We start from the raw sequence: 144,179 nt of genomic DNA, 5'->3' as shown, positions 1-144,179 counted from the left end.
AACGGGTACACTCTAGAAAATCTTTAATCTGAGCATCTGTATCAAATACTTGCCAATGATTCACACTACCAGGAACACTAGGCCTGTAAATCATTTCAATCCTATAAGAATCATTCTTAAAGTCTGGGTGTGGTAACAAGAGAGAAGTTGAAACAGCCAATGAATCCACCCTAGTGTCTTGCTCTCTTGGTATAGCTTCAATTGAGACAGCGTCAAAAAACTCTATCTCATCCCAAACTCTGTTTCTATAATGTTTCAGTCTATCATTTTTAACAGAGTAAACATTTCTTACCTGTTTAACAATCAGGTCAACATCACCTTTCACCTTAAGCAATTTTATACCCTTATATTTGGCTTCATTCAACCCTAAAAGTAATGCCTCATATTCTGCAGTATTATTTGTATTCTTGAAATCTAATTTAAAGGAAAAAGGAAAAACATTACCATTAGGCGAAAGAAGAACTACCCTTGCTCCTGAACCAGAGTTGGCACAACTTCCATCAAATTCCATTTGCCACAATTCATCTTGTTCATCAGTTGCTTCCTCTAATTCTTTGTTATCAGGTGCAAGAATGAGATAATTTCCAAATTCACATTCTTGGAATAGAATCTGGGCTTTGGGATTATCAGAAGGAAAGACTGTATATTTATTTTTTGGTTAAAGTTCAAGTTTGATCTTTTGTTTTCCTAGTGGAATGATAGCTTCTGACCAGTCCATCTTGATCTCCCCCACCCCCGCCCCAAATCTCTATAGAAAGTTCTACTCAAAAGCATCCCATAACTTGTAGGAATGTCAGCAACCAAAATGGTCAACCTTACCCTTTTATCGGGACACATTGTGAGTACTGCTTGAGCATCCTTTACTTGCCCAATGAGAGGGACCCGCTTTCCATCCATCAAGTAGCATCTCCCAAATGTCTCGGTAAGTGTTAAACCCAAATCTCTGGCAATAGATGATGGCATTATGTTATCTGATACCCCCAAATTTATAATACAATTACCAAGCTTCTGACCATTCAGGAGGAGAGAGATATTAAAAGGTTCGGGTTTCAGAACTTTAGTGTCCAACTTATCTTCAGAATTGTGAAAGGCACAAGGATTAATCGAATCAGTGGGAGGATAGGAAGCAGATGTAGGTTTTTCAGTAACAAAAAGATCATTATCAACCACACACTTATGCACTGAGGTCTCCAAGGTAGGATATTCTTTTACATATTTGACCAACTTGTCTAATTCCCTCGAGTTCATTTTCAAATATTCGGCAGTGGAGATTTGAATAGTTGAAGTTTTGCAAAATTCAATTATGTCAAAAGAGGGAGAAGGAGAAGAGCTATTTTTGCTTTCAGTATTTCTTTGCAAAATCTTAACTTCAGGAATTTTTGCATGAAAGGAAGAATTGTTACTTGCGAGACCCTTACCTTTGAAATTAGTTCCAGTAGAGTTTGCAACAGGAGCAAATTGGGGGGTTCATTGATTCCTTGTAAGGATTGCACATGCAAGATCTTCAAGAGTTACCAAAATATTATCACCTCTTTCTGAATCCAATTCGTATTCAAGGTAAAATGATCCAGAGTCGCCACGTACTTCTTGAATCTTCTCTATTTCAGTGAACTCCCTGAGTTCATCCTTTGTGCTTCTCATTTGGACATGCCTTATCATGTCAGGACAAGAATTTCCATCATGCTCTGAAGTAAGGTGAAAAGAGCACATAACACTTTTATTAGAAAGACCTTCTATTTACAATCTTTGCGGGGTAGCAGGGAGTTGCAAAGTTTACCCATAATTGTGTTGGTTCGGTTGTTCCCTACTTATATCTTGATAGGGTTGTGCGTAAGAACCTCCGGTTTTCAGAATTTGCCTCTTCAAGGCAATCATATCATTGACTAACCTTTGAACAATTGGATCAGTTGAAGAAGTGGAAGTTTGAGATTGACCTTGAGGAATTTGTACATCTTTTCTCCATTTCCCTACTGTTATTAAATCATCTTCAAGCTCTATAGCTTGATTCTATGCAGTATCTAGATCGACTAGCCTATTCCTTCTGAGATGGAAACCAACATCAGGGGGCATAGAGTTGATAAAGAAACATTGTTGGTTATCAACAGTTGGTCTTTTAGTCTGGGGAATTTTATGAATAATCTTATTATACCTAGCCACATAATCTCTCATCGGCTCAAGAATCTCTTTCTTCATTTGTGTGAGTTGAGCCAAAAGTGAGTGCTCATCATCAACACTCTTGAACCGTTTCTCAAAAGCAGTTTTCATTGTTTGCCAATCGGTTATAGATCTTGCCTATAGATGACTGAACCAATCTCCCACTCCCTCAGTAAGAGTCTGAGCGAAAAGCCTAACAGCCACATCTTCATGTTGCACTGCTAGTATCCCAGTCGCTACATTAAAGCAGTTCAAGTGTTCTTCAACTGAGATTTTCCCGTCTCCATTGAACTTATGTAAAACATCCCTAGCCCCTTTCAGGAGAGGATTATGAGCACTAAGAGCAAGAGGCCTGACTGCAGTGCCCCATGGTTGAGCCATGATGAAAATAGGGAAGATATTTACAAGAGGAGGAGCTTGAATTCCAGAAAGCGTTAATGCTTGCCAATTGCTAGAAGAGAGAGGTACTATGGGAGTAATTTTAGTAGGAGAAGAAGGTCTACTTTTAGCGTTCCTCTTGGGAGTAAAATTTGTAGAGAATGATAACCCTTGCGGTTCTTCAAAAAAATTATGAACAACTCCCTCTCTCCATTGTGATCTAGTATAAGGACGAGAATCCAGTGTTATTTCTTCTAGGGTCTCTAAACAACTCTTTCAACCACAACAACTTTCTTGGGTTATGGGAATTTTTCTCAACTGTTCACCTATTTCTTCTTCTCTTTCCAAAACCAGGTGATCTGGTTGATACTGTTGGTTATGAGTTTCAGTTTTAACACACATGTAACATACAGATCTATTGAATATTGACACTCCGTCGCCAAAAATTTGTTGGTGAATAGATTTTTTTTTCTTTTAATTGAATTAGTTCAAAACTCTGTTACCCTCTTTGAAAAACATAAGTTCAACTAAACAGTTGGGTAAGTGTGACATACATCACTTCCCTCTAAATTTTAGATAGGTACGGATCCCTCCATTAGTTATTCAGGGAATAATCTGACTTAATAAAATTGATATTCTTTTAACCTAAAAGCACGTAAGGCTGCCTACATCATTCTTAGATGAGAGGCCGGTAATATGCAAATATTTCAGATATTTCAAAAAAAAAAAATCTTCAAGATGTTCCACCGCAAAAATCAGAAGTAATCAAAGCAAAGTTCAATAACACTGATTTCAGCACTTCATAAAATAAACAAGAGAAACAAAGCCTCTTTTCAACCAAATAGGTTTCTAAACAACATGGAAGGAAGTTCCAGAAAAATAATAACATTCACCATCAGAAAGCTAACCACAGACAATTTGACAAGATTGATATTTGCAAAGAAACATTACTCCATGGATTCAAACTCAAAGGTTTAAAACCTCAAAATGCATATGATTTTTATATGTATATTACATGCGACAAAGACAAAAAGATACACACATAAGTTCCTTCCAATTTCAGATTCAGGAAAAACTGATCACTTCCTTCAGACAAAACCCAAAATTTTCTAATCTCTAAGTCTACTATTATAACCCTTTCTCCATCCTTCTTATCTAATTTATAGTAGTCTTCTGAAGAACAGAGGAGGTCTCCCTAAAAACCCGACCTCCTCTGAAACAGTTATAAAACTAATCAGAGTATTTGGGGGACAGATGTCTCGAAGTCATTGCAAGGTTTTGAAAATCATATAAAAATAAAAACAAAGCATAAGCATCATATTATGCTTCATCTCCAACGTCATCTCCTCCTCCACTTTTCTAGGCATCATGGGCAGTTGCAAGCTCCTGAATCATAGACTGACTCGGATTCTTCATGGCATTGATTTTTGCTTTGGCAGCTTCCCTTTCCCACTCGTGTTTTACCATTTTCTCGGCATGTTTAGGTAACTGATCATTATCAATGAACATCATGAATTCAATTCGTGCAATCTGTGTTATATCTTCAGAAGTAAAGTTGCCTTTGACCCTAACCTTCTCCATGTGCAGCTTAAAAGCCTTTACCGTGTCCTGTGTATTTAGCCCACAAAGTCCTAGTTGCCAATCATGGTCTAGGTTAACCACTTTATTGTCATTGACTAAGCTATACTGAAGTTCTTGAAGCTCATAAACGGAGGCCTTGGCATCAGAGATTACAGCCTTAAATGTATTCACTCGCCACGCTATAGTTTTCTTCAACACAAAGAGTTGGCACTCATCAGTTACCAATTTAATCTAATTTTCTGCTAAAAACTTTGTGGCTCCATATTTTTCTATCTTGGTGAACATGGGTAATACATTTTCCCATTTATGCTCTTCCTTTTCTCATGGCACAATCTGATTTTGGATCTCCACAGTGAGGTTTAGAATTTCATCGCATAGCTTCCTGGAATCTGTAATATATTTTTTGCCATCCCTAATCACTCCTTCAATCCATTTCTCTACGGCCCCTGCGATGCTCTTCGCTTGCTGAACTTGATTCATCAATTTCTTGTTCTCTAGTGAAGTGGGATCGAATTTTTACGAAGCTTGAAATATAGGAAGTGCTCCAAAGCATCCTAGGCTATCAATGAATTGGACTAGAACCTTGATATGTCGTTTCAGTTCCCTTTTCCCTTGTCCGTCTTTCTCTGACCTGGTGAGCATCTTCTTAGCCATCACATTGAATAGATGGTTATCAAAGTACCTACTCATGTTTCCAAGATCTACTTTGGTGAGTCGGTGACCTAAAAATCTTCTGCATTTAGCAACCCATTTAGTGACCTCAAAATCTTCTGCATTTAGTGACCTCAAAATCTTCTGCATTTAGCAAGCGATTTCAGCAACCCATCTCCCAGTCTTTTCATTAGCGTCTAACTTGGTGGTTGTCTTGAACTTCTTCTGTTTAGGCCTTTTCTCCATGTATTTCACAACCATGTCTTGAATTGGAATGGACCTTAAAAATATGAGTATCAAGGATCTTTTCTTTCATCTCTGTATCTCTGACTTGGTCCATTTTCTTCTATGCAACACTCTATGACCTTGTATATTGAGGAGCAGGAAAGTTCAAAGAAGGATTAGGCTCGTGCTTGGTCTGAGATGACTTCTTATTTTTACCTGCATGAATAGGCATAGAAGTGGGGTTAGAAAAGCGTTTTGGGGAACGTAGAGAAACCACATTATCTCCTGCGGGACCAATCTTGATGCCTGATTTCATTGCTCTTTTCTTATTAACCCAATCTGCAGTTCTCTTTAAGACTCTTTTTCTTTTGAGTTGTATATCATCTTCTTCTTCCACATCTCAATTAATGCAGGATGTTTCTAGTTCAGTTTGGTCTAGATACCCAGGTTCAAAAAGATCCAGATAATCTTATTCGATCCCACTTATATCAAGTTTCACCTGTAGTGAAACTACCTATTCCAGAACCATTCTCATATTTTCTCTTTTGAACACTTCAAGTTCATCACAACCATCTTCCCAAAAGTCCTCCAAGTGTGGGATAGGAAGGTGTGGCATCAAACCCAGACTCCGTGAGAAACATTTATTATCAAAGCCATTCCTTTCTTGATACAATTGAAAATTAAAATTATTCAAGTCAGCTCCTATGCTCAATGCATCTGACATTGAACTACAAGATAAAGTGCCCAATTGAACAGCGAAATGATCTTCCCATTTATCTTTGGGTTGACCTTTCTTAATCATGGCAGACAACTGCCTACAAATCTCAGTAAGGACAAAACAATCTGAACAAAAATGAGGAACTCTGAAATGTTCTTCTTCGAAACCACCTACCCTTATATAACTGAAACGAGGAAACTAAACAAAGAAGCTACCATATCTTTTCACCAAGGCCCGGATATCTTCACACATCCTTTTTGATTTCATGTTCTTCAATTCATAACATAAGTGCCCCTAGAAAGAATTATGCACTCTCCTAAAATCTTGCAATGCATTATCTTTTTGCAGCATGGGGTAAAAGTCGTATACAGAAACATCTCCTTCGGCAAGTTCCCTAGGAATTCCCATTATTTCTTTAACACATGCCAAACAATATATCAAATAATACGACATGAAGAAATTTTGTTTGAACTTATTTTCCATGCTCAGATGTTCTCTCATAGAGTCAGCAATAAGCTCTGCCCAGTCAAGGAATTGCTTTCCTTCCAACACCAGTTGCACATAATAGTAAATCCAGTCATCAAAGTTGTAGGCTTCAGTTGAACCTCTAACTCGGTGTAACAACAACATAACATCATGGATGTGGGGAAGCATGTGATTTTTATTGGTATTTTTAGGTAACCTGGAGCCACCTCTCTAAGGGACTCTCAACCAATGCTTCACTATATTATTTTGGTGCCCACTCTTGTCTACATTGAACTCAGTGATTGATTGGGCAGGGGAAAAATTTGAGAACTTATAATCTGGCAATTTGAAAATAGAAGAAATGACTTCCCTATTAATCGCAAGGAGGGTTTCACCATTGTCCCTCTTGATGGTTTCAGAAATGGGCTCATATCTCGCAATGCATTTCCTAACTAGTTCTGGGCAAGGAATAGCAGGAAGGAAGGTTGCCGCCTTTATCAGGCCACTACTTAGAATTTCTAAACCAAAAGAACCATCGATACCTTTAAACGCCCTTTCCTTCAAGACTTTCAAATTCTCTCCTTTCAGGTTCGTGTCACTGACAATGGGTTCTGTGCAAGCAAGACTAAAAATGTTTCCAAAAAGATGCAGAGTGGACTTCATAACTCATAACCAACAACCCTTATCTCTCCAAGCAATTTTATTACAAGAGAGAAAATAGCTAAAACTCACTGAAGAAGATAGGATTCAAAACTCACCTTCACAGTTGAAACCAATTGAACGACTACCAGCAGACAAACCTTCGACCAAACATTCTGCAGCAATGAAGAACAGGTTTCAAAAATAAATCACTTCGTACCTTATAACAAATGAAGCGCCAAAAGCTCATTAAGGGCATTAATTTTAGCCATCAACTCAAATGTGCCGAGCATTGGATTTGACATCACGTGTGTGTATTGAATGCTCGATGGCACTCTCAACGTAACTGCCAACTCATAAAAATGATTACTTGCCTTAAAAAATCGGCTAGTTGACGTGACCCGAGATATGGCCAAATCTTCATCTCACTTAGTAATAAATGCACCATCATGTCATTTAGTCTTTTCCATGGGACCCGCCTGGTTTGAACATTCATGAGCCATTTGAACTGACTTCATGAGGGTTCAGGTAGTTCAAAGTAGATGCTATACCAAGGAGATTTTCCTTTGGAAAAGATTAACTTTGCTGATTGTCGTTGGTCCTTTGAACTTCACCGAACAACTTGAACATCACTGAACTGTTTGAACTAGGTTCAAACGGTTCACACCCTGAAGAAAGAGTATATGAAATATCATCTGCGACCATAAAATAGAGCTACTGCAAAACACTTGAGTGAACATTAGCCTGAAGATGTCTTAGACAAAACTTAGAACCTGCGGTACCTAAATGAACACTATAAACTCTATTCAGGATGGTTCAAGGGGTTCATGAGGTTCAAACTTACCATTGAAACGTAATGCTAAGGATCTCAAAATGATTTACAAGAGGGTTAAGGATTGAACTAACAAACTTTTAACATGATAAGGACTCGACCAAAAATTTTGCAAGACGACTCACTCTTGTTATGAGGGATGAATTACAAGGTAACAATTACCTAAGAGCATAGTTTCAGACATAGATACTAAATTTGTTGTTTATTTTTGGAGAACACTTTGGAAAAAGATGAAGACAGATTTGAAGTTTAGTTCTACTTTTCACCCATAGACTGATGGACAGACAAAAGCAGTTAACTGGAGCTTGGGAAATTTGTTAAGATGCCTAGTTGGAGACAAAAGTAGAAGAATTTGCAGATCATATAAAGGACTTACATAGTCAAATTAAGCAACTTTTGGAGGACATGAACATCAAGTATAAGGAGAAAGAAGATGAGAAGAGGAGACATAAGGAATTTGAAGTTGGTGATGAAGTGATGGTGTATCTGAGAAAAGAAAGATTCCCAGTTGGAACTTATAACAAGTTGCAGATGAAGAAGTTTTGACCTTGCAATATTTTGAGAAAGTTCAATTCCAGAAATGCATATGAAGTGGAGTTGCCGGATAGTCTGAGTATTTCACCTGTATTTAACATTGTAGACCTACCATGATGCAGAATTCAGTAAGGATGGTATTGCAGACTTGGAGAAACAGTTGCCCCAGAACGGACTGGATCAGATTGAAGACATTTTGGACAGTAGGATTAAGCGTAGTACCCAGAGCAGTTAGTATAAGGAGTATCTAGTAAAGTGGAAAGGCAGACCAGTTGAAGATTCATCTTGGATTTCTTAGGCAGAGGTAGACAACCTTGGTTTTCCTTTGACCCCAACAAAGTGAGAGACTCACTTTTTTTTCAACAAACCCAGATGTCTGATGCGGGAGCATCCCCAGTTCTTGGCAATCTTGCATCAACCAAAAATATTTCCTTTTTGTTTTGCTTTCTGTTTTGTTGTTTCAGCATTTCATTATGCATGTTCTGGCATTGGCTCATTGGATCTTGAGGAGTTGGATTTTCGCTTGAGGACTTGATCATCTACCTTATTCCCAAACCATGAAGCATTTGGATTATTTTCCGGCAAGTTATCACTACCGGTTTCCGAGACAGTTTTGGCACCAGTTGCCTAGACCTATTTTTATTTGTAATCTACTGGATCCCTTTTGAAGCTTGCCAAGCCTTGAGCATTGATTCTGATGTTCCTTGGCATGTGGTCGACCTTCTCTTTGATCTTCACTTCATCCTTTGGATTTTCCAGAGGAATTTCTTTGGCAGAGGCCGACCTTGTTGTTTTTCCATGTTAGGTCTTGTTCTTCGGCATTTGATCCTTTTTGGGTCGACCAGATCTCCTTGGATCGTATAAATCATTGTAATTGAGCATTATAATGTAGGTAAGTTAAGATATATAACATAGAAGATAGATCTAAAGATTTGAGGTCCTGGTTGTGAGTTATTTTGCAATTAAGCATGTTTTAGTAGGCCAATGAGTCTATTTCTATTACTTGGCTATTACCGGTTGATTGTAATCAGTTCATGATATAATACATTCGGTTCTGCATTGCCTCTATCATATCCTTGTGTTTCCATTGTGTTTACTCTTGTTGATCGGTCTGGATTGATCTCTTTGAGATCCCTCCTAACCGGTGACTACACCAGGGGGAGTGACTTATATTTTCTAGCTGAGTGAAGAAGGTCAATGGGGGAGAAGATGCGTGGTTGACAGTTGGTTGTCCCACCCTTTGCCATTGTTGTCAAAAGGGGAGAATTTGAGCCTGGTTGACATGAATGCCAACGGGGAAGATTATTGGTATTAGATTGTCATTGATGTCAACATTCAGTGTATAGAGACCAGAGATGATATGTGCCACAGAGAGAAAGTGCAGCTTGATAGAGAATGGACAGAGTGATAGCTTCACTACTGGTGATAGATGAAAAGACATGCAAAGATCAGATTGGATAGAGATGCAAGATGATGAATTCCCCGGATGAAGATTAGATTGATAGACGTGGTGATGTCTAAGGTTGGAAAAGTACAGATATGTTGGATGATGAATGTCTCAAAGGAAGATCAGACTGGTTGATATGGTGTTGCATTTACAAATATGTTGGATGATGAGTGTCTCAGAGGAAGATCCGACTGGTTGATATGGTGTTGCATCAAGTTAGCAGAATTGTGCAAGTTGAATGAATATGCATGGAGGTTCCATGGAGTCAATGGTCTCAAATAAAACTGAGAGGACAATGAAGTCTGCTATTGGAATTGCAGGTGATTAGAGGACCAGGGCCATAAAGTTGTGATGCCATGGGGAAAGTAGGTCTAACCAAGAGAAAAAGTATTATTGCCACATATCATAACACACCATGTTAGTCTCACATGAAGATATAAAAGGAAAGCATGGGATGTGCTATTGGGACTTGAAAATTGGACAAGAAGACATAGGCCATTGAGTTGGTAAGGAATTGGGAAAATTGGTCTAACTCAAAAAAAAGAACAGTTGCAATGGTGCTAACACACCATGTTAGTCCCACACAGTTACAGGTCGAGTTAGTCGCACACAATTACAGAGAGCGCATAACACATTGTGTCATTTCTTTGACTATCATAGACAACTGTGAAATTGTGATAGGGCATGTAAAATATCATGTTATCACAGTCACTATGATAGACAACTGTGAAATTATGATACGGGATGTCAATAACATGTTAGTTTATGTTGCCCCGCCATCCCACACCAAGGAAAACCTTAGACGAAAGTCCTTGTGGGGTAACGATGAGACAGTGCAAATGGCATTCCCCGCCATCTCACAGCAATAAAGACATTGGTTGAAAACCCCTATGAGGTAACATAACGTTGGATTAGTTGGCAGCCCCTGCCATCCCGCAGCATGCAAAGTTTGAAGGGATGACCACACAAGATAACTTAATAGAAAAGTCAATGGGTCTCCCCGCTACCCCACGTCATGGAAAAGGGAAGAGTTTTGGTCGCACGAGGTAACATAAGCAAAGAGAAAGAGACTCCCTGCTATCTCGTGTCATGGAGGTTTGAAGTATTGTGACCACACAGGGCAAAACAAATAGGAGAAATACAATGTTCCCCGCTATCTCGAGGCACACAAAAATTGAGAGAGATGGTTCCATGGGGCAATAAGGAATAAATAAATGTATTGCACCCTATTGGAAATTTGGAGGAATTGATTATGTGTTGCATTGATGTTTTGTCATTGATGTCAACACTATCTGCTTTGGTTGTTTACCGATATCTAGTTGGTCCCAGTAGGATGATTGGTTTCTGGTTGGTATGAACCTGTTGATCTGGTATACTCTGGTATGCTTTGCCTTATTGAATTAGCTTAGATCTTATATTCATGCTACTCAGATATATGTTCATTTAGTCGGTATTGATTTGGTGATCAGATGCTATCTTATATGCTCGTAAGCCTGGTTTATTGATCCAGTGAGGGTTTCATCAGCAGAGCTTTGTTAAAGATCTTTTGATATTATGCATAAGTGGTGTTGGTGAGGCTTCTAGTTGGGATTCAGGATGCTGATGGTTATCATGTTCGTGTTCTAGTTGATCGGTGGTGTTGCATTTAGCACCGAACCTATTTTGTGTTATCTAGGTTATGGACCGACTTAATGTAGCGTGTTGTTGGGACTTCTTGATGTGTTTTCGAGTTGACTTATGGATTGGCTAATATTTTTTTGGCCTCAGGACGACATGTTTTATAATTATGCAATAGGTTTTATTGTCTGGTGGCCAACCTAATTGTTTAGGGTCAAGGGTTTGTATATATATGTGTATGATCTCATTGTAGATCATGGTATGCAAGCAAAGAATGTAATAATCATTCATGTAGAGGATTTGGTCAATCATAGGTGATCGAGTTGGGTTTATGAAAGACATTTAAGACCTCTGGTATTGAGCTTAACTGGAACTGTATTCAGGCATAGGAGATGCTATTATTGCAGTTCATTCTTTCTTCCGTATTGTAGTCCAGATTTCTATGTAGTCAATGAGACTCCTTTTGTAATGAGAAGTGTGCTCTAGTTTGTTGGCCTTCCTACAAGTTCAGGCCCCTCAATTTCTAATTACATACTTGCTGCAGAAGTATTATCTGATTGTGGGTAGGCTTCCCACTGTGGTTTTTCCCTTTACCGGGTTTTCCACATACAAATCTTGGTGTCATGTGGATGGTAACTATTCTCTAATTGTTGGTTGTGCTTAAATGGTATATCTACTATTCCGGTATTGATCTTATGTGTTCTGATAATATAGTTTTAGTTGCTCAAGGTTCCGGTAATCTAGTGACAATTGATTCACCCTCCCTCTAAGTTGTCCTCCGGTTATTGGAATTGTCTAACACTTGGTATCAAAGCTCTGGTCCTCTTTATAAAAGCTTAACCACTTGAGAAAGATCCTATGGCGTCTAACAGTTCAAGTTCATCTAGTTCATCTACAACTGTCTTCCGGAGAGAAATTCCTATGCTTGATGGAACAAATTACAGAGTATGGAAGATTCAGATGGAGACTCATCTGAGATGTCTTGGTAAGGAAATCTGGGAGATCATTAAGAATGGTTTAACCCCTTTTAATCTAGCATCTGGAAATCCTCCTCCAACAAACTTGGATAAGGAGCTTGAGAATGATTGTAGAGCTAGATAATCCCTCTTGTGTGCACTTTCTGATCAGAAAATAGTGGGATTGACTGATAAATCAACAACAAAAGATATATGGGACAAGTTGTAGACTCTAAATGAAGGTGACCCTATTGTTAAGATTGTTAAACTTGATGGTTACCGAGTGAGATATGAAAATTTGAAGATGGAATAAGATGAAAGGATTACTGCATTTATGGAAAGGGTAAATGAAATTGTCATGGGAATTCAATGTTGTGCTGGAATTTTGAGTGAAGATGAAATAGTTTCTAAAGTTTTGAGAGCTTTACCACTGGCTTATAATATGAAGGCTACTACAATTAATGAATTGAGAACAATGGAAAATACTTATGTCATTAGGGATACCTTGGTTGGGAAATTGTCTGCTTTTGAGCTTGAATAATTTGGACCTTCTGGAGCTGTGAAGTCTAAACCTTCTTTTCATGCATTTACATCATCAACCGGCAAGCAAGATTGGAAAGCTTTGTATGCAAAGGAATTGGATGATATGAAGAAGGAAGATGAATAATTTGAGCAACTTGAAGCCCTATTTTCTAGAAGAGTACCTAAAGGACCGATAGGAAGTAAGTATGAAGGAAAATCACCCTTTAAATGTTTTGCATGTAATAAGATAGATCATTTTGCATCTAGATGTCCTGAAAGGATTTCAAGATTTGTAGAAAGAGCTAGAAGGTATTTTAAGCCTAACCCTGGATATCAAAACAAGCATAAGTACAGGAGAAACATAGATAAATCATGTTACTTTTTGGATGAGGAAGGTGTGACTGATTCTGATGATGAACCGACACAAGGCTCTGCTAGTGGTTCCAATAATGGAAAGGAATGGGTGTTCCTAGCTATCAAGGAAGATGATCCAGTACTGGAAGAGAATCTTCCTGCAGTAAAGGCCCTTGCTGCTGAAATTGAAGATAAGGATGAATGGGTAATAGACAGTGGATGTTCACATCATATGACTGGAGATAAAAGGAAGTTGCTATCTTTGCAAGAATTTGATGGCGGTCTGGTTAGATTTGGAGATGACAAAGCATGCATGATCAAAGGAAGAGGAACCATATCATTAGATAGTAAGCACAATACTGATAATGTTTATTATGTTGAAGGTTTAAGGTATAATCTTTTGAGTGTAGGACAGTTGGTGGATATGGGATTTCAATTACAATTCAAGGATGGAAAATGCAAGATCATTAATAGATCTGGATTGGACATTGCTACCGGTACTCAGATAAAAGGTAATATATTTCATTTGAATTATGGTGAGAAGACATGTTTGATTGCACAAATTGATGAGAGTTGGCTTTGGCATAAAAGGCTATGTCATGTGAATTTTGATTGAATGGTAAAGATCAGTTCAACTAAGGCAGTTAGAGATATACCTAAAATTGTGAAGCCCCATAATTTGGTATGTAAAGAATGTAAAATGGGAAAATAGGTCAGAACCTCTTTTAAGAGTATACAAAACAAATCTAATGATGTTCTTGATCTTATTCATACTTATTTGTGTGGTCCTGCTAGAATTAAAAGTTTTCAAGGTGATAGATATTTTATGCTAATTAATAATGATTATTCTAGAATGATGTGGGTTACTTTTCTAAGGGAGAAATTTGAGGCTTTTGAAAAGTAAAAAATATTTAAATCTAAGGTTGAAACTGAGACAAGATTGAATATTAAGTGCTCAAGGTCAGATCATGGTGGAGAGTTCACATCTGGTGAGTTTAATAACTTTTGTGAGAAGCATGGCATAAGGAAACAATTTTCTGCTCCCCAGACACTTCAACAGATTGGAGTTGTGGAAAGAAAGAATAAAACTATCTTGGATGCTGATAGAACCATGATGATGGAAGCTAATCTACCTCATATCTACTAGAGAGAAGCAGTGAGCACAACAATTTATACATTCAACAGAGTTCATATCAAAGGAGAAACCAGTAAGACACCTTATGATTTATGGTTTGGCAATACACCTACAGTTAAGTACTTCAGAATCTTTGACCTAGTAAATGTTATATCAAGAGAGATGATTTCATTGGCAAGTTTGATCCTAGATGCGATGAAGGAATATTTCTTGTTTATTCTATTGAAAGCAAAGCATATAGATGTTATAACAAAAGATTGCAGAGAATTGTGGAGAGCGCTAATCTCAAGGTGGATGAGTAGAATAGAGTCAAATTAAAATTTATCAGAAAGAACCGGCAATAGAAATGATCATAACTGAACCGGTAACACCTTTACCAGAACAAAATGTTGAACCAACTACTCCGATGGTATCCGAAAATTCAATAGTACCTGAAGATCAGGGAAGAGGAATAGAGAGTCATAAGACTCCTAGGTATGTAAGGTTGAATCATTCAGAAGATCAGATCTTTGGGGATAAGAACAAAAGAGTGATGACAAGAAGAAGATTAACAGTTGATGAGGTATGTTTAATTTCTCAAGTTGAACCCGTATCAATAATTGAAGCATGTAAAGATGACTGTTGGATAAAAGCTATGGAAGAAGAATTAGATTAGATAGAAAAGAATAACACATGGATTTTAGTTCTCGGGCCTAAAAATAAGAATGTTATTGGAACTAAATGGGTTTTTAGGAATAAATTAAATGAAGATGGACAAGTTGTGAGGAATGAAGCTAGATTGTTTGTAAAGGATATTTTCATAAGGAATTGATTATGGTGAAACCTTTGCACTTGTAGCTAGGATTTAAGTTGTAAGATTATTTCTTGCCTATGCTGCACATAAAAACTACAAGGTTTATCAAAAAGATGTTAAGTGTGCTTTTTTGAATGGGGATCTTGATGAGGAAGTTTATATTGAGCAACCTGATGGATTTTCACTTTCAGATGATAAAAACATGGTTTGTGGGTTAAAGAAAGCCTTATATGGATTGAAATAGACACCTAGAGCTTGGTATGCAAGGTTGGACAAATATCTTTTAAAACTTGGTTTCACTAAAGGTAATGCTGATAATAATATATATTATAAAGTCACTAATGATGATATACTAATTATTGAGGTCTTTGTTGATGACATCATTTTTGGAGGTGAGGCTAAGTTGTGCATGGAATTTTCTAACAATATGGAGAAAGAATTTGAGATGTCTATGATTGGGGAAATGAAATTTTTCTTAGGTTTGCAGATTACTGAGACTGATAAAGGTATTTTCATCTGTCAAACTAAGTATGCTAGAGAGTTGTTGAAGAAATTTGGTATGGAAAATTCTAAACCGGTTAGTACTCCTATGGGTACAAGTGAGAAATTGACAAAGAAAGATGAATCAGCACTGGTAAATCCTACAAGATACAAGTCTATGATTGGAGGTCTATTATATTTGACTCAGATTAGACCAGATATAATAAATGCAGTTTGCATTACATCAAGATATCAAAGTGATCCTAGACAAATCATGAGAGTGCGTTGAAAAGAATTTTTAGATACTTACAAGGAACATCTAAATATGGTTTGTGGTATCCTAAAGATGATGACTTTACTTTATGTGCATATACAGATGCAGATTGGGCAGGTGATGATGATCGGAAAAGTACTTCCGATGGAGCTTTCTTTCTCGAAAAGAAACTTATTTCATGGATCGGCAAGAAACAGTCATGTACTTCCTTGTCTATTGTTGAAGCTGAGTATGTTGCTTCTGCTACTAACTGTACACAAGTTCTATGGATGGAGCAAATGTTAAAGGACATAAAAGTGCATTGCAATGAACCGCTAGTTATTCACAGTGATAACTCTATTGCTATCGACATATCAAAGAATCTGGTATTTCACTCTAAGACAAAGCACATATCTATCAAGTATAACTTTTTGAAGGAAAATGTGGAAGAAAATAAAGTTAGATTGGTTTATTTGAACACTAAAGAGAAGATTTAATACATCTTCACTAAGCCTTTGCCTAAAGAATCATTTGAGTTCCTCAAAGACAAATTAGGGGTTTCTGCCCCTCTGGTAGAAAACTGATTGATACTATTTGACATCAGTCGGGTATGCATTATCAGAGATATTATTCATTCCAGATTGATGTGGTGATGCTACTACTCAGGGGGAGTAGTTAGTCTTGTGATTCAGTGGTTTATGATTTTGCTTTGATATTTATGTCAAATCTTTGGCATTGATGTCAAAGGGGGAGAGATATTCATGTGAAAAACTTAAGGAGTTATATACATTAGGGAGAGAAATTTGTAGAACTTAACCGTGATATCATCTACAGGGAGAGTATGGATCAGAACTTCATTTCTATATTCTTGTGTGGGAGTTTTGTTTAGCATTTCTTCGCACTTGGATGTTTTTCACATCTAGTGTTTCCATCAATGCCAAAGGGGATATCGTTGTCAATTTGGAGGAATTGATTATGTGTTGCATTGATGTTTTGTCATTGATGTCAACACTAGTTGCTTTGGTTGTTTACCTGTATCTAGTTGGTCCCAGTAGGATGATTGGTTTCTGGTTGGTATGATCATGTTGATCTGGCATACTCCGCTATGCTTTGGCTTATGGAATTGGCTAAGATCTTCTACTCATGCTACTCGGATATATGTTCAGTCAGTTGGTATTGATTTCGTGATCGGATGCTATCTTATATGCTGGTAAGCCTGATTTATTGATCCGGTGAGGGTTTCACCAGCAGAGCTTTGTTAAAGATCTTTTGATATTATGCATAAGTGGTGTTGGTGCGGCTTCTAGTAGGGATTCAGGATGATGATGGGTTGATTGGTGGTGTTACATTTAGCACCAGACCTATTATGTGTTATCTAGGTTATGGACTGGCTTAATGTAACATGTTGTTGGGACTTCTTGATATGTTTTCGGGTTGACTTATGAATTAGATGATATTTGTTTCACCTCAGGCCAACATGTTTTATAATTATGTAATAGTTTTTATTGTCTGGTGGCCGACCTAATTGTTTAAGGTTGGGGGTTTGTATATATATGTGTATGATCTCATTGTAGATCATGGTATGCAAGCTAAGAATGTAATAATCATTCATGCAGAGGATTCAGTCAATCATGGGTGATCGAGTCAGGTTTATGCAAGAGGTTTAAGACCTCTAGTATTGAGCTTAACCGAAACTGTATTCAGGCATAGGAGATGCTATTAGTGCAATCCATTCTTTCTTCCAGATTGTAGTCTGGATTTCTATGTAGTCGGTGAGACTCCTTTTGTAATGAGAAGTATGCTCTAGGTTGTTGGCCTTCCTGCAAGTGCAGGCCCCTCAATTTGTAATCACATACTTGCTGCAAAAGTATTATTTGACTGTGGATAGACTTCCCAGCATGGACTTTCCATTTACCGGGTTTTCCATGAACAAATCTTGGTGTCATGTGGATGGTAACTATTCTCTAATTGTTGGTTGTGCTTAATTGGTATATCTGCTATTCCGGTATTGATCTTATGTTTTCCGATAATAAATTTTTAATTGCTTAAGGTTCTCATAATCTGGTGACAACTGATTCACCCCCCCCCCTCCTCTAAGTTCTCCTTCGATTATTTGAACTGTCTAACACATCTGCTATCCCACGACAAAGATGGTAGTAGACAGAGTGTTTTGGGAGCTTGGGAAAATCAGTTTGAATTGCTAGTTGTTTGATAGATATAGAAGGTGGTAGATTTCCTATGCCAAGTTGATAAGATCAAAGTGCAAACTAATCATATGGATGATTCTAAGGCTGCTTAGAAAATTGTGTTGACCATGTTGTTGATAATGGTGCAAACTAATTTTGTCTGATCTATGATGAGCTATGGTCTAGCCGACCTTATGGAGGTGAATGTAGAATACATTAAGAGAAGTTGAGTCGATAAAATGTAATGTGTAATTTATTGTTGAGTGTAAGTGTTGTGAGTGTGTTGAGTAGTTTGGATTCATGGGATACACAACAGTGGAGGAAAACAGGACCACAAAGAAGCAATTGTTGTAGGTGCATATAACACAATGTTGATGCAGACATAACATCGCAAAAATAATTGCATGCAGAACCATCAGAGAGCAGAGATTAGAGATAATAGAATAGAGATTGATAGCAGAGAAGAGTTAAGTCAATCTCAAAGAGTACAAGTTGTGAGTTATAGAATTTCAATTGTAACAAGGTGCATAACTGTAATTGAGTATTTTCAAATTGTATGTCATCTGAGTGGGTTCTCAGATAGGGGTTCGGTGCTCCTTTGGGTTGTTTCCCATAAAGCTATGAGTTGGTGCTCCTTTGGGTTGGTGCCCATAAATGTATAATCAGAATATTTTCATTATGAGAGCAATAGACTCTAGCAGTATTTCTCATTGAGGTTTTTCTTCACCGTGGGTTTTCCTCTTATATCTTACGTTATGGGTTTGTTGTCTATGTGTGTGCAGATAAGTTTAATGACTTTTTCTCATACTTGCTTGACCTCGGTTATTGGAGCTTTAATCTTTCAGAGAGTGCAAGTTTTTAATTACCACTGATTCACCCCCTCTCTCAGTGGTCTATTTGCGTGTTCAACAAAAAGTTCCTACTTGTAGTGTCTGACTCAAGACCCGAAATTGCACAAAAAGCTATGAAAATGAAAGCCAAAACTAACCAAAACTTGGACAACAATGAAAAACACACCCATTGATGATTTGACATTAAAAATATGAGTTTTGAACTTCGTAAAACAAGCCTTAGAGAAGAAAACTATGAATTTTGAGTAAAATTTGTAGGGTTGTCAAATTTTTTAAAATTTAAAAATTGAGACAACAAAGCCTACCACAAAAGCATAAATGTCATGAAATTAACCCTAACATAATCAATTAAAGCATGAAAATTAAATGTTCAAGAGAAATGCAAACCAACATGGACATTCCTTCCATTGTTCTTCCAATCTTTTTTTTTCTCCTTCAAATAGATGTATGTGACTCTCACCTACAATGCAAGTGTATTGAAAGAAATTGATGACAAGATGGTGGCAAAGTAAATTTGATAGTGTCAGGATACTCAAAATTTGGTTGTTAATCATTGAAAAAAAAGCTCAATTTATAGAGAAAAAGTTTCCAAAATGATGTGAGAAAATCAAGGCAAATGGAAGAGACAATTTGATTCCAAAAAGGCATGATTAAGGGACAAATTATGACAAACTTCCTTGTCAAATTCATGACAATTTGCTATGGCAAGATATGACAAATTGAGATAAAATAATGCTCATTGATTATGACAAATTGAGATAAAATAATGCTCATTGATTTGAGAAAAAGGTGGAGACAAATTAGTGGAGAAATTAGAGGAGAAAATTAGGAGAGGAAAAGGTGGAAAAATTAATAATTTTTCAATTATTACTTTCTCTCACAAAAGGACAATTAACCAGTTATATAAATAATTTAATTGTGATACAATACATAGGGTAAATGAATAAATTCATTTAACCTAAGAAAGGATGTTAGTGAGGATTTAAAGATTAAAGAATCACAAACCCTAAGAGAGAGAAAATAAATGAAGTAGGTCAAAGAAATGCCATGATGTGATTAAAGCAATAAATGAATGATAATGGCCATGATCAAGGAGATAATTGATGAAGAGCTGACATTGATTGAATTAATAAAAATAGAGACCAGTGAGAAAATGACAAAGAAGCTTGATTTGATAAATGATAATTGATAATGGATCGATGACGAATCGATCAAGATTGACAAGAATTGATGATTGATTAAGACTGATGACAAATCGATCAAAGATCGATAAGAGTTATTTTAATAAGGATTGACAAGGATTAATTTGATAAAGATTGATAATGATGCAAAGGGATCCAAATTGACTGACAACTGATTAAAAGAGAATTGATATAAAAAATGATAATGATTGAAGACAAACCCTAATTGACATTGATTAGGGTTAAAATGATATTTGATTGATACAAAAATTGATCACAACCATAGATTGAGCAGTAGGATCGACATTGATAAGACCTAAATCAAATTTGAGAAAATGGAATCGAATAGGAAAAGAATGCAGATGAACGACACAATGTCAACAAATGATAAAGATCAAATGAAAAATGGGAAAACCCTAAAAGAAGGTAACGTGGACATGTTAAAGTATGACACTGCAAGCGTTAGCCATTTTTAGATGCCTACAATATGTTGTCAAAATCCCCACAATAACCACTTAAATGTCTATGCTTTTGATGAAGTTTTCTTAGGACTTTGGGTCTTCTTCTCTTATCCCCCCTTTGGAACATGATTCTAAGAGGCTTCCTATTTGGTTCAATGTGGCTCTAGTGAATCTTACTACTACAAATCCTTTGGCTCTTTTTGGTGTGTCCCACCTTACTTTAGATTTTGTTGATTATCCTTTTGTTTCTATAACTCTTATTTATGAAGGTTCTTCTTCAGTGCAACACATGTTTGCTCCTAAGGTGGTTTAATAATGATTCACTTCTCTTGCTAAATGTTTCTTTATTGGACCCTCTAAGGGGGCGACCCCCCTGCCCCCCTTAATTGTCCCCTTTCTCTTAAATCTAAAGACTTAGAAGATAACATTTAGTAAATATTTGTTTAAAGGTAGAAGAAAGGTCTTCCCAAATTTATATCTCAATTGTACACCAAATTAAAGGGCGTGAAGTTGAAAACGAAAGGGTCCAACATTGTTTAAGCTAAATTATTGGGCTTTATTTCATGCTTAGCAAGTTGGTTGCATTTGTGTTTGTTCTAGATTGGCAACTTATATGTAGTTGTTTTGTTTTTGTCTCCTTTGAAATCTCGCTATGTTGGATTTGTAAAATTTTATCTTTTGTACTAGGTTTATGGTCCCATCAAACCAATTTATTTTAATCAAAATAAAATACTTTATCATCTTAAGATTTTATAGTATATCATTATTAATTTTCTACAATAATTATGAATATTTATATTCATAATGATTGCAATTGTAATCATTTCAAGAATGTTTGTCTTGTAAAACACTAAGGTGTTAATTATGAATGAACCATTTGTCCTTACTTAACATAAGCACTATACTCACGCTTTGTAAAGATTAACCTAATTATAGCTACTATCTAGAATCTAATCTATAGGAGCATAGAGGTAAGGTGCAAGTCTTCAATAATACAGTGTTGGATAAATCGTATAACCTAATGATTACATCAAATGAGCAATGATGAACCACATTTGTATCTAACCATACAAAACCAGCAATAGACAAACCTCCATGATTCTAGAGGGATGAATAGATAAATGATAGCCTTAATACTTAGTTGTATCATGCAATGAGGGATATATTAAATATGTTTTCATTATGTAAAAGACACAAAAAAAATATCTTGATTGAACATGGTCAAGTTCACAATGGTTAACTCGTATTTTCAACCAATAATGGCAATTGCAAATTCTAACTTGCTAACCATGCTTCCATAAACCAAAAGCATTTAATTACAAATACACATAACAAAAATGAATTCAACTTAGAGAGATATTTGGGTAAATGCACAAAGTTGAGTCCACTTAGAGTGGAAGTTTTAGAATTGAACAAAAATACAAAAAATGTGTCGAATGAAATGCAATCCCATTATGCTTTGAGGTCCTGAGCCAAAATTTGAAATGGGATCCCATTTCGCGGCGAGATTTTGAGCCTAAATCTATGAAATGGGATACCGTTTCAAAAACAAAATGTTTCTTTTTATATTGTTTATTTTTTTCCTGAGTCACATTTCAGTATGTCTTTTTCCTTACTTATAATTTAAGTTGTATTTCATGTATATGTTGACAGGATCTTTGAGAGTGGTTTGAGATCTCTAGGAGTTATAATGTACATTCTAGATTTTAGAAGATCTTATAAATTTTCAAACTTAGTTAAATTTTAGCAATCAATAGATTGCTATCAACATTTTATTGCTCTCTTTATCCCACTCTCTTTATATTCCTTGAGCTCTAGACCCATCTCTCTCCATATCACTCTTCCTCTATCCCCTCTCGACCTCTCTATCTCACTCTCTCCTCTCTCTCCCAAAATATAGACCTATCTCTCTATCTCTCTCTCACATCCTTTATTCTCTACTCTTTGTCTCCTCTCTCTCTACACACCTCTCCTCACTCCCTACCTACCTCTATTTATCTACATATACCTCTCTACCTCTCTCTACATATCTTTCTCACCCTCCCTACCAACTTATCTTTCTCTACATATATCTATTCCACCCAATCTCTCTCTCTCTCTCTCTCTCTCTCTCTCTCTCTCTCTCTCTCTCTCTACTTTTATCTCCCCTCTATCACCTCTCTATATCTCTATCTCACTCTCTCCTCTCTCTCACATCCTTAACTCTCTATTCTCTATCTCCTCTCTCTCTACACACATCCCCTCTCCCTACCTACCTCTATTTCTCTACATATACATGTCTATCCTATCTGCATACCTTTCTCTCCCTTCCTACCAACTTATCTTTCTCTACATCTCTCTCGCCACCCCTCCCTCCTTCCCTCTCTAGTTTTATCTCCCTTCTATCGCCTCTCTACCTCTCTATCTCACTCTCTCGTCTCTCTCCCAAAATATACAGCTATCTCTCTACCTCTCTCTCACATCCTTAACTCTCCACTCTCTATCTCCTCTTTCTCTACACGCCTTCCCTCACTCCCTACCTACCTATATTTTTCTACATATACATCTCTATCTCTCTCTACATACCTTCTCTCCCTCCCTACAAATTAATCTCTATATACATATCTCTTCCACTTTCTCTTTCTTTCTCCATCTCACCCTCTCTCTCTCTCACAACCCCTCCTTCTCTCTCTACTTTTATATCTCCTCTATCCCCTCTCTACCTCTCTATCTCACTACTTCCTCTCTCTCCCAAAATCTTGACCTATCTCTCTACCTCTATCTCTCACATCCTTAACTCTCTATTATGTCTCCTTTATCTCTCCACACTTCCCCTCACTCCTTACCTACCTCTATTTATCTACATATACCTCTTTACCTCTCTCTACATACCTTTCTCTCCCTCCCTACTAGCTTATCTTTCTCTACATACATCACTCCTCCACCCTCTCTCTCTCTTCCCATCTCTACCTCTTCACCCCTCCCTCCTTCCCTCTCTCCTTCTCTCTACCTATTCATCTCTCTCTACTTTCTATCTCCCCTATCCCTCTCTTTTGATCCATTTGTCTCCAAATTAATCGCTTTATATCCCCTCTCACTCTTTCTAGCTACCTCTCCCTCCCTCTATCTCTACTTTTATCTCACCTCTATCCCCTCTACCTCTCTATCTCACTGTCTCCTCTCTCACCCAAAATCTAGACCTATCTCTCTACATCTCACTCACATCCTTATCTTTCTACTCTATGTATCCTCTCTACACACGTTCTCTCACTTCCTACCTACCTCTATTTCTCTGCATATACCTCTCTATCTCTCTTACATACCTTTCTCTCCCTCCCTACCAACTTGTTTTTCTACATCCATCTCTCTTCGATTCTCTCTCTCTCTCTCTCTCTCTCTCTCTCTCTCTCTCTCTCTCCACCACTCCCTCCTTCCCCTTCCCCTCTCTACCTATCCATCTCTCTCTACTTCTTTCTATCTCCTCTCTCCTTCTCTTTATATCCAACTATCTCCCCAATCACTCTCTTTATCTCCCCCTTCACTCTCTCTACCTACCCCTCTATCCTTCTCTCTCCATCTTTACCTCTCCACCCCTTCCTCCTTCTCTCTTTACTTTTATCCCCTCCCTCTCTCTCTCTCTCCCTCAATATAGACCTATCTCTTTACCTCTCTCTCACATCCTTAACTCTCTACTATTTGTCTCCTCTCTCTCTACAGGCCTCCCTTTGCTCCTTAACCACTTCTATTTCTCTACATATACCTCCCTATCTCTCTATCCATACCTTTCTCTTTTTTCCTATCAACTTATATTTCTCTACATACATCTCTCTTCTACCCTCTCTCTTTCTCCCTCCCACCCTCTCTCTATCTCCACCTCTCTAGTCCTCTCACTCTCCCCATCTCTATGTATCCACCTCACTCTACTTATTTCTATCTCACCTCAATCCCTCTCTTTCTATCCATATATGTCCCCAATCACTTTCTTTATCTCCCCTCTCACTCACTCTACCTACCTCTTCCTCCCTCCCTCTCTACTTTTATATAGAGAGAGTGAGTAGGGAGATAGATGGATAGAGAGAGGGTGAGAGGAGATAGAAAGAAGTAGAGTGATATGGATAGGTGGAGAGTGGGAGAGAGGAGAGGAGGGAGGGATCGAGATGTATACATGGAGAGAGAGAGAGAGAGAGAGAGAGAGATGTAGATAAATATAGGTAGATAAGGAGAGAGGGATAGAGAGAGGTATATGAAGAGAAATATAGGTAGGGAGAGAGTGAGGGGATATGTATAAAGAGAGGGGAACAAAAAGTAGATAGTTAAGTATGTGAGAGAGAGAGGTAGAGAGATAGTCTAAATTTTGGGAGAGAGAGGAGAGAGTGAGATAGAGAGAAGTAGAGAGGGGATAGAGGAAAAGTGATATGGAGAGAGATAGGTCAAGAGCTCGAGAAAGATAAAGATAGTGATTTATAGAGAGCGATAAATTGTTGATAGGAGCCCACCGATTACTGAAATTTGACTGTATGAAATATAAGATCTTGTAAAATCTAGAATATGCATTATAACTCCTAGAGATCTGAAACTTCTCTCAAACATCCTGTTAAATATATACATGAAATATAACTTAAAGTATAAGGAAGGAAAAAGACATATTGAAATGTGACTTATACTTAAATGTTATATTTCATGTATATATAAGTCATTTTCAAGATAAAAAACAATACAAAAAGAAACAAGATCTTGTTTTATTTATGAAACGGGATTCATTTTATAGATTTGGGTTTGGGATCCCATAGTGAAATGGGATCTTGTTTTAAATTTTGGCTCAGGACCTCGAAACATAACAAGATCCCATTTCATTTGATATATTTTTGTATTTTTAGCTAAGTCCAATGTTTAAATTTGCGACAAAAGAACCTACAAGATCAAATGTCAAACAAGAACACCTTCCACAAATGAATGGTATATTACTCAAAAGAAAAGAATATAGAATTACATAATGAAATATAATTGTATAATGAGGTTTCTATAAAGAAAGCACATAGTTAAATTTAGGAGAACTAAAGTGCAAGAATGAGGAGCTAAATAAAGATCAAATCTAGCTAAACTAGATGCACAACTAAAATAAGCACTCCTAAGTGAACTTAAACAAAAAAGCATAAGTAATTGCAAAAAAATAACTAATAGCTAAATGTGTTGTAAAACCCCCCTTACATGAAACTTAGGGTGAGTAGGAAAACTCTAAATGCATGAATGTAGAAATGGATCTCAGCAACAAAAGGCCTAATTAGGTACCCATGTACAAACCAATGAAGTCTCTCTAAGTAGAGAAAAGGAGAAAAACCACTTGGTAAAAAATCCCTCTCCAAAAGCAAGAGATGCAATGAAATGAAAAAGGTACTACATGTGACTAAGATGGACTCCAAGTGGCCCCTCAAGTAGATAATCAATCACAAAAGTAAAATGAATATTCTCCCCATAGGAGAGAAAAGAAGAGACAATGTATCCCCCCCATAATGAAGAAGCTCCAATGTTGAAGATGAAGGCTCTGTTGGGTCTCAAATCAACAGATTGGATAGGTTCTAAGGAAATGCCAGTCCCTATGGTCAAACCCTCCAATTGACTTGGCCAACATGTAGAGTGAACCTGTTTGGTTGCTTACTCTCTTACTTTAGGCTCTGCAGGACCAAGGCGGGTATACCTATTCACTAAATGTCTCCAATAAACAGTGCTTTTTATAGCAGATATGTTATCCTAATCTGATATCTCCTGATCTTGAAATGGCATGAGTTCCTTGAATGGAGATATAGCAGACGAGTTCAAGATTGTTGTTATGATAATTGTTTGCTTTGTGTTTCTTAATTACTTCTATAGCTGTCAAAATGAAGAAATGATGAGGGTAATTTGTAATTTAGCCAGTGCCTTCTTCGTTAATTGGGTTGCAGAGTCATTACAATTTTCTTCAGGACTTATGGTGCGAATCTGTGAGACAGTTTTTAATTCATCCCTTATGAACCTGTCAGTTACTATTTCTGTTAAAACCAAATGAATTTTTATATTATATGCTGATTGAGTGAATTTAACCCTACCCTTAAGGGACCAGTCAATTAAGCTTTGCAAGGAACAATTATAATCCGCAAGCAAAACTTTTGTTGCAACATTATAACATAAAGCATAGATTTGATCTTAAGAACATGAATAACCTTATCTTTATCAGACAATATCACAGACGATTGCCAAAAGAAAATGAAATAATCCACAACACATATGCAGGGAAACAATTGATCAAGATTTGTATTCCATTGAAGTTCGTACACAAAAGACTTACAGGCTGTCGGTCTTTCGCTCTTAATCCTATCTAATATCTCTCGCCTACATTACAAAAATCATTCTCATATAGATATGAGGATGAAAGCTCTTCACGAAGAGACACGACCCTTTACAAAATTAATCATTAACTTGAACATTTCTAAACTTAAGTAAAAAGAGATTCAAAAGCCCCAAATGATGAATGTAATCATCGTCTTTAAATGTTTTGATTCGAGGCGTTTGCTTTTTCAATTCATCCCCCAGCGTCAGATACTTGAATATTATCTGGTTGACGGTAGGGGCCATATCCTTACTCCGATCAATTTCTGACAAGGCCCAATCCTTGACGCTGATAAGTTCTTTTCGCAAATCCTCCAAGGTTATTACCTCTCCTTCCTTGTAGACGGAGGGCATTCCAACGGGTTTTTCATCATCTAATTCTTTTAAATCTCTTCTCAGCATATCTTCGAGTTTGACATGATTGTCCATATACGCATTGCCCTCAGTCTTTTCTTCTGGTGTCATGGTATCGACATTGCTTAGCACTCCCTGCAATCGTGCTCTTAACCGTTCATGCTCTGTTAGCGCTTTTATCGTTCCATTGTAAACTGTCCAATACGGTTCGACCTGTAAGAGCATGGTGTTAAACCGATGTCCTACAATGTCGTTGACCAATTTGTCCATCTTTTGTTGGACATTGTCTGCGCGTTTATTGGCTTTTTCTACCTGATATTTCCAGTACAGAGCATCAGAGACGTCATCCAAGCTGCGTCCTGCGGGGTATGAGGTGTATTCGCTGATAGGAGTCCCCGTCTCTAATTGCAATACCTTTGCTTGCAGCTTCTGATTTTCCTCCTTGGATTCTTCATATAATCCCTTGTATGTAACGTTCTCTCTGACCAAAAAGTCTGTCTGGTCCAAGTTCAATCTTGCAACATCCAGGTTGAGCTTTGTAGTGACCCTAGGATCAGTCTTTCCAACCTGATGAACCATGAGATGTCCAAAGGTTTCTTCTATATCCACAATGATTGGCCTCTTCCCCTTTGGATATAGTGCCCACTGTAGGAGAGATTTTTTGTCTGGATCATATCCAGAGCCTAGGAACAGTTTATCTACCTCCTGGGGCAACACCTGTTGATTCAAATCTTGTTTTTTCAAAAAGCCATCAAATAAGAGTGTTGAGTTGATATCCCAACCAGAGAAGATGATCACACCGGCCTCTTTTAATAATTTCCTCCCCTTTTCAGGAGTCATGTCTTTCATGAGGACATCAATTTCATCCTGTAATCTCTTCATCTGTTCCTCCTCTGGTTTTCCAGCCATGCTTCGTTTGACATGAGCCCCTTTGTATTGATATAAAAATGAAAGGAATTCCCTAGAGGAGGCGAATCCATCATCAGCAACGAAGTCCTCATGCTCAGTCATTCTTATGTCAACAACATCCTTGATGTTTATTTCTCCTGTGTCCATGTTCATTTCTGTTTCGAAACTAGGAGGATAATCCTCTCTAGGAGAATCAGGTGGGATACTACTGGCGGTTGATTTCGGTGACATGTGAGCTAGGGGCTGACTGTCCTTCTCAGTATTAATGAAGTGAAGGAATTGTGAAGGAACTCTGTGCATAATTTCAGCTTCATGTTGAAGCAACCTTTTAGCTACTTCCAGAGGATCTTGGAGATTTCTAATTAGGTCTCCATCTATCATTCCCCTTGCCCTTTTCCATTTGTAGGCCTCCCAGACTAACTCACTCTTTCCTTTTAAAGCTTTGGCCTCCTCTCGCCCAAGGTTCTTAATTAGGTCGTCTGGCATTTTGGCCATATGTATCCCAGCTTTGAGTTTCTGTGAGGCTCTGGCAGCTCTTATATATCCTTCGGGATCAAAATTTTCCCTAGGCTCACCCAGAGTCATGCCATAGTAATTTAATTTATTCTGTAATAAATGATAACTCTTTGAACTTTTGACAATGAAATCAGAGAAAACTAATAAACCTGGAACAATAGATTGTTTACCAAAATCAGTTAAATGCTTAGCACTGGCAATAGACAATTGCCTTATAATCTCCAAGCTAGCCACTCTGTTTGGCACCGTAATTGGAAGCATGTGGGGTTGCCCTTCATATCCAAATACCCTTATCTCTGTGTGATTATCATGGCAATACCAATCACCCCAATTATGTTCAATCTGTGACTCTGGAGAGAAATCCTTTGGCCTGAGGAACCTCTTGATTTCAGGGGACAAAGTATAATCCCTGTGTTGTCCAAAAGCTGCACTGAGAAGTTTCACAAAGTATTCTTGAAAATGCCAATATTGGTTGTTTATAAACCTCTGGTCCCATGCTGATACCCACAACTGAACCGGCTTCTTCAGACCATTCTTATCATAAGACCTAATGCTGAACTCATCTGGCCAGAAGTTAATTTCTTGTCCACAATAGAGAAGAATATGCATTAGCATGGAGTATAATGAAAAGTGAACATTCACAAGGTCTCCTTTCAATTTTTCCAGCCCATGATTCAAGGCATCCGCAACATAAGTAGCAAAATCAAATGACCTAGGGTCTTTTGATTGAATATCAGCACACAGAACCATAACCCCAATATCCATGAGTGGATGAGCCTCTAGGCCTAGTACTTGGGCTGCAGCATAATACGTATATTTGAAATATGGATGGAAGTGGTTGACATCAAATGGCACCTTGTCATCTTTGCCAAACTGAACAAATGACCCACCCACTTTTGGCCTGTGGACAGGTAGCCTCCAAGTCTTGTAGATATTTTCCAAACTAAAGAATTCCTGTGAAAGTTTCTTCATATCGATGCTCTCCTCGACTTCCCAGTCTAGATCAAAAACCATATCAATAGTCTGCTTGTTGATTACTACTAATGTATTCCCTCTGTAATCACATATGGTTTTAGTTCTCGGGTTGTAGCAATCTACCAAAGCTTTCATTAATTCTACGTCTACAAACACATTTGGAACTACTAATTTGCCTAAGTTCCTCTTCCATAGATTACTAATGGGTTCAGGTGCATCCCTTCTTTTGTAACCAAACAAAAATAACTCATGCCCTCTTATCTCAGTCCAAATGTCTCCTAGATTTTCAAATCTGTCCTCTAATCCTTCTTCTTCACTTTTAATCTTTTTGGACCTTACACTAGACGATGGACACTGGTCTAATAAGTCCTGAGTCAAAGCTCTCCCTTCTTTCTTCTGTCTCTTGGGCTTCTCTTCAGGGTTTGACTCTTTTCCTTTCCTACTCTTCTTAGAAGAAGAAGACGAAGGTTCCATAGTTACAGTAAATAAGAGAGACAACACTTACTTGGTAGACTGCTCAACCCTTCTGGTTATCGTTTGCAAGTCTCTGCAAGTTCTTCACAGCTTCCAATCTCTCAGCATCAATCTGATTCTTGCGAGAATTCACTCAGTTCAACTGTGATTGTATGGGCAACTTGTGCACAGTTAATGTTCTGCATCCATAACGGCTACTCAAGTGTTTAAACTTAATTGCAGATGTGACACTTTTCAGTTGGGCCTTTAATTCTTTCGCGGGAAGTACAGTTCGCTCAAAGTGCGCGCGTTTCAAGTTATCGATGAAACCCTTGTCTTCGGCCGAGTGTTCAAACTTTCCATCGAAAGCTCATTTTCTTCGATACAACTGTTTCGGTGAATGGCTCATGTCGAGAAGCCACTTTTAAGACTCATCGAAATCACCTTTTCATCGATAGACCCCTTTTTCGACAAGTTGCTCGTGAGTTTCATCGATGCCATACTTTCGATGAGTTTCTTTCTTCGGTGAAGGCTTATGAGTGTTCATCGATATCCCCTTTTTATCGATATCTTTTTTTTATCGATGAAACAGCTTTTCTTTTGTTCGACACCACGTTCATCAATGAAACTTGCATTTCGATGAATGTCTCTTGAGTTTCTTCGGTAACGACATTCCTTCGAAATCACCTTTTGCCTTTTTCGCTTTTTGCTTTTACCTTTTCGATGAAACTTGGAGTATCGATGAGCGGTTTCTTGCGTTCATCGAAGGTAACTTTTTGCCGAAATACCTTTTCTTAATGCTTTATATGCCCTGTGTCGATGAAAACGCTCTTTCGATGAAACTTCTCCTACAGTGCTCGATACAGTTTACTGGCCGAAATATCCATTAGCCTTCATGCTTATGGAAACATATATTATTTTTTTTTTATTTTCAAAAATAGTGCTCAACAGGCTTGACAACAAATGTTGATGAAGATCCAAGAGCGGAAAACCACGTTCCTCCCCTTAGGAAGGAACAAATCAAGTGGCCAAGGCTGAAACAACTCCATGGAAGGAGATGGAAGGAAAAGTCTCATGATGTATTCCATGGAAGACTGCTCAACTATCTAAATCAAAAGACGCTAAATCAATTGAAGGAAATCCAAATTGTTAAATTGTTGTGAGATACATGTTGAACAACCTCTGAAGGCGTTGAATATGGGATTACAGGAATGCTCAAATTGCCATCAAGGAGGAATCAAATATCCTCAGTCATGTCCCTAATGTCTGGAGTGTGTGATGTATCAAATAACCCTGCAATATCTAGAAAGTACTCATCCCACTATTAAAACTGGAAGGGAACAATCAACTTGCTTAACTGAACTAATCTCTGAACAAGCAAGAGGGATCAAAACAATTCTCATGAACCACTACAAATGACTGAAGCACACATACGTTTAAGTAAGCAAACCTCTCCTCATATTTTTTATTTACTCTCAATGCATGAGAGATAGGACCAAATGCATGCTTAATTGGAGCAAAATGTGAGAACTCATACAATCGTGTTGTATGATCAACATACCAACTACAAGCAGCTCTCTACTATGCAAATCTCTGATAAGCATTGAATCAATGGTGAACTCAATTGTCTTTCTTGTCCTACTGTGAGTAATCTGGTAAATGGAAAGAAGGTTGGAAGATAATGAAGGGATGCAAATAACATTATTGAATTTTCTGCCATCAACCTAAATAGATCCACTCCCATTAATGCTCATGTACGTGTTATTACCCATCAAAATATGTGGAAATGCACAATGCTCAAAAGAAGAGAACATGCCCTTTGATGATGCCATATGATGTGAAGCTCCTAAATCTAGAAGCCACTTGGAGGACTAACAATGTGTCAATGCAAAGAGAGCATGTCCTTTCATCTTGTCTTCACTGTGTGACATAGATGAAGACCTAGAATGTCCAAGTCCTGAAGTGGTGGAAGAGGATACACTAGATGGAGGTAGCCAAATATTATTCTTTCAAAGAAGTTATTTCATCTCATTAATTTTATTTGCATAACACCGATGCTCACCATGTCTTGGCTTGGTGCAATAAGTAAACTTAGGCTTGTCCTTCTTGGATGAAGACCTCTTGGAAGATGTGGAAGAATCTCAATCATGTCCATGAGAGTTTGAAGCTAGAGGCAGCTAAGTAGACTGTGTACCTCTATTCTTCTTCTTCTCCTTTTGTTTCCCTATAGATGTAGGAGTCTAAGCAACCAAGGCCTAAGATTTGAAACCATAAACTAAATCAAGTTATGATAGCTTGGCCTGCTCCCATGTCAAGCACTCACATAACACCTCAAATGAATGTATAGTGAATGCAACACCCAAAGCATTCATGGTGGAATAGAATGATGAAGCAAAGAATTGAAAGTGGCCTCAAAGCTTGGACAAAATCATGAAGATGCACTCCTTATCAGTCTTCTACTTGCCACAACCATGTAACTATGATCTGGTGGATTTGAACTTCACTAGAAACTCCTCAATGGAAGGAAATGAATCAAGTGCCATTGATGTCAAATCTGTCTCAAACTAAAGTGCATGAAATTCATTTTATCCCCCCAAAAATTCTCAAATTTGAGCCACATAGATAGCAGTGATGCAGGAATCAATATGGAATTAGAGACCGATTGAAACATGTAGGGCAATCAAACCCATAGCCCGATTTGTCTTGTCCCTACGCTTAATGATCTCAAACTCACTAGTCAACTTGGGTTGGGTTTGATCTAAACAAGACCATAAACCCCTATACCAAATCAATTTGATCATTGTAGTCTTTGAGCTATGATGGTTATGAGGGGTGAGTTTCTCAATAGAAGGATCTACCATTAGGCTAAGGTTAGAGAAATATAGTAATCTAAAAGATGATGATTTTAGTGAATATTCTACAAAAATTGACTGCAAATATGGATAGATGAATCTAAGATCTTTCTGACAATATGTGGAAGTAAAAAAATGAAGTCCATTTGCTCAAGTTATGGCCCCCGAAGCGTGAAACTAAAGGCTGAATTTTGAGGCCTAGTACGAAAAATTGGTGTAGAATCTAATCAGAACAACTACAGAATTAGATATCCCTCTAAACCATCTTTCCAACAATATCTAGTTTGTGCAATATCCCTTTGATCATGATGGTGACATTCATTTTTCCCCAAACTAACCAAAATTTTTCGCTACCCCCAAAACTTGCCTAAAAAAACGTGCCCTCAACCAATATGACCTCAAATTTTAATTGCTCAAATTTTGACGAAATGGCAGGCGATCTTAGGGTTTTTAGATTTTTTAGACGTGATGGTGATGCCCATTTTGCTCCAAAATTGATAAAAAAATTTGCCTTTCAAATCCACAAAAAGCAAATATGTGACCCTACAATGCTTCTGAGCAAAGAAACCCTCAAAACTTGAGAAGGGGATTTCTGAATCCACGCTCTGATACCATGTTGAATTTTGCAAAACAAGCACCTATAAGGTCAAATGGAAAATGAGAACATCTTCCACAAATGAGAGTTACAAAAATGAATATATTTTTTATTAAAGCAAAAACAAGTTTTGAAGGGACCTGAAACCCTTTAATAGAAAAGAAGAGAGTAGTCTAGAATTAACAAGGCATTAAGCCTAAGAAGACCACAAGATCCAACTAGTCCCATAGAAAAACAAAAAGAAACATTACATCAAAGGGGCATTAGCTTTTTTAAGCCAAAATTACAAAACCAGATATCAGTAGATAAAATTGAACACAGAAACACCAGTAGAACCAGAACCAACACATGGACAACATAAAACCAGCACTACTCCAGCTGCTTCATAGACTGTTCCATCTCTTTTTCAATCTCAATCATAGTATTGGTGATCTTCTTATGCTTCTGAAAGTCAGGAGGATATCTCGTTGCCTTTCTCTTCAAATTGTATCTTGTCCTTTTATTAGGGCCCATGTCCTTTTATTAGGGCCCATGGATATGTCTTGTTCATTATTGGTTTCCACATCCACCACATCTTTCAGCTGGAACTGCTCTTCAAGGCTGCAAATCATGTACTTGAATGTTTCCATTGTGGCACCAATCACACCACAACTGGTCTTGACAACATCTTTGATGGAATCCTTATTTTTTGCAATTTGCTCTTCCTGAGTAGTCATCCTAACTTCATAGCCTTTTTTGAAGTTATCAAAAGCTTTCATTTTGGTCTGAAGGCAATTGATGACAAAGGCCATCTCCTTATCAGACCAGGGGCTATTCTTAGTGGAAACTTGCACATTATCCATTTTCTTAACCTTATCTTTAACTATCTCCAAGTTGCTATTGTCAGCTCTTTGTTTCAATTGGATATCCTTTATCTCATGGAAAATCCACTTAAAGATCTTAAAGGTATCGACTGCCCCATCTCTAGCTAAAGTCAAGACATCAGTCACAGTCTCCTTCTCAGAAGTGAGAAAATGTGAGGAGGGATCAAGGGTACTTGGAAAGGGCTGACAACTCTCCATGTTTTGGTTAAGACGAGATTCACTAGAAACTAAAGGGGAGGGAAGCTTACCTTGGCTCTGAGGGTTATCAACCAAAATGCCAACATTCTTAGCACCCAATTGAAGATTTCGAACAAAGGAAGGGGAGCTGAAATTGCGATATTTTTTAGATTTAGGAATTTTGGTAGCAATGGCTTTCCCTTTAGTTTTAGGGGGAGATGAAGTGGGAGAAAAGTAATCATCGTCAGTGTCGGTGTGGTAATCGTCCTTTAAGGACTGAGAATCATCTGAGTCAACAATAACCTCAAGGGGGAGGAAGACACAGGCGACAAATATTTAACATATATAAAAATAAGAAGGATCAAACCTTCATGCAAGACAGGGTTTTTGATAGAATCCTTCTTATGTTCAGTGATACTAGCATTCAGTGAGGACGCAAGAAAGAAGGCAAAATAAATTTTCACCTTATGCTAAAAGTGGATTAGGAGCGCAAAATGATAAGCAAAAGCTCTGGTATACCGCCCATCGATAGTAACATACTCCATAAGCACCTTCAAGACATCGCCTTGAATGGTCTTAATCTTTGCAGTATTATAGCTAGTTGTCTTGTCTCTTACTATGTCTTTCTTCTCCTTCTCTTTTGGGAAAAGCTTAACCGCCTTTTCAGAGAATTTTTTGTCTTTGTAAAACTTTGCCCCTTCGGTTGAGAGACCAATGACAATTGTAATGAGGTCCTCATTCACTGCAATTTCCCTTCCAAGAAGCGTAACCAACCCCTTATTGTAATTTTTAACAAACCCTCTCGTCACCTTGGCTTTAATCCCATGCAATTTTTCAATGTAGGTGGTGAAACCACCTTTCTCTGAGATTCTCCATATACTTATTATTTTTCAGGACATTACAGTCCATAGGCTCCACTCGTTTTAGATCCCCACCCATTTTAATACCACCATTGTACCCAAAAAGAAGTCTGCAAACGGCTAAAGCACAGAAGTTTTTCAAACAAGAAATGGCCCCAAACTGAGAATGGATGCAATAAGAATACAATCACACCCCGAAAGCATGCGAGGAGAAGGCTCTAGAATAGTAATAAATGAAGACTGCTCGTGATTTGTCCCTCGCACCATACTCACAACTAATAATCATTGCAAAATGATATTACAAGTGTGGTAGTTGTTGCACCAAAAGATCAACCTGTTAATGCCCGATACAACCACTAGACTTATAAAATCTATAGGAGGCGGTTAAGCCATGTCACGAACCCGAGCGTTGCATTGCACAGCACAAGGAGACCAAGGGTGCACACCTTGAAACAAACCCCCTAGCGCAAGCGAGGGGTTTGAACCTGTGACCAAACTCTGATACTACTTGCTACAAGTGTGGTTGTCGTTGCACCAAAAGATCAACCTGTTAATGTTCGATACAACCACTAGACTTATAGAATCCACATTAGGCGGTTAAGCCATGTCACAAACCCGAGCATTGCGTTGCACGACACAAGGAGACCAAGGGCGCACACCTTGCAACAAATGAGTCATGTCCAAATAAGAGATAATCATGGAACATTAACTTCTCAGTTGGTTAGGCTATCCAACCTTATTAACCCCCTTGCTTCATCATCTAGATGGTCCCCTTTTCGCCAAATAATTTTATCATGGGCTTTAACTCCAAGGTTGGCAAAATGTTCTGCAACTTTATTACCTTCCCTATAAGTATGGGAAATTTGACACTTATCAAAAAGTCAATAATTTTATGAGATAAGCCAATCCAATTAGCAATATTCCATGAAGGATTCACTTCTTTTTTGAGGCACTAAATTAGATTTTTGGAATCCCCTTCAATCCACACCTTAGTGCAATTTATTTCTTTAGCAATTAAAAGGACCTGATAGGCTCCAATGGCTTCAACAATGTGGTTTGTCTGGAAAACCAAGGGGAGCGCCACAATAGAAATACAATTGCCACTTCTATCCTTGATCACTCCCCCACACCCAGCAGAACCTGGGTTACCCTTTGCCACCCCATCAAAGTTAATTTTTACCCAACCCGAAGGAGGCTCATGCCAGCTAGTACCATCACGCTACTTTCTTATTGGCTTGAAAACTCTGGCAATATCCATTTGAATTTGCCAAGCATTTGCAACCTTATAATCATAATCAATGCAACTTTGAACCTCATTTCTCAACTGGGCACTATTAAGACAATTAAAATTTTCCTTCACAACTCTCTGGATTTTGTGGAAAACGATCTCAGCTGATAATGTAGAGTCTCTAAAAATTCTATTGTTTCTCTCTTTCCATATGCCCCAAACAAGATGAGGAAGGGTATAAGACCAAAGTCTTTTCATAACTTGATTTTTGCTAGGAGCTCTCTATTGAAGGAACAAATCCGGCATAGTGGAAGGGAAGACCCAACATAGATCCCATAATTGAAGCAATATCCCCCAAATTTATTGAGCAAAGGGGAACCCAATAAAAAGATGGGAAACAAACTCTACATCGGCCATACAAATGAGGCCGATGTTGGGAAGATGTAATCCCTATTTGCATAAATTGTCAGTAGTAAGGATCTTATTTTGGAGAAGAATCCATGTAAAGATATTCACCTTTGGGATAAGGTTTTCAATTCAGGCCTTATCCCAAATTGGGCTTGAGGAGTTATGATTCTAAGAGAAAATAGCAAAGCCAGAAGAAACCAAATACAAACTAGAAGGATTAGCTTTTCACACCATCAAATCATCTGATTGGTCCACACATGTCGAATTCAGGAAAATTTGAAGAGGGCGTAACTCAGAACTAATCTAAACCAGATTAACCCAGCAACCATTCCTCCAATAATCCACTACCATGTGACCAAATCTTCTAATACACTCTTCTCTGAAGGGTTTGAATGAAGAGTTGAGATAAAGATGCTCATTTCCAATCCAGAGATATTCCCAAAAATTGATGCTAGAACCATTACCCAGCTTCCAACCAGCAAAGAATACAAAATTACAGGATGAATTACAATTGTACAATGAGGTTCTTATAAAGAAAGAACAAAGCTAAATTTAGGAGAACTAAAGTGCAAGAATGAGGAGCTAAATAAAGAAAACTCTAGCTAAACTAGATGCACAACTAAAATAAGAACTCTTAAGTGAACTTAAGCAAAAAAGCATAATTAGTTGTTAAAAAACAACTAATAGCTAAATATGCTCTAACATTGAAAACTTCAAGTCTAAATGGACTCAAATTTGTGCATTTACCCAAATATCTCACTAAGTTGCAGGTCAAACTAGGTCCAAGGCTAAGGGTCGGGTCCCCAAGCCTTTGTCTAAACTAAAATCCAAAGCAAAAATTAGTGCTTGAGTTCAATTTTTTTGAAACTATTGTTTATTTTTTTATATTATAAATGACTTATATAAACATAAAATACAACTTTAAGTATAAGAAATGAAAAAGACATATTGAAATGTGACTTATACTTAAATGTTATATTTCATGTATAGATAAGTCATTTACAATAAAAAATAAATAAACAATATAGTTTCAAAAAAAATTGAATTCTAGCACTGATTTTGGTTTTGGATTTCATTTCAGACAAAGGCTTGGTGACCCGACCCTTAGCCTTGGACCTACAACTTGAAGGCCATGTCAGTATCCATACAAAATACTAACTTTAGATATATATATGAAGACCTTTTCTACACAATTTAAAAATAAAAAAAACCATTACAAAAGAGATTGTGTAGATTCCAAATATGCAATTTTTAAAAAATTGGATTATTTTTTTATTTTTTAAATAATTTCTAATGAAAGAGGTCCATAAACTTGAAATAACAAAGTTTCTTATTTTTTTAATAACTTTTTTATTTCCATTTTTTTTGAATTACAAAGTATATGGCATCAAATTAGAGACAATTCTATACGTGTTCAAAAAAAAATTGATAAAATTTAGGTCAAGTTATGCTTGTCATACACAAGGCTTTTTCAAAACAACAATTATGCCTAATAAAAAAACTGCAAAAAACAAATATTTAGAGAAAAATTACAAAAAAAAAATCCTCATTAAAGGTGACTTTGTTACAAATATTTTTCCAAAAGGATTTAGAAAAATACTTTCATTTAGGTCAAATTATGCTTGTCCTTCACTAGCATGGTATGGTCCTGAAAAAGTGACTTTTAAACTATAGGTTTTATAAATGTCTATTGAAACTTAATTTGTATCATTTGAACATTAAAATAAATTACATATTTGAAAACTAGAATTTGAGAACTACATTTACTATTTCCGACTTTTACTATTTACTAGATGAGTGTAAATGAAATGCAAATAAAAAATAAAAACATTCATTTAAAATAGTTATAAGAATTATGCTAAAAAATGTTTTAAAAAAATTGTGATAGGAACTATGTAGACTACTAGAATAGTCTATTACATGTATTGTGCAAATTTTTAGAATTGTACTGACTATTGAAACAATCTACTACAAAAACTTTGTTGTAATCAAAACAACAATTGATAAAGTTATATATAATAGTCTAAACTATGTAAACATGCTGCAAATAACACAAGATAAATGATTAATTTAAAATGTTCTATTTAAATAAGAAAATATAATAATTTACAAACTACAAAATAAAAATAAATATATATGAAATAATTAAATAAAAACATCACTGACATTTTTTAAGTGGGCCCTTCCTCTCCATCTTCACAGTTTCTGTAAAAATGCTAAATACTCTTCAAAACAAATGTTTCATATATTCTGATTTATTCTTAAAAATATGACACACTTTCCTCTACTATTTTTTCTACTATATTGCATTTGCACTACTATCGAGCACAAATTATTTTATGCCATGTGAGTATAAAAATAAATCGTCGGCTATTATAACAAGCTAACTAATATCTAGTACAACAAATAATCAATGAAAAATGGATAGTATATTAATGGGCTAAAGGAAGTATATTCTCTCCTCCAATAACATGCTGAAAGATTTATTTTCCAAAGCTAAAATGAAAACCAATATTAGTAAACATAATCAAATATGTATTTCATCTTATTTTATTTAAAAACCATATTAAAATATTATTTATGTATTTTTTTTATTTTTTTACATTTTTTCTTTTTTCTTTTTTCAATTTTTATAATTTTTCCTACTTTTATCATTTTTTAAAATGTTATACGTAGGAGGTATCATAAAAATTTATTTCCCAACCTATGAGCTATAAAAAATAGATGAAATGATATGCAAAATGAATGATTATGAAGATTGAAAAATAATAGATATTATGAGAGGATAATTAAGGGTAATGAGAAACAAAGGCGATAATGGGTGAAAAGATGACTAATTTGAAAGATGTATCTCGCCCCAATTTAGAAGGATGATCGTCTCCAAAAAAACAAGGAAGAGTTAGGTATCAATGTTGTTTTAGATGATTAATATTTAAAAATAATAATAATAAATCTTAAACATAAAATAATTTTCAAAAAAAAAACTAATTGTTCTACTACCAATTTGCATGTCCATTTGTACCAATATCTCATAGCCAAAGTAATGCAACAAGAGTGAACATCCAACAAGGAAGGAATGCATGAAATATCTTTGTCTCACTAAAGCACCATGGATCATATTGGTGGTAGTTAATTATTCACATTTGATAACACCTCAACTAAACATGTAGTAGTTTGCACTTGCTATAGATGATCAAAATCATGTTGACCCCAACAAACGAGAGGACAACTACACAATTGAGCTACAACAAATGCAATAAGCACTTAGAGAGAGTAAAACAACCATGGAAGCAACTAAGTGTACCTAAAAAATGATTATCCCATAGAAAGAACACAAGTAATTGCATTTTTTCACTTTTTAAAATTTTGATAACAAGTGACCACTAGCAAACTAATTTTAATCACATACTGCTTAGTGGTACTGTGAAAACAATTTTCACCACAAAGTAGAATTTCTTTGAATTCCAATCCGCTAAAAACCGGTTTTCAAATTATAGTGTTTAACAATGCCCAAAAAATTTCATTGTTAGAATTTATTGCTTTTTTCATTTTTTTTTTTAAATTTCTATATAATAGATCAAGAAGAAAGAAAACTCTCATATGTGTGTTGAAGTGATACCATGAAAATCTGAGTTCATTCTAAACCCCTTTAATGGAAGTCAAAAAACTTGAAATGATGACTAGCAATAAAAAATATACCTTCATCAAGATATATCATGTATCTTTGCATAGTACCATTGGTACGTACAATCATGATATCATTCATCCCATGCTACTATCTACAATAGTTAGATGCAGAACCAAGGACAAGGCTGTGTAGTGAAAATGCCAATGATTGTCTCCCAACTTATCCAATATATCCATGATACAATTTTAGGTAGGTGGATACTCAATCCCTATAATGGAGCGTGATAAATTGTATTAGAATGTGCTCAAGCTTCTTTTTCAATAATTCAACTTATTTATTGGTATGTGGTTTGTGAAAAATTAACCAAGAACATAGTATTGCAAGAATCATGGTTCTCATAAATTATGTTGCAAATTATCCTCCACATGGTTTAGTATCAAGAATGGTGCAAAAAATAACTCATGTCCATGAATGTTGAATAATTTTCCCGATAATCTTCTTGTGATCTCCAAAAGAGAAACACAAAGGAAACTTGTTTTTCACCATATAGTTAGCAAGACCAACAAAATGTAGACTCAATTGCTCATATTGGAAAGTGGCATCAAATAGTATTAATATAAAAGTGTTGGATAACCAAGATTAAAAAAAGTTCGTAAATATATTCTCATGACCAAGCATATAAATATAGTAATGTTTTTAATTAAAAAAGTAGCAAAACAAGGGTGCTAACCTTGTACAAAGACATACCAAAAATGCCACAAACAACCAGTCAAGAACATGTCAATGATAGCAAAGGCCCAAACAGACCACTTACAACACGCACGACAACTAGTAACCGACATCAAGGGTGGGGAGAAAAAACATCCACAACTTGGGGAAGAGTTTGGGAGGAGGAAGAACGATCTCTCCTTCGTCAATGAACAATAGTCCAAGCGATGATATTATTTGGAACACCATCACAAGGGGGATCAAGAGGGGGAATCCAAGCAATAAATATAGTAGTGTCAGATTTGTGCAGTATTATCCATTTAATAACTCTACCACTAATAACTAGTTTATTCATTAAAAAATGAAGGGTAGAGTTATTGATATGAATACATATTTGATAATGGAAAAATAAATGAATAATATATACTATTACAATGAATGCTTGCGTATAAACAATATAATTCAATGCTTGTGACTCTAGTAACACAATACAATGTTTAAGAGGCCATCAAAAACCTTCTTGGACCATTGAAAAATGGATTAGTAAATACCTAAATATTCTAAGGACCTTTCAAAAATTTTATATTACACATGTCTACCATGAAGCGAATGGGCTTGTAGATTACTTTGCTAATGAGGGAGTTCGGGTTAATAATGAAAAGATATGGCACATTGGTGATCATGTAAATGCAGATGTTAATGCATTGTTGAGATATGATTTATTTCAAGCACGGAGAACCAACCCTTCTTGTGAATAATGATGTCATACCTTGAAAAGGCAGTCACTGCCATTATTAAGTGATGAGCTATGAAGTTGTGGAGTACTTTAATGAATTGCCTCATACCTCCACACGCTTTTTGGGTGATCACTAATATTTTCTAGTGTATTTTCATTTTGCACATAGATCTCTCTGTCATTCTTGCAGCCATGGGTGGTGAAAGGTGAAGGGTCAAACCTCTAAATTGTAAGGAATTTAGAAAAGATGCCACTATTTGGAGAATTCTAGAACGAGGGGGCCTTACCCCTTTCATTGAAAAGCTTCACGGCTTTGATGTCAATGTCACCAGGAAATTTGCCAAGTGGGTGAAGGAGGGGCACATTCAAATGTTTGGAAGGGACTTCGAGATTGATGAAAAATTGGTTGCGGAGGTCACTAGTTCGTCTATGGAAGGGGCCAAGTTTTACAAGGCTAGGAGGATGTCAGATGTGGCAATTAAGAAATTCCCCAAAGACGACAAAGAAAGGAAGAAATTGGCCAAAGTCTCGAAACACAACTATGATACGAATAATATCAAAACCATTTGGCGCTTTGTGCTTACTGTTATCATGAAATATATTACCCTAGATAGTAAGTTCACTAGGGATTTTGGGCATCATTTTGTTCTATTGAACCACTTTCGGCATAAGGTGCAGATTTCCTTTCCTTTTTTTTGCAAGCCTCTATTAATGTCTGCATTAAAGACCATAGGAAAAACAAGAAAAACCCAGTCCTTCATGGGGGTTTGTTGTTATTAATATTTAAGCATATAAAATCACAACTCTCTTCTTCTTCTAGCGTCTCGGATTCTTCATATGAAACTAAGGCGGAAGAGTCTAAGAGTCACTCTTCTGATGAGTGGAACACTGATTTGGAAGAATCTAACTTTGAGTTGAAAGCAAAAAAGAAGCTAGGCCAAAGAGCTAAGAGGAATAGAGATTCCCCTGTTACTACTACCAATTCTAATTCTAGGTCATCCTACCATGTCATGTTGGATAAGTCGATGCTTGTTACTAATAGGACTGAGAGAACTCCTTTTCCTAAAGACCTCAATGTGGACTCCCCTTATCTCAATTTGGATAGAGAAAACTCGAATGATATTCTTGCTATAGCCCGTGATTCTGCAATTGATTATTTCAGAATCCAAAAATGAGTCTTCAATGAAATCAAAGATTTATGTTAAGCTACATGCAATTAGCAGTAAACAGGACAACCGTTGTGCTAAACAGTGGAGTGTTGAGCAAAGGAAATCTATTGTTGAGTCAATGCAAAAGACTGTGAGCATTGTAAATGATCTCAAGAAAGATTGTGACGATAGGATTATAAATCTGGAAGAGAAACTTAAGAAGGATTATGATGGCAGACTGAAACAACTAGAGAATAAGTTCCAAAAAATCAATGACAACCTCATATTTGTGGTGACCTACAGCCATAAAGTGGTTAAGAGCTCAACAGAAAGCATCAATACTATGGTTGGGAAACTTGAAGGCCTTCAACAAGAAGGGATGATGGTTGATGCAAAGTTGCTTGAGAAGATACGGGATGAGAACACATGTCCTTCCAAAAGGACTAGAGCCAATCTGTAAAAGAAAGCTACCAACCAAGACATTCTGGATTTGAAAAAGATTGCCCTCAACATGACTTAATTGGAAGTTGAAGTCGCGGAGGCTTTTAAAAATTTGAATTAGGTTATCTTTGGTTTGTTGTCTTGTTTCTGGTTTTTGGCTTTTTGTTGTCTTATGGAAGCTTGCTTTAATTTGCCTCTCTCTTTAAGCAACATTTTGTAAAAAAGGTTTCAGGTCCCCTCAAAACCTCTTGGTTCCTTATTAAAAAACAATACAATTCAATTCTAACTATCAGATGAATGCATACCTTGATTTAGTCCAAAGCTCACTCACATGGTTTTGGCAAAAGCACTAGAGCAACAATTAGTAGTAATCAACCAAGGATCTCCAAAATTTGGGGAATTTACCCCCTAACTTAACTTCATACTGCAAGATCATGAGATCATTACGACAATCCAAAGAAAGAATAAAGACAATTGATGGCACTTTAAGAATACTAGGGGCCTTGTTTGATGAATGATCATCCATATGTAGCATATTTTGTTTAGTCGTTAATGGATGCAAACCCATCTTTTATCTAGTTGTACTTAATCATAAAATTTATTATTGACGAACCTAAAACAATAAGTGTGTGAGGAATGTACCATAAGCCTCCCAAGATCTAGATGTTTGAGTATAAAAACATTTATAAATGATGGATCTTGTAACTTTTCATTCTTCATCTCATGCAGTTCTTGAATCGTTAATGTGTATATTTCAACACTTCTTATTGAATGATAAATTTTAATACATTTATGGTTTTAAAGATAAAATTAGGCTCATGTTGAGTTGTTTCTTTATGCGTGTGAATTCTCTCTAGAAATCATGATTTGCTAAATAGAAAAGAACTAAGTTGAGCATCTTCTATTTGATCATGTTGCCTAAAATAATTATACCAAAGTCACATCACTTAGCAATATTGATATATTTTAATTGAGATTCACCAATTTCAAGCATGTGAATGGAATGCAAAGGGATTCTTGAGACCTCATTATTATATGCAATTTGAACAACCTTATTAGGTAATAATTTATTAGGCACTCTAGTTGCCCTTGGTGGATATGTTTAAGTAGATGGTTCATGATATGAATGATAATGAAAATGGTAAGAATTGTTATGAATATAGAGTAAATGGTAATAAATAACATGGATATGGTAATATATATGATGTGTATTGTGTTTGTTGTGAGCATTCCTTTGCCATTCTTTATTCTTTTTCTTTCCTTTTTTGATTTTTTTTTTCTTCAAGTTGTATGAGGATTGTTTCCATTCACCATATCTACTAAGTCAAGAAGGATTTTGTGAAGAAAAATATTGCCTTCCTAATCCAATAGAATTATAAGCCATTTCAAAATCATTAAGTATACCTAGATCTTCTTGATTTGATTTCTCAAGTTGTCCTTCACTTACAATTGCTTCCCTTTTTATTTTGTTGAAAGTCATTTTCATATTGTATCTTCTTAAAAATGTCGTCTTCATTTTCTTGAGCAACTTGGCATGTAGACTTGGCTTCCTCCCTACAATAATCAAAACAACAAATGGGCAAATACTCATTTGTTAGTTTCTTTTCAAAAATCCATTCTCTCTCCAAGAATTCTTCAATTATTTGTTCTTGCTCAATTGTAGGAATAACATTTGTACAAGCTTGTGACTAATGTTGACTCGATCATCTAAGTTACATTCATAGGTAGAGGGGACATAAAAACAATACTTTGTGTCAACATTACTTCCTCACAATTTCTTCTTTGGTTTTTGAATTTGAAAATGGTTGTCTAGGTGTTGCCAAACTCATTTTCATTCTTCTCTAGATTTCAAATTGTTCATTTTTAAAGCACTTTTTCTAAAAATGATGTTTTTGGACTACTGCAAATGCATCATTTTCATGCTTTTGTGTTTCTTCAAACTTGCTTCTTTCTTGTCAAATAAATCATAGCAAGTGTTGTTGATATATAAGTAAGTTTACTGCTTAAGATCTACCTACAAACTCTAATCATGCATCTATATGATTTAAAACAACACAGATTGGAATTAATCACTTAGACAAGGTCAACAATTATGTGAGTTTTCTTCCTAACGCATTGGTCCTAACTCATCTCATCAAGCTGAAAGGCTTTTAACACCTTTCTCTAACAATAACATCAAAATTACAAGGGAGAACTGAGGTAGCAAATAGTAGATTTAATGTTTAATAACTAAATTTCAGTTTGGTCTACGTGTCAATCTAAGGGTGTAAACTTGGAAAAGGCACAATGTGCTATATATGCAAGGGTTGCAAATAGTGAAATGAGTGTAGATGAAATGCAACTAAACATAAATAAACATATTAAAACAGTTACAAGAATTCTATAAAAAATTGTTGTCAAAATTGCTATAAGAACTACGTAAGCTACTAGAACAATTTGCTACAAGAACCATGCAAATTGTTAGAACAATGCTAACAATGCAGGCTGCTAGAATCTACTACATGAGCTGTGCTATAATGAAAACAACAATTTATAAAGTTATATATAATAATTTAAACTAAATAAACATGCTGCAACTAATACAAGATAAACAATCATTTTAAAATGTTCTAAGTGAAAAAATAATCTAAAAAAATATAATGCTTTACAAACTACAAAATAAAAATAAAATTATATGAAATAATTAAATAAAATCATCACCAAAGTTTTATGAGCGGGCCCTTCCTTTCAGTCCACATTATGGTTGTAAACATGTTGACTACTCCTCAAAACAAGTGCTTCATATATTCCAATTTAGTCTAAAAAATATTAGATACTTTCTTTTACATATTTTTTCTAACACTGTTACATCTTATGCATTATTCTCTCATATCTCCACTCCTCATTACATTGCTATAGCTCTATTTTATAACATTTTCTCCTATTCTTGTGCCATCTCTTATGACATGATGTAGGACAAAATATTATGGCTTGTGGGTTGGATTAAAACTAACCACAAGTATAGGAGTTTGTTTTGCCACAAAAATTGTTATTTCTTTTTGTCTACAACCATCACAACTTTATTAATTGTAATTGTGAACAACATATACTATTTCATGTCATATAACAATAAATAACCAGCTATTTTTTATTAAAAAGAAACATTAGCTAGGGCGCCAACCCTTTAACATAGTCAAAGACTATTAAAGAAAACATGTCTAACCATCTACAACCCAGACCCAACACAAGGAGGGGTAGGGACACCCGAGCCTTGACAAGGAGAGGTTTGAGGGGACAAGCAGGGCCTCCCCTTCCACCTGCGACAAACTATAGTCCAGGCGATACTGTCATTGGGGCCATCAAGAGAGTGATCATGAGATAAGGACCCTGTTAGGTTGCCATCATAAGAGCCATCAGAGAGCTTCTACAGAACGGCATCCTGTTGTTGTAGAATAGCAGGGGGTTGTTGCAGAACAACAACAGGTTGTTGTAGAGAGACATCTTCAGGAGCAGAATCAGTAGGTACGACATGGAACTGCAAGTCAAAGGCGACAGGAGTTGAATCCGTCAAGGCAGGAGGAGCCAATACAGTGGAATCGACAACAACATCAGCAATAGTAAAAGGCATCTCATCCTCTTGAGAGGAGCCAACCGAATCAAAATCAGCAGCACTGATGGTCAAGTGATCATTAGTAGCATCCTTCCACCAAGTAGCAACACCTTTGTGGCATGAAATAGAGCAGTCTGAAGCAAGATGACCCGTAGAGAAGCATTTCCGACAACAAAAGGGGAGGCCCTCAAAAACCAGCGGTTGTGTCCAAGGCCGATCCCCAACCATGAGAACCACATCTCCCAGGAGAGGCAAAGAGATGTCATATCAACTAGGATAGGAGCAAAGGTAGTGTGGCCCATTGAAAACGTTGCATCATCAACCTTTAAGAAACGACCAATGGAGTTACCAATAGCCTCATAGCAAGAATGCTCCCAAAAATGGAGAGGGAGATTCGGAAGGCGAACCCAAACTAGACGCACATTAAACAATTCAGTGAGAGGGTTGAAAGAAGTTGTCCAAGGCTTAATAGAGAGAGAGTGAACTCCCCAAGCCCACAACTTGCCCAGAACCAAATCCTGATCAACCGAAGATGTAAAAGAAGCAATGAAAAAGCCTTTAGCACGAAGAAAAAGTTCAATATTATGAGCTACCTAAGGCCTCCAAGAGTCACTCACCCAACGATGGAGGTCCAAAAGTGAAGGCCAAAGCTTAGAGAATTTGCACAGTAAAGCACAACATTGGTAGATCCCAATGTTGTCCACAACATCCTGCCCACAAACCACCACAGGGGAGGATTTGGCACAGGGGAGAGGATGAACCCCCTTGGAGGGTTGCGCAACAGATCTAGCCACACAAGCAAAGTTGTGCCTGCCAGCAAAGGAAGACCTAGGCGGGGCCTTAGTACCCATAGCATCAATAGTAGCCGATTGAGAAGCATCACCAAAAGCCAGAGAGTCCACAACAGCAACACGCACCGGAAGGGCATCCACGTGTGGCAAGGCACGGGTAGAGGTACCCACAACACCCACAGCCGAGGGCAAGACCCCACCGGGACGAGACCCAGCAGCAGTCGTGTGGGAGCCGAACACGGCAGGAGCATTAGCCCCCACGTGAGGGGGAAGGGGAGGGAACGCAGAGAGCGAAAGCCCTGCAGAGACAGCAGACCGAGCATCGTTCAAACCAGGGCGGGCGGGAACAACAGAAGCGACGGCCATAGAAGCAACTGTCGACAGAGCTGCACCACTGACAACCAGGGCATAGGCACCTACAGTCACCACGCAAAGGGAAAGGGAGGGATCGTCCGTTGCAGCACCCATAGCAGCAAGGGCAGAGTTCGAGCATTGGGTGGGAGGAGCCGTTGCAGGAGCCATTTCAGACATGTAGGTAACCATATTAGATCGGTATCGTCCGTTGCAGCACCCGTAGCAGAAAGGGCAGAGTTTGAGCATTATAAATAACCAGCTGTTATTAGCACAAGAAGTAATTACTTTAAAATAGATTAACTGAAATTATTCGCTGCCAAGTATATTCATGGGCTACAGGAAGTCTGTTCTCTCCTCCAATTGCATGTTATAAGATTTATTTTCCAAAGCTAAAATGATAAAAAATATTAGGTAAATATAATCTAAAAACTATATTAAATATCCCTTATATATGTTCAACCATGTGCAACAAAAATATTAAAAAGGCTACGATATGATAAAGAAATAGAACAGAAAATGTAAAGATTATGGTGTATGAAAGAGACTAAAATATGAGATAAAAATGGAACATAATGGCTCTCATCATTAATCTCAAGCTACTAAAAATTTAAAATGTCAGGTTAAAAGAAATTAGAAATAAGAAAATCAACTTAAACCTCACACATTAGCTTAACCAATATATGAAATTTTTTGGTCTGGAGCAAATTTGATATTAAACTACTGATTTGGACTCAATTTTGCATGTTACTCCACAAAGAATCCTCTCCATGTGGTGGTGCATGTAGTCGGTATAGTTATTCATCATTTGGGCTTGCATTTGCTAGCAACTTATACATTTAAAGCACTCAGTATGATATTGTTATTGTGATGTTCTCATTATAACTAATATTGAAATTTAACATTATTATTGTTGAAAAACTGCATGGCCAAGGTGTGTTCAGTTACAACTTTACCAGTAATACCATCTCTTACAGACTCTAAAAAGAGAATGGACATTCCAATGAGCAAAAATTCTAGTTCAGTTAAACCCTCTGCAAGGGCACATTGGCTATTGAAGAAGATGCATTTGACAGTAAATTAAAATCTTATCCAATAATATGATGGCAAACAATAGCAAGCACTGTCTACCATGAAAAGTCTATAGATGAACATCATTCCCTTTTTCAAACCCTTGGATTATATAACGATATGTATAACAAGCTATCACTTTCCCATAACGATTGAATGGGAATCCTCTGTGTGCTAAACACAGCAAAAATCTAATGGCTTCATTCAGATATGCAAGTCCAAGAAACTTGTCTTCCTAAGTAGTGCATTCTATCCCCTTAAGATATTACCATCCAGAAAAAGCATATAGATTGAATAGCATGCAAAAACATATATATACAAATGTAATAACTTGCTGTTCCACAAAACATACCCTGTAATCAGTTTCTGTTTAACTTTGTCATTCCAACTTATCATGGCTCGTCAGTACTCCCCATGCCTCCAACAACCAAAGGACAAGAAGAATATTGTGAAAATCAGCTCAAACATAACAACAGCATTATTTCTAAGATTAACGTGAGTCATGTGAACTAATAAAATAAAAGGATATCAAATTCTACAAGAAACTAAATCTCCCTCAGGAATGAAGAACAAAAGATTGTCAACATGGATGTTCCATCATAAAATTGTATCAAATTGTGCAGAAGGATTAATAAATTTTATCCAAACAAATTGTCAACATTCACCATAATACATTATGATGTCTTCATCATTTCTAGGCATATAAAGTACTAGAGCAGTGCCTTATCACAAAACAGATCGCTAGCCCATGATAAAACAAAGGATCTGTATCACCTTGAAATTCTAAAGATAAAAACTCTACCTTGTAACAACAATATTGGATTTTACTTCTGAAATACCAACTGGGCATTGACCTTTCTCATCATATTCCACAAAATCCCCTTCTAAAAAGTTTATGTCATTATACTTTGTTCCAGAAATCTGCAGAATAAATGTGTAAGAGATCATCAGAAATCAAAACAAATGTCTCCATGTCAACATGGTAATCAAGTTGCAAAGCTTATGCTTTCACTAGCTGCCCTTCATTCAAATCTAGCTGAAATAACTTCCTATATTGTTATGCAGACAAACTTCATTAGAATTTATTAAATACATGCATGAGATACCTACAGCCTATAAGCTACATAGTTTTGACTCATTTCTAGCATTAGCATCATATAGTCCCTTATTGAACTTTATTTTCTTAAAATAAATATTCAATTTTCACCCCCAAACTCACAAAGAAAGGAGCTATTTCCATCTAGTTGGTACAAAATTCCAGTTTTTATGAAATGAAATTGGCTTCTCAAACCAAACGATACATATGGTCCAGGATCCCTTAATGATCCTTACCAGTGATCCTTCATTTACAACAGGCAACAACTTAAGTATAAAAATTTAGCAGATGATTTTTTTGCAATGGCATATAAAATGTTGGAAGGGCAATACTGACCATAATAACAGATTGTCATGTGTCTTTATTGAAGATCATGGAGATAAAAACTCTAGGCTTGTCATGAGAGATGCCAATGAAGATGATGGTACTCAGAAATGAGGGAAAGATTTTGGAGATGAAACACCAGCTGCTGCTCAATCAGTCATGGCCAATTTACATTCAGATGTGCTCTCCCTAGAAGAAGTTATTAGTACACTATACTAGAGTTGCTTTGTTAATGCACAACTGAAATAGGAGATCTTTTGTTACCTCTCATGTGGAAGGTAAAGTGGTGACTATTGTGGTCATTGCTTCAACGATCACATCTCATAATTTTGAATAAGGAAATACACTTTGGCCAGTCGTTGGATGGCAATTATGCTAATCAAAAACTGTGGTTTTTGTGCCGCACATGGTCCCCATGGTTCCCTTATTAGTGGGATTAAACTTTAGTGTTGGATAGCCCAAAAGCTAGCTAATACTGTGTGGGTCCTTGGAGCTGATTCACAATGCTGAGTTGGGATGTTGACCGTGGAGGGTAGGATACAGTCCTTCACTTTGGCAAGGAAATCATGGAACAAGTCTAAAAGGATCCTCGGTGTGACAAATGTTGCATTGGGCCAAACACCTCTTGAACCAACATGGCACTACACATGATCCAAAAGATAAGGAACAAAACAAATCCAAGTGAAGCTTGATAAATTCTATGCAGATTCACATGGAATAACTTTCACCTCCAATAGAAAGATCTGTGTGTAGGCTTTGTCCATTAGAGAATCACATCAATATTACTTTTTTACTCATAATAATTGTAAATAAGTTTTTGTAAGTTGGATCGTCAATGTGTTCAAACTAAATGTTTCTCCTCGAGTCAAACTGGTGGCAAAGGGCCGTCAAAACAATATGGCATTCAATTCCCCTCACCCACTTCCTAAAGGGCAATAACAGTTCAACCTTACAATATAAAGCTGTTAATCATACAACAAAGTTTCTTAAAGTATGGGATATAATCACAAAAGCAGGAATGGGAAAAGAAAATCAGGTTCAATTCCAGCTTCTCCAAGCTAGAAAAGTCATGGAGATGGACTCTTTGAATGAGTTGAATCAAATGTCGGCAGTTAGTTTGATCTACAGCTCAGGATGTTTAAGGCAAGGAAAGCTAGAATCAAAAAGTGTATGCAATGGATAGATGAATGGAATGCATCCTCAGAATTCTTCTTCCAATACGTAAAGAGTTTTAAAAAAATGAGTGAATTTTAGCAATTCAGGAACCAATGCAAATCTCATATGGATGAGTGCAAATTTGCCATATCTTCCAAGAGGATTTACAAAATATTTTCACTTTCATGGGCTCTGATTCTTTCTGTGACACTTTTATGTAGTCTGTCAAACTGGTTGTGCATTGAAAGGTTGACACTTATGTTAGGGTTTATGTTCCCAAGGAAATAAAAAAAAATTAAAGCATTGGTGGATGCCATGAAGAAGCCTAAGAAATCTCAAGGCCCAAATGGAATTCCATTGAGTTGTAGAAGAAAATTTGGCATTCTGTAGGTATGTCAGTAATGAAGTAGACATATAAATATGGGGGAGCTCGTTAATGCAGGACTTACAAAGCTCGTCCCTAAATGTGCCAAAAGGTAATTAGTGGGAGGATGGCATCATGTAGCCGTGCCTTTTTTGCAAGACTAGCAAAAGCATTGGTCAGGCATATAATTGCTTGTCGCCCAAATGATAAGAAAGGACCAGAAGACTTTATTGGAGGGATATAATTTTCCGTTAGTTTTTAAAAGCTTTGTGAGCTTGATTGCATGTGTTAGTCTGGTCAAAAGGATGAAAATAGATTTTAATAAAGCTTAAGACAGAATACAATAGGGATTTAATTTTGAATAGTTGAATTGGTTACGATTTGTCCCCTTTTTCAATAGATTAGTAGAGAATCTGTTCTCAAGATTTTTGCAAAAGCTGGTGTTGACAAAGTTTTTCACAGATTAATCATTTACAAAGATTTGTTCGACAATGTTGTGTTTGTACCTTTTCCTGTGTGACTGTAGTAGATTCTCTTTCTTGTTTGTTGAAGGAAATTAGATTGTAAACAGAAATCAGAGGTGTCTCATCACCAGAGTTAGGCATCAATTTAATGTTGATGTTCGGCCATAAATCTTGAACTGACTCAAAAATTTGTGTACAGCATTGTTTTTTCAGATCAGACACATTTGCAGATGCTCTTAGAGTGGTGTTTAGAGAGGAGAAAAGATAGAAAGTAGAAACTTAATGATTGGTCCAAATGAGCATCCAAATTGACTGAACCAAAGATGAAAGCCCATAAAGCAAGAGGAAATCACCACTATGTAACCACTTGTGTGTTGTTGATCAATGAAAGTGAATAATCACAAGATTTGAGAAGATTCAAGTTTGGAGTAGCCTTGATCTCCATCTTAACAGAAACGTTAAAATTGCAGATAAAATCTCAGCAACGAAGCACAGGGAAACAAGTCTTTCGTTCAAACTTTTATAATACATTTCGCAGTGACACATCTAGATTCCATTCACCTTACATGACCACAATCACTAGTGACAGACAATCCTAACTCTATCGTGTATGCAAAAGACAATATTACGAAAAGCTTTTCAAGCTAGCCTGTAGTTATGTATATCAGTTCTTTTCAGATATCATATAGATAGGATAGCCGATAGACACAGTGATGAAAGAGATGTAAAAAATGGTCACTATAAGGTTCACTTCCTAAATAGATAGTGGGGAACCCAGGTTTTGTAGAATTAGATTGAGTAACGGCATGTATCATTTTTTCAATCAGACTTTTCAGAATGTCTTTCTATTGAGCTAAAGAGTTTATTTTTTGGACTAAGAGCAATGAGCTCAAGATTTTATCTTGGGATAAGGGTAATGGATAAATCTGACAACAGGAATGATAAGTTTTACTTTGTTGAAACCCTATTCAAAATCATAATTGGCATGGACATTCTTTTGGCTTATGTGTTTTAAAATAGGAATGGGCCTCAAACACTTTTGTAAGTACTAGCTTCTTTTTCTTCTTGAGCCTCAGTAGGATTGGCAAGGCCAAAGACTTGCTCCGTAGGTGTTTTGCAAGTTTAGTTTGTTTGGTCTGTCTGTAATTAGTGTAAACGAATTTGTAATGTTTGGTTAGTTTGTGGAGCCAACTATTTTGTTTGTTAATTTCTCGGCTTCAGGTTAGTAGTTCATGTTCAGTTGTCACAGTTCCAAATGGCTTTGTTCTATGTGACAACCTTTAACCCCCCTTTATATTTAATAATCATAGATAGGGAAAGCATTTGATCTTGGCATGGAAGCATGGGCTTCCTTAATGTACATGTATGCAAGCAAACTCTATTGAATAAGGCTTCTATTGTGTTATATTATGTTGCTCTATTTGGTAAGCTCTATTAGTTTCTATTATTGTAGTATGCAATTGATAATAGTAAACATTGGCATCGTTTCCCATACAAAGGCAAGTCAGATTCTTCAAAAATCAATGTTGGTCAAAATAATAACTGATGATAGTGGAAAGACAAACCACTAGATATAAATGAAGAGCAGAAGAACAATTGCACATTTGATTTTCAATATCTCTAGGGTGTTCTAGTACGAGAAGTTAGAAGTTAGAACACATGTGAAAAAGCAATCCCAACTACTTACCAAAGCGCCACATCAACAAAATGCAGCAGGATGAAGATGGGAGTTGTTGAGAGAATAAGAATGAAGTGAGAGCCATCCCACCAAAACCCAGAAAATTAATGTCATTAAGCTTGAACAAAGGTGGAAAGACCACAAATTGATCAAAGGGTAGACTACTAGATTAGACAATCTCTAAGACTGGTGCAACAAAGAGAATGATGAAGAAGAATATAGGAAGTAGTTGAAGAGAATCTATCAACACGATTTCAAAGGCAAAGTAGGAGTCAAGCTCAAAGCAAAAGCTAGGGTTGAAGGCATAAGTCAGAGTTGTAGTCAACAATGAAGACATCAGAACACTCAGTCAACTATGAACAGCTACCTACAACATACAAAGGAAGAGTGGGTCAAGATAGCTAGACATTTTCCCCTTCCAAAGAAGGGTGTGTGGATCTTGTAGACCAAGTTTAGTATGAATAATTGACACAAACTCCTCTAACAAGGAAAGTTTTCATTCTGAGATAGAGTTTGAGGAGTTCTTCACAAATGAAGAGAGGTGAGCATACAAAAGCAATCTTCATGGGATCAAATAGTTGTTGATCAAAGAGGAAATCAAACCAAAAAAACCAAGGCAAAGGATTGTAGTGGAGAAAAGAGAACCTAAGGGTGGTGCTAGTGTGTGGAACACTAAAGTATATGGAAGAGGCCCAACGAAAGGACTTGCAACCTAAAGATTCCATTTGGGAGCTGAACAGCATTCTATCCAAGTTTTCTCATATCAAGCTTTGAGAACAATTTTTTTTCAAGGAGGTGGCAATGTAAAGGAACATCCATTGTAATATATGTTTTAGGTATTAGTTAATATTATATTGGGTGCATATGCTTTGTAAGTTGCCCTTATGGTAAATTAGACTATATGTTTTTATCCCACATGCATGGGATAGTAGTAGTTGTCTTTAGCAAAGACTTTATGCACTGTAAATAGCACTTGCATCAAAAGGAGTGCAATAGTTACAATCTTACACCGATAGAAAATTATAGGTAAGCTAATACGTTAGAGAGTACTAAGCTAATCTGTTAGCAAATTCTATTTTTGTGACAATCAGAGTTGCATTAAACTGTCATGACCCCGATCATGTCATGTCCCCAACTTGACAATTAAAACCTTAATAAAGAAAATTGTCTTTTAAAAAAGACTTCACAATTTTCTGAATCAAACTCAGGAAAACAATAACGTAGACAAACAAGGAGGATGCACCAATCAGCTTTACTAATGATTCTCCAAGAAAAAACGACTATTCTCATTATACTAACAACAGCTATTAATGTTGAGGAACAATGGGCCCATTAATTTAAAAGGTAAACAACACAAAAGCAGCAATAACTAGTTAATTACACCAGCAATGGAAATATATTTAAAGATATAGTTAAGTGAATAAGAAAAGTTAGCACTTGGATTTGAAAGGGCATGTCTATTTCCTAAAGAGCAAGGAATGTCTCTCTTCATAGAGACATCAAGATATAAATGGAGAAGCCACAATGCGATAAGAGGGATGGCAACCATTTGGAAAAGAACAATCAATCCAGATCTGAATTTATATCAAGTGATCAGCATCGAACAGCCGACGGAGAACAATCGATCTAGAAGAAGCAAGTAGCTTCAGATTTGATGATGATAATTGGCAGGTTCATATACGTTTACAAATATTTAATATGATGCATAAAGCATAGACAATGATCTTACTGACTTGTCATCTTGGCTTTCATGTAGGAATGAATGTAATGAACACATTATATTTATATACTTCTATCCTTGCTACTATGATATTAGGTGTAATAAGTTATAGTGTAGATTCCTAATACTTCATCCACCCAACCATCTCATCATGGAAGGTAGAATAGAATACATATAAGGGATGCAAGTAGCACAAGGTTCCATTCAAGTAGAGCAACCCCAAGTGGGGCTAGGAGGCCGAATGGCGGGTGTCATTCCATGCTCTTGGGCTTGATGGAAAAGAATAAGCTCAAGGCGCCTTAAATAATGTTCCAAGGGACTCCATAATGAGGATAAGTTGTAAGGAAAGTATTATTGAATCCCAAATGCTCTCAATCATAAGAGGATGAATAAGGAAACATGGTAAGGCATGCAGATACAAGCGTTCCACTAGGTCCAGGCTGGATGTCTAGTGTGCCTACCACTTGGAGCCAAGAGGGTGAGCGTCTGCTCTTGGGCTTAGTGTGAAGATTGCTTCAGGCCAATCCTATCATGCTCCTTCATTCAAACTCTAATGTGATTAAATCTACCTAATATATTAGGATAATTATATGTAATGTCCCCTTTTGGGATTGCCCTAATCTTGCCCTTGTAAATATCAAAGTCTGCTATTTTTCACCCTTATTAATTCTGATATTAGATATTGATCCATTGACTTTCTTTTCTTCTTTGATCTTATGGATGGTTCCTCCAATTCCGCCTTCTCAATTGAATTAATCTCTTCTTTATATCTTCATTTGTGGGAAGTCACACCTCTTCATAAGAAATGAATCATCACTCTTCATTGCTGCCCTTTGAGAATAATAAATTATTCTTCAAATTGATCTCCCTTATTTTATCTTCTCAAATGAAAACTTATCCCCTCTATATCCTCCAATGTGAGGGAGAGTCACACGTCTTCATAATGGTCACAACCTAACACAATTACCACCCTTTGTAAGGTTCACAACCCTTCATCATTGCTGCCCCTTTGAATGCGTCACTTCCTTATCTGCTTCCCATTAATGCTTCCTTAATTCCTTTGCTCCTTTCTTCCTTCATCCCCTTTCTCCTCAAATGAAGTTCTATTATCACCCTTTTATATCTCATGTTTGAGGGAGTAACAACTTTTCATTTCATGCTATTTGACCATTCATTAAATTTAAGTAAATTTTAATTATATTAAATTTTACTTTTATTAATTTATATTTTAATTTATTATTATTATTATTTATTAATAAATCTTATTTCAACAAAGGAACATTACAGTCCACCCTTCCCAAAATTGCTTGTCCTCAAGCAATGTAGGTTTCTAAGAACTAAATAAATCAACCCTTGGAGATTGGCATTTCTTCTTTAATTTGGTTGACCCAACACTTGCACCATACTATGGATATCTCTTTGCGTTAAACCATGGGTGATCTTAACATATTTTAAGATGAGGATTAGAAGCATGGCACATATCTATTACCCTCAATAAGTTCATATCTTTTTATGTTTACTCTTGTTATTCTCATATTCTAGATCAATCCAAGGCAATAATCATAGAGATTCATGTAATAGACATGTTGGGAACGCATCAGACCTGAACTAAACACAGAGTATACACATAAAAACACAGAGCATACACATGAAAACATGGAGCATACACATGAATATATGTAGACATAGTGAACAGGCAGATTACAATAAACATTATGACTAGCTAATCAACCTCTTAACCAATCATTGCTTAGTTCGGTAGGAACTCGACACGGTGCCAATAAACTGCCCAACTTAACTAAGCCTTGTTGACGTGTTTTTTATGACAGTGTCTAACACATAATAAAGTTGCCCAACAGTCACTTTACTCTCTCTTGATCAAAGTTCAATCGTATGCTAAGATTGCAGTAAGTTCAGACGATTGACTCCAAGGTTCCGGTTATGCAGTGGACATGACTCAGTTGGCTTGATGTGATATGTTGGTAATCCAAGGGGACTTACGTTTGAATCATTCTTTCACTTCTTTGTTGTGGCTAGAACTTCATCATCCAGTATAGCAATTCTATGATGCTCCTGCTTCAAACAAACTAAACTAGAATGGACTAAAATTAAAGGAGAAAGGGTTAGAAGGATCTAGATCTACTCTAAGGGCAGTGATATCAATAGATAATGCTCTAATGGACGAATTCCAAATAAACCAAATTCTGCTTCGCCAAGATTAACTACAACTCCGCAAGAACCGGTGCAATCTTCTGAGGATGTTGAAAGATTTTCACATTGAGAAAAGTGCATTTGAATACCCAACACGGTGCAATCCAAACGACTATTCACAATCGAACTTAGCACAAATTTAGTGGCTCAGGCTAACTTTACAATGCAACTTATAATCAACAAGATGCAAAAAGTATGAACCATGGAAATTCATCAAACACCATTGCATTCTCCATTGAAATCAAAGCTCTACTCTACTTCTACTCTAAGTGAGGAAGGTGAAACCATGCAAGTTTTGAAAAATAACTTAAGTGGACACCATCAAAGAACAATGTTTCACTGTTATTATCTCAAAAAACTTATCGCAACAATTTCATATCAATCTCCCTCCCTTTACAAATGAGGGGATCACCCCTTAGGCCCCAAGCCATGATTACATGCAAAACCCTAATTAGGGTTTGCCCTAAAAGATTCCCCACACATATGCAACAAGGTGGGAATATTCATTAAATGCCCATTATACCCATTAACAATTAATTCTTGCATGCCCAAAATGGTGTCCACTTGTGCCTTAAATGCACCATTTTCCATCAAATTTGCCCAATACATCGTAAATGCAACAAATATTCCTCCATGCAAAATCGCCCATGATGCCATAAATGCACCATCATCTCCCGAACGCAACAGCTACATGCAAAATATGCTCCACCACCTCGCCATGCATTGTGACTTAGCTACCATTTGGTCAAATATTCCGGCAATGAATGCGCCACCATGATGCCATGCGTTCAATAGATTCTTGCCATGCAAATGGACCCTATCATCATTTATAATTTTCCTGGTTGTGCTTCATTAATACGGAATATCCTCTTTGCATGTCGCCAACTCATCCTTCACGAGAATCTTTCCATTCTGGGCCCACAAAAGACATTTTGGAAGATTTTCCTACCTTGGAAGAATTTTAACAAAATAAATCTGCTCCTACAGGAATCCTGCACATTTGGAATACTTGGAGAGAGAAAAATCTTGAAGAGAGAATTTTGTACTTAAGGAAAAATTTTGTGCACACTTTGTCCTGAAGGAAGATTTTCTTGACCATTGACCATTTCCCATGCTTAAGGAATTTTGTCTTGTTCTGAGCTCTAGAGAGAAAATCTTCTTACTTAGCCAATTTTCCTTGTGCCTTGAAATTCTTCACCTTGGGCACATTTCTTCCCTAAGGAAGAAATTTCTTCAATCCTTAGCCAAATTTCACATTTTCCAAGAATTTTGCCTTGAAGGAAGGAAATTCCAACACCTGGTCAATTTTTCACTTTCCTAGAATTTTGTCCTGAAGGAAGGAATTTCCAACACTTAGTCAATTTTTCACTTTCTTGGAATTTCTTCACCTTGGGTGTAATTTTCTCTTTGAGGAAGGAATTTTTTGAATTCTTGAAGTTTTATTCCTGAACCTTGATTTTCACATCTTGCTTCCAACCTTGGGCACATTTTGGAACTAGAGAAGAAATTTTGGAAATTTGTTCCTTGAGGAAGGATTTTTTGTGCTTTTTAAATTCATCATGTCCTGAGGGAGATTCTTGATCAATTTTTCACTTTTCCTATTTTTTAGGAATTTTTTCAAATTTAAGTTCCAGCATTTAGGAGAGAGAAAATTCTCTAACTTGGTCAATTTTGTCATCACCTTGAAATTTCAACTTTTGAAAAAATCCATGCCTGAGAAAGGATTTTTGAATCTTTTTCCTAAGGGGATTTTCCTTTCTTCCTCTTGGGCACCAATTCCACCTTGCTTTGGAATTCAACTTTCAATTCGTCCTTGGCGGAATTTTCATGTTATGGAGGAATTCATCTTTGGAAGGAAAAATTCCTTTCCTTCCTACTTTTGGCGCTCCAAAACATGTTTGGACGTGAAAATTACCATGTGGAGGAATTCTTGCTTGAGGATGGAATTCCTTAACACCCCCTCTCCAGCGCTCTGCCTTGACCTTGGGCACTAATTGCATGTAGTGGAGGAATTTTGGCTGTGGAGGAAAATTCCTCCACAACCCCATTCTAGCACTCCTTCCTTGACATGAGCGCCAAAACTACCTCATGGACGATTTTCATGCCTTAGAAAATTCCATCACCCCCTCTGTCTAGCGCTTTGTCCTGATGCCTGGGCACAAATACCATGCAGTGGAGGAATGTTGACTTCGTTGACTTTTCCTTAACACCCCTATTTTGGCGCCCAACTTCCTGTCCGAGCAGAATTTTGGCATGATGGAGGAAAAAGTTGTGTGGAGGAAAATTCATCCATACCCTTGCTTGAGCGCTCTACCTGACTCTTGGGCACGAAACACACCTTGTCAAGGAATTTTGGGGGTGGAGGAAAATTCCTCCACTACCCCATTCCAGCACCCATCACTCCTCATGAGCACCAATCTGACCTTGTGCTGGAAAATTCGCCATGGAGGGCATCATTTTGGCGTCCACTTGCATTTGGATGTATTCTTCTGGTGAGGGATTCTTGCTTGGTTAATTTATCCACACTTAGCCATTTTTGCACTTTCTAGATCGGGATGCCATCTTGGGAATGAAGTGGTTTCTCTTGCCTTAGGAGGATTTTCAACGCCATTCCACTTTGAACGATTTCCACACTTAGCCATTTTTCGATCAATTGCCTACTTTTTCAAACTTTACGGATTTAGAAATGTTCAAGAATGCTCAGTCTTCAATGCTAGGAGCCTTGCTTGTTGATGAACCTGCCAAGAATAGACTTACTATAAATAGTAAGTACTTGAATGTTAAGATTAGGGCAAAATGGAACGAGACGACACTTACTAAAAATAGAAACTGCTAAAAATAGTAAGTTTGATTTTTGGAAAAATTAGACCAATCTGAGAGGGTAGTGAAATCCCTAAAAAATTAGGAACTTTCTAAAAATAGAAAGTTGCTCAGAATTCACTCAAATTTCACTAGTACGTTCCTTGAAGGGTCCTAATTCCACTGCAATGTTCTGTTTTTCCAAAACCCTAAAGGAGAGGCCTCAAATCCAAGTCTGAAGGGCAAAACCCTAAAATGGACAAAACAAGCTCCAGACTTAGCTAAATTTACTCAAACGAATTGCAAACTTGATCAAATTGACCCCCAAATGCTTGCAAACCGAGGAGATCGATGAGACAGCTGCGAAGAGACCCAACAAACCAAAGCCAAAAGATTGAGAGGGTCTAAAAAGTAGGAGGTCCCCATTTAGAATGGGGTGATGTGTGAAAACGTCACAACAAGCCCGAGAGTGCATCATATCCAAATCATAGCCATTCGCCTCTCAACCCACAAGTGATAGGAACATCCAACTTTGACCGGTTCCATCCCTTGGGGTAATCAATTCATCACTTGGCCCACAAGAGGTAGGAATGCCCAACTATGACCAATTCCATCCCTTGGGGTAATCAATTCATCATTTGGCCCACAAGAGGTAGGAATGTCCAACTATGACCAGTTCCATCCCTTGGGGTAATCAATTCATCATTTGAACCACAAGAGGCAAGAAAGTCCAACTATGACCAATTCCATCCCTTGGGGTAATCAATTCATCATTTGGCCCACAAGAGGCAAGAACGTCCAACTATGACTAGTTCCATCCCTTGGGGTAATCAAATCAATACTTGGCCCACAAAAGGCAGGAACGTCCAACTATGACTAGTTTCATCCCTTGAAGTAATAAATTCATCACTTGGTCCACAAGAGGCAGGAAGGTCCAACTATGACCAATTTCATCCCTTCGAGTAATCAATTAATCACTTGACCCACAAGAGCCAGGAACGCCCAACTATGACTAGTTCCATCCCTTGGGCTAATCAATTCATTATTTGGCCCACAAGAGACAGGAACGTCCAACTATTGACCAGTTCCATCCCTTGGGCTAATCAATTCATCATTTGGCCCACAAGAGGCAGGAACGTCCAACTATGACAGGAACGTCCAACTATGACCAGTTCCATCCCTTGGGGTAATCATTATTCCACAATTCACAATAAATCTCTTCCACAAATCTGCTATAAAGTCTTCCACAAATCTGTTGTAGAGTCTTCTATACTCTGATCATAAGACTGTCATAAAGTATCCACAATCTCTTCTCAAAAGCCTGTTACTAACTCTTCATATACTTCACCTTAGATCTTCATATAATATTCTCTCTTAATCTGATGTATATAATTATATTATATACTTGATTGTCTTCTTCATCACACACAATACACGTATGTTCAACAATCTCTCATATTGTCTTGCCATTGTCATTTAGTTGTTGCCATATTTTTGGACTGAGTTAATATATCCCTTCTCATTGATTAGAATGCATAATCGATTTATCCTTACCCTGCAAGCTGGCAAGATCTTGCTCCGATACCATTTGTAATGTCCCCTTTTGGAATTGCCCTGAATCTTGCCCTTGTAAATATCAAAGTCTGCTATTTTTCACCCTTATTAATTCTGATATTAGATATTGATCCATTGACTTTCTTGTCTTCTTTGGTCTTATGGATGGTTCCTCCAATTCCCCTTTCTCAATTGAATTAATCTCTTCTTTATATCTTCATTTGTGGGTAGTCACACCTCTTCATAAGAAATGAGTCATCACTCTTCATTGCTGCCCTTTGAGAATAATAAATTATTCTTCAAATTGATCTCCCTTTTTTTATCTTCTCCTCAAATGAAAACTTCTCCCCTCTATATCCTCCAATGTGAGGGAGAGTCACGTGTCTTTATAATGGTTACAACCTTTCACAATTACCACCTTTCACAATTACCACCCTTTGTAAGGGTCACAACCAGAGTATCAAAACTCGCCGCGAGTCAGGCGAGTTTCCCGAGTTGGCGAGTCGAGTGAAGCTCGGCGAGTTTTGGTAGCTCGTGACTCGGACTCGGCGAGTTTTTCGCATAACTCGCATGACTCGCGAGTCAGGTGAGTTATGGACAAACTCGCCGAGTCCAAGCTCCAAGACTCGCATCGCAGCAGGTCACATTTTGACTTGCAAAAAACAAAAAAAATGAGTTTTTTGACATGTTTTTTTTTTCGTATTTCTTTTTCATTTAACCCTAAAAGATCTTCTAATTGCTAGTTGTGAGAAGAAGAGAGGAAAAGTAAGAGAGAGGAAGGAAAACAAGAGGCCATAAGTTTGCAACCAGCAGAGAAGAAGAGCATCAAGGAGACCACAAATCACATTGTTTTTGTTTATAGTTACATATATGTTTGGGAATATTTGATGTCATGGATTTTATATACATTTGACAACATTTATAAATCTATATATCTATGTTTTCTATTTCCTTCAGCTACAATTTACATTTCTACGCATGTGATGGATGTATGTTTATGTATGTGATCAAATTAGCTTCTATTTGATGATGTTATAGTGTCTTTAAGCTTTATTCAATAATTGGTGCATGAAACAAGTTTTAAATCGTTAAAAATCTCTAAATTTCAAGAGTTTTTTCTATTTTGCCGAGTTCGAGCCGAGTCTGAGTTTGGGAACTTTGGTCACAACCCTTCATCATTGCTACCCCTTTGAATGCATCACTTCCTTATCTTCTTCCCATTAATGCTTCCTTAATTCCTTTTCTCCTTCTTTCTTCCTTCATCCCCTTTCTCCCCAAATGAAGTTCTATTCTCTCCCTTTTATATCTCATGTTTGAGGGAGTCGCAACTTTTCATTTCATGCCTTTTGACCATTCATTAAATTTAAGTAAATTTTATTTTTATTCTTTTATATTTTCATTTATTATTATTATTTATTAATTAATCCCATTTCAAACAAAGGAACATTACATTATATGTATTGGTACTCATATGTGTGATTACTAGCCCTAATGGAAATAACTGAGATTTATAAATTAAGTATATATATATATCTCCAATATTATTTAATATGGTTGCAGGACTTAAATGAGGGTTTATAATGTTAAAAGGGCATTTTAAATGGTAAAGTTATACCTCTAACGATCTTACATTTCTTATTTGAATAAAATTTCTGATTTAGGGCAAGATTTAAGGCACTCCCAAAAAGGGAACATTACAATCACATGCAGGCTTCCACATTGGCATGCCATAAATCAATATTGCATATGCCCACCCTGTTGGCATCTATCTTCACGCTTGCACCAAGCTTAACCATTCATCTATAACATCAGTAACACATTAAATTACAATCTGTACCTTAAAAGTGTTAGTTTTGGTTATTCGCATAGATGCATATATTTGTTGTTTCATTTTTAAAAAATCATTTATTCCAAAATTTATATTGATTGCTGTAATGCTTAATAATTAATTACACATGGCCACTTCTTAAACAGCAATTGCCACCTATCAATAGTCTTTCAATACTTGTCAACATTTTTCTTCAACATAACTGCTTCTTGTCAATTGTTTCTGCACTTGTAAAAACCTCCCTCTCCACCGCAGCATACATGTTGAGACTTTAACATTGTTCATTAGTTTCTTTTAGTTGGTTGCTGCATTATGTTACAAAGATGTATTTTGTCTTGTCTTTGGAGAGGTGATATTATGTAGAGGAAAATTCTCTCTTGGCTGCTGTACATTCTGTTCCAGCCGCTACTGTTACACTATGGGGCTGCAATTGTCATCAACCTTTCTTCAAACTATGATGACATTGGAGATGAATTTAAAACTCAAAATTCTAATAGCATATGAAAAGATAGGGAAAAATATGATAAAATGATCACTTCATCTGGAGTAAGAAAGCATTGAGGAGGGTAATGAAGGCAAAGAGGATGATAAATCAGCTAGCAGAGTTAACGAACTCCATGCACTTCTGCAATGTAAGAAAGAATAGAATCAGCTATCAGGAGAAGAATTTGAATATAAACTTTAAAGAGTGCATGCAAGTAATTGTGTAACTCGGTAGTAGTAATCAATACAGGTGTAAATAGTGAGACAAAACTGGTACAGGGCAGTATAAGATCAGATCACAGAAATAAAATAGGGAAACATAAGCATTGAGATAAAATAATGAGGAGGCTGACCTAGGTTAAATAATTTTAATTACCAGTGAATGGACACAGCAGGGCCGACTTAGATGCAAAGAAAATTAAATAAAAACAATTTATTCATGTTGGCTGACCTCAAGTTTGGCACCCTCTTTATCAGAAATAATTAAATCAAATTATATATTATTTTGAAGGGATATATCTTCTAATCAGTCACCTCTCTTCATAGAGGTATGATATGATATAAATAAGAGTCAAGATGGGAGCAAGAAAGGGGAATATCAATTGGGAATAGAAATGGAAAAAGAAGATATCAGAAAATAAAGAAAATAAGAGCAGAACCTAACATAATATTACCAGGTTGAAATTAGGAAGTTGAATAAGTGTTTTGATCCGGGTTAAGGTCTAAGTCTGATTATTGGATCAAATAGAATCAAATCTGATATTGATAACAGATTCAAGCATACAGAAAGTTAGTATTATAACTGTGATTTGGGCAAAAACAAGGCTATTTACCAAAGGGGACATTACAGTATATAGGAGCCCTTTGAGAAGGTATGAAACATCAAAGAACATAGCTAGGGCTTCACTTGCTTTAAACAAGCGGCGACTTCTCTCTTTAATTGCTAAGTTTGTTATGGACATAGTGTTAACATACAGCTTCACTTGCTTTACACAGGCTGCAACTTCTTTCTCTAAGTGCTACATGGGATATAGACCCTTCAACTGACTATGGGGCTCTCATATGTGTGCTATTCTTGATATTTATCAAACCTGACCTTTATACTTTGCTGGTAGTTTTCATCTTTGCACTGGTATTCCTCTTATTCCTATTGGCTGGCTTTTATGCTTTAGTTTTCCTGAGCTCTCTCCATATTAGGCTTCACCATTCATTATTTTGTTGCACCAGCCTCTGAGTTATCTCCAAATGAGCCTCACATCAAACAGGCTGCTCAAAACACGTCGCTATGCCAGCATCCAAACTTTGGCACTGGCCTTCATATTATCCACCTACATGAGGGGTTTTTATTTGTTTGGCTTGCTTTAAAGTTTAAACATAACACATAGTCAATATTGGCCATGGGCTTCAAACTTGATAAGATGAGTATCTGAGGCAGAGTAATTCCTAAATTGACATTATATATGTTGATGTGTTTTTTAAGACACTCCGAACACAGAATAAATACTAAGTATTCTATCTTCTCTTGAACAAGGAAACCTCATATGCTAAACTTTGTGATCAAATAAGGCAACCCCAAGGTTTACAATGCGAACAATTGGCTTTATGTTGTGGATAGACTAAGTGTATATAATGTGATTTTGCTGAACACAAAGGGACTTATGCTTTGCTGGAAAGTGCAAACTAAACTAACTTTCAAAAATAAAAGACAAAAGATGAAAGGTTAAGGAAATCTAAGCTAAGACCTATGAACAATGGTGACAACGGATAGTGGTAAGATAGATGGATTCCATAAGTTGCTTTGCCATGAGGAAACAACTATACAAAACAAATGCAATCTCCAAAGGTAACGAAGGAATTTTAATATTGTAAGCATTTATCAAATACCCAAGACTGGCGCAATCCAAATGAACATCCACGATCGAACTAGCACTAAATCAAGTTCAAACTAACTATACACTACAATTTGTAGTCAACTAATTCCAAATGGTATGAACTGGAATTCCATCAAACATATTCACATTTCTCCATTATAATCAATGAACTTCAACTAGCTTTGAGAAGTAACAAGAAACCATGCAAAATGTAGAAACACAACACAAAGATCCACCATAGCTTCAAGGAAAGTTATGTATTGATTTCAACATAGTCTTGCCAACAATCTCTAGCTTCCTCCTACTACTCTACTACTAACTGCTAACTATCAACTATTTTCTAATCTTCTATTAACCTTTACAAATGAGAAGGCAAAGCCTTATATAGACTTCTTGATTACAACTGAAGGGCCAAGATTGATTTGAAATCAAAGGCCAAGATTTGGACAACAAAACCCTAACGTGGTTAGTTATAACAGTCACCACCATACATTTAATATCGACCAATGAGATCATTACAACATCTTGGACACATGTCCTTCCTTGATTATGGACCAATGAGAAATGAGGTTAGGTACATTGAATAACATTTAATGTAGTGTCACATGTTAATTGCTCCTCCTTTGATGAGTCGGGTTCAATGCACCTAGACATGCTGACTTGGCACCACTTGATTGGTCGATGATGATCGGGTACCACCTTAGCTTGCATGTATCCTTAGCAATATATCTTGATACTCAACATCACCCAATTGCTTGATATGATAGTTCATATTCCCAAATTGCATAATTTTGATGATCAAGTTTTTGACTTTGATTAAATCTTCTAAAACTATCCACTTTCCTTGATCATCCTTTCACTTTCATGTCTTGGAATCCTTCAACTTGTGGTGTTTTGCATTTCATTCTCATGTTTGGGAATTTTCCTTCTTGTCTTGAACATCATCTTGCCTTCATTCCACATTGTTATCCTCAACTCCAAAATTTTGAACTACTTCTCTCCTTGATGGTCTTTGATCTTGAAATTCCTTGTCTTGGACTTGGATTCCTTGATGTAGTTCTTGACTTCATGTTGCATTTATCTTTCCTTTGAAATATCTTGAATGTCATCAAACATTGATCATCGTGTAGATCTTTATCTTTACTTTAGGACATATAGTTCCAGATTGAAGGATACAAACATGTAGACAAAAAATTCCTTGAGCGCACCTTCAATTGAGTTAGGAATTATTTCAACAACGGTAAAATTGCAAAGGATAATCCTAAACATTAAGGCGCTAGAGAGGGTGAGTGAAGGGCACCCAAGCACTAGAGACAAGGTGTCTTAGAATATGGGGTGCTAAAATCATAGTGCCATGGAATTCCAAATAGTGAGTAAGGTTTGCACAAGCGCCAAAATGAAAAAAATGCAAGGATAGTAGGGGTGAGCTTCACAAGGAATGTGAGGCATTAAAATCACTTGCACAAGGATAAAATGCTTTGCGAGGAAATTTTAAGTGAAATTTGTGGGTGTTCTAAGGAAAAATCAATTAATTTTGCAAATCCACAATGAGAGTTCGCCTTTGAATCTTGATTTTGAAATTTCACCCCTCACAAGGATTACACTTGCATTTTGTATTTTTGTCCAAGGATTTTTTACAAATTGTCCTTGTTTTCCCTTCTGTCATGTTTGGAAAATCCGACCTTGACAAGGAATATTCCTTGTCTGGGTTGAATTTAATCATATTACATCCTTAGCATTTCAAATATCCTAAGTCCTTTACATCTTGCTCGTGACAACAATTTTGCAACATTTTTGTATTTTTTGACAATTATGACAACATTGACTGTTTTTGACAACTTTTGCATTTTTTACCTTAATTCTCAATCTTGACACTCAATCATGGATTCTAAACTAAACATGAATTTTTGACTTGACCTCACCCTAACGACAAACTTTGCACTCTAAGTCACTGCAAAGGTTACTCAAAGCACTATTCCTAGACTACTAGTGTTTTGTTGTTGTTGAAGAGTTGCTTAAGGTAGCACAGACGTTAGGATTCTTACATGAAGCAACAATCAAAATTAGAAAACTTGAAGCGATTGATTGCTCGGAAGTGGACAATCTATTAGAATATTGTAATGTTTCTTTAATGGTCATCTTAGTCATCTTAGTCATCTTTAGTTAGTTTCTATTTTTCAGCTTATGTTTACAATTGTTTCTTTTAGAAACATCGTCTCTTGTAAATTCTTTATATAGAGCTCTCGCTCTATTGTTTAATAACATCGAACATTTTAACATGGTATCAAAGCAGGCCAATGGTATTTCATTTGGCAAATTTTTTGAGAAAAAATTCATAACCTCTTCTTATCTAGAATTTTTTTTCCAAAAATTTGTTTTTTTTATTTTTTATAAAATCGTTGGAGGTTTTGTTGAAATCTTTGCAGAATTTCATGGGCTCTTTTGGAGCAATAATTTGAAATTTTTGTGGGTTCATGGAACTGTGTTCGTGGGCAATTTGGGTGTTGCGTTTGAAGATCGTGGATGTTTTTCTTTTGTTTTTTCATGCCCATGGATTTCTGGTTTGTGTTCGCGACTGTGGTGTTTCAGATCTACAACCCGCATTTGTATTTTGTATCCTGTGACCTAGGGTTTCAAATCCTTTGTACCTGCGGTCTAGGGCTTCGTGGAGTCGGGCCTTGTTAGATGTCTTCATCTCCTTGTAACAATGCAACTAGGGCACACAATTTGCCTCTTTGAATGAAGGAATGGAAATATATGATTTTGAGGAATGAAGTAATCTCTCTTTCTCAATAGAGAGTGCCGAACCAAAAACTAAAAGGTGCAAAACGAATAATATACTAAAGAGAAACTACTTGCTTTCTTTTTCATATTTGACATGGAGATTAACGTTTTTAGGTTTTCCATCTACCTCCATGAGCCATTGGTCAGGATTGACTAAAGATTCCTAATTCTCCTTAGCTCCCGAGGCCTGAACTGAGATCAAAATGCTTATTGGATTGTTGGGTTTGGCCAATATGATGTTGTTGATGTAGTGTTGTGACCTTTTTCACACATCACCCCATTAAGAATGGGGACCCTCTCCTTTCCTTCTTTCTAGGGTTTTTGTAAGTGTCTCGTGGCCTTCCGCTTCAGTTTTGCTCAATTCTGTCAAGTTTTGAACGGTTTGAGAAGGATTGAAAGTTAGTTTTTGCAAGCCAAGTGATAACAAAGTCTAGACATCGTCAAAGTGCCTAGAAAGGCCAAAGGACGAAGAACACAATTGATTTGAACAAATTCGGACAACTTTCTATTTTTGGAAAGTTTGCTTTTTTGCTTTTTCCTATTTTTTAGGAAGTTTCATTTTTGGCATTTTTAGCTCAATCCTCGAGATGGCTATTTTTTAGAAAGTTTTACCTATTTTTAGGGATGTCTGTTTTTTGCTTTTTCGGAGTGGGGACCTAGGGTTTGCACTAGTAACACTACCTCGCATCGATCGCAATCAAAAAAATTCAAGTTTTGACCCAAAAAGCTAAGTTCCTACATTTTAGGGGTCATGGCACTTCGAATGGGTTACCTGAGTATGGATTTCAAATATCATGTTAATCTGGCTAAAATTGAAGAAGTTATCAAATTTTGAAGTTTTCCAAGTATTTCTCTAAGTCTAGCTAATCACGTTTGGTGTCAAATGTTATGTCAGGAACTCCCAAAAGTCCGCCCCATGATGGAGAGGGAGATTCACAAAGTCCGCCATGGAAGAGAGATGGAAAAAGTCCGCCCAAGGTGCAGGTGCAATAGTACCTCAAGCTTCACAAAGTCCGCCCTACTCTTGATAGCATTGGAGCATGAGTGATAAAGTCCGCCCAAGGTGAAGTATAAGTGTCATGCACTCCAAAAAGTCCACCCAAGCAATGTGGCATGAAGCTAATGAAGGCCACTCTCCAAGGTTTCTAAACCTTCTTAAAGTCCGCCCTAAGGTGAGATAAGAAGCAAGTAAATGGTGCATAAGTCTAACCAAGTCTGCCTTAAGGGAGATTTGAAGACCAAGTGCATAAGGCAAGGAAAGTCCGCCTAGGACTAGTTTGCATTGATGAATGAAAGGCATGAAGTCCGCCTTCCTAATTGGGAAGAGAACAAGTAAAGTCCGCCCTACAACTTATGGAAGTAACACTCAAGGAAAGTCTGCCTAGAGGTGTGTGAGCATGGTCAAGGTAACAAGCAAGTCCGCCCTCAAGGTGTGTGCCAAGGGTATCAAGTATTTCCAAGTCCGCCCTCACCTTGGTGCACAACCTAAGTGAAGTCCGCTCAAATGAAGAAGAATGGAAAGAACCAAGAAATCCGCTTTGAGGAGAGAGAAATTTGATTAAGTTTAAGGTGCACACATCAAACAATGTCCGCCTTAGGAAGAAAGAGGTTCCTAAGTGCTATAAAGTCCGCCTTATGCTCCTAAGTGTGAAGAACTCCGCCCAAGGTGATTAATGATGAAACAAACTCAACAAAGTCCGCCCTATCATGAAGAAAGATCAAGCAAAATCCGCCTTGGGTAATGGTGCTTAAGTATCTCAAAGTCCGCCCAAGAAGTGAGGGAAATAACAAAATTCAAGGATTCTCAAGTCAAGTAAAGTCCGCCCTCCTTCAAATCAAGGTGCATGACATCAATAAAGTCCGCTCAGCAATATGGAGTGGTGCATGAAATAGACAAAGTCCGCCCAACTCATAAGGAATGGTGCACACATCCCTCCAAGTCCGCCCTACCTCAAGTGCAAGAAGAAACAAATTTCCATACTTAGCCAATTTCTTCACACAAATTGGAGAATTCAGAAAAGGCATCCAACACGTTGAGGTGGCGCCTCGTCATCTTCCAACCGGTCAAATTGTTCCAAGTCAACTTGTCCAGGTTCAATGAACCTGACTTATCCAGAAGCTTCTAGAAGGGCACACTTCACAATGCAACAACCTTCTATTTTTATTGTTGGTTCATATTTAGCAAGAAGGACAAGTGTCCCCAAATGTAATTTTCTCATTGGTCGAGGGGTAGTTTGTTTTGGGAAACCCTAATTAGGGTTTCAATCTTTCAATATGGGCCCTTGTTCATTGTTCGATCTCGGTTGTTCAAAATTTCTTGACTCCTATATAAGGCTACCTCCTCTCATTTGGAGAGAGTGAGATTTTTGATATATTGTTGCGTGAAGGTCATTTTTCAAATAATACATTGCATGTGCGCTTTCTCTTAAGGCTTTGCAATCTCTGTTATTTGAGTGATTAGCATGGTTTCAATTTCCTCAACACATTAATTACAAGTTAATTTAGATTTGCTTTCAAAGTTGTTAGAGTTGAATGAAGGATTTGATAAGTATTGATTAACGATGTATCTCCGCTCATACTTTTGGTGAATCGATGATTTCCATTTCATTGTGTAAAAGTTAGTCTGAGCCTATCCCCTGTGTATGCCAAAACTTCGATCATAAGCACAACCCATTGAAGATTGCACCCGCTTTGTGTAGTTGTCCTTAATTTGGCGAAGTAAAGCGTGGTTTCATAAGAACACCTAGTTAATACTGTCTCCAGAATTTGTAGGTTTAGATCAGCTTTCTTAACCCTATCCCCTTTTCCCCTTTCTGAAAGCCTAAATCTCGAAAAAATTCAAAAAAACAAAGAGAGCCTAAAATTGGCAAATTTATCTAAGTCCAGAAGCTTGAAAGACATTTGTAAACGTAAGTCCCCCTTGAGATTTTCAGCATACACTACCCAAGTAGCTATCCCACTAAAGTCGTTTGTTCACACATATAGACCTTGGAATCGCCATATGATAAGCGGTGATTTTTCAAGAGAGGATAGAATACCTTTGGGTATCTTATTCTAATGTTCAGTATATGATAAAACGTACACCAACATGTAGTTGTGTAGCTAGTACATGGTGAATTTGTTATCCTTGCAAGGTCGGCATTTCACTCTATTTCTCTGCCCAATTGTTCCTATTCTTGCATCCTAGTGCTTTCTCTTTGCCTGTCTATCGAGACTTCCATTGTCTCGAGTAGATGCCTTAGGCAAGCACAAGTGCCCCTCAGTTGGTCCAATTCACATTGCAGTCATTTGTGTTCCCCCAGTCTAACTCTATTCTCATTCTGGCCTCCCCTATCTTTGTGACATAACCCGTAGCTCTTATTCAACACCGAGGTTGCTAGCTACCTTCTCTCGGTTGCTACTCGACCCAAGGAGCATATGAAGTTTCTTTCTTTGTCTAGATGCATACATGTTGTAGAAGGAACCCTGCACCACAAAACCTGGTAGCTACGGCATTGACTTGCTTGTGGTTCATTAGAGCCCTTAATTTCAAGTTTGTGCAATGAATTCTCCTGCCCATCTATGAATTTATCGTCTCCCCATGGCTCGTCAATCTTTCCTCCCATGATTTTTAGATTCACTCTCCATCCCCCTGCATGTGTCGCAACTTTCCCCCAGCCTTTCGATCATTTATTTCCACCTTTGTTGCATGCAAAGCTTGTCCCTATCTCCTTGATCTATGACATCCCAACTCTCCCATGCGCATCAACATTTACCTGCATTGTGTGTGCTCTAGCTCATCCTTCCACTCATGTAAGCAACACATTGACAATCCCCTCGCATTGAAATCCTTCCATGAGTGGGCCTTTTGTACTTGTTCGCGCCGTCATTACACCTATCCATCCAACTCTCTACCTCAATCCATCTATCTTCCACTTCACTAGTGATGTGTGGGGTGATAGGGTAATCTGATGTGTGACGTGTCATGGAATGTTTACAATAGGGTGATTCTCCGCTTTGTACCAAGTTGGAGAACTGGCAATTGATTCCTTTGTTTGCTTGATAATCCACTAGACTATTATGCTCTCTAAGCATGTGGAAAAACTCAATCTCCTCAAGATCTCTAGAGGCAACATCTATGGACTAGAACAGGACTTGGGAGATGTTAGTGTTTGGCTTGAGGTCGGGGGCACACAATCTTTTCTTACCACCATCGAATCTCCTATGACTAGCAATTTATAGATGCCCTTCTCTCTGGTAATTCTTAGCCCCTGAGAAACTGGCCTCAACCTGATTGTTAGTCTTGTCCCCTAGCCCCCAAGTGAGATTTTTTTCTATATTTCCTTCTGGATTGAGAGGGACCTCCCCCTCGACACCTCCCACCCTTGCCAACTTTTCAATTTTTGTCACTAGTCCAAGAGAAACAATTTCCACAAAAGTAAAGTAGGGATTGTGCTTTTTGCTTTTTCTGCCCTTTGTTTTTGTAATCACTAATGGGTTTCTTTTTCAGCAGGTCTCCAATATGGCATCAAGGAAACAAAGTAAGGCAATGATGGAAGCGGACATCCTCAAGCACCATGGAGCAATTACCTATTATTGGGGATACTGAATGCAGGATAGACCACATCACTTCCTACCAATGGGTCAGACTGTTCCAAATCTTCAACACTCAGGACTGGCTCAAACGGCAGCAGCGAAGAACGAATGCCATGTTTGTTATTGAATGACTGGGGCTAAAGAACGCAAATGACCTAGTACTAGTAAGAGTAACAGACGGGGCTCAAGATCAGCATAAAAAGGAATGCTTTCCCATTTTTGGTCACCTGGAGAGGTTCTGATGGGTTTTAATAAAAAATTCCCTTAAAAAATTTCTAATGGGTTTTTAATTATTTTTTCCTAAGTTACCGGTTCGGGTTCGGATTCGGGTACGGATTTGCGGGTTCGGCAATTTTTTTTTTCTTGGGTACGGGCATGGGTTCGTCCGTACATATATACATATATTAATTATAAATTTATATATATACACATATATTATATATATTTTCAATATATACAATCCATACAAAAATAATTTTTTATTGTTTTTTGACCCGTGGGCCCCGTTTTTGGGAACCTACGGGCCTAGGTTCACCCGGGTCCTCCTGGGTTCACCTAGGTCCTCCTGGATTCACCCGGGTCCTCCTGGGTTCGACCTGGGTTCCACCCAGGTCCTTCCCAGGTGGCCGGGTGGAAGGACCCGGGCGGAACCCAGGTCGAACCCGGGCCGGACTAGGACCGGGCACGAACCAGGACCTAGACCCAAGCCAAAACCACAAGAACCGGTAACTTAGATTTTTTCCCTTAAAAAATTCTAAGAGGGTTTTAATAATTTTTATCCTAAAAAAATTATTGTTTGGTTTATAATTTTTTCACTTAAAAATTATTTTGTAAGGTTTATATAATGTTCTCCTCAAAAATTATTGTAAGGGTTTTTCGATTTTTGCCTCAAAAATCGTGTTGAGTTTTGCCTGATTTTATCCTAAAAAATCATGACTAAAGGTGTTCGTCTTAGGGTTTTTACCGTTCTTTTCGAAAAAAACAATGCTTTGTAAACTTCAGTTTATGGGTTTGATGATTTTTTCCTCAAAAATCGTGGTTTCTTGTAGTCTGTTTTGGGGCGTCATGCTCATTTGCAAAATTTTGTGGACAATTTGTGTTATCCAGAAGTTCTCCAAATTCTATGAGGGTCAGTGGCAAGCCCATCTCAGTGACAGGGTCAGTGGTAGGCTCATGTCGTAGAACGTTCTGAGAAGAAGGGGGCAGCCTTCTTTGTTTTTCTCTAGGTAGTTGAACGATGACCATTAAGGGAGGAGGGTATAGGAATATTGTAATGTCTCTTTAATGGTCATCTTAGTCATCTTAGTCGTCTTTAGTTAGTTTCTATTTTTCAGCTTCTGTTTAGGATTGTTTCTTTTAGAAACATCATCTCTTGTAAATTCTTTATATAAAGCTCTCACTCTATTGTTTAATAACATCAAATATTTTATCACAATCACTCAATATTGTTGGGTCAGCCATGGTGTTATGCCAATAATCCAAGCATACAAACTATCATGCAATTATTTAACAAGGGGAACTATCATCATGGAAATAGACACTTGAGTCCTCCATCCATATCTTTGTATCCGCCATCCACACTAATCTATCCAAATACTTATCCTCCATCAAAAATAAAAAATAAAAACAAAAAAGCAAAAAAATAAAGAGTAAAAAAAATCGTCCTCTAGTGAAAATAAAAAATAAAAACAAAAAGGCCAAAAAAATAAAGAGAAAAATTATCCTCTGGTGAAAAGTACTCTTGTGGTACCTTGGATAAGTACCATGATGAAGATAAATTACCATGATGAAGACAAATACCATGATGAAAACTTGGCAAAGGCATTATGTGTAAATCATTCATCCACTAGCACCCTACACTTGATGCAGAAATTGCAAGGAAACATGATCTCTCACTGCTTGCCCCTTTTTTAAAAATTTTAAAGCTAACAATCACAGGTGTTGGAAAAAAAATTGCTCAAACAAAGTTTTTGACAATTTATTCGCACATTTTTTGCAAGTTTCTGACCAATTAAATCACTGAAAATCACATCCTGATTTTTGGTGTTAAATCTGTCTGTTCTACAATTTTTTCTTTTCTTTTCCAGAAATCCCAACCCTAACCCTGTTTTTTCCCAAATTTTTCCTGATTAAATCATGATTTTTCGAAAAAAAGAAAATTATCTTTTGGTTTGCCAACTTATTACTGAGAATATTTTTTGCTGCTATGATTTCTGCAAATTTCTGGAGTGTTGTTTTCATACCTCTTTTTTTAGTGAATGATGTGTTTAGTTGTAGAACTTAATTTCTATGTATTATAATAATCAACAAGTCATAAGATCACATCTGCCTTGGGTCTGTATGCCTATTCTTCCTGTATCTTTTTTGTTTTCTTTTCTCTCTTAATAATTTTACCATTCTAATGTCAACATAGGGGTAGACAGCCCAAAACTGGAAGTTGGTTCTTAAGGATCTCATCTTCTGAAGCTTCCCAACTGTTAGGACTAACTTGTAAGGCACAACAGAAGTAAACAGGACATTAGGCACATCATCGCATCCAGCTAAATTACTCAAGCATTTGTCAGTGTTTATATTTATGGCTCTAATACACTCCCAATTAATACAAATGTAAGAAGTAAATGCCATGAATTCTTCTGTAGCTAGTTCATAGCTTTGTAACCCTAGCTTATTTGAAAGCAACATACTTATACAGATATGTTGACAACAATAAAAATGTCACAATTAAGGACTAGTAGACAACAAAATAAGTTACCACTGATTATGTTTCAAAATGCCAATCATCAAGAACCACAACTATAGTAATCAAGTAATTATGTACTGAAGGAGAGTGAAATAATTCAAGGATGGACGCAAAACCTTATAAGATAATTCAAGGATAGGCACAAAGCCTTACTTATAAGCACCTTTGCCCGTGAAGTCTTTCTATGGACCCATAAATAATTTCAGCTATTCATATTACCCGTATATAAGAAAGCACCATCAAAAATTGCTGTTTCCTTGAGTTCACAAGATGTTTCTTCGATATTGCCAAGCAATCGCTAACTCTTTGTCCTTTCATTTTCATGTCTGCACTGTAATCTACATAACAATTTGAGAGCAGGGTCCAAACTCTGTCATGTTCTATCATTTTAAATGTGATTCCAGCCGTTCTAAGGTCTCCGGCAAGGGACAATACATATTGTCACCAAAAACAAAGCCATGGCTTTAGATTATAAAAACATTAATAAAAGGACCCAATATAGTTAAACCTATTTTTAAGTCATCCTATAGTAGAGGTGCAACCAGCGTATAAAACAAAATAATATTTCTTTGGCAGATTCATTAACCTGTATCGGAATTTAGTGATATTCCTCAGTAAATCTTTTATTCATTTTTGTTTAAACAATGTAAGTGTGTAAGCGTCATAACGATAAACAAACATTTTGAGTTTAATTTCAATCCTCTAAAAGAGATAAAGGATACGTAGGCTGAAGATTGACTCTAATGTTAATCGAGGTTAAGCCATTTGCACAAGACAACTCTAAGAAATATCTATAAGCATATGGTCAAATTTCTTTTAGATCACTCACAAATTACTGTAAGCAATAGAAGTGAAGTTCAAGCAGTTATAACAGAATCTTACAAAACAGTGGACAACATGCTTTTAAAAATTGAAGGATATAGCACTATTATCACTACAGTAAATGGACAATAAAAAAATGGCAATTACTTCAATATAAGGGTCCCAAGACAGTTTTCAACATGCAGCAACAGTCACAGTCCCATAGAATTGTGCCTTATCAGAACATGCAAGTTTCCATCTATTCCAGTTACATTGAATTATGAATGCAGTTTTTCTCTTTGTCAAAAATTTGTATTCTTATTTCTGAAATACAAAGAAAATTACATCACTTACTGATACTGCTTTCCATCCATCTTTAAAAACAAAATCCACAGGTTCGTATCCTCTAACATCGAATAGCATTATGGGCACAAATGCCTGATTCTCACTATCTTCAATAGTATATGGCCGGCCTCGGCCACCAATCATCAATACACTCCCTTCTCTGCTACAGAACTTGCACTGCGTTCCAAGGCAAATACAAAAAATCTTAAGTAGACTTATCCATTTTAAAGGAAGCACAAATTTGAAGAAAAATATTAAATACCCCTTATGAAATGTTTTTAGCTACTAATTGACACATAAAATATCTATATATATAGAATGCAACTTATAATCTCGTTCGAATAGATAGGGGCCGTAACCAAAAAACTACTCAAGTGTCTCCATCAAGTTGCACAATTTCCACCATGTTCATTAAAAGATGAAAAATGAATTATCGCACTACACCTATATATCAGTCCTTAGTTGAAAGCACAAATAGAGTAAAATATTTGAGCATCATTAGTTACCAAGGATTGCAATGAAAAGGCGTGATCTTTCACTTCGCATAGATATGAATTATAATTCATGCCCCTTGACTCCTACAGTACACTCATCTAAACATGGTATATTTCCAATAAATAATGCTTCAAACTCTATAGCTGCAGGCTGCAACGACTGAAGCCTTATGAACATATGGGATTTTGAGATCATCTTTCATAATTCAAACATGAAATTCAAAGATTTCTGGGCCATGAGTCCAATCAACTTCAGAACAGTATTTACCCTAAACCACTAAAAAATTCATTTCTCAGAAAACCCATGCAATGAGCTTCAATAAAAATACAAAAAATAAAAACAACAAACATACCTTCTGAACAAGATGGGCTGAGCCTCTGCCTTTCGGGAGCTCCACCATTTCTGAAAGGGTAACGCAAGTTTCTTTCTGGCTCACTTCTCCACAGTTTCCACATTTTAGCTAATGAAAGAGAAAGAGAAATGACATAAATACAATCTCTTCATCGCAAATCATTGTTAACAGGTAGTCAAGCAAACCATGATTTATATATCATACAGTCACTTAAAAAATCTCAGAACAGAACTTGGAGGAAACCAACCTTGAAATAGTATGAGAAATCGGGATCATTACAGCCACCCTGAGGTTCAAAATTGGTGAGATTCTCCAACTCCGCTTTAATTTCCAACAAAAATTGCACCATTGCTTTCTGATTCCTCAATGCCTGCAATACCATATATCGCGAGGTGTAAATCTGATACAATTTAGACAGAACATCGACATTCAAAATACTATTAAACAACAATATCAAATAATAAATCTGCAAAATATCAGTTATTAACGGCTGTACCCTTATCAGCAAGGAAAATTAGCGTAAAAGGAGAAAAATGGTGTAGATTTCTAAGAGAGTTCAGAGGATCATACCAAGGCGTTTCAGTTGTGATTTATCACTATTAAATATCAATTGACCTCTAAAAAACCTTATATGAATTTTATTTATTTATTTTTTATTTTATTTGGAGGAGGGGTTGGGAAGTTATTTAAAAAGGTTGAGAGTATGAATAATAATTGTTGGTTTAAAAGGAGATTCGAATTTGTAAGAAGAATGGGGCAAAATAACAATTGGAACAAATGGGGCATCAATTTGTAAGAATATCTTAACATCAATGAAAGAAAAAGATATGTGACTCAAAATTTTAGAAATGTCGTGTAGACAAAGTAGATTGGACAGAAAAAAGCATACTACATTAAAGAGTTTAATCTAGCTAAGGACCATGGTGAAAAAACATATTTAGAGGTTGTTATTAAAAGGAAAGTGAGGTTGTTAGTTGCATAATTAAGGATGGAATCACATCATCTTAGGTGTGAGATTAGTAGGTGGAAGATACACAAGGAAACATGGAAATAAATAACTTGCATATTTTGCAATAAGGGAGTGGTAGAAACATAATGGCATTTTATCGTGGAATGCATAGCTTATGAGGATATATGTACTAGTTATATGAGGAAGAAAAGCTTAACTTTATGACCAACTTCTTTATCAAAATTAATAGTAGGGTGTCCAACATGAAAAATAGCATGAACATAAATTAAGAATGCTTTTCTTGGTCTCATAGGTTGTCTAGTCTCGTGGATGTCATTAAAATATTTCATTCATTTGTTTACTCATTCTTTATATTTACTCATATGAAGTGAGGTTTGTTACATATATAGCAAAATATAGAAGTACAATTATTGAAGAATAATTAATTGTATTTCATAACAATTGTTAAATTTGGGAATGTAAATAAAAATAAATATATTTAGATATGTAATTGAGGGATTTATAAAGAATATTGAAGATTTGAATTTAATGTATGAGAGGGATTTTTCTTTTCAACAATGGCAATCTAGAGGTATATAGCTTGGTGTTAGTAATTTGTTTAGACATTAGTTGGGTAGTTCATAGCCCATACAATTTTAAGTCATAAGACTCTGTTATTCTTATGCCCAATTAGAACATACTAATTGATACTCAACATAGAGTCCACAAATAGTTGGTGGTTAGGGAAGAATTATTTTTACCCATTTATAAGTAAATAATATATAATTGGTGTTTGTGGATCAATTCATAGTCCTTGTCCTACTTGACTAGTTGATATTTTTGGATATTTCTATGTATTGTGTATATTTTATGTTATTGACACTATTATTGGATTAAATATCATTATAATTTGTATATTATGGAGACATTGATTTTATTTATGATTATTAGGATAATCATGCGAATGATTAGTTTGAGCAATTGATTAATCTAATGACTTTTAGCTACAAGATGTTGATTTGAGGAATGGTCTATGGATATACTAAAGTAAGCATAATTTAATATTATTACTTTCATCTTCATAGTTATAAGTCATCAAATGTGACTAGTTTTCTCTATGCTCTTAACCACGTGAATGAAAAGGGTTGTTTAGATCTACAAGTGCCTTATAAGCACTATAAATTAAGATGTATTAGATATTCATTTTATGGTATTTGTATAATAGGTGTTGGATCTTTTCTTGGCTATATGCTTTTGTATGTAGCTTGTAGTTGCTCCATATAATGTTCTCCATGTGATTGCATGTTGGAGTATATTATTTGTGGGAATAATAAGATCCTAATTTGTTGGTTGTTATCCCATGTGTATGATCCATAGTCTTTGTGGTGATTTAATTTCTATAATTGAACTTATTCTAAAAGATAAGATTTATTAATGTTAGCACATATGCATTGAATGAATCATTGTATACTCTTTGGATGAATGACACATTAGAATTTGAGAAAGAGTGTGTGTTTTGATCATATGCATGTAATTTATTAGGGTTATTTTTAACATTAATTGCTAACCTTGAGGTTCTTACTGTGTATGGTGAAAATGGATAGTGAAAACAATAATAGTGAAAGATTAACAAGGATCCAACCACAAAACCCTAGCCTATCAATTAAAATGATCCACCATACACAAATGAAGGTACCTAAGACCGTGCAAATAAACAAAATAAAACAAGATATACCATTCACATGTCTAGTAGGGTTTTAATCTCCATTTCTTCCTATCTCCATTGATCTTGTTTGATGTAGTTGCTCTCAGATTTTATGTGTGCATAAGAGCTCAACAAGGAACGGAAATGTGGCTGATAGTTTGGTTGTAAGAAGGGTTGATTGTATAAGATTGATTAGACGATTGATTAGGTGATTAGGCACATTGATTAGACGATTAGGGTTGAAAAGGAAGAGGTCATCCTCTTATATAAAGAACATTGTAGCAAATGGAGGGATAAGATTAAAAGGTGTAAAGATAAATGATTGGCTAGGATTAAAGGGTAGGTAGAGGAAATAATTAAATGATAAAAGGGGTAGGTAAGAGAAGAATTAAGAGATTAATGACACGTGTCATGGGTAGAAAAGGCTAATGAATTAATTAAATAAATAAAGATTTATTTAATTAATACAAGAAGTGGGATCAATTAAATAAATAAAATATTTATTTAATTTAGGAAAGGGACAATTTAAATAAATAAAAGTATTTATTTAAATGAGGAAAGGCTTAGAAGAGGACTAATGAATTAAACAAATAAATAAAGATTTATTTAATTAATAGAAGACTTAGGATAAAATAATTAAATAAATAAAAATATTTATTTAATTAGATAAGACAATTTTAGGTGTCTACATTTTGGCCCTCTTTGAGACACTGTAGCTTATCGCGTTGGCTCAAAGAAGATAAGATAAACTGATACAAAGTTGCCCCAAGACAGGAATGATATGCCCCCTCGAGAGATTGGATGAAAAGATTGAAAGGGTTGTAGACAATCTCTCGATAAGATAGAAAGACTAGGACGGACTGACAAGATAGGGTGACAAGGTCATGCAGGAAGAAGAGACTGACATGGGAGACTAGGGATAAGTAGCCTATATGATAGGGCCACAAGGAAAACATCCTCATTTGCATCCACACACCTAAGAGATCAGAGTGCAGAGAGAGAGCTTAGAGTAGTCAGAGCAGTTAGCGACGATGGATAGAGTTCACAGATTCAATCGAGTTGGGCGATATCAGAGACCAAACGAAATGGGTGAATTGGTAAGTACCTACCTCAAAGCCTCTTTGTATGTTTTTGCATTTATTGTTGTCATTAATGTGTTTTAAGGTAGATAAACAAAAATGCGAAATCGGTATTATGCACTACAAATGCGTCTAGGTCAGTGCCAGGCATGTCTAGGTAGGATAAATGCGTTTAGGTTTGGTTTGATCACGTTTGCGAATGTAATCATGTCTAGGTTTGATAGGGACACGTCTATGTGAAGAGAGCACGTCTATGTCATAAAGGTGTGTTTATGCAGGATAGTGGCACATATGCGATGTACATGCACGTCTAGGGCAAGCAAGCACGTGTGGGGTGATGAAAACCATGTCTACATTGTAAAAACATGTTTGTGTCTAAGTAGGCTCAAATCGACACTTTTGTGATGAACATACGCTATCGATTGGATAAGCTGCTGAGAGGATACACTCAAGCAGGTGCCCTAGGGAGACAAACTGAGAGATAGGCTAGAATTGAAAATTATGTGATGAACATACATTGTCAATGGATAAGTTGTTGAGAGGATTCACTCAAGCAGAGCCTCTAAATAGGATCAAGTACAATGTGATGAACATATACACTAGGATGCAACACCATACATGATAAACATAAGCACTAGGATAGAAGTAGCACTATGTGATAGACATGAGTACCACTAGGATTGACATGATTGGTTTGATTGGATGCAAGAGTACTTACCCTGGATAAAGTTTAGAGAGAGATTCCCTGTGACACAGAGGTTACAACCAAAGTTGACCCTTGAGGAGCGAGCAGCTATCGAGGGTAAGGGATTGAAACATATCATGTATCTGCCTAAGATTTGGGCGATCAGAGGATTGTTGACTGCTCTAGCAGAGAGATGCTACTTTTAAACCTGATCATTTCATTTGCCAACTGGCGAGATGTCGATCACCTTAGAGAATGTTTATAAGATTTTGAGGATACCGATCCATAGTGAGTTGGTGTCGTATGATAGAGAGGGCGACATGGATGCACTGAGACAAGTCTTTGGTGACCTAGAGCTAGAGATGAGATCGGGTCATGTCAAATAGGATGTTATGCTAGCTACTGGACGTAGACTATCGGCAGTAGTTGGAGGAGTGATTAGTGGTTACCTTTGTCCAGACAGGGCGACACGAGGTATGGTTGTTGGTTGGGGGAGGACTCTAGAGATGTTGGTGACACAACACACTAGATATGCATGGGGTCCATGTGTATTAGCACATTTATATCATTAGTTGCACCAGTTTGTATATCTCAGTGGTTGCAGGTTAGGGTGTGAGATGACTCTATTACAGGTGTGGTCATATGAACACATTGCAGTGACTAGACAGGTTCACTTCAGAGGGAGAGGGCATGGACAGTCCTACGCACACTTGTGCAGTATGATCACTTCCTAGCCATTGATTGGGAAGGTGGACTATTGGAGACGGGTGATAGATGACATAGATAGTGTCATATGGAGATCCTATCTTGACTGTGAGGATTGGGAGGAGGATGCTACAAAGCTTCCATATGTTTTCAGGAGCAGGTATTTGATTGGGCAGATGCCCTATATATTGGACAGACATCTCATTGATAGGGTATGCAAGCAATTTGGGCGATGTTGGAGAGGGCAGTTACACAGTGCGAGAAGACGGTTCCTATGTCGTGTGATCTAGTGAGTGATGTGGTCGATGTAGGTACAGATGCAGAGTATGATGCCTATTTTACAGCACATCCAATACTGAGGTTGACAGATCTAGATGAGCTTGTGGTAGAGGAGGATGATGGTGATGAGGATGATGAGGATGATGAGGATAGGAGTGGAGGGGGACAAAGGAGAGGAGCAACGAGGAGGGTGGTGAGGGGCAGGGGTGGACAGAGGGATGTTGGAGAGAGGGTTGAGGAGAGACAAGATCCATAGGGAAGGAGGCCACCGAGACCACCGAGGGGTAGAGGAGGATAGGTCTTATAGGTTGGTGAACAGATACAGTGACAGGTACTAGGGAGAGATGCATAGGGATAGGCCAAGTAGGAGGAGGGTGCCCAGGGTGGAGATGAGGAGGAGGATGAGCTGCTAGCATTGCGAGAGATTGCAACAAGATAGTCCGATGAGATCGAGGATCTCGAGAGAGATGTGACTTGATTGAGGCGATAGTTAACAGAGATGCAGAGGGAGAGGGATCAGGCCATCCAGAGTTACATTGAGGCTAAGGAGGCACTAGGGTAGGCAGGAGAGTAGTTGAGGACACAGGGGTTGAATATGCATATTTCCTATGGGCAGGAGAGGAGATAACCTATTGGAGAGATCTGTACTATGCAATTGTTCCTCCAGAGCTGAGGGCTAGGACCTTCAGGAGAGCTTCTAGATGAGTACCATAGGGGGGAGAGACAGATGATAGGCATCCAGTGGCGGGGTGATGGGTCCACCCGCACCACTAGGAGGAGGAGACAGAGGAGGTGATCTCAGAGCAAGGACTATGAGAGCTTAGATTCCTTCGAGGCCAACTGGCTCCGAGGGAGGGAGTTCATCATAGCTCTCTTAGATCCAGTTTTTTGTATCAATATTTTGTATGATGATGTAGACACCTTCGGGTGGTTTTGTAGCCTTGTGAGATATTGACATCATTGTATCATGACACATTATTTTTTGATATATCTATGCATGTGTTTCTATGTCATGTTCTATATGTTGATGCAATTTATGTATGCAATGCCATGATTCTATGATGCTTATGATGGTGTTATGATACTTATGGATGCAAAATATATACATGATGATATGCAATATGTTTTTGCTTTTTTTCTATTTTATATGCTTATGCAAATGTGGATGGATGTATGATTATTAACATGTTATAATTATTTACATAATGAGGATGGAAATGTATATATGATATGCTAATCAGTGGTGTGTGTAGAATGTGATGTGATTGTGATTTCTATATGTATGTATGAAATAAGAGATACTAACATGTGATGATGCAGGTGCAAACTACATGAAATGCAAATGTTTTTGACGTGTCATTATATTCAGTCATGTGATAGCGGGCTAAACGAACTCAAGAAGGACAATGGAGGTCAATCAAGAAAGGGTATGGAAGATAGAAGATATGGAAGTGAAAGAGCTTCTTGTGCTTTATCATCATTGAGCTTTATTATGGCAAATAGGTTGATGAGTCTAAATAATGGCTCTATTTTGATAGATTTTTGTCATAATATTCTTGCCTAGGTCTTGTGTTTAGATGATATTTGGATCAGGATACTCTCCTAGATAATGCCTTTTAAGTGTTTTTGGAACTTATTTGTCTGATACTTAAGGTTGTCATATAATGGTTTCTAAATGGTTTATCTATGCAAAATATCTAAATCAATCTTAAGTATGGTTTAATTTATGTCATGTTAACTTTAGTATATACACATGCTTGTTGTGTACGTTAACATCATGATGCAGGGTCAGCTAAGAAGAAGGAAAGACTAAGCTGGCAGTTTAGAGGAACACCAAGCATGCCGCCACGATGTAGACCCACTCAAAGAAAAGCAGCATTGAAGAAGACTGAAGCCACTTGACCATTTCTTCAACAAAATGGTTTATGAGACATTTATAACTGTTCTTAGTGGAGCTTAGAAATAGGAAGAAAGTCATGCTATATCTTCTCAGCTGCAGGACAGATGTTGTTATGTTTTCCTACGCTGACTTCTTCTTTAGTATAATAAAACATGTTCGCCTATTTCATTGGAATGTGGGTTGATCAGTTAGGAATCTGTTATAAGTTTCCATATAAATAAAAGGTCTCTATCTCCTTTCGCCAAGAGGAGAACAACCATAGAATTTGTAATACACATCTTTTAGACTTATGTATTTTCACAGTCAATTTGGAATAAAGATATCAATGTTATTTTGAGCTGAACAGTTGCAATCTAAGAGTTCTAGATATAATCACTTAAGGGGGCCCACTTGGTGAGTAGTCCTTTGTGTTTTTCATTTAATTTCCATCTTGCAATAGTTGTTGTTTCGGCATTTGACTGTTCCTATAGCCACTGGAAACAGTTCTTGTGTCTATTCCTGCAACCACATCGGCAGAGTAGTTTCTACCTGCTTACCAGAACATTAACATTTGGTAGAAGTTGCTTAAGTTATTTTCAGTTGTGAGTTCTGATTAAATATTAGTGCATTATTTTTTTGCACATTTACTTCAGGAGAATTTCCTTTCCTACAATAGGATAGAATGGTTGTGATATGAACTTAGTGCACATATAGTGCTGGCTCGTTTCAAGTTTACGTCCCTGGTTGATAAGTAAATGAGCCTTTGCTGCTGGAAAGCTAGTTGTTCAGCAAGGATGTCCAATCCTTGAATTGGGTTTTTATTACCTAGTTGCCATTCCAGTTGTGAGGACCAACATTTTTGGCGTCGTTGCCAGGGATGGTGCCAAACTAAGGACCTGTTGTCACCATTAGTTTTAAGCTTTCTTAGTTAGTTCTTTGAATTTATTCATTAAATTTGTATGCATAGAAGGAGAAGAGATGCATTAGGAATATTTCTTCCCTCGCATTCCACTCGAGACAAAAGATCAGATCAAGCACTAGAAGTAAACCCTTTTGCAGAAACTTTTGTGCGAAATAGAGGTGTTTTTTATTTGTTAGAAGGAGACCTAGACTTCTTAAACAAACCCCCTGAGCAAAACATTTTACCTTTGGTTCTTTATTAGGGACCAATGGCAACAAATCCTCCACCTCTGCCTACAAACCCAACATTTGAGTTTCCTATTCCTGACCAGCATGATAATGCAAACTTGAAGAATATATCAGCCTATTCTCTTCCAAAATTTCATGGCTTGGTGACAGAAGATCCGGATACCTTTCTGTTTGAATTTGACATCCTCTGTAGAAGTTATGACTATACCATTGATGCCCATAAACTCAAGTTATTCCCTTCTACTCTGAAAGAAGCTGCTCTGAGATGGTTTATGAGTCTAGGTAGAGATGTAATCTCTACCTAGGATGAAATGAAGACAAACTTCTTGGATAAGTACAAAGATTATGCAGGGGAATGGACCGACATGGTGATGATATCTTTCGGATGACACAAAAAGAAGATGAGAGTCTGGAAGATTATCTGGAGAGGTTTTTGTTTAGTGTTAGAAAATCCAAGCATAACACCTTGAGTGAAGAATCCATGAAGTTGATTTTTCTAAGGGGAATCAATGAAGACCGTGTTGACTCATTAGACCTCATGGGAGGAGGAGACATTACTCAAGTTCATTGGGATGACATCAGGAAAATTTATCAAAAATATTCTAGAGCCTCAGCCAAGAAGGGAAGACACTATAGGCCTGATTCTTCAATTGCAAAGGTATCTACAACAGTTTCAAGGATGGAGATAACTCATTTGTTAAAGGATTTTAAAGAGGATATTATTAACAATATGGCTACTCAGTTGGATACACTTCAAGCAAGAAAGAAGCATGAGGAAACAAAGGCCATGCTTGTTGAGTTTTGTCATCACTGACGGCAAAAGAAGAGGGACTGCAAATGTAAAATCCTAGCTAAAATTGATAGCCAACAGGCTTCCCCAGATTTCAAGCCAGTATATGGAGATGTTGAACAACTCTTTTATGTTGCAGAATGAAGGCCTTGGCCTCCAAGACAAGGTATGCTACAAGATCTATTGTCTTTTTCTAATCCTTATATGAACTTCAATGCACAAAATAATCAGTGGCAACCTCCATACTCCCAAAATTTTGGAAATTATACTCCTCAATCTTGGAATAACTCTCAAAACCCTTGGCCCAATTATCAGAGTCCTTCCTCTTAGTGGTAGCAGCCACAAGAGAATTGGTCACCACCTCAAGGTAACTAGCAATAGTCACCGCAATGGAGGGGAGGTCAGAAATGGGCAAACCAATCAACAGGTTTCCTGCAGCCACAACAACAGTCCCAACAACCGGCTTTAATGCCACCAGCTCCTAATGCTACTCCACCCAAGCCAAATCAACTACCAACACAACCTATACCAAATCCAAATAACAAACCTCAGCAACAACAACAAGTTTTTTCAACTAATCCTAATCAGTATCCTACATATTCTCTCGATATAAGTGATATTCACTTACGGTCATGAACAAATCTACCTACCCCATCTCCTCCAATTATAATAGAATTACCATCTGAGGAGATTGCTCAGGATACTACACCTGATCAACCTAGAAACCTTGAGTAGGTACATCAGTTTGAGACTCCAGGCACACCTGTTAGAACTCCCCTATTTCCTCAAAGATTATAGGTAGACATGTCTAGGCAGCAGGATGACATAGCTTTTGATCTTATTGATTAATTAAAACATATGTGTGTAAATATTCCACTGTTTCAAGCTATTAAGGATATTCCCATATATGGAAAAGTTATTAAAGAGGCATGTCTAAAAAAACTTGGACGCAAGAAAAAGGACCCCAAAACAATACATGTAGTAGGGCAATTGGCTGAAATTATGTTAGGAAAAGTTGTTGTCCCTAAATATTCTGACCCAGGTAGTCCTATAGTGAAGGTAGTTATTAATAGAACTCAAATTAAAAATGCCTTGAGTAGACTTAGGAGCAGCCATAAATGTGATGACCAAGGATGTCATGCAACAACTCAGTATTACTAGTCTTATATCTACCCCAATGGTCGTGTAACTTGCTGATAGCTCTATTATCTGGCTTGAAAGGATGGTTGAAGATATTGTTGTCACACTAGATTCTTGGGAATATCCGGCTGATTTTATAATACTCTCTCCTAAGGCAACATTGGGTGGATTTCCAATCATTTTGGGAAGACCTTGGCTTGCTACAACTGATGCATAAATAGGTTGCAGATCAGGGGATGTGACCATTTCAGATGGTATCACTACTAAAACCCTTGCACTTTATTCTCCAACACAACCACAACTTGATCAAGAGCAAGTAGTATGGCCATATATAGGAGAAGAAACAAAGGAAATTAATTTTGTTCAGCAACTAATGATGTTAACTAGGGAACCATTCATATAACTCCAAGAAGATGATAAGGTACTCTCTAACATCATAGAAAATCATTATGGAGCAGCTCAACAGTCATCTGATATACCAGCAAGTCCTTTGCATACTCTTCTTCCATCTGCAAGTTCTTTAGGTTCTCCTGCAACCACAAACATATTTCATACCTTATGACCGCAAGAAATCCAAACCTCTTGTTTATCTGAAATATCTAATGCTGAGTCAGTCACTCAAGTAGAGGTTGCTCCAGGAAGGAATATGAATGTCAATAGTCAACTTACAACAGACCAAAGGTTGTCATTAATAGAATTACTCAAAGCCCAAAAACAAGCCTTTGCATGGGATTATCATGACATGAAGGGATTAAATCCTACATTGTGTACCCATAGAATTTATATCAGAGAAGATTGTAAACCAATTAGACAACCTCAGTGAAGGATTAATCCTGTACTAAGAGAAATAGTTAAGGAGGAACTACAAAAGTTGCTTAATGCAAGGTTCATTTACCCTATTTCAGACAGTCAATGGGTTTCTCCCTTGGTTATAGTTCTAAAGAAAGGAGGAAAATGGAGAGTTTGTGTGGACTATAAGGAGATCAACGCTGCTACCAAAAAGGACCACTTTCCACTTCCATTCATAGATCAAGTATTAGATTCTCTAGCAGGTAAGCAATACTTTTCATTCTTGGATGGGCTTAGTGGTTATAATCAGATCAAAATAGCTCCCGAAGACTAGGAAAAGACCACCTTCACTTTCCCTTGGGGAACATATACCTATTTAGTTCTCCCTTTTGGTCTATGCAATTAATCTTTCAAAGGGTTGTCCTCAAGTATATTCTCAGATATATCCCATGATTGTATGGAAATTTACATGGATGATTTTACTACTTATGGAGCCACCTTTAAGGAAGCATTGCAAAATCTTGCCAAAGTGTTGTAGCGGTGTGAGGATCATAATTTGTCCCTAAACAATGAAAAATGTTTCAAGATGATGCAAGAAGGAATAGTGTTAGGGCATCGTATTTCTCCATCAGGTATTCAAGTTGATCCAACCAAAATTGAGGTAATACTTGATCTTCCTGCCCCTGCAAAACAAAAGGATGTAAGAAGTTTTTTAGGCCATGCAGGGTACTATAGGAGATTTATTAAGGACTTTAGTAAGATGGCAGGACCTCTGTATTCTCTCTTAACAAAAGATGTTGAGTTTGAATGGACACCAACATGTGAAGAGGCATTTTCTAAACTTAAAGGAGGCTTAACCCAGGCCCTTGTGCTTAAAGGACCTGATTGATCTCTTCCTTTTCACATTCATACAAATGCATCAGATTTTGCAATAGGATCAGTTTTGGGGCAGAAGAAAGGAGTTTTGGAGAATGCAATTTACTATATCAGCAAAAATTTGCAAGGACCTGAGCTAAATTATACTGTCACTGAAAAGGAAATGTTAGTTGTTATCTATGCCCTCAATAAGTTCAGACACTATATCACTGGTTATCAAATTTCTATGCATACTGATCATGCAGCCATCGGGTACTTTATGAATAAAAGTTCCATTACAGGTAGGTTGGCAAGATGGTTGTTGTTAATGCAGGAATTTGACCTCACTATCATAGACAAGCCAGGTAAAGTAGATGCAGTGGCATATTTTTTGTCCAGAATTCAAACACCAAATAGTCCTGAAGCCATTGATGATTCTTTTCCAGATGAGCATTTGTTTTCAATTAATGTGAACATTTCATGGTATGCTGACATAGCTAATTACTTACCAGCTAACAAGATCCCTCCTCATTTCTCGCCAAAGGAAAGAAGATTGTTGGTTGAAAAGAGTTTCAACTTTTCATGGATAGCAGATTGCTTATTCTATACAGGGCCAGATCAAGTTATGAGGCGATGTGTTAGAGAAGATGAAACTTTTGATATCCTTCATGCCTATCATGATGAGCCTTATGGATGTCACTTTGCTGCCAAGAGAACATGTGAGGCCCTACCCCGAGCTGACATAGCATTTCTGTTATTTTCATGTTGGACCTATTTTGGATACTATATTTTGATGCATTATGGACCCGAATTTTATATGATCTCGTGTTGTGGATAACATTGATATGATTATGTCATTTACTTTGATTTGCAGTACTTTGTTTTGATGTTTGAAATTATAGATGCATGCTCTATAAATTATTTAATTCCATGTTTATGATGATGATGCCATTTAGTAGATTGTTGTATGTGAATGTTATCAGATAATTGGATACTTGATTTTTATAATTGAAGTTTTATGCGATGTCTGAATTGTATTCTTTTTGATAATATTATATGTGATTTTTGGAATTACTAATGTGCAAGTGAGATGTGCAGGAAAATTATTCCATGTGACCATGGAAACTATTCGGAGAATCAAGCCTAGGCCTATGTGCGATTGTGAAACCAAAGGTTGTCTATTTGGAGAGACAACACCTTGTTTGTAAATGTGTTTTAATTTGTAAATGTTATCCTTGAATGTATGTTTAATTTGGAAATTGTTTAAATCAATTCCAAAAAAAGAGACATTTGCCATGTGTAATTTAGTCTTGTGTAATTCTTTTTGTCGTGTCACTTGACACATGTGTTGTAGGATGAGTTGGCATTGACATGTCTCTTTTAAGGAAATTTATTTTATCAATGCATATATTTTCAATTCTCCTAAAATGGTCCCAAGTAAACCTTGGATAGGGAGCCATTAGAAAGGTCAACTCAGGGTTGACCCGTAGGTAAACTTTGGGTGGACTTCTAGGGGGTTAAACTAACTCCTAGGGTCAAGTTAGGAGCATTTTTAGTGGACCATATGATGTACCTTTGGATGAAGGCCAAATTTAGCCATGTGTCCACTCCCTAGGGCCTGTTTAACCTCCCCAAAAATTGAGTTTCCCAAGTTGGCCAAATTTCATCTTTAGAAGAGCTTTCTTAGGTTAGATAAACCTTCTCATGAGTGGCATTGCTCTTTCCCATTCCTTTTACTTTTTTTGAGGTGTCTTGGCTAGAGAGTTTGTAAGGTATTAGGAAGACCAACCAATGAACATCCTTCACCCTTCCCAAGTGGATTGGAAAGAGTGAGAAGTGTCTTCATAGGGAATAGTTTGGGAGGGAGAAGTTTGATCACCCACTCTCCATTTTTGGAGATTTTTGAGTAATTTTTGGCAAGTTTTGGTAGAGTATTTTGGCTAAGTCTTGAAGGAGGAAGATAGGGGATTTGGGCAGCTCTTCTCCAAAGGATTCATCACCCTTTTGTTGGTAGATTTGAGGTTGTTTATTTTCTAATTCTTGTATGTCTTTGTGTTGTTGAAAGTTTTTGTTATAAGGCGATTTCAATGTTGGTTTCTTTGTGTGTGGGAAGATTGTTGAAGTTCTTCCCTATGAGTTTTTCCTTCTTTTTGGTTATTATGTTTCCTTGAGTTTTTATGTTATTGTTTTGGGAGTTTTCAAGGCCAAACTCACCCTTGGGAGGGTAGAGTGGCCTTGGGGTGAAGGGTTGTTTGACAGCCTATGAGTGAGAGGCTCTCTTTGGAAGAGAGTGAATCACAAGGGATTTTGTGACCCTTGCTGCATAGTGATTTGTTTATACAATGGGGGTCATAAGGGGAGTTTTGTTGGCTTGTATGCTTTGGGGGACATAAGGACAAGTTTGGAACTTGTGGATGTGTTTATTTGCAGCCTTGTTTTGGCATTATGTTCTCTACTTGCAGAATTCTCCTCGAGGTACTTAGTCCACCTTCACCCCACTTGAAAAGTCACATAAGTGACATTGTTTAATCCTTGGGTTGGGAGTGTCTTTTGTTGTTATGATTTTTCTGCTTGTATGTGTGTTTGAATGTGTGTTTCCCATCTAGCCTTGATTCTCCTAGCTCGGGGGTGGCTTCTAGTAAGCCTAGGTTGGGAGGTGAGCCTCCATGGTCACAACCTTCAAGTTTTATTGCAGGTTTTGCTTGGGAAAAGATTGGAAGGAAAAGCTTTGAGTGGATCCTATCATTATTTGTATTAAGAAAATATATGTATTTGGGAAGCCCTCATTTAGTAGAAATGAGAGGCTAGGTTTTGTATCTACCTATTTGTAAAAGAATTTCTTATTGTATTTTAGTAGCAGCAAATAAAAGAAAAAGAAATGTCTCATTGTATTTAGTTGCAGAAAAGTAAATGAACTATTGGAATAGATTTTTCCATGTAAAAAAAAAGATGTATTTTAAATTTGAAGTATTATTATATTTTTGCAATAAAGAAAAGGGAATTACATTTGTTGAATATTTTTGTGTTGATATAGTTGCTGGAAAAGAAAGATTTAGAATGCTATTATATTTTGTCTTTAAGTGTTTAAAGAAAAAAAAATGCATTAGATCTTGCAGCTTATTGTATTAAATGTTCTTTTTTTATAATAATAGTTGCAGCTGTAAATAAATTAAATTCTGCTAATCTTCTTGTATTATGTAATAGAATGTTAGTGAACAGAATATAAATCTAGTTATAGAGTTATTAAATCAAAAGAAAATTTACTATTCTACCATTTACTATTTTGTTTGAAAAAAAAAAGAGAAAAATAGTTTATCTACTCTGTACAAATAATCTGTAACAATTATACATTCAGGATTAAATAAATCAGAATAAAATACGTTGTGCATGGGTGAAGGCACATCGAATATATATATATATATATATATATATATAAGAAATGTACATATAAGCTGGAAATGAAATATACATGTAATCTGTCATTTTAATTTTTCTGATTTTATTTACTGAAATCTTGCATGACAGATTACATGTATATTTCATTTCCATCTTATATGTACATTTCTTATATATATATATATATATATATATATATATATATATATATATATATATATATATATATATATATATATATATATATCTATGTATGTATGTATGTATGTATGTATGTATGTATTTTAAACTTGTATCTATATGTAAGAAAAAAATATAAAATAAAACAAAAACAAAAATAACCTTAGATCAGGATGGGGGAGCCGAGGGCTCTACCCAACCCTGCCCCCTCACGGCTTACCGCAGTGCGGTGCGGCTGCCACTACGGATTAAACTGTAGTGGATGGCTCGGACACCACTGCGGGTTAAGCCACAGTGGACGGCTTGACCACCACTGCGGGTTAACCGCAGTGGATGGTTCGGCCGCCACTTCGGTGACCCTGTTCGACCCCACCACCCCCTTTGAAGACTTTTCAGCCTCCCTTCTCCCTCATCGCCGCCATGAAACCTACAACACACACACACACACACACACACACACACACACACACACACACACACACACACCAAAGGCAACAAAATAAAATAAAATAATAAGATATGTTAAAATAAGCAACCTTAACCCATTTTTGGGTTAGGGTTAGCATTTTAAAAAAAATGTTAAGATATGCAACCCTAACCCGAAAGTTAGCATTTGGAAAGAAAGAAAAGAATAAGTTAGGTTATAGGGAATAACCCAACCCTAATTAGGGTTCAAAATTTTAAATTGACTAAGTTGAAGAAGGGGGAGGGGGGGGCTCTTTTAAATTTGTAATGGGTAAAACCCATTTACAATTGAATTAATTAAATAGGATAGTTAATTTAAAACCCGTTTACATTTTAATTAATTAAATAGGAAAGTTTTTCCTACATTAGTTTTTGAGGGATTAATTTTTATATGGTAAATATTATTCACATAATTGATTTTATTTTATTAACAAGGTTTTTTTTTTGGATTAGATATCATATAAACATTACATATCATCAAGGATGTCTGATTTTAGCAGTATCAAGGCACCAAAGGAAGGCGCATACACAAAAAATATATAGTTGACGAGCACATCCACTTGTGGGAAGATGATTACATTAGATACATCTTAATTATAACAGCAAAAAAACAAAATAGACAGTTCTAGAGGACTAGGAAAATGAGATTTCAGATTCTGGTGCAGAGTTGGCTCCCAATGGAGGGATCCATGCCACCCAACCCAGGCTTCCATCCTGCCATACTTCCACTCGGCCATCAAGTATGTCCTATTTGTGGGGGTGTGAGGTGTGCTCATGGAACAAGTCAACTTCCTCCCGAGAGATCTCCATGTGTAGGTGTCTACGATCCATTTGTCTCATGAAGGCCATGAGTGCTTGTTCAAATGTGGCCTTTCCCAGTTCATCTCTCTCCCACGTGAAGTCGTGAGACAACTCTTGGATGTATACAGTGGTAACACCTTCCTTTATCCATCTATCAAACTTGTTTGAATCCATCTTTATTACCACAGTGACCTGCATCAAGATGCCTGGTGCTGTTATTAAAGACATCATCATTGCGATACTTCCAAATAAGCCAAAGAACTTCTAAAGAAAAAAAAGACCAGAAGATATTTGCAGTTTTCCTATAGCCCTTAATGTAGCCTAAAACAACATTTATGATTTCAACAAAATTAGATTCCAGACTAAGGCTGAACAAACTCCATATTTCTTTTGCAAAGTGACATTAAAAAAAAAATGTTTCACAGTTTTAGGTACTATACATATTTTGCAGTTTAGGTAGTTACCCTCCTTATCTTTTATGGGGAGTTTATTTAACAGCAGGCACCAGCCAAATAATTATTTTTTTGGTTCATTTTGAGCCATCCAGAACTTACCCAACCTATCTTTCCATTCCTTTGGTTCTCATTTTAGATCCCAACATCTGTTTAGGTGAAGAAAAATGGTATCAACATCAATAAGTGAAGCATATATGCATTTAGCTTTAAGGGAGGAGAGAGGTGTGCCATCAGCCCAGTAGAGTGCAGAGATGGGGGAGTGAGGGAGAGGAGGGTGAGAGGGCGGGAAACATAAACTAAGGCCATTTTAAGGATGTTATAGGTTCTGCTCTGGGAAACTGGGATAGAGAAGGTAAGTTTCAACTCCTCCCACGTTCTCATTTGGCCATTCTCCAATATCTGATCAAAACATTTAATACCCATATTGTGTCATTTTAGTGCAAAGCAGCCTTGAAGAGCTGCTAATGGTTTCCCATTATGAAATAGATTCCACCATATTGATCTGTTACTGGCAATCTGCCCCTGTATACTTCCATTTACTTTGAAGTGTACCAAGTGTTTCACTTGCTCCCAAGCTTTCCATATGGACTTAAAGACCTCAGACCTAGCTGGGGACACCTCTATCTGTCCAAGAAGAAAGTCAATCATGGGGAGATCCTTCCATTTCTTGGCTTTCTTAGGGATTGAGGATGAAATATTATTTCTTATTAGAATTTTCCATGGCTCATCCCCATCCATGGCCTTGAGAATCCATTTGGAGGCGAGGGCAATGACCTGAAGTTTGAGATCTTTTAGGCCCATCCCACCATAAAGCTTATGCATAGTGCACCACTCCCATTTCATTGCATGTTGCTTCCTGGTGTGTGTGTGAAAAAGTGAACCTATAGCTGCAAGCACAACACTTCAATTAAGTCATTATATGCATGGTTAGTAATCAATAATCAATAAGAAATAAACCATAGCAAAGCGACCAATTGCCTTCTAAAAGATGCGAGTATAAGATTGCTCTCAGATTTTTATAAGCAATACCAGTGACTAGACTACACCAAGATGAAGGATTTAATCTATATGATATTAAGTTATATGGATGCAAGATGGATGAATAATTCAAGCAATAATAATCAATTCCAGCAACAATGGATGCAAGCAATAATGGATGTAAAATGGATGCAAATAATCTAAAAAGCACAATAATCTTTAATGACTCCAGAGCAAAATTAGTGTGATAATAATCTCCAAGTGTGTTCTCAAAAATCTCTAGGGTGAATTGGAATGAGAGCTGAAGACTGAATTTATAGAGAATCACAAGAGAAAAAGCTCAATTTAGGATTAATTGAAACAATTGAGAAATCAGATTCAGTTAACCTTGAGATAGATTCCAATTATAGTTTAATTGAAATGCATTCAAATTAGAAGTCCAAGTTGCATTGGAAAACAATAATAAATTAATTCCATGCATATAGGATAAAAATAGATAATTCTTTAATTTGTTCAAGAAAAGGGTCTTTTCAATGCAACTGAACTTCTTTTTTGTTTTTGTTTTGAAAAGCTTTAAGTTCCAATTTTAGAGAACAATTCAATAATTCAATTAAATTGCTTTTCTGATTTCAAGTTCTAAATTTAGAAAAAGAAATAATATCTCAAGTTTGATTTCTCTCTCAATTCAATTCTTTTTTTTGTTTTATTTTCAATTCAACTCTTTGTAATAAATTAATTCATCTTTTGTAATAAATTAATCCTTTTTGCATGATTGAATGGCAAATTTATTAATTAATTAAATATGCAAGGATATATATTTTTTATATTATAAATCGAGAGACCAAAAAAGATGTTTATATAGATGAGTTCAGGGGAGGCAGGGCCTCAACAGTGAAACCAAAAAGAACTAGACGAGTGTCATATACAATGCACTAAAAGAAAGCTCCAAAATAAAGTTGTGCTTGTTGCCATAAGGAACTAGAGGAGGATTTCATCCTGGTCTTCTAGCCATGTGGTCCATCTGTGTGGTCCTTCCATCCAGATCACCTTCTTCCTTTCCATGATTTGTATGCACATGTCAACCCTGTTGAAGGGGGGAGCTCTAGTATCTTGGAGTTCTTTAATCAATTTCTTAACTGCACTCTCGAAGGCAGTTTGACTTTCTGTGATCCTTGCCCATTCATAACCATCTTGCATCTCATATATAAACATGGTGGCTTGGCCTTCTTTGAGGAACCGTAGGAGTTTGTTTCGTTCAACATTCATCAGGAAGCAAACCTATACAACAATTTTATAATGTGTGAGTTTTTTTTAAAAATCAGTAAGTTCCCTAGCATTACCTTCGAACTTCTCCTCATTTCTGAGTTTCCAAATAAACCAAAGGATAAAAGAAGACAAAATTTGCCAAATTAAGTTAGCATCATTTTTAAGATTATGGACGAAACCAGTAACTATATCATAAGTGAAGACATGCTCAATAATGGATATTCCAAACATTAACCAGATCTCCCTAGCAAAAGGGCAATCAAGGAAGATGTGCCGAGTGGACTCAGGTTTATTGCAGAAAGAACAAAGATCATATGCAGCTAGATTATTCCTAATAGGCAATCTATCCAGTAAGAGTTGTCATTTGAAACACTTGATCTTAGGGGGGATGGGAGATTTCCAAAGGTTCTCAAAGATTTTATACCAAGTGGTAGGGCTGTGGTGGACATTCCATAGGGTGTTGACATGGTCGATCACAAAGGTGTCCTGGTTAAGCAGGTTGTAGATAACTTTGGATTTAATTTTTGGGAGGGGGGAGCCATCCTACCAAAGGAATTAGAGGTACCTGTGGGTGTCAACATGAGTGTTCTTAGGGAGATTGAGGGTGTTACAGGCATTCCTAATCATATTGTAGGTCCGCTTATGCAAAGCAGGGAGATTAAATTTACTACTATGTTCTTCCCAAGTGATGAGGTTGTCATTTTCTAGGATATCCATAAGATACTTGATCCCCTTGTTATGCCAAAATCTAGCAGAACAGCCTTGGGTTAATGCCAGTGGCTTAGAGTTGTGGTGGAGGTTCCACCATATCGACCTTTCACCATGTATAGTGTTGTCACAATCAATGCTAGAGTTGTAGATAAGTCTACGCACATGCTCCCAGGCTTTCCAGATGGACTTAAAGACCCAGGTGCCTTGGACAGACACCAAGAAACTTCTAGCAAGTAGATCACTGAGTGGGAGGAGTTTCCATGATTTGGCAGCCTTGGGGAATCCATTTTGAATGTTGTTTCTGATAAGAATCTTCCAAGGTTCTTGCCCATCTAGTGCATGAAATATCCATTTGGCGGCAAGGGAGATTCCTTGCAGCTTAAGATCCTTAAGGCCCAAACCTCCAAGTTTTTTGTCTAAGTGGCACCAGGCCCATTTTACCGCATGGGCCTTTCTTTTGCCCTTACCATCAGACCAGAGAAAGAGTCTGATAGCCTTTTGAATTTCATAAATTTGATAATTGTTGAACATCCAAACCGAAGAGTAGTAGATACTATATGAGGAGAGGATTTTTTGACATACTTGAACCCTACCTGCTAGGGAGAGGATCCTATTATCCCACTTGTTGACCTTCTTATCAATTTTCCCCTTAACCCAGGTCCACATGTCCCAAAGAGGGGGAAATAGAGAAGGGGATACCGAGATACTTGACAATCATGTTGGGTCCTCCCCATGAGTACTCGTCTTGTTGTAGCCAGTCTGGACGTTCATCCTTCTAGCCAAGTAAAATAGATTTGGAGCTGGAGATCCTGGCTCCAGAGGCTTTACTAAAGGTGTCAATTTTTAGGTTGAGGGAATCGATGTTTTGCCTAGAGAGCTCTAGGAAAAGAGAGGTATCATCAGCAAATTGGATATTCAGCAATTCAGATTCATCCGACAACACGATGCCATGGACTCTAGGAGATAGAGTATCATCTCTAAGGAGATAAAAGAGGGCATCTGAGGCGATAACAAACAAAGCAGGGGCAAGAGGGCAGCCCTGCCTTATGGATCTAGAGAGAGGAATAGGCTGGGATAGGGTTCCATTAACTTCAATCATGGCGGAAGCATCTTTGAGGAGAATTCGGACATAGTCACATAACTCATTAGGGAAGCCAAAAGCTCGGAGCATCATGAGGATGAAATCCCACTCGACTCTGTCATAGGCTTTTTCAAAGTCCACAAGGAACATGGCAGCGTCCTAGTTAGAGGTTTTGGCCCATTCCATGGATTCCCAGCTAGTGACAAGGTTTTCCAATATGTACCTGCCTTTAATGAATCCAGTTTGGGTAGAGCAAATGAATTTTGGAAGAATCTTTTCAAGGCGGGTAGCTAAGGCTTTGGCAAGGATTTTATAGGAGACGTTGAGGAGGGTGATTGGCCTCCAGTTCTTAATGAGCGCTTTGTCTCCTTCTTTAGGGATGAGTTTAACAATACCTTTATTTATGAATTCCCCCAGAGTGCCATTGTCAAGAGCTTCATTGTATATGTCATAGAGGTCATGCGTGACCCATTCAATATTGGCTTTGTAGAACTCTGCAGGGAGACCATCGGGGCCTGGGGCCTTATTATCCTTGAGGGATTTAATGGCATCGATAATTTCTTGTATAGAGATCCTAGCTTTGAGGAGGAGAGCATCATCTTCAGAGATCCTTTTAGGGATGATGGTACTACATTTGTGTCGAGCCTCTTTCGAGGCCTCATTATCTTCTGAGGTAAAGAGAGTTCTATAGAACATTTCGAAGGCCTCTTTGATATCATTGAGATCCAGGAGTTCCTTGTTGTCTATAATTATTCTATCAATTTTTTCTCTATTTTGTTTCTGCTTAAGGAGGTTAAAGAAAATTTTGGAGCCTTTATCTCCAAATTGGAGCTAGTGGTTGCAAGCTCTAATGAAGGCTCCTCAGATTTTGACCTGTTGGTGCTTTCTGAGGATGTCTCTAGCTTTAGAGACATGCTTGGCCAGGGTGGGGGAGGAGGGGTTAGTCTGAATATCCTGCTCTAGGGAATGGGGGTGATGGGTGAGTGTTTTTTCTAAGGCTCTAGAGTCCTTGGCTCTCTTTTGGCCAATGGTTTGGAGTACTTTCTGCCAGGAGGAGACATTCCTTATCCACCTAAGAGTGCAAGATTGGGGGGGCTGAGGCTGAAGGTTGAAGAGCCTGACCACCTTAAGGGCACCTAGAACATCTTGGTCTTTGAGGAGGGAGGTGTTGAGAATAAATTTCTTACTACATGGGCTGCTGATGGGGATAGTGTTTCTAGTGTTAATGACCACAAGGATAGGGAAATGGTCAGAAAGGGTAACTGGGAGGACAACAATCGCACTCCCCAAGTGGTTAGGGGAGAAGGAGAAGAAGTCGTTGTTAACATAAAATCTATCCAGTCTGGAGTAAATATGATTGGAGCCTTGTTGAAAGTTGCACCAACTGTACCATAGGTTAGAAGCAGTAGTTTTAGTGCCCTCGAGGGGGTCAAATAACTGGAGTTTTTGTTTAAGTATGTCCCAGTGAGGTTTTTCTACATTTTTCCATTCAAAAGGAAGTCCCCCAGCCTTGTCATCTTGATGCTCAATCATATTGAAGTCACCAGCCACTATCCAGGGGATACTTGGGAGGGAAGTCAGCCAGATCCAAAGGGACACTCTTTCCTTGTAGTCATTAGGTGTGTAGATAGAGCAAACACCAAAGCTGGAGCCCCTAATATCTAGGGTAGCCCAAACTACTCTGTTGCAAGGGGAGATCCCTTTATCCCTAATGTTGCTTGCCCACTTAGGGGAGATAAGAAGGCCAACTCCTCCCTTTCCTTTCGAGTGGTTGGTGCAAATTTTGATTGCATCTCTCCAGATAAAGTCAAGTGAGTTGTCAAGATGGAAACCCACAGATTTAAGTTCTTGTAGCATTAAGAAATCTATGTTCTTGTGGTGGCTCAGAGAGCTTTTGATGACAAACTTCCTATCAGGCGACTCAAGGCCTCTAATATTCCAAGAGATGTATTTCATTAGAGAGGAGGGTTAAGAGGTTCAACTAGGGAGACCGCAAGGATCTCCAACCTTCTTTTTATTCTTGGAGCCCATAGGCCTACCTTTTTTTTTAGTCAAGGAGGATCCTTTTATAAGGTCGTCCTCATCTTCACTAACTTCAGATGGTTCATTCCTAGTAGCTGCAATTCCTCCTATGTCGGACCCAGACATTTGGGAGTCTGGAAAGCCAAGGAGCACTGTGCTAGACCTAATTTCTTCAAGACCCTTATTGGTGTAGATTACTTCAATAACATGATTATCTTCTAACTCTTTGAGCATAGAGGTTGTCGAAGGGTTGGTGATGTTAACTTCAGGGGTAAGCCCTATAGGTGATGAGGAGTCCAAATTCTTGGGGGTTTCAGATCTAATCATCACACTTGTAGGGTTATCATTGGAGTTAGCAACATCAGCACTTCGACTAGGGTTCTCAAGTTTCTTAACCATTTTTTTTACCATAGAGTTCGTCGGGGTTCAAGCGGGAGCAGGTGAGCTATTATTTATAGGGAGGGGGTAATTGTAGATGCCCATTACTTGGCTGATAGTTGGGAAAGAAGGATGGCTTTGGTTTGGGGCATTTAGGTTGCTAGTTTTCCTCCTACGCTTTCTAGAAGTGACCAACTGAAAACAGTTAGAGGGCGATTCTGGAGGACCAAATGATGGGTCAGAGGCTGGACCGAGGTGATCAGAGACAAGGGGCGAGTGATCAATGTGCATGGGTTTTAATTCTGAAGAATTGGTGGTGGGAATAGCGGCTTCTTTGTTAATAGGGGGCGGGGTGGATGAGTGTTGAGAAATCTTGGTTCTAGGGTTCGTGGAGGCATCAGTTGAGTTGCTATTGGGTTTATGATTTCTGTGATTAATGATTGGGCAATTTTTCTGAAGATGCCCTTCTTTTTTGCAAAGAAAGCATGCATTTAATCCTCCAAGCATTTCAATAGGGCAGACAAAGGTTTCTTCATTGACGTTTAGGGATAAAGATGGTGGGATATCAATCCCTGGCTTAATCGATACAAGCATTCTGGCATCCAGGTTGGGGACAAGGCGGGTCGTTTCATCAATACGGATCATTTTTCCAAAAGGTTCCATTAACTGTGGAAGAAAACACCAAAGGAAGGGGGGACATCCTTGAGGATGACCCACCTAGGGGAGGATAGTGCGAGAACCTCATCACAGATTGCCTCTGGAGACCAAGCTAGGGCACGAAAGGAAGTATTTCCAACTGTCTAGTATTGACGCTTTAGTGCCTCCCTTTGAGCCTCGTGAGAATTAAAGAAAATAAGGTAGAGACCCTTTTGAATTTGTTTGCAAAATGATATTTTAAGCCCTAATTTTAAATTCCAGAGGTTATGAAACCAGTCGTCTAAAAATTTCCTAGGTGGGCATTTCTCGACATCAACACATGCAAAGAAAATGGTCGTATTACTTAACCTAGTCTTTTCCGAGGCAATTTCATTCAACATTTCTAGATTGGGCGAAATGCAAAAGGAACCTGAGATAGTGCTAGGGCACTTACCTTCCTCACTGGATCTTTCTTTGCCAGGAGCCTTAGAAAATCGCGCATTAGGGTTGACTCCATTTGCAGGCGGGGAGACGGTTTCGGCAAAAGATTTCTTTGGTAGAGATTTAGATTGATTTGCGGATTTAGGGTCATTAATGGCACCACCATCTGATTCTGACTCCATAGGAAGCCAAAGGTTAAGCCGCACAAGTGACCAGGTAGGTGGGGGGAGTTGCGAATTAAATGAAGTGCAGTATTAAATTTGCAAACAAAAGGAAAGAAAAGAACAGAAAAAAAAAATAGCAGTGGAGAGGAGTTTCAAACCAGGCGGAGGAGAATTAACCCCTCCACAAAGATGTCGAGGTGTCCATGTCACCACAGTTTCCTTGAACAACTTGTAGACAACCAGACTTACTACTCGCAGGCCCTGAGGTTCGCAGATGTCAGATTCGCAATCGCCGAGTTTGCAGACCCCGTCTTTTTTGCAAACCTCAGTTTGGTGCGCAGAGTTTGATGCCAATTTTTGCCCTAATTTCTGGCCTGCTCCCTATCCATTTTGTATTTTGTTGTGTCTATATCTAATGGTTTTGCTTTGAATGTTTTTCCTTCTGTCTCTTGGTGATTGAAATTTTCCACTAAATCTCCTCGCAGATCCTTTTCGTTATCGCAGTTGTATATCAAACCAAATTTGTCGCTGCACGCTATCTTTGTGATCGGAATTGAAGTCTGTGTGTGCTACTACAGACGCTGACAGCCTCGCCTTTGTTGCATTGACAACCTCGCCTTTGCTGCTACAGACGCTGGTCTTCGCAATGACTTTTTTATGAATAGTCCTTTCTTTCGCTAGTTGTGGATTAAAATGCAGAATACTGGAGTTGTTGCTTCTCAATTCAAATTTGTGCTGAAATCCTGAAACTATGTTTGTAAGTTGTGCCTCTCTATGATAAATCAATGGTATTTGATGTCTATAATAGAAGACCTGGACCCTGAATTTACCTCTGAAACTATGTCAGTCTTCAAAATCCTTGATGGGCAGACATCGATGGAGTGAGAAGATCCAGAAGCCTGTCCACTGCTGTCTCCTATTTATTTCTGCTAGCAGACTCGATTCTCCGAAACAATAATATTGATCATTCCGCCACAGACCGTGATTCTCTCACATCCCCTATGCAAGGATATTTAATAAATTAAAATAGGATAATTGATCAAAATGATATTCTTGGAAATGATTCAATTAATTAAATAAATATTTAATTAATATTGAGTAATTGATTTACCATGTGATTTTTGATAATTAAAGAATTAATAATGTGCTCAAGATTAATTTAATTGCCTTTGGTTAGGACCTTGGTGATGTTGTCGAGATTAGGGGCCCATGGTTTAGATGACCAATTTTAGGGTATTACATTTGCCCCTTTTTGAATTAATGTGCGAGCAGCGCGTTGGTTCAAAGAATGTGTGATGTCTAGGAGATGCCAGTTCTGAACTTGATTGATCACGAACTAGATAAAAAGCAAGGTGTTTAGCTTAACTCGAAGTGACAAAGCTGAATGAAGTCTGATTAAAGTGATATCAATCCTGAACTTGATTGAACTGAGGAACGATAGAAAACAAAGATACCAAACTTGAACTTGATTGATCAAGAAGTGGATCTTACTGATCTAGAACTTGATTGATCTTAGATGCAGTGAGTGATGATAAAAATCGATCTTGAACTTGATTGATCAAGACACAATGAGCAAAGAATGAACCGTCTAGCTTGATCAAGAAACAAACACTGAACACCTGCTTATATTAAGTGTGATCAAAGATACTCTTGAAACTTTTGATTGAGCTTTAAATGAATAATCAGTTTGATTTGAAGCAATGGAATTGATTAACGTTAAGAGATTAATTCAGCTGAAAGACAAATATCAGCTTGATGTGAAGCGATGAAACTGATATGCCCCTAGTGATTGATTCGATTTAGATGATCGAGAGATCTCAACTTGATGTGAAGCGATGAAGCTGAGATGCCCCTTAGCAATAAGAATTGATTTTCTTTAATTGAAAATATTTTGCTCGACTTTTGATGAAGATTTGAAAAATTATCTCAACATTAAAGATGTAAGGTCATAAGGTCACTTGAATGCCCCCTCGGGAGCGAAATCGAAAGATAGCGAGAGATTTTAGGCAATTTTGAGCAATGATAAGTTATGTGAGCACAAATTGATTTTGAAGAATTTTGAAGATTGAATTGATTGCAAAATTGATTCGTAAATTTGAAATTGAGATTCAATGTTGAAATTGAGAAATTGAGCGCAAATCGAAGAAAAAATGAGCATTTGATGAAAAGAGCGCTAAGGGGTCCAAATTCTGAAATTGACTAGCAAGATGATCTCAAATTTCAATTTCGATCCCGAAAATGGAATCAGAGCAAGCACATTAGCTAAGGGTACAATTTTGGTGACCATCGGAGTAAGTTGAAAAATTAGGTCTTTGGCTATATATGGGATAAAAGTGCCATTTTCAATTCATTTAACCCTCCAAGTTTGAAAATTTGAAAAACCCTTCTGCGAAGAAAATGGTGGTCCCTACTCGTCAACATCGATTTGAGCGCCAGAGACGTCATAATCGACCCCAAAACTACGAGCCAGCGGTAAGTGATCGATCTTAAGCCTCTCTATGTTTCCAATTTTGAATTATTTTGTTCATTTTTCATGTTTTTCACGGGTTTTGGGTCGGGTGTCACGGCAAATTTTATTTTGTCATTTGAAGCCATTAGATTTGTTGTATGGGATTCACCCTTGTGTCGTACGACAAGTCGGTTAGAAGACCATTTTGTCGTACGATGTGTAAAAGTTTGTTGTTCGAGACTGTTTTCTCGTACAAGAGCCATTCCTGACTCGTACGATATGTTGCTTGATTGTGTTTTGTCTTTCGAAAGACAATGATCATTTTTGAAATTGTAAACATGAATTTTTGCTTTTGCATTTGACTTATTTGGATTTGCGTGATGTTTAACTTCTCTTGTAGGCTCATTTGGAATGTTTTCTGATGATCGTTGTTGGGTTTTTTTGCAGGTGTGCTTACCTCCTGTGCTCTTTAGATGTTTATATCCTCCCACTATGGCTTTAGTTTGTGATTTGTCTGAGGTTGAGCAGGCTCATGTTGATATGTGTCTCTTGACTCACCTGATGAGATTACCTGATATCTGTGTGAACCACGGGATGCTCACAACGTTGGTAGAGCGGTTTCATTCAGAGCATAATACCTTTCATTTGCCAGTTGGGGAGTTAACTATCACTCCTGAGGATGTGTATAGGATCCTTCGTATCCCTTTTGTTGGGGATAAGGTGGATTATGATACTGCATTGTTACCTGGACTACAAGCTCTTAGGAACATATTCAGGGATCCCGATATCTTGACTTGTTCCATGAGTTGGGATATATTGATGAGCAGGTACAGTGTGGAGTATCCGCTGGCATGTGTCCTAGCAAGTTTCATTGGTTGCTTTTTGATGCTAGACAGAGGGCAACAGGGTTTCTAGAGCAGATGGGGCCGTATGCTAGAGAGGTTGATAGAGACCCCTCAGAGACTTGGCTGGGGCTCTTGTTTGTTGGCCCACATGCATCAGGAGATGCATGAGATTGTTTACAGAGATGGGCGGAGCATGGCGATAGGGGTGTATATTTTACAGGTGTGGGCTTGGGAGCACCTTCCCGTTTGTCGATCAATTGTAGATGACAGTAGAGAGCTAGGGCAGTCGATTATTTACAGATATGTCAGATATATTACGCAGCCCCATCTGGGCAAGACAGACTTCTGGTGACGACAACTCGATGATCTGATAGCTGTCGTGTGGAGACCATACAAGGGGTTGGAGTTGTGGGATGATTGGCGGGTGATTCGCAAGGACCTTTTTGTTACACGCCCATTGATTGGAAGGTCACAGACTATTGTGGAGCAATTTGTCATTTCACGAGTGATGAGGCAGTACGACCGGCCTCAAGGGATCTCTCGGGGGTATATAGCGTATGCTCGATATGCCGATGAGGAGAGACAGGGATGGTCACCTAGGCTATCCTATGCTTTAGCGATGCAGGAGCTGACAGGTTTACACCGCCTGAGGTGGGATTACCTAGATGATATAGCAGATGCGGGGGTATTGCCCCAGTATAGAGATTATTTTCAGCAGCATTCTTTCCCACGGTTTACAGATCCAGGAGAGCAGGCTCCTCATATTGAGGATCTGGAGGATGATGTCCCTGCACCAGCACAGGGACAAGGCCAGAGGCAAGGCCATAGAGATTAGAGGCTCCACGATGGACTGGTGGTGATCCTGGTGCTAGTAGCAGCGGGGTGCGAGCTGATGTTGGACAACAGAGGGGTGAGGGTGGATCCCTTGGGAGAGTAGACGTGAGGTTGGGTGGTGGAGAGGAGCAAGCAGGTCCGACAATGGCAGGATGAGCAGGGTGGAGATGGCGGTGGAGATGGTGGCAGAGAGCCTGCAAGAGAGCAGGGGGCTGACATGGGATGGTCGATGAGAGCACATCTTGCAGAGCTGCAGTCACAGTTGACAGTGGCTCAGACTCAGCTAGCGGAGCAAGACAAACAACTGGTCAAGGTTAGGGCTGAGCGTGATCGCCAGATCACAACATTGAGAGCAGAGTCGAGAGCAGAGATAGAGTCTCTATGACAGGAGGTGCTTCTCCAGAGCAGTAGGGCTGCATATTATGTGGTGGCATATAGTGTCGCAGTTCCTATTGCACAGCAGGGGCAACCCTATTCGCAATATATGGCTAGATCAGAGGGAGCACGAGCACCTCGACAAGATCCTGGGCATCAGGCTCCTCCTCCTCCACTAGGCGATGAGGGAGAGGGCACCAGCTAGATGATTCTTTTTGTAGCTGGGATATTTTTTGTAGACACACCCATTTTTTGTAGCCGATACGATTCTTGCTCCGATGGGATTTTGTACATGTCACATCATTTTGTACCCTTAGACTTGATATGATATATATATGAGATCCGTTTTTGATGTCATTGTACTTGTGTCAATCGACATGAGATGTTTCTATATGCTTTATTCTATATGTATGCATTTATTTTCAGGTTGAATGTATGTAATGCAAATGAATATGGATGTCTATGTTTTGGTTTCTTTTTATAAATAAATGAATGAAAATGAGTAAAGAGTAATGAGTAATGAGTAATACAATTTTTTTGTTTTTTTAATGCGATAAGATCAATGTAAATGAATAATAATGAAATAAATGAATCTATATAATATGTTATGTATGTAGCTAAACATCTCAAAACACAAGTACTCAATCAGAGAAATAATGATAAATAGACCACTTAGCGTAAGAAATGATGATGCTTTCAGCTCTCATTCAGAAGATAAAGAGATTATTACTATATTGAAATCACTCTAGATTCACAAAAATGAAAAATGAAATGCGAAATGATACCTAAACCTAGTCACTGGATTTAAAATACTTAAGATTCATCATTGAACATAATGAACACAACAGGCAGGTTAGAGTTCCTTTCTTTTTCAATGTGCAATTTTAATTATCTTGTCCGTAATGACCCTTTTTTCGTTCATATCCTTGGATAGATTTCGCAGGGACCCGAATTGCATCATAAAGAAATTCCCTCAAAACAAACAAAGAAATGATATGGACCTCCCTGTAGCATACAAATAAGTGGAGTCGAGGTATGTGAGGCGATTTCACCTTAATGTGAAGGCTCTTATCACAGACACCCAGCTAATTTATATGTTTCCAGATCATTGGGATCATTCCTACAAGCAAAAAAAAAGAAAATGTTATGCCCCCAATCCTTGCACCTCTTAGTCACAATAGACTTCCTCGAATTACTCAGAGGGATAATAATCGAAAATCAATATAAAAGACAACATACAAAGAAAATTTTCATTCATAGCTCAAACTGTTTAGTGATTGTTTTCCATTATGTTGTTTTGCTTGTGAACTCAGTGATAAACTCTTTGGTAGTTAGGAGACAGGTAACTGACTCAGAGTGGACGACCAGGTTTCACTGACGGAAGAATGACTTGGTTGACACTACTTAGGATATGTAATGTGCTCTGTTGAGTAACCTAAGACTAGAACATTGATCAGTTTCAAGTCATGAGGGTTCCAATGAACCAGGATGTCACAAAAGTGACTAAAAATATGTACAAGCGAAAGCAAAAGATGCTTGAAAGCGGGAAATGCCAACATTGCATTGATAGATGGAGCGCTTGAGTACAAGAGGCGCCTATTTGCCAGGTTTTCACCTGCTTGGCAGAGATTCATTTTTTTTTTACCAAGGTGCCTGTTTACTAGGTTTTCACCAGGGCAATTTCTCTCTTTTTATATTTTTTTCTTTCTTTTCTCTTTTTTTTTTTTTTGATTTCTTCAGGACTTTTTCTGATTTTTAGGATTTTTTTCAGGACTTTTTCCATTTTTAAATTTTTTTTTCAAGACTTTTTCCAACTGCACAAGTTTGCTGGAGCAGAGAGTGCTAAGCGAAGAATTTATTCAAGTGGATGGTATTAATCGGTTCACAGAGTTGAGTTGTTCTCCTTCCAAGTTTGAGAGTTGATAGGCACCAAAGCCGAATACTGCAGTAAGAATGTAGGGACCCAACCAGTTGGGTTCAAACTTCCCTTTATTATCTCGAAATTGTTGATTTTTTGGATTCTCTCTCAGAACTAGGTCACCAACTTGAAATTCTTTTTGTCGAATTTTCTTGTTATACCCTCTGGACATTCTGTTCTGATACACTCTACGATGATCAAATGCCACTTGCCGACGCTCATCCAGCAATTCGAGTTCTTGCAATCTGGATATTCTATGATCTTCATCAGTGACAAGGCCTTGCAAAGAAACTCTGAGAGATGGTATTTCTACTTCAATAGGTAATACTGCTTCGGACCCATACACCAAAGAAAAAGGTGTAGCCCCAGTAGGTGTTCTGATACTGGTTCTGTAAGCCCATAGTGCAAGATTGAGCTACAGATGCCAATCCTTCCCCGACTTGTTCACTGTTCTATGCAAAATAGTTAGTAGGTTTTTGTTAGATGCCTCAGATTGTCCATTACCTTGAGGGTAATATACTGATGACCAGTGTTGCTTTATTTTGAATTTCTCACAAAGCTCGTCCAAATCTTTATTCTCGAATTGTCCTCCATTATCAGTCACGGTGGACAAAGGTATCCCATACCTGTAAATTATATAGTTTAGGATGAATAAGATGACTTGTTTACCAGTTGCTTTGATGAGCGAAACTGCCTCTACCCACTTGGTGAAATACTTAGTGGCAGTTATGATAAATTTATGTCCGTTGGATGAAGCTGGATATATCTGACCAATGAGATCAAAGGCCCATTGCTGAAAAAGCCAGTGTGTTATAAATGGTATGAGGTCCCTTGCCGGGGCATGTGAGATTTCCATGAAGCTGACATTTCTCACAAGTCTCAGCAAATTTAATGGCATCTTTTTCCATATCTAGCCAGTAGTAGCTAGCCCGTAATAGTTTCTGAGCTAAAGTAAAACCATTCGAATGAGATCCACAAATACCTTCATGGACTTCTGATAATGCACATTTAGATTCTTCAGTTTCTAGACATCTAAGCAATGTACCATCCAAACCTCATCTAAATAAATCGTTAGCTATGATAACAAACCGTGAAGCGTTTCGAGTTAGGTTTCTTTTCTCATTACGAGTAAGGTTTTCAGGGATAATTTGATCGCATAGATAGGAATAAATGTGGCTGTATCGGGATGAGTCATGTCCAATAATAGAATAGACTATTTGGGTCTCAGGAGAATCATAAGTAGAGTAATATAACTCTTCCACCAGGAAATCAAAGCAAAAATTGGACTCCTGTAGCTCAGGTATAGATGCCAAGGTAGCCATAGAATCTGTTGCTCTGTTCACTGATCTAGGAATCTGTTGGAATGATACAAAAGCAAAGTATTTCTTGAGATCGTCCACCATCCTCTTGTAAGGCATCAATTTCTCATCTTGAGTCTGATATGTATCGTTGATTTGATTGATGACCAGCTGAGAATCTCCATAGATATGTAATTCAACAACCTTCCATTCAATAACTAGTTTTATTCCATTCATCAAAGCTTCATATTTTGCAATATTGTTTGTGCAGGGAAACAAAATCTTATAAGACTTTGGAATTGAATACTTCTGAAGAGTAATGAATAGTCTACCAGCACCTGAACCATTTTGAGTAAAGGAACCATCGAAGAACATCTTCCAGGGTTGTTGAGTAAGATGCATTATTGATTCATCTGGGAACTCGATGTGTAGTGGTTGAGTATCCTCAAGTGGAGCTTCAGCAAGTTGATCAACAATTACCTGTCCTTTTATGACTTTGCGTTCCACATATTCAATGTCAAACTTTGTAAGGATCATTATCCACTTTGCCAATCTTCCGGTGAGTGTTGCTTTATTAAGAAGATACCTGAGTGGATCGATTTTGGCCACCAACTTGATTGAATGTGCTAGCATATAGTGCCTCACTTTCTGTGATGCAAAGACTAATGCCAAGCATGCTTTTTCTATTATACTGTAGCTCATTTCATAAGACACTAATGTCTTGCTGATGTAATAAATAGCTCGTTCTTTTTTGTTGTCATCTTGTTGCGCCAGAAGTGCCCCCATTGATGAATCAGTTGCTGATATATATAAGATTAGTGGCTCACCCTAAATAGGTGGCATCAATATCGATGGATTAGACAGGTACTCTTTTATCTGCTAAAGATGTTGTTCACACTGTTGATCCCAGTTGTATATTATGCCCTTTCTCAATACTTTTGTAAAAGGTTGAGCCTTATCTGCTAGCTGAGAAATGAATCTTCTAATGGATTGGAGACGTCCATGTACACTTCTCATTTGACTAATGTTCTTTGGAGGCAGCATTTCCATTATAGCTTGGACCTTCTCAGGATCAACCTTGATTCCCTTCTTTGAAATGATGTAGCCAAGTAGTTTACCAGATGTCACTCCGAATGCACACTTCTTTGGATTTAATCGGAGCTTAAATTTTTCCATTCTGACAAGTATAGGACCTAACTCTTGAATATGCGTTGATCTTTTCATAGTCTTCACTAAGGTATCATCAACATAATCTTCCATATTCTTATGCATCATGTCATGAAAGATAGTTGTAACTCCTCTTTGATAGGTCACCCCTGCATTCTTTAACCCAAATGGCATAACATTCCAGCAAAAGGTTCCCCATGCACAAGTGAAAGCTATCTTTTCTTGATCTCCAGGAGAAATTTTAATCTGATTGTACCCAAAAAATCCATCCATTAGTGAGTACATCTCATACCCAGCCGTCATGTCGACTATCATATTAATATTTGGCAATGGAAAGTTGTCTTTCGAACATGCTTTGTTGAGATCTCTAAAATCTATACAAACTCTGATAGATTTATCTGCCTTCGACATAGCCACTATGTTGGAAATCCATTCAGCATAATCTATTGCTCTGATAAATCCAGCTTTGAGCAGTTTCTCTAGTTCATCTTTGACCAATAGTGCTACATGCGAGTGCATCTTACGGAGTTTTTGTTTAACTGGTTTTACCCCTGGTGTGATTGAGATATGGTGCATAATGAGATCAGGATCCAAGCCTGGCATATCAGAGTACGTCCATGCAAAGTTTATTTTCATTTCTAAGAATAGCTGAGTGAAATCCTTCAATTCCTCTGCTGATAGTGATTGAGCTATGTGAATAATTTGTGGTGTCTCTTGATTCTCGATATTCACTGGTTGAGTTGGCTCGATCAATATGGAAGACCACTCCTGAAAATGACTGGGCAGTATACCAAGTATCTCACCTTCAGGTGCCTCAAAGAGGTTTTCACCTTTAGGTATGTCCTTTATTTTCTCTTTTTTAGATTCTGACACCGCCACAATATGGTTTTTGCCATCAGATCTTTTATCTTTATTTTTCTTGTTTTTGCGACTAAGATACTTGATATGCTCTTCAGTCATATTTTCACTTTGTTCACTGGTGGAAGAGTTTATAGGTTCGACTGCATTGAGATAATAGGATAATGTATAGTCATTGGCAAAAGTAGGTATATCCATGGGTTGATTCGCTAAAGTACAGTCAATCAATTCGGGATGTACTAAGGACAAATTTTGGATAGGTTCAAGAGCGTTCACGGTATTGTTATCACAACTGCGGATCGAAAACTCAAGTTCCAGAATGATACCTTGCGTAAGTATCTCGAGACCAGGAAGAGTCAGATCATGATTATTAAAGTTCACATTAATATTTAATCGATCTAATCCAATAGACATACTTGTAACGTCATTTACTATGTCAGACTAGACATCATATCGTGGTTTAACAACAATAAGACTAGTAGGAAACTTTTCATTGTTTGTATCAGACGATTCAGAATTTGAGGCTGAGTGGGTATCATCATGAATAGGACTGTCATCAGAGTCATCAGATGAAGTTTCCAAGTCTCTTTCAGGTGATTTAGTAAGCATATGTATGGTATCAATACTAACATCTTTAATGTTACAAGTTCCTTCATATTGTGGTTCATTTGCCATTTGTATCTGACACACCTGTTGACATGATCTCATTGTTTTTGTGATTTTTTGTCGTCTACTCCATTCAGCTTCTTCTGGACTGATGACTGGTTCTTGTTCTATAGCTTCTAACTCTTCCTGTGTAGTGCTATAACTTATTTGTTCTGTTTTAGGATAAGGGCACATAGATGAGAAGCTTTCTGGTATTGTTCCTTCTTTCAATCCTTGTTCATAATTTGCTTGCCTCTTTTGTCTAATTTCTTGTATTTCCTTCTCTAGTTTTATGCGCATCAGCTCTTGAGTATCATATATGACACCACTAGATTCTTCTGGAGTTTCTGTAGTGGATGTGTCTGAAAGATAGTCAGGACCCCATTCATACTCGTTTGAATCAGTCTTCAAATCATCTACTTGTTGCCTACCAGTAAATGTGACTGGAACTTTTAATGGTGCAAACAATTCTCCGATTCTTACGACTTCATCTCTTATATCCTCAAGAACCTCAACTTCTTGTATTATCATAGCTGATACCATCAAAGCTTGAGCACTGACTATTTCTTCTTTCTTGACTGTTGATTCCTCTTTCTCTTGTCTACACTCTACTTTTGTTTGTTTAGTGTCTGCTTCATGTAATGTTAAAGGCGATATCTTTTTCAAGCACTTAGACTTAGAAACATGTTTTTGGTCTGATGTCTTTTTTAGATTGTATCCCAGTCCAACCTTATCATGTGTGGATTTGGTTTGTAGCTGAATTGGTTCAGTAATACCTTCTTTTTGTTTGCCCAAAGGACCAGTACCTGTGTACCCCATGCGCTGAATCATTTTGTAACCACAACCATATTAGTTTGAGGAAATCTCACAATGTCATACCTCCTCATTTTGACTATCCTCCTTAAAGAGCTAGTTAAGAACATCATCCTCTTCTATTTCATCCACCAAGGAGGTAGAAGACTGTACAAAGAGACCATCATATATAGTATTCAGAGCTGAAGTTTGTATTCTCATTGCCTTTGATGGTTTACCCAACTATTTTGGTGATGGAGGGAGAGAAACTAATGATAGTACCAGTTCTATCTGGTAGCCATCCATGCCGGTATTTGTAATCTTCAATCTCTTTTCTAAGTCTTTCATCAGTGCTTCTGGATCTTCATTTGGAGAGGTTGCCCTATTATGTGGCACAAAAGTATCTGCACCTTTTGTCAATGCATTACAGACAACTTTTGTATCAGCGAGAATACTGACTTCAGCCCCGTTATAAGGAAACTTTAAGCATTGGTGATATGTTGATGGTACTGCCTTCATTTCATGAATCCACGCCCTGCCCAGTAAAATATTGTATGACAATGGAATATCAAGAACCTGGAAAAGGACATCTCTCTCTATTGGTCCCACTCTGATTGGTAATGATACTAGACCTTTGGAGGTCCTTTCTTCCTCATCATAGGCTTTTATTGTTATTTTCTTGCTGGGATCAATAACGTTTTTAGAGAATCCTAGTTGTGTAAGCAGATGATAAGTACAGATATTCAACCCTGCGCCTCCATCTATCAAAACATGTTTAACTATGTGTTTGTGGATCATGGCCTCAATATGCAATGGCTGGTTATGTGGATGATTTGATGAATTGTCATCTTCTTCAGAGAAGGTCAAATAGTGAGGTGAAGTCAGATGACCCACCATAGACTAAAACCGACCAATGTCTAAATCTTTTGGAACATTGGTAGTGAGCAATGCTTTGTCTAGGATTTCCTTGTGAGCAGATGAGAGTTGTAGCAATTCAAAAATTGAAATTTGAGCATTTGTCCTTTTTAACTATTCAACCACGTTGTATCTAGAGGATGATGATGAGGTTAACCTTTTAAATTTGTCCAAGGTTGATTCCTTTTGTTTGTTTGGCAAGGCTGTTGGATTTGATGTTTCTTGAGCCGGGTTGGAAGAACTAGCTCCTTGGAGGGTAACTTTCTTTTGAGATTGGGTCAAAGCTCTTGCATATCGTGATTCATTTGGTTTATCTTGAACTATAATCACATTGCAATATTCCGAGTATGAAGGCTCAATCATGTTGATAACGTTGTCCTGGCTAGCATAAGTATAATTTACCTTGGCACCTCCTTTGGTGTTTGAGGAATCACCTTGTTTGTAAGCAGGCAAAGGGTCTTTAAATGCTTTATGATCAACATTGGTTGGATGATTCCCAACAACAACTTTACCAGCGTCTATGAGATGTTGAATCTCATGTTTTAGCTTCATGCAATTGTTTATGTTATGACCCTTATTCCGATGGAAGTCACAATATTCATTTTCTCTCCACCATCTTGGTTTGACATCTGGATCATATGGTCTAGAGTTATCTAGTAGTGCTATCAAGTTGTTTGCCAATAAAGTTTTGAAAGCGGATTCATATGATTCTTCAAGAGGAGTAAAATCACGCTTAGGTTTGGAAAGCCAAGGCTTTTCTTTGAACCATTCCTTTGTTTTCTTTGGCGGATTCTCTATTGCAATCTCAACAGCTTTAAGTGCTTGTGTACCACTAGCCAAGTTGAATATTGTGGATTTTGAGTTGGTTTTGATAGTGTCTACTACTCCATCATTAACAACATTCTTGTTGTTGTCTTTGGCAAATTTCCAATACTTGTTCTTCTCTTTAGAGCTAGATCCTAGTTGTGTTTCTTTCCAAGGTGTGATATCCCCCTTCTTTATGAGCACATCTTCCATGCAAATGGCATTATCTACCATTTTGTTAAATGATGGGTGTACTTGCATTTGTACGCTATATTTCAGTTCGGGTACCAAGTTATTGACAAATATATCCATTTTCTCAGAGTCTGGAATAGGTCGTGGGTACCTAGAGAACATCTTTCTCTAGCGTTGGAGAAAAGTAAGAAGAGGTTCCCTTGTTTTCTATTGAGTATTACAAAGATCGATCATAGTTACAGGATGTCGAATGTTGTATGACTATTGTTATAAAAATAGTTGGATTAGTTCTTCGAATGTTTTTATTCCTTTGGGTAGACTTGAGAACCATTCCATTGCTTGACCCCCTAAACTCCTTGGGAAGAGATGCATGAGGTAGGTTTGATCATGCATGAATTCCATATAAGCAACACTAAATTCCCTAACATGATCTTGAGGATCTGAGCTACCATCATATTTGTCAAATTTTGGGATTTCTACTCGTGAAGGAAATGGAGGCATGGGTAGATTCTTGTCAAATGGAAAGGGACATATTGTTTCCAAAGAATATTGTTTCAGGGACTTATCCTTATTCTTCAGTTCTATGACCTCCATCCACAAAGCTTGTAATTGTTTGTGTACCATGAGTATAGGTGAGTCTTCCCTTATAGTAACAAGTGTCTGAACATCATATCCAATAGGAAGTTTGGCACCTTGTTTTGCTAGTTCTAAGAAATAGTCTTCCTTCTCTTAGGTCATGATAGTTTTCATCATTTTTCTAAAGTCTTTGTCCTTTTGACAGTCAAGGATTTCTTTTTTTGGAGGTTCAGTGTCTTCATCAGTCTCACTTGATGATGTGGAGTCATTATGATTTTCGGGAATATTATGGTAGTTTTTGTTTCCATCATTGTATTTTGTCTCATGTATAGTGGGAGATTTCGGTTCATCAAAATTGGTCCGCCAGATGACGATGGCATGTCAATGAGTGGATCCTTCACGTAGAATGGATTATCTTGATAGGTGAAGGCTTGTTTTTTGCCTTTGGCTTGTTTCTTATGAGAACTCCTAGTTTGAATAGACATTTTTATGGATTAGTGTGACCTAAAGTCATTTTGTGATGCAGAGGTCAAGATCAATTTCAGAGCTAGTTGTTCTATTTAGAGTATTGTTTGGGAGAGACAATTGAGATTTAGTCTGATTTCAAGAACGATCTATCTTGTCTAAGACGTTATCTAAGTTGATTCTAAGCGTAGTGTAAGATTCAATCTGGTTTCAGGAATGATCTATCTTGTATAAGACTTTATCTAAGTGATTAAAATTTTATAGGTAGTTGATTGAACTAGCTGAAAGGTGATCAACCAAATCGTGCAATGCAAATGCTAGAGGTACACTATCTTTATCTGTTTATGTTCAAGAAAATGATAACCCATATTATGTTTGTTGTAAGCTATTTCTAGGCAAGTTTGACTGTTCTATTCTGACAAAACCAAAGACTCGTACGACAGGATTTTTTGGACTGGACGACAATTTAGCAGCTACAGGACGACAATAGTTCTAATTCGTACGAGTTGCTGCCTCGTACCGTATGATGAATGGGTATGTGCAAGATGAAAAAAGACTCAGAGCAGTTCTGTTTCGTACGACACAGGATACAGAGTCAGATGATAGAATAAAATGACTCGTACGACACAAGATTAGGTCTAGGATGACAAACCAGAAGACTCATACGACACAGGATGTGATACAGGATGATGAATTATCAGACTCGTACGACTGTTCACAGGATAGAGCCTAGAAATTTCGAGTTTTTACGATTGCTGAGTATGATAACTGAGTATGACCAATTCTGAGATGGACTGATTTTTGACCAGGATAAACTAGTTTCTGACTCGGATAGATTTCCGACTTAAAAATGGACTAGTTTCTGACACGGACGAAGTTTCAACTCAGGACGGACTAGTTTCTGACACGGATAGAGTTTTGACTTAGGATGGACTAGTTTATGACACGGACAGAGTTTCAACTTAGGATGGACTAGTTTCTGACACGAACACAGTTTCAACTCACTGAGTTGTTTCTGGTCTTCACTGATTTTTGGTATTTCAGTTTTTGTTTCAGGGATGAAAAACAAAGAGAACAAGTGGTATGTATAGTGACTCCAATCACAACATGCAAACCCTAAGGAATTTGGTGAGGAAAGAAAACCTTTGCTTGTAGACTCAGGTACGCACCCAATAGCTAATTAGAATACGGCCACTGAGTCTCACTTAATGGATTCTCAATGCCATATTATCCGACTCCAAACGCTAATGGGGGCACGAAATGACAAGTATCTTGGGAGAGTCACTATCTCTCTTGCACAAAGATTATCCCCCTTTCGGAGATGAATCGGGTAGCTTCTAATTTTAAATTGGATTTAGTCAGGGATCCATTCGGTGCATCGAGGTATAAACTCAATTAAGAGGTCTCCCAGCCTTGAAAACCAAGGTTTAATATACCTGAAGGTACAAAGGAGAGCTATTCCCGAGCACTGCCGTTGACTTGATTTTCATCAAATCACGTTTATTTTATAGTGGGTTGGAGTACTTGGCATCTAGTCGTTCCCACTTAGGTCCTTCCCCTCACACCGGTCGTAACGGCTTTAAGAGTTTTTCAACCACTCGAGAGAGCTGGCCTGCTAAAGATGTACAAATCTCAAACAAAGAAAAAGCTTCAAGGGTTTGGATTTCTGATTGTCTAGAAAAAGACAAGAGCATACTCTCCTACCTCTCAGAATCTTCTAAAAGCACAAAAGACATATTTGTTCTTTAACCAGATAGCAAGTTAGGTTCCTAAAAATGAATTTAAAGAATACACGATGTTTAGTCGATTCTCCTTAGGCAACCTGCAAAGACAACAAATCAATAGTCATATTGTCTTTGGGTGACAAACATATTCTTCAACAAATGTTCTGCAAAAACTAGTTAGGCTGTGAAAAATTCTGAGATAGACAGATAAATAGTCATGGTCAGTCGTCAGAATAATCAATCAGAAATGAGAAAATTATGAAATTTGCCTTTTTTTACCAGAAAATACAGAATCGTACGACAGACACTTGACTCGTACGAGATAGGATGCAATATCGTACAAAATAATATTGTTGATGGTGTTTGCTCATACGATAGAGGATTTCTACTCGTACAACAGAGGATCTACTCGTACAATAGAGGATCTGCTCGTACGATAGGATATTTGTAATTCGTGTGACACCTGCAGTTTGTCATTTCAGCTTGTAAAAGTTGTCGTACGAGATGTACGGACGAAAAACCGAAAAATCTGAAACCTGGAAAATAACAAAAAATAAAGCAGTCAGTCTTGGAGGCCAAAAAAATGTAGTCTTCCGGCCCCACGGTGGGTGCCAGAGATGTGTGTGTGAAAAAGTGAACCTGTAGCTGCAAGCACAACACTTCAATTAAGTCATTATATGCATGGTTAGTAATCAATAATCAATAAGAAATAAACCATAGCAAAGTGACCAATTGCCTTCTAAAAGATGCGAGTATAAGATTGCTCTTAGATTTTTATAAGCAATACCAGTGACTAGACTACACCAAGACGAAGGATTTAATCTATATGATATTAAGCTATATGGATAAATAATTCAAGCAATAATAATCAATTCAAGCAACAATGGATGCAAGCAAGAATGGATGTAAAATGGATGCAAATAATCTAAAAAGCACAATAATCTTCAATGACTCCAGAGCGAAATTAGCATGATAATAATCTCCAAGCGTGTTCTGAAAAATCTCTGGGGTGAATTGGAATGAGAGCTGAAGACTGAATTTATAGAGAATCACAAGAGAAAAAGCTCAATTTAGGATTAATTGAAACAATTGAGAAATCAGATTCAGTTAACCTTGAGATAGATTCCAATTATAGTTTAATTGAAATGCATTCAAATTAGAAGTCCAAGTTGCATTGGAAAATAATAATAAATTAATTCCATACATATAGGATAAAAATAGATAATTCTTTAATTTGTTCAAGAAAAGGGTCTTTTCAATGCAATTGAACTTCTTTTTTGTTTTTGTTTTGAAAAGCTTTAAGTTCCAATTTTAGAGAATAATTCAATAATTCAATTAAATTGCTTTTCTGATTTCAAGTTCTAAATTTAGAAAAAGAACTCAAGTTTGATTTCTCTCTCAATTCAATTCTTTATTTTATTTTATTTTCAATTCAACTCTTTGTAATAAATTAATTCATCTTTTGTAATAAATTAATCCTTTTTACATGATCGAATGGCAAATTTATTAATTAATTAAATATGCAAGGATATTTAATAAATTAAAATGGGATAATTGATCAAAATGATACTCTTGGAAATGATTCAATTAATTAAATAAATATTTAATTAATATTGAGTAATTGATTTACCATGTGATTTTTGATAATTAAAGAATTAATAATTTGCTCAAGATTAATTTAATTGCCTTTGGTTAGGACCTTGGTGATGTTGTCGAGATTAGGGGCCCATGGTTTAGATGACCAATTTTAAGGTATTACACCCAGTACCTTTTCCATCTGACCATAGGAATTCCCTAATCTATTTTTGGATATGATTGAATTGGTAGTTTTTGAAGAGCCAAGCAGAGGAGAAGTAGATGTTATATGATACCAAAATCTTTTGACAGACCTGAAATCTTCCAGCCAAAGACCAACAAGGGTTATTAATGAGAGATTTTATATAGTTAGTTTTCATATTTAAATAAATATGAATGTTTGGGTTAAAATTCCTTTGGGGGAATTTATTAATGAAATCTATTAATTGTTTAATGTAAAATTTTAGCCTATGAGGTCATTATTGGCCGAACATTTAATAGTTTAGAATTCAAATGTCTTAGGGGATTTAAATTTGACTTTAATATAAAATATATTATATGGCAAATATAATAATTGATTTGGTTAACTTTATTAAGTTATATTTAAAAGTGTAATCGCGTACATTCAATTAATTATTTTTAATATGAGTTAACATTATTTTTATTTAGCCTTGAGTATTTTAAATACTATTGAGATAATTAATATCTCTTGATTTTTGTTGGAGAATTCTAATTAGAGGAAATTAATTAGTTTAATTAGATTAATTAATTAAGTGGTGGCGGCCCTTTTTAGGGGACAATTAGTCTACTCTTTAGATTAATGCTAAAATGATAGAGTTGAATTAAACCAACTTAGTAAACTATTCTATTTAACCAAGAGTTAACCCTTGGCTAAGACAAAACTTATTTAATTCCATTTTAAATGTAGATTATTTAATGTATTTATGTTGTTAAAAAAATAAAAATAAAAAAAATTGTTGTTCCGTTTTTGCCCAAAAGTTTGGGCATGACAGAACAACTCTGAAGATACTGACTACAGGGTATTATTGGCCAACATTGCACAAGGATGCAGTCAAATATACCAGGAAATGTGACAGATGTTAGCGAATGGGAAGACCAACTCGGTCTGATGAAATGCCTATACATCCACAAGTGGTTGTTACATCATTTGACAAATGGGGGTTAGACTTTGTTGGGCCAATTGATCCATCATCAAATGGGCGGTCATACATTCTTATATGTACCGACTATGTCACAAAGTGGGTAGAGGTAAAAGCATTCAAGCATGCCAGGGATAATAAGGTAGCAAAATTTTTATATGAAGAGACCTTACTCGGTATGGAGTTCCCAGAGAGATTGTGACAGATCAAGGGGCACAATTCATATCCACTTTGATCACCGCCTCAGTTAATGAATATAATATAAGGCATAGAAATTCCACTCCCAACCATCCTCAGGCGAACGGACAAGCAAAAATCACTAATAGGGAACTTGAATCTATATTGACCAAGACAATAGCTCTTAACTGTAAGGATTGGTCTAGGAGGTTATTTGAAGCAGTATGGGCTTATCGAACCACTTGGAAAACCACAACATGGTTTACACTCTTAGAAATGGTGTATGGGACAAAAGCTATGATGCCTGTGTAATTTGAGCATAAAACCCTAAGAACAACCATTCCCTTGGATATGACTCTTTCTGCAACACAACAGGAAAGGCTCTTGCAGCTTAATGCTTTAGATGAAATCAAAAAGTAAGCCTTGCAACACGGAAACAATTCAGAATCAATGCATGAAGTGGCATGATTGCTATATAAAAGGCAAAACATTCAAGCTAGGTGATTAGGCCCTTTTCTATGATTCAAGGTATAAAGACAACTTGGGAAAATTGCAAACACACGGGTTAGGGCCTTATGAGGTAATTGAAACATTCTCTAATGGTGTTGTACAATTATCCACAATCGATCCTGTCAAATTCAAATTGTTAGTAAATGGTCATTGTCTATGCCTCTACCACAAGCCTCTTAACAAGGACGAATTCAAATAGAAGTTCTACACACCAGAAAATCCTGAGATTCTTGCAGCAACAGGTGGTGACTTTGTCGTTACCTCTTCATCCTATATCTTTGATGCATGTTCATAATAAATACTTCCATATTTGGTGGAAGTACATTTCTGTGCAATAAATATTTTATTTCTGCATTCACTCATTTCCTTCCACTTCCCTCACTCATTTCCACCTTGCTTTCTATGCATGACGGCTCAATGTCCTATATAATAAATTTCTTCAGTTGTAGTCATTATCGCACAATGTCAAGTACGCTCGTGTGTATTTATTTTTGTTACATGTATATAATTAAACCATATTTCCTATCATTATGATATTTGCATAGTGTCCTTTTTAGTCCTCCTCTGCATGTGTGGACACCTGTTAAACCTTAGGTTGGGGGGAAGTACAATGTGAATTATTCTAGCAGATAATTCTTATGTCATCACAGATTGAGTTTAAATTTTTTAATTTTTTGGTTTGAGGTGATATTTTGTACACTGTCCTTTTGTCCGCCTTGAGTTATTTTAGAATTGCAGCTGGGTTCTGACCAAATAAGAGCATATTAAGTATATTTCAGATGCAGAATTGGGAAAATTTACGCCATTGGTGAGTTGAGAGTATTATTGCTACAATGGGTGGTCCACTTGTTCGTCATGAACTGACAGTTCATGAAATCCTTCTTCAAGACCAAGATTGTGAGCCAATATTTCGCAATAGTGGGTGGCTGGATTATTTTTTGAAGCCGACTGAGTTTAACGAGGAAATTGCAAGGGAATTTACTTGCACATTTGTAGATGGAGAAGCCCAGGTAAAGGGGTTGAGATTTGTGGTGACAGAGGAACGGATTGCGGAAGTAACTAGGTTGCCAACAAATGGAGAAAAATACCCTGAATCTAAGGACTTACGTAGTGTGAGAGCAAAGTTTACACGATAGGGAGACCCACCTTTGGTAATAGATAGACAGGGAGCTAGATGAGAATATCTTCCACCTGAATGGAGAGCAGTAGCATTGTATGTCTTGAAGTATTTAACTTGTGAAGGAAGATTCTCGTGTCTACATTCCCATCATTTCAAGCTTCTGAGTCATCTACGCCATGGTAGAAGGATGAATGTTCTGAACATATTGTATAATCTTCTTTCCATAAGCATAGTAGAAACCCAAAAAGTTAGGCCTCCCTCTCTTTCTCCTCATCATCTGATTAATTTGTTGGTTGAAAGATCTTTAAGAGATGTCTCTCTAATGTCTTGGAATGAATTTTTGGAAATTAGAAGATTTAGGGTAGATAATGTGGGTCCAGTGGAACCGCTTCCGTCTCAAGAGTGGGAAAATTTTGAAAATCTTGAAAAACCTAGTTCCCCTATTAAACCCTCATCCTCCAAGGTATCGCCAGAGAAAAATGTTCCTGAACCAGAGGAACCCTTACAAGAAAAAGCCTCAGCAGGGGTTCCTTCACAAAGCCTAATGAAAACTAGGGTTGCTGCACAAAAGGAAAAAGGCAAAGGGAAACAAATTGACATAGAAAAGAAGGAGGAGAAAAGTAAAAGTGGGGATTTACCCTCTCCTGTTGCCAAGAAAAGGAAAGTCGCAAAAACAATTTCTCCTACAACCACTAAAGTAGTTGAGGAATTAGCTACAGGAAGCAGTCTTGTAGCCACTAAAGAAAAAACTCGGAGAACAAGTGGTAGGCTTCAGAGAAAGCTTAAAGATGAGGAACAATCAGAGGAGACGAATGTCACCATTCTAGTTGATTCTCTAGAACAAGAGCCACACAATCCACCCTAGAATGATGTTCCTTTTTCTCCACCTAAGGAACTCCAAAGGGAAGAAGAAAAAGATAAAGAAGAAGAGCTGTAGAACCTTCATAAGTAGTTGCAGGAAGAAGTAGGTTTTGATAGGCTTAATAGTTTAGCATCCACCGCAGAACAAGTTATTGAAGTAGGAAGTAGAGTTGAAAAGATGAAGCCTAGGGTACCTATTCATAGACCACCAACTTCTCTTACCAGTCATGCAGTGGCACTTGCCCTTTACCACGAATGGGAATTGGAAAAAGAAGACATGTAGAGGATAATTAACCAGGAAAAGAAGATCATTGAACAAAAAGATGAGGAGATTGCTTAGCTTAAAAATAAGGTGGAAATAGTAGCCACTATGGTACCTCATCTAATGCAATGTCGAGCACCTCCTTAGGTTTACTCTTTGTATTTAAAGGAATAACATATTTGTTTCCAGATGATGAGAATTGTCACGGATCTAAGTCCCTCGTTGTAGACACCTGAGGAATTATATCATATTTATCAAACATCTCCTACAACCATTAAGAATCAACTTTATGAATTTTATTTACATAATTACGCTGTTCCTGATGATGTTGATTGGAACCTTCTCCTCTACATTGGAGACATCCAACTGAGAGCTCTCATGTCATGGGTGCAAAATGAAATTGCAAGAGGAGAGCAATTCCAGATACATAGAAAGGAAGAACTTGACCTTTCACTGCCATTAAGGGTTGGATCAAGAGAGCTAAGAAGACTTTATTTTGACTGGCAAAAGATTGTATATCAGCTAGATTTCAGGAAAGACATTATGCCCTTAAGAGAAGAAGTATATAAGGAATATGAGAAAATGGCTACAAGAGAAGGACAGGTAGTAATAGGACATTTGGTCCAACATTGGAATAGCCTGTCAGATGAGTTGAAGCAATTTGAGCCACACTCCTTACAAAACTATCATGCAGTACTGAAGAGAGTACCCAAATATATACACTTGGGAAGAACGAAAGGAAGACATTGGTTGCCTCTCAGTTTTCAGTCTCCAATCCTCCTATGGCTACTAATGGGATACAAGGATAGGGATCCACCATATAATGAAGCAACAAAATGCACTAGGTGGACGCGATTGGAAAATATGAAAGGATTCTACTGGAGTTTATCTGCAGGAGGTTCTGGGTAGGTTACCCTTGGCAGTTTCAAAATCAATGCCAGAATTTGGAATTTTCCTATTGTTGGAGGATCAACAAGAAGTTAGGTTAGGGGGAGATGATGAGCCTAAATAATGGCTCTATTTTGATAGATTTTTGTCATAGTATTCCTACCTAGGTCTTGTGTTTAGATTATATTTGGATCAGGATACTCTCCTAGATAATGCCTTTTAAGTGTTTCTGGAACTGATTTGTTTGATACTTAAGGTTGTCATATAATGGTTTCTAAATGGTTATCTATGAAAAATATCTAAATCAATCTTAAGTATGTTTTAATTTATGTCATGTTAACATTAGTATATACACATGCTTGTTGTGCACGTTAACATCATGATCCAGGGTCGGCTAAGAAGAAGGAAAGACTAAGTTGGCAGTTTAGAGGAACACCAAGCATGTCGCCACGATGTAGACCCAGTCAAAGAAAATAAGCATTGAAGAAGATCGAAGCCACTTTACTATTTCTTCAGCAGAATGGTTTATGAGACATTTATAACTATTCTCAGTGGAGCTTAGATCTAGGAAGCAAGTCATGCTATATCTTCTCGATTGCATGATAGAAGTTGTTATGTTTTCCTACGCTAACTTCTTCTTTAGTATAATAAAATATGTTCGCCTATTTCATTGGAATGTGGGTTGATCAGTTAGGAATTTGTTATAAGCTTCCATATAAATAAAAGGTCTCTATCTCCTCTCGCCAAGAGGAGAACAACCATAGAATTTGTAATACACATCTTTTAGACTTATGTATTTTCACAGTCAATTTGGAATAAAGAGATCAATGTTATTTTGAGCTTAACAGTTGCAATTTAAGATTTCTGGATATACTCACTCAAGAGGGCCCACTTGGTGAGTAGTCCTTTGTGTTTTTCAGTTAATTTCCATCTTGCAATAGTTGTTGTTTTGGCATTTGACTGTTCCTGCAGCCATTGGAAACAGTTCCAGTGTCTGTTCCTGCAACCATAGCGGCAGAGTAGGTACTACCCACTTGCTAGAACATTAACATTTGGTAGAAGTTGCTTAATTTATTTTTCAGTTGTGAATTTTGATTAAACATTAGTTCATTATATTTTTGCACATTTACTTTAGAGAATTTCCTTTCCCGCAGTAGGATAGAATGGTTGTGATATGAACTTAGTGCACATACAGTGCTGGCCTGTCTCGTTGATAAGTAAATGAGCCTTTGCTACAAGAAAGCTAGCTATTCAACAAGGATGTCCAATCCATGAATTGTGTTTTTATTATCTAGTTGTCATTCCAGTTGTGGGGACCAACATAGGTTATAACAATCGAGGTATAGGCTCAACCTAGAAAGTCATTGTACCTGTTTGCATAGAGATCAGACAATCGCAAACAAGGAATGCCCCAATTCACACTAGACTCATAATGTCCTCATATCCTTGGACAAGTCATAGCATTACCAAGAGACAATCCACAAACAACAAAACAATAGTAGGTGAATGATATCCCATTCTCGCCTTTCTAGTCAAAGACATCTTGGAGATATAATCTCTAGTCAGAGACATCCCAGAAAAGCTAAAACACATGTCACCAAAAAGATGAAATCAAAAGAAAACGAAGACTTGACACCAACACAATGAAATCCTCAAGTTATTAGTGTTCCTTGCCACATATGTTAACATGTTTGATTTGGTCACAATGTTGTTATCCTGACAAAGGACAGATAATGTTGAAAAACATGTTGTTGCCAAAGTCTGTTGAAAGATTTGATTTGTTGAAAGCCCACTGCTAATTGCGTCTCATCTAAAACTGTCTGAATCCATGAAATTGATACTTTATTGCAAAGAAGAACCAAACTTTATTTTGGATCGGTGATGCAAGTGACTTCTTTTATTACATATTGTGCATGAAAAGAAGGAGGAATGAAAAGAGGATGCTCCTCAAAACATGTTATGCTTAGGGTAGCACTTCCACCACTAGATTTAGGATTTTTGCCCTAGTTGTAGATTGGACTTGATTTATTATGGAAGGAAAGGGGTGAAAAGGGAAGGGTTTATTATGAATGGCTAACCAATCTTAGGTAGATCAATAACAAGCCATGATGGGAATAGGTAAATTTATTATGGATGTATAGGTTGTGAGTGTGTGCAAAGTGAAAGGATAATCCTGAAGGAGGGAGGGGCAATGTCTCTACACATGGTGTCAGTAACCCGGTTTTCACCGTGGTACTTGCCCAGGGTGCCACCGAAGTGGTTTTCACTATGGGATGAATTTATTTCTCTTTACTTTTTTTGATTTTTTCACAAAATAAAAATTGTGTCACAAGGCACTTGTTTGCCAGGTTTTCACCAACTAACGATTTTTTTGCATTTTTTATATTTTTTTATTTTTTTGTACTTTTATATTAAGATATTCTAAAGAGATATGTGTAAAACCTACAAAGGTTCATGTTGTTGATAGGATCCTCCAAAGGTTCTCCATCTAGTGTTGAGAGCTGAATTCAGCTGATATGCACTTGATCCATAGATTGTTGTGATGATGTAAGGACCAAGCCAATTGGGCTCAAATTTTCCTTTCTTTTCTTGGTCCTGCTGATTTTTAGGATTCTCTCTCAATACTAAGTCACCTACCTCAAATGTACGAGGCTTTACCTTATGATTGTAGCTATATTTTTCCTTTATTGAATGATATGTTTCTCCCTTCATTGTCTTCCTTGATGAAGGAACTAAGGTAGAATTACTAATGTGTGGACTACATTCGCCCATATCTGTGTCACCTAAAGAAGTTTGGGCATCCCTGACAACAAAGTACTTTGAGGAAGTTCCATTAAAGGTCCATTGATGTAATGTATCGCCAAAAGAGGATGGATGTGTGGAACAATTGGATGAGGAATGAAGGCTTACGATTGGGAAAATAAATGAAAGTAGAATGGCATGATGTAGACTTAGGATCAACAAGCATTCTTTTTGACTTGAAATTTTAGAACTTTTGCCCCTAGATATTTTGATATTAGGGGAGATCAACTCTTATTCTTTTTCTTTCATAGGATTTTTATCCTTGATTTTAATTTTTGGAGAGTCCAATAGCTTTAGATTTTTATTTGGACCGAAGGACTTCTCTTTATTTTTGGCTTTTAGATTTTTCTTTTCAAAGCTTGATTTTTGATCCCCAATAAGTAAGGGCTTTTGTAATTCTTGTTGATCCAAGTATAAGAGTGGAGTGGATGAAATGGTAAGGCTATAGGAGTTCTCAAGAGGGTTGGCAATATATTCAATAGATTCTTTGTTGGCACCACTCTTAGGGCTATTGATGTCAAGAGTTGCTTGCACCACTAGAGGAGATTTGCTTTCAGACTTAGTAGCCACAACACTAGGTGGTTCACACCCAATTCCTTGATATTGCAAATTGTTTGTAGGTTGTTCATGTCGACTAAATGTCTTAGGAGATGATACAATAGTAAGTAAAATGCTCATAACTCTTGAACTTTAGTATTCTATTAAAGTATCAACAATCCAAGAACTTAGATCTATTGCAAAGATCTATTGAACTTTAGTGTGGGAGTTGATCAACATGAAAGATATACTCACCACATCCCATGTCTTTAACCTTGAATTTTTCTTTTAGCTCTGCTTGTTTTGATGTGGAAGGTTTTAATGATTCTAGATCTACATATGCTGATGATGGAGTTGCTTCTCTATTAATTGGTGAAGATGTTGAGAAAGTACAACTTCTGAGATTCCAAGAGCATCTGTATGCAAGAATACCTATCACAAGAGAAGATTGGAGACATAACACAAAAAGGCTCTGAAAAAGAGATCATCATTCAAAGAGGGGATGAAAAAGAAAAGTTACAATACAATCCTTATGATAGGAGAATAGAAACCCTAAAGATGTACAACCCTAAAGAAACCCTAAAGGGATAAAGAGTATTTAATAATTAGAATAATTATTAAATACCTACAATATTATTAAATGCCTAAGTTTAGCTTAAGCATAGAGTATAATAGACTAATAATTAAATAAATAATTATTAGCTAATACAAGTAAACTCTAACACCCCCCCTTAAGATGAACTTAGGGAGTAGCTAAAAACTAAATGCAGGAAAGTAAAAATGCAACTACAGGAAGAAGGCAAAATTTGGGTCCCGGCAATAAGGCCTGATGAGGTACCCAATCACAACTAAATCTCTATGAAATAGAGAAATAGAGAAAACCACATGGGAAAAACTCTACTCCAAAAAGAGATGGGAAAAAGCATGCAAAGAAAAACATTGAGGAAGGAAGGCCTCAAGGAGACCCCCCTAGGACAACTTCCTTCACCCCAAGCATAGAGCGCAATTGAAGATAGCACGAAGATGCAAAAGGTTTAGTGAAGATGTTAGCAACCTGCTCCTTTGTAGGAATGTCTCCAAGATGAGAAAGCCATCCTGAATCAACTATCTGATGAAGTGCATGTGAAGCTCATTGTGTTTAGAGCTCAGGTGCTCCACTGGGTTGCAGGAAAGGTGAATGGAACTCTGATTGTTACACCAAAGAATAGTGGGACTATCAGGAGGGAACCCAAACTCAGTCATCAACTACCGAAGCCATAAAACCTCCTGACTAGCTAACACCGCTGCTCAGTACTCAACCTCTATAGATGATAATACAATAGCAGACTACTTCTTGCAAGACCACATGATAGGACCAGAACCAAGGCAAAAAATAAAGCCAGAAGTAGACTTCTGATCTTGAGCATCACCAGCCCAATATGAGTCAGTGAAGTCAACAATGTGAGGGGATCCTGAAGTATAGTGAATGCCAAACTATGTAGTGTCTCGAATGTACCTCAAAATACGTTTGGCTACTTGCCAATGGCTCTCATGAGGATCATGGGAGAACTGAGAGACAAGACCAACTGCAAAAGAAAGATCCGGGAGGGTATGGGTCAGGTACAACAAACTACCAACCAACTGCCTATATAAGGTAGAATCCACAGAAGGTGTAGAAAAAGTGGTAGAAAAAACAACACCTGACTGAAATGGTGTGGGTACAGGCTTGCAAGTAAGCATGTCAAATCTATGAAGCATATCCAGAGCATACTTCTGCTAAAATATGGAAATCCCATCAGAAGACTGAATAACCTATATGCCCAAAAAATAGTGTAGAAGGCCAAGATCTATCATCTCAAACTGCTCCATCAAGGCTCACTGGATATCTTGAATCAAGGAGGATGAGCTACCGGTAATGATAAGATTATCAACATAGAGCACAAGAATAACTATATCATCCTCCTGATGCTAAATGTAGACTGTAGGATCATAATGACAACGTGTAAATAGTGTGGAAAGCAAGAAAGAGTCCATCTTCTCATACCAGGCCTGAGGAGCCTATTTGAGACCATATAATGAACGTCAAAGTCTACAAATCAAAGAGGAATCCTGCACAAATCCCTGAGTCTGCTCCATAAAGATCTCCTCATGAAGGTCTCCATGCAAGAAAGCACTCTTCACATCCATCTGAAAAACTGTCCATCCCTGTGAAGCTGCCAGAGAAAGTACAAAGTGCATAGAATTCATCTTGGTGACAAGAGCAAAGGTCTCAGAGTAATCAATACCCTCCACCTGAGAAAACCCCTTCGCAACAAGATGAGCCTTATACTTATTAATAGAACTATCTGCAACATACTTGGTATGGTACACCCACTTGCACCGAACCAACTTTCTTCCCTTCGGAAGAGTACAAAGATCCCAAGTATGATTCTTCCTCAAAGAAGAATACTCCTCATCCATGGCCCTATCCCACTCTGGGTGACCTGTCACCTCTGAAAATTTCTAAGGATCATCCAAAATGGCATGACTCAGAAGACTAGAACCAGATGTCTGTGCATAAGTACAACGAGTGTCAGTAGGATTGCTTGCCATAGAACCAACAACATCAACTGTAAATCGGGCCCACTTGGGTAAAGGCTGAGTAGTGGGTGGTGGTGGTGGTGGTGATGGTGGTGGTGAAGGTGGACCATCATTTTCATCATCCTCAAGGAAGAAGGAATCCTCAAAAGATGAAGAGGGAGGAGGAGGCAGTGAGGGAGAAGCTGCTGATGGAGAATCCATCTGAGGAAGGCGTTCATCAAACTGGACATCTTGCCTAGACAGGACCTCTCTGGAATCAGGATCAAACAATCTGTACGCCTTAACATCCTCACAGTAGCCAACAAAAATAAGTGGTCAACTCTTCCTCTCCACGGCTTTCCTCTAAGCATCTAGAATAAATGCCCAAGCCTCACTACCAAAAACTTAGAATGAAGAAACATTAGGCTTGACATGGGACCAAGCCTCCTCAGGAGTCAACTGGTGCAATGCCTTATGAGGCATCCGATTCTGAATATAAGTGGCACAATTAACTGCCTCAGCCCAAAAAGCAGGCTGCATAGAACATGACTGAAGCTTGTAATTGGCCATCTCCCGTAGTGTTATGTTCTTTCTCTCAGCAACACCATTCTACTAAGGGGTGTGAGGAACTGATAACTGATGCTGCAAACAATGATCGGTGCAGAAATCCGTAAAATCCTGATTCACATATTCTCTCCCATTATCTATGCGTATCCTCTTGATAGAAAGACTAGACTACTTCTCTACAAATATCTTAAACACTCGAAATGAATCAAAGACATCAGACTTGTACTTAAGAAAGTACACCCATGTACGTCTGGAGAAGTCATCAATGAAAGTGAGCACATACTTGGACCCTGAAAAAGATGGAGTCGGAAATGACATAAGATCATTGTGGATCAAATCCAAGGGTGTCTTAGCATGAGTGGCTCTTCATGTAGGAAAAGGATCGTGGTGATGCTTTCCAAGTGCACAACTTTGACATACACCATCAGTACAGGAGATCTGAGGGAGCCTAATAACAAGTGCCTGTGTGCTCATCTGTTGTAAGTATCTATAGTTGACATGGCCAAAACATTCATGCCAAAGTCTGCTCATTGAATCTGCATGTGCTACAAGAGAAACACCTAAACCATTTGGACTCTCAAAGCCATCAAACCAATATAACTAAGAATAAAGATCAACACTGCCAGTAGCCACAACCAAATTAGGTTCATAGAGCTCTCTAATAACCACATCATGTGGGGAGAACTCAACTGTTTTACCAAAGCCAGAATGGAAAATCTAATAAACAGAGAAGAGGATCGTCGAAATGTTAGGAACCAAAAGGACATCCTGAAAACAATCACCTGTTAATGGAACAGAACCTGCACCTAAAACTGAAAGTTGTGCGGAGTCACCAACTGCAATTTGTAAAGTATTATTATGAGCAAGTGAGGTAACAAGCTGCAGTGAGTGTGTCATGTGGTGAGAAGCCCCAAATCAATAATCCAAGTGGATGCATATGGAGGTTGAGGAGGAGAAATATGATGTTGCTGCATGGCTGCCTCCAAGGCCTCTTAATCATTTCCAACAATGAGAAATTGGATGACCTTCTTTTCCACAAAAATTGCAAAGTTCGTCTGACTTCTTCTTAGTCTTGAAGGAAGACTCACCAGACTTAGAAGAGTGCTCATGTTTGGGATAGGACTTTGATTTGTAATCAGAATTAGGTGGTGGCTTGGAGGAATGCTCACTACCAGCTGAATCCTTCTTAGGCTTTGGTTTTTGCTTCTTGTTCTCTTTATATGTCTGAGCAACCAATGCTTTCGGCTTTGATCCTGTGAGAGTGTCTAATTGAGAGAGGTGAGCCTGCTCACGAGTCAAGCGATCACAAAACACATCAAAAGTAGGCATGGTGAAGCATGTACCCAATGCATCCATAATAGAATAAAAGGTGGAAGCAAATATCTGATAGGGACCTCGAAGCTTAGAGAGAATCAGGTAGATACACTCTAGGTCTGTCTTATTTTTACCACAATTGTGTAGGATAGATCTAGTGGTTTTGAACTTGTTCAGAAAGTCCTCAATGTGAGGAAAAGACCCAGGTAACAAGAAAGAGAGCTCTGCCTCAATCTACAATGCTCTAAACTCATTGATAGTACCAAAGAGAGTTTCAAATTTGGACCACATAGCCTGAGGAGTGAGCAAACCATCAAGGTGAAAAAACAAGTCGTCTGAAATATGTAAGGAGATGACACCCATAGCCTCATCCATCTTATTCCGGTGCTGAAGAATCTTAAAAGGATGTTGCAACAACAGCTGATCCACATCCAAACAAGCTCACAACCCCCTTGATTTGAGAAGCCTCGTCATACAAGCTTTCCAGAGGTGATAGTTTTGGGATGTAAGAAGCTCAACTGAAGAATCTTGCATGTGTACCTGTACTTGAACCTGGACCTGCTCTTGATTTTTTAATTAAGTGATCTTTCAGACTAGAAAAAAGATGCAGAAGGGGTTTTTTATTTTTTTTGAGTTTAGGTGTTTTGATTTTCTGAAGTATATTGCATAAAATAGTAAAAAATAACACCCCCCACAATATGTAAAACAAAAAACTAGTACAATCTGAGAGCCAGAAAATAAGACTAGAGCAAGGAAAATATGTCAAACACTATCTTGTGTACCTAGTTATTTTTCTAGAAAAGATAACTCCAAATTTGAGAAGAGCTCTCCAAGACCTTTTCGATGCCTATTTGTTTTCCGAAAACATAGTTCATTTGCCCAAGTTATGGCTCCCAGAGTGCAGAAAAGAGCTCTGACTTTGATGGAAAAAAATAGGTATTAAATAAAAAAATCAGCAAATCTCCCCACCAGATCTGAGTAGGGATCGAAAAGAGATTTCTAACGCTTTTTTTTTTTTGAAAATTTGACTTCGTTTGCCCAAGTTATGGCAAACAAACAATATGTTGTCAAAACCCTTCAAGGAAAAAAAGGCCCCCCCTGCTGGAGGCAAGGAGGTGGCGTGCTGGCTGGGCAGTGGCAGAGGTCGAGCGGTAGCCGGGTTTCCAGGTAGTGGTAGTGGTGGCCGCAGGTTTCTGGGCGGTGGCGGGTGCTGTGAGCGACGACGGGGTGATTTAATAAACCGCCTGCGAAAACCGCCAACCGCAGAGCTAGCCGCGACGGTTAATCAACCGCCGACAGCTGGTGGTAGTGGTCGCGACTTGGGCATGCCATTAAAAGGCCCGAAAAAATGATTTTTTGATTTTTTTGATTGTTTTTTTCTTATTTTTTTAATTTTTGCCTCGAAAAACATGCCTGCAAAGGCCAAACTCAATTTTTTCCCCTAGAGCTAAGGTTGTCCAAACTAGACAAATTTATATGAAAATGGGGGTTTTTGGGTGTTCTGAGCTCAATGGTGAGGTTCGTTTGAGCTCAAATTACCTAGAAACAAAAAAGATACCCCAGATCCAAACAAAAACTCTGAAAAAAACTGAAATCGTTGCCTCCAGAAAAAAATATATTCTGAAAAGAAATCAGGAACAAGCAGCAACAGATGAAAGCTCTGATACCATGATGAAGTTGAGAAAGTACAACTTCTGAGATCCCAAGAGCATCTGTATGCAAGAATACCTATCACAAGAGAAGATTGGAGACATAACACAAAAAAGGCTTTGAAAAAAGATCATCATTCAGAGAGGGAATGAAAAAGAAAAGTTATAATACAATCCCTATGACAGGAGAATAGAAACCCTAAAGATGTACAACCCTAAAGAAACCCTAAAGGGATAAAGAGTATTTAATAATTAGAGTATAATAGACTAATAATTAAATAAATAGTTATTAGCTAATACAAGATAACTCTAACAATTGAAATTATTATCTTTAATCTTGGTCGTAGGTTGTTACAATACATGAACGGATTTGGATCACCATTAACGGTCACTTCAACTTCATTGTGTGGGAACTTGACACATTGATGATATGTTGAAGGAATAGCTCTCATTTCATGAATCCATGGACATCCCAAGAGTATATTATATTGTTGGTATTTGACACTCATCCGATTTAGTTGTGTTGACATTGATGGCAACACATATCATTTTGGGTTGGACACTTAACCGGTACTCACCAGTATTCATGATTCGACAACTGACATTCAGGGAAACCGACAAACTAGGAACTGGTACATGAGGTCGACATAGGAAATTGATCCTGTAGGTCTATACGGTAGCAATCAGTGGCATCGGTCATGAAGTTTAATGTATTTATTTTTGTCTAGGCCGACATGTAAAAAAATTGTAATATCATTATAAGCCAAAATAAGGCATTTATGTTTTGTAAGCTTCTAACAAGGCTAAGCTCCTAACAGGGTGTATTTCGAAAGAGTACAAATATTTGTGGGTGCCAACTCCCACCGTGGTTTTTTCCCTATTTGGGTTTCCATGTCAAAAACTTATGGTGTTCATGTGTGGAATGTTTTTCATGTGATGTTCTTGTTTATATTTCATTTCATGCATTATTTCTAAGAAACTGGTTATGATGTTTTATCAGAAGTTTAGCAGAGGTTACTGGTACTGATAAAAAGGTGTTTGAGAAAGTTTTTGATCTTATTGATAAGGTTAATGAATTGGTAATTGATCAAGTTTATATGATTACTTTGGTGGTGAAAGTATTGGTAAATGATTTGATTAATGTGTTAAGCAAATCTGGTAAAGAGGTTATTAGATCTGATTACAAAAGTTGAGATATTTTCAGATCTGAGATAAGCTGAAATAAGTTTGATTTTGAGTTTAAGTTGAATTGGTCTTAATACTGATTCAACCCCCTCTCAGTATTAACTGAATCCTCATAGGATTAATAATTGGTATCAAAGCCTTAATCCTCTGTGTACAGAAAGCCTAACCGCTTGAGGAAAAGATTATGAGGAATTCAAGATGATGAAGAAAGAGGGTCCCAAGTTCAACAAGGATAACTACAAGATCTGGAAGGATAGGAGGAAGATCTACATTAAAGGTCTTGGTGCACAATATTGGAAGCAAGTTGAAACAACACATGTTGCTCCTACCACTACTCCCTTGACACCGGATGAACTCAGAGAACACCAAGATAACATGCAAGCCCTACAAGCTATTGTAAGTACTTTATCTGATTCAGAATATATTGATGTTCAAGGATTCGAAACCGTAGGTGAGGTTTGCAAAAAGTTAGAGACAATCTATGGAGGAGATGAGCATGTTCAAAGAGCTAAAGAGGAAAGTTTGATGACATGAGAATTCTTGAAGGAGAGAATATTGGACAATATGGTTAGAGAATCAAAGAAGTTGTTGGTGACATTAAGAGTGTTGGAGGCAAAATAGAAGATGATACAATAGTAAGTAAAATGCTCATAACTCTTGAACTTTAGTATTCTATTAAAGTATCGACAATCCAAGAACTTAGATCTATTGCAAAGGATAAGGTAATTATTGATTCATTGATTGGTAAGCTTACAACTTTTGAATTAAATAGTTTTGATAATAGTGTGACAAAATCTACTGAATCTGCCTTTAAAGATTATGTTACTGGTTCATCTGCTAGAAAAGGAAAAGATATATATCAAAATCATGAGGGTAGGACAAGTCATGGAAGAAACCGAGGAGATGAAGACAATGAAGATCAAGTGATGGAACTTGAAGCATTGTTTGCAAAGAGATTTCCAAGAGGCACTGGTAAGTATAGAGGAAAGCTACCTTTGAAGTGTTTCTCTTGTAATAAAATTGGTCATATTGTTGCTAACTGCCCTAACACCAATAAGAAGGAAATTTTTAGAAGATTCAAAGGAAAGGACAAGAAACACTATTATGTTGCAGTAGATGAAGGTGTGACCGATGAGGAGTCAGAAGAAGAAGATGACAATGCAGAAATTGTGTTTGTAGCTGTGAAGGAGAAACTGTCTGATAAAAAGGCACTAGTGTCTCAGAACAATGATGAGTGGATTATAGATAGTGGCTGCTCACACCACATGATCAGAGACAAAAGTAAGTTCATAACCCTTAATGAATTTGATGGAGGTGTTGTTAGATTTGGAAACAACTCTCCTTAAATGGTGAAAGGTAAAGGTTCTATCTCTCTAAATGGAAAGAGTAATGTTGATGATGTATTTTGGGTTGATGGTCTTAAGCATAATATTTTAAGTGTTGGTCAACTCAATGATAAAGGTTATTTGCTTGAATTTAAGAGTGGAGTCTGCAGAATTCTTAGAAGTAATGGTGAATTGATTGCTATCGGGAAGCAAACTAGAGGCAACTTATTCCATTTGAACAGTAATGTTAATAATTGTCTAGTTGCAAGAATGGATGATAGTTGGTTATGGCATAAAAGATGTTGTCATGTTAATTTTGATAATATGATTAAGATAAGCAAGTCAAGTGTTGTAAGAGGATTACCCCAACTTGTCAAACTGGATAGTGTGATATGCAAAGATTGTCAAATTAGTAAGATGGCCTCTATTTATTTCAAGAGCAAGAATGGTATTTCTGAGAATGTTTTAGATTTGGTACATACTAATCTCTGTGGCCCTATGAGAACAAAGAGTTATTATGGTGATAGATATTTCATGATCTTCACTGATGACTATTCTAAAATGATGTGGGTAACATTTCTAAGAGAGAAATACGAAGCATTTACTAAATTTAAGTCATTTAAAGCTCTGGTTGAGAAGGAAATAGGTAAGAACTTGAAGTGTTTAAGATCAGATCGAGGTGGTGAATTCACATCTGATGAATTTGTTAAGTATTGTGATGAACATGGTATAAAGAGACAAATGTCAGCTCCGATGACACCACAACAAAATGGCATTGCAGAAAGAATGAACATAACAATAGTTGAAGTTGCAAGAACTATGTTATTACAGAGTAATATATCCAAAATGTTTTGGAGAGAAGCGGTCAGTACTATTGTATACACTCTTAACCGGATATTGGTAAAATGAGGTAACAATAAGATACCATATGAGCTATGGTATGGAAAAACTCCTTGTGTTAGTTATTTTAAAATATTTGGAAGTCAATGTTTTATCAAGAGAGTTAACTACACTGAGAAGTTTGATGCAAAATCCGATGAGGGAATTTTTCTTGGTTACTCTTCTAAGAGTAAAGCATATAAATGTTACAATAAGAGGACTAAGAAAATTATTAAAAGTGCTAATGTAAAAGTTCATGATTTATTTGATAAGTCTGAAGGTACAAGCATATCTAAACCTGAAAAAAATGATAATGAGGAAAAGTTTGTGATCATTGAACCAGAAGCAAAGAATAATAAACAACCAGAAAATGCGGAACTAAGTGCTCAACCGATGAGTGATGATAGTGAAAATGAAGAATCTGATCAAGAAGATGCATAACCGACACATGCAATACCTAGATATATTAGACTGAATCATTCACAAGAATAGATAATTGGCGATAAGAATGTAGGTGTGCAAACCAAGAGAAAGATAAAAGAGAATTCATGTTTGATATCTACAATTGAACCCAAGACAATTAAGGAAGCACTAAAGGATGATGATTGGGTGAAGGCAATGAATGAAGAATTAGATCAAATTGAGAAGAATCAAGCATGGTCACTTGTTCCTAGACCAGAGGATAAAAATATAATTGGAACAAAATGGGTCTTTAGGAATAATTTGGATGAAGAAGGAAGGATTGTAAGAAATAAGGTGAGGTTAGTCTGCAAAGGGTATGCTCAAGAGGAAGGTGAGGACTATGGTGAAACATTTGCACCGGTTGCTAGATTGGAAGGTGTATACACATAAAATTGACTATGAGTGATTAAATAAATATTATATATTTATTTAATAATTATTCTTCTATTAAATATATAATTTGAAAAGATTAACTTATTTAATTCATTTCGTGTCTTTCTATTAATTAATATTTTATTAATTAATTCATCTATTCTATTCCTCTAAAATAATTAAATATCTAATATTTAATTATTCCTCTAACCAAGTTAATTAAATATCTAATATTTAATTATCTCCTTCAATCAATTAAAGATCTAATATTTAATAGTTATTCTCCTATCCTATAGTCTCAAATATTAAATAATTTATAAATTATTTAAATCCCTCTTCCAACACACCTTCCATCTCCACTTCATCTTCCCTTTGCCAACTCATCAAACATGTGGCTAAGGAAATTAATATTTCTTAAATATTAATTCATCATTTATCTTCAACCACCAAATTTAATGAATATGGTGTACATACACATATTTCATAACCATCTTCTATATTCTCTCCAACACCCCCTACATCTTAGGAAGGACTTGAGTCCACTTGTCCTATCATGTCTAAATCTTCTCCAACAATCCCTAGATTCCCTCAGTCAGCAACCCAGTCAAGGTGAGATGAGTGACACTTGTCTTCTCCTTCCCCCTTTCTCTCAACCTTCACCTTTTCTCACAACCATCCAAATCTACAGATCTGATCATGATCGTTGATCTAAGCCACATCATCTTATCCTCTCAAGGTCTATAAAATCAAGAGCTTCAATTGAGAGAGTTAATCTTCAAGTTAGACTTTAATAGACTTCAAGTGCATTTTCAAGCAAATCATTTGTAAAACTTATGCATCCGCGAGTTTTAATCTTGAAGCAAATAGCAATTATCATATAACATAATCATGTAGTATTGCATATCATAGTATTTGTTTTGATTAAGTAAAAGCAGGTATTTGAAAGGTACCCAAACCTTGTACAAGCCAGGAGAACAAAACTGCTAGAGAAAAGTGCCTGATCACTTCAAAAAGACAAAATGATCCCACTGAAAGGGATCAACTAACATAACATATCATTAAAAGCCCAGAACAGACAGTGAAAGGAAAGCACAAAGACAACAAAAAGACAAAACCTAGGACACCAACAAAGACCTAAATACTATTCATAATTTCCTCAGCATGAACAACCATTTGTTTCATGTTGTTTGCTAAGGTCTTCAGTTCCTCCAGCTCACGACCTCTAATGTCGCCCTTGATCTTTGTATTAGCTCTGGTCCTCCTTTCATGACCCTTCTTGTCTAGCTGCTCTTTATCACCATCCTCATCAGCATTGTTCTCAAACCTGTTGATAAGGATGTTCATGTTGTCCACCGACGATTTGAGGATTTGGAAATTTTGGTCTGCAATCTTCTTGACGTTGAGTTCCAACCTGTCAATTTTGCTGCCAAAGTCATTCATTTTATTTTCCATTTCCTTTCTATCTCCCATCTCATTGACATTTTTTTCCATGGTTATGATTTTTCCAACCATACATTCAATAGCTTCCGCATTATGCAGAACGACAACCAATTATTTAACATGTTCAACTAGGGGCTTATCACCAACCGTAATTCTTGCGATTGCCTGCATATCTATTTTTAAACTGTTGATATCCTTCACCATGGTAGCGATGGTCTCACAGAAGGCTTTAATAGTATCATTGTCACCACTGCCACTTTTATCCCCTTTATCCTCCTTTTTCAGACTTGTGGTATTAATGACCTTAATATTGCCCATCACCGGGTTACCCTCCCCTTCTTTATCCTGACCCTCAACCTTCTTGTTTTCTTCAATCTCCTCCTCAGAATCAACCAGAATGTGGTTGACGTCTGAATTGTTACCCTTTTTAGTATTCTGCCTCTGAGTCTGCCTTCCAGTAGCTTTCCCTTTCTTTTTTTTAACAATTTTTTTCTCAAAGGATTCGGTTTCAGAATCTGACATTTCTGATTCCACAATAATCCTTCTCTTCTTGGCCCTATTCTTCCCTTTTTTGCTAGTTTCTTCTGATTCTCCCTCGGTCTCCAATTCAAAGTTAAATCTGCTAGCTTCACTCTCTGTTGTCTCATCTCTTGAATTTTTGCCTTTAATAGGCTTTTCAATGCACTTCCCCTTAAGAATTTTATAAACCAGGGCCATAAGCCCCTGGTGGAGGGCATGGTTGCCTTTAGGGTCCTTCTGAACCTCCTTTATAGTATGATCCATTGAGAATGCTAGGTAATAGGGTAGGCTCACCTTTTCCCCATGACATAAGTGGTTGAGCAAAACAAAGTGATGCCCGTAGGCTCTGGTAAACCTACCATCTAAGGTAATGTATGCAATAGAAGCAAATAAAACAAACCCCCATGGCCTCCAAATTCTCTTCGGAGCATGGTAGGAGTTGTCGATTTTAATCATCTTTCTCCTCTCTTCATCCGTGATAGGAAACTTATCTGCTACTTTATCTGATATGCCTCGGTCCCTGTAAATTTTCTATTCCCTCAGTAGTCATCCCCGTGGCCTCGACAATGACCTCTTCATCAACATTCATCATCTGGGATCCGATAAGGATTTTGTCATTTTTCTAGTTCTTGATGAAATAGCTAGTGATTGTGGGATCTTTCCCACTTAGCCGCTCCATGAAAACATTTAGACCCCCCTGCTGAAGGATATCCCAGACTTCTTTGTTCTTTCTCCAGTCAGAGCAGGAAGTAGGTTTGAATCTTTTCTTGTTACCTCCCATTTTTCCAGCACCTTCCTTGCAATTCCTTCTCTCAGTTTGATAACCTCTCCTCTGGTTTCTGTGGGTACTCTATAAGAACAACCAGAATTCATGCCAGATAATAATGATAAGACACCTATATAAATGCTCATTATCTTCGATAAAACCCTACATTGAAAAAGGCAGAAGGGGCATTAGAAATAATGATTAAAAGTACCTCGTTGCCTTGTTTGGCTCCGATCCTGATTAAGCAGGGATTTCATATCACTTGCAATCTCCATTTCATCATAATTAGTAATGATGTCTCTCGATTGGCAAGCTAGGTTGGCTGCCCAATCAGTGCAGGAGTTGGCCTCCCTATACACGTGTAAAAACACACATTTCAAATTCTTCGCTGATTTTCCTAGTTGCTTTAATAGCATTACTAATTGACCAAGAAGGTGGGAATTTCATATTTAAACAATTTATTATGTTTAAAGAGTCTCCTTCACACCAAACTTGCATTTAGCTTCCTTGGCAAGGATTATCCCATGGTAAGCCGCCATGGCTTCAACAACATGATTAGTCTGATTTCCTACGGGAATACATTTTATGATTTTGCATATTCCCCATTTGTCCCTAAGGACCACTCCACATCCTGCAACACCCGGGTTACCCTTTGAGGCACCATCAAAATTGATTTTCATCCATCCCTTGGGTGGACTGATCCATATCACACCCTCTCTAGGGTTGATCTGAAAGCACTCTTGACACTTTAATCTCCACTTTTTGTAGATAAATTGATCATCCTTATCTTGAGGATTATCAATACCGCCTATGATATTCATATTTTCCACTATACTTCTTCTTATTTTTTCAAACACAATTTTAGCATTAGTATTCTTTTCTCTGAAAACTCTATCATTTCTCTCTTTCCATATGCCCCAACACATGTGAGGTAAAGCAATTTTCCATAATAAGGTTGTGGATTTATTTCTTGAAGGATGATGCCAAGAATTGAAAATCTCCTGAATCGACTTGGGGAAGCCCCAACTCACTTTGAAGTGATCCAGACAACTTCCCCAGACATCAGCAGAGAAAGGGAAATGAAAGAGCATATGATTTATAGTCTCCTCATTTTGCTTACAAAGAATACAAAAGCTAGGCATACTAATACCTCTTTTTCTGATATTCTCAGTAGTAAGAATTTTATCTTGAAGGGTTGTCCAGAAGAAAATATTTATCTTAGGGGTGAGGCCTTTCACCCATGCTTTAGCCTAGCATGGGCTTTCCATGTTGTATAACTGTTGATGATACAAAGAAGCCATAGTAAAAGTACCACTAGTTGTGAATTTCCAAATTAAATGATCTTCTTCTTCAACCCTCACCATAGAGTTCATGACTTTATTTAGACTA

General features: G+C 37.3%; 1 protein-coding gene across 3 annotated transcripts; it reads right to left on the bottom strand.

Moving 5' to 3' along the window:
• Nucleotides 1-50,013: 50,013 nt before the first annotated feature.
• Nucleotides 50,014-79,749, bottom strand: LOC131047668 (uncharacterized). 3 transcript variants are annotated; one of them, XM_057981479.2, is made up of 5 exons: nt 79,618-79,749; nt 79,295-79,417; nt 79,048-79,155; nt 78,210-78,377; nt 50,014-50,329 (listed from the first exon to the last, which is right to left on the bottom strand). In XM_057981479.2, exons 2-5 carry the CDS (start codon nt 79,394-79,396, stop codon nt 50,207-50,209), a joined length of 501 nt encoding a protein of 166 aa, XP_057837462.1. In that variant the 5' UTR covers nt 79,397-79,417; nt 79,618-79,749; the 3' UTR covers nt 50,014-50,206. The 3 variants fall into 3 exon arrangements, with proteins under 3 accessions (XP_057837462.1, XP_057837456.1, XP_057837449.1); XM_057981473.1 differs by having other exon boundaries at nt 79,544-79,655; XM_057981466.2 differs by lacking the exon at nt 79,618-79,749 and adding an exon at nt 79,544-79,616 and having other exon boundaries at nt 79,295-79,447.
• Nucleotides 79,750-144,179: the final 64,430 nt, after the last annotated feature.

Source organism: Cryptomeria japonica, chromosome 4 (genome assembly GCF_030272615.1).
Source record: "Cryptomeria japonica chromosome 4, Sugi_1.0, whole genome shotgun sequence".
NCBI classification, from domain to species: Eukaryota; Viridiplantae; Streptophyta; class Pinopsida; order Cupressales; family Cupressaceae; genus Cryptomeria; species Cryptomeria japonica.
The sequence above is the reverse complement of the archived record's forward strand: the minus strand, read 5'-3'. Positions and strand labels throughout refer to the sequence as shown.

Coding starts and splice junctions, on each gene's coding strand:
- LOC131047668 (XM_057981466.2), bottom strand. CDS start 79,429: ATGGTATTGCAGGCATTGAGGAATCAGAAAGCAATGGTGCAATTTTTG. Junction 78,378..79,047: donor CAGCCCATCTTGTTCAGAAG/GTATGTTTGTTG, acceptor CTTGGAACGCAG/TGCAAGTTCTGTAGCAGAGA. Junction 50,330..78,209: donor ATGGATGGAAAGCAGTATCA/GTAAGTGATGTA, acceptor TTTATTCTGCAG/ATTTCTGGAACAAAGTATAA.